At 31.2% G+C, this 143777-nt stretch overlaps 14 protein-coding genes and 2 pseudogenes across 23 annotated transcripts; 7 read left to right on the top strand and 9 right to left on the bottom strand.

Moving 5' to 3' along the window:
* Positions 1–3950: 3950 nt before the first annotated feature.
* On the top strand, positions 3951–5336 carry LOC100527625 (uncharacterized). The gene is made up of 3 exons (NM_001248167.2): positions 3951–4058; positions 4222–4509; positions 4913–5336. The coding sequence occupies exons 1-3, from the start codon at positions 3987–3989 to the stop codon at positions 5210–5212; spliced, it is 660 nt and encodes a 219-aa protein (NP_001235096.1). The 5' UTR covers positions 3951–3986; the 3' UTR covers positions 5213–5336.
* Positions 5337–9886: 4550 nt separating this feature from the next.
* LOC100808142 (LBP/BPI-related protein) lies at positions 9887–15126 on the top strand. Its single transcript, NM_001254436.3, has 6 exons — positions 9887–10427; positions 10969–11108; positions 12142–12496; positions 12598–12846; positions 14439–14564; positions 14671–15126. Exons 1-6 carry the CDS (start codon positions 10020–10022, stop codon positions 14863–14865), a joined length of 1473 nt encoding a protein of 490 aa, NP_001241365.3. The 5' UTR covers positions 9887–10019; the 3' UTR covers positions 14866–15126.
* A 970-nt stretch (positions 15127–16096) lies between these two features.
* LOC100807082 (ribonuclease Z, chloroplastic-like) lies at positions 16097–20481 on the top strand. Its single transcript, NM_001255636.2, is given in 8 exon segments — positions 16097–16518; positions 17257–17419; positions 17492–17562; positions 17783–17878; positions 17952–18065; positions 19188–19256; positions 19652–19726; positions 20171–20481. Coding segments are annotated over 8 exon segments (1062 nt in total). The 5' UTR covers positions 16097–16134; the 3' UTR covers positions 20261–20481.
* Positions 20482–29563: 9082 nt separating this feature from the next.
* Positions 29564–35459, top strand: LOC100806021 (protein-tyrosine-phosphatase IBR5). Its single transcript, XM_003545567.5, has 5 exons — positions 29564–30399; positions 30832–30931; positions 33643–33700; positions 33886–33992; positions 34869–35459. Exons 1-5 carry the CDS (start codon positions 30163–30165, stop codon positions 35180–35182), a joined length of 816 nt encoding a protein of 271 aa, XP_003545615.1. The 5' UTR covers positions 29564–30162; the 3' UTR covers positions 35183–35459.
* A 9221-nt stretch (positions 35460–44680) lies between these two features.
* LOC100805486 (GDSL esterase/lipase At2g42990) lies at positions 44681–49158 on the top strand. The gene is made up of 3 exons (XM_003545566.5): positions 44681–45275; positions 45963–46452; positions 48746–49158. The coding sequence occupies exons 1-3, from the start codon at positions 44919–44921 to the stop codon at positions 48937–48939; spliced, it is 1041 nt and encodes a 346-aa protein (XP_003545614.1). The 5' UTR covers positions 44681–44918; the 3' UTR covers positions 48940–49158.
* Positions 49159–60530: 11372 nt separating this feature from the next.
* On the top strand, positions 60531–63214 carry LOC100804416 (GDSL esterase/lipase). Its single transcript, NM_001255199.3, has 3 exons — positions 60531–60975; positions 61796–62285; positions 62686–63214. The coding sequence occupies exons 1-3, from the start codon at positions 60586–60588 to the stop codon at positions 62880–62882; spliced, it is 1077 nt and encodes a 358-aa protein (NP_001242128.2). The 5' UTR covers positions 60531–60585; the 3' UTR covers positions 62883–63214.
* Positions 63215–63552: 338 nt separating this feature from the next.
* Positions 63553–67024, bottom strand: LOC100803162 (transcription termination factor MTEF18, mitochondrial). Of its 2 annotated transcripts, none has more exons than XM_014767087.3 (2): positions 65260–67024; positions 63553–64586 (listed from the first exon to the last, which is right to left on the bottom strand). In XM_014767087.3, exon 1 carries the CDS (start codon positions 67014–67016, stop codon positions 65274–65276), a length of 1743 nt encoding a protein of 580 aa, XP_014622573.1. In that variant the 5' UTR covers positions 67017–67024; the 3' UTR covers positions 63553–64586; positions 65260–65273. The 2 variants fall into 2 exon arrangements, with proteins under 2 accessions (XP_014622573.1, XP_040865181.1); XM_041009247.1 differs by having other exon boundaries at positions 63553–64489; positions 65260–67020.
* A 676-nt stretch (positions 67025–67700) lies between these two features.
* Positions 67701–74464, top strand: LOC100802645 (centromere/kinetochore protein zw10 homolog). Of its 2 annotated transcripts, XM_006595776.4 has the most exons (14): positions 67704–68423; positions 69034–69171; positions 69307–69465; positions 69702–69863; positions 70191–70424; positions 70499–70648; positions 71349–71441; positions 71775–71870; positions 72135–72263; positions 72367–72444; positions 72636–72794; positions 72891–73035; positions 73138–73220; positions 73847–74464. In XM_006595776.4, the coding sequence occupies exons 1-14, from the start codon at positions 67875–67877 to the stop codon at positions 73928–73930; spliced, it is 2259 nt and encodes a 752-aa protein (XP_006595839.2). In that variant the 5' UTR covers positions 67704–67874; the 3' UTR covers positions 73931–74464. The 2 variants fall into 2 exon arrangements, 1 of the variants encoding a protein (XP_006595839.2); XR_001384697.3 differs by lacking the exon at positions 73847–74464 and having other exon boundaries at positions 67701–68423; positions 72636–72808.
* Positions 74465–75816: 1352 nt separating this feature from the next.
* PDIM-1 (protein disulfide isomerse like protein) lies at positions 75817–79654 on the bottom strand. The gene is given in 9 exon segments (NM_001249647.1): positions 75817–76248; positions 76338–76484; positions 76668–76813; positions 77074–77250; positions 77459–77558; positions 77680–77837; positions 78467–78580; positions 79122–79280; positions 79479–79654. Coding segments are annotated over 9 exon segments (1317 nt in total). The 5' UTR covers positions 79620–79654; the 3' UTR covers positions 75817–76073.
* Positions 79655–83052: 3398 nt separating this feature from the next.
* On the bottom strand, positions 83053–85837 carry LOC100799092 (triacylglycerol lipase 2). Of its 2 annotated transcripts, none has more exons than XM_003545559.5 (9): positions 85607–85837; positions 85409–85504; positions 85182–85322; positions 84987–85097; positions 84758–84901; positions 84601–84641; positions 83960–84039; positions 83744–83839; positions 83053–83589 (listed from the first exon to the last, which is right to left on the bottom strand). In XM_003545559.5, exons 1-9 carry the CDS (start codon positions 85778–85780, stop codon positions 83270–83272), a joined length of 1203 nt encoding a protein of 400 aa, XP_003545607.2. In that variant the 5' UTR covers positions 85781–85837; the 3' UTR covers positions 83053–83269. The 2 variants fall into 2 exon arrangements, 1 of the variants encoding a protein (XP_003545607.2); XR_003264551.2 differs by having other exon boundaries at positions 83456–83589; positions 83949–84039.
* A 2442-nt stretch (positions 85838–88279) lies between these two features.
* LOC106796017 (uncharacterized) lies at positions 88280–91096 on the bottom strand (annotated as a pseudogene).
* Positions 91097–91966: 870 nt separating this feature from the next.
* On the bottom strand, positions 91967–102016 carry LOC100796610 (E3 ubiquitin-protein ligase BRE1-like 2). Of its 2 annotated transcripts, none has more exons than XM_006595774.4 (19): positions 101764–102016; positions 101012–101173; positions 100710–100803; positions 100404–100634; positions 100085–100252; positions 98447–98640; positions 98269–98352; positions 98034–98153; positions 97742–97928; positions 97500–97660; positions 96716–96787; positions 96326–96402; positions 95349–95540; positions 94100–94172; positions 93933–94019; positions 93191–93328; positions 92858–93060; positions 92447–92609; positions 91967–92226 (listed from the first exon to the last, which is right to left on the bottom strand). In XM_006595774.4, the coding sequence occupies exons 1-19, from the start codon at positions 101869–101871 to the stop codon at positions 92095–92097; spliced, it is 2646 nt and encodes an 881-aa protein (XP_006595837.1). In that variant the 5' UTR covers positions 101872–102016; the 3' UTR covers positions 91967–92094. The 2 variants fall into 2 exon arrangements, with proteins under 2 accessions (XP_006595837.1, XP_003545605.1); XM_003545557.5 differs by having other exon boundaries at positions 100404–100628.
* A 6241-nt stretch (positions 102017–108257) lies between these two features.
* On the bottom strand, positions 108258–109393 carry LOC100795557 (ethylene-responsive transcription factor 3). The gene is given in 2 exon segments (NM_001317601.1): positions 108258–108497; positions 108595–109393. A coding segment is annotated over 1 exon segment (639 nt). The 5' UTR covers positions 109254–109393; the 3' UTR covers positions 108258–108497; positions 108595–108614.
* A 5828-nt stretch (positions 109394–115221) lies between these two features.
* LOC100792928 (zinc finger CCCH domain-containing protein 3) lies at positions 115222–119875 on the bottom strand. 4 transcript variants are annotated; one of them, XM_006595772.4, is made up of 8 exons: positions 119677–119866; positions 119385–119513; positions 118679–118848; positions 118409–118462; positions 117414–117530; positions 117009–117305; positions 116078–116329; positions 115222–115751 (listed from the first exon to the last, which is right to left on the bottom strand). In XM_006595772.4, the coding sequence occupies exons 2-8, from the start codon at positions 119437–119439 to the stop codon at positions 115443–115445; spliced, it is 1254 nt and encodes a 417-aa protein (XP_006595835.2). In that variant the 5' UTR covers positions 119440–119513; positions 119677–119866; the 3' UTR covers positions 115222–115442. The 4 variants fall into 4 exon arrangements, with proteins under 4 accessions (XP_006595835.2, XP_040865180.1, XP_006595836.2 ...); XM_041009246.1 differs by having other exon boundaries at positions 117009–117530; positions 119677–119875; XM_006595773.4 differs by having other exon boundaries at positions 118679–118845; positions 119385–119867.
* Positions 119876–135345: 15470 nt separating this feature from the next.
* LOC100801585 (alpha-galactosidase 2) lies at positions 135346–140571 on the bottom strand. Of its 3 annotated transcripts, none has more exons than XM_014766540.3 (13): positions 140414–140570; positions 138984–139119; positions 138648–138899; positions 138034–138208; positions 137793–137854; positions 137536–137699; positions 137324–137421; positions 136824–136882; positions 136584–136718; positions 136260–136486; positions 136064–136167; positions 135911–135961; positions 135346–135758 (listed from the first exon to the last, which is right to left on the bottom strand). In XM_014766540.3, the coding sequence occupies exons 1-13, from the start codon at positions 140497–140499 to the stop codon at positions 135544–135546; spliced, it is 1764 nt and encodes a 587-aa protein (XP_014622026.1). In that variant the 5' UTR covers positions 140500–140570; the 3' UTR covers positions 135346–135543. The 3 variants fall into 3 exon arrangements, with proteins under 3 accessions (XP_014622026.1, XP_014622027.1, XP_006595834.1); XM_006595771.4 differs by having other exon boundaries at positions 135693–135758; positions 135911–135983; positions 140414–140571; XM_014766541.3 differs by lacking the exons at positions 137324–137421; positions 137536–137699; positions 137793–137854 and having other exon boundaries at positions 140414–140571.
* Positions 140572–142362: 1791 nt separating this feature from the next.
* The window catches only part of LOC100801042 (alpha-N-acetylgalactosaminidase-like), a 3998-nt pseudogene continuing 2583 nt past the window's right edge, over positions 142363–143777 (bottom strand).

The following is a 143777-nucleotide window of genomic DNA, read 5'->3' as shown; positions in this document are numbered from 1 at the left end:
GTCATATTCAAAGGTTGGAAAGTTGACAAAAATGTAAAATGCAACAGCATTCAGTAAATCCTTTTCCAAAACAGTGAAATTTTTTTAACATTCCAAAATGATGTTTCCAGAATTTGGATTTTACCATTCTGGAAAGGACTTTCCAACTTTATTGTTTCTTATACTTTAATATAATATAGATAAATTTGGTCTGTAAAAAATATTTGAATTTTTTTATCTATAAAAATCAAAGATAAATATAAGGAACTATACAATAATTTACACGTTTAACCAATTAAATTAAACCTCCAATAATAAAAATATTTGAATTTAATCCCACAAATGATTCCTTCTCCCATGCAAAGAATGTTTCCACACATATGTTCGTGCTCTCCAACGAAAGTATATATATTTTTGGGCTCCCTCTCCCACTTCCTAATTTCATTATGCTTATTAGTGTTTTATTCCTAACTTTGGACAATATAGTATTATATACTTAATGATTTTTATTTTATTTTATTTGGGGGGTTAGGAACGAATTAATGGCTGAAGAACATGATCAAGTTGAAAATAGTATGAAAGTCAACTCAAGCTGAAGAAAGTGCTTCATATTAACTTCATACAACTACTGCCATGTAATATCAACTCGACGCTTTTTGCATGAACAGTTTCAGTCACAAATTTTAAAAGAATTAATGAAATTTACAGGACGTTGCGGCACCTTGAAAAAATTAATGGCTGAAGAACATGATCAAGTTGAAAATATTACGGAAGTCAACTCAAGCTGAAGAAAGTGCTCCATTATACAACTATATACTGGCTACTGCATGTATAATTTAACTCAGCGCTTCATGAGCAACAGTTTAAGTCACAATTTTTTTTCTCTTTAGAAGCGTTTCTGTCAAAAAATTTAAAATAAAATTTACATGAAGCTCTTGCACCTTGAAAAAATTATATTTAGTCCAAAATATTTATGCATATTTGTATACTCTTTTGTATTTTTTATTTTATTTTTAACAAACATTATTAACAAATCAATAACAACTTGTACAAAAGGATATGAAAAGTCAAAGGACAGGGAAAGATATAGCTTGCCCAGGAGAGAAAAAATGACATTCTCTCCAATAATTTTCACGTGAATTTTAGAATATTGGATGAAGCACTTGTAATATTAATCAAGTATTGTACGAGAGTTTCTTGTATACATCATGTACGTCCTTGACGACACTGCTAGCTAGGGCTAAAAGCCTCCAACCCCAAAAGGGAAAACAACTACAAAGTCCACGCTAATTAGTGGGCTGCACATGCTCATCACCACTTTTATATTTCGCAATTAAATATTTAAATAATAGTAACTATTAATTCTAACCATGCCTTTGAAAATGGATTGGCAGAGCATATTGCATGGTCCTTTATGTGTTGCCCACATGCATGTGTTCAGAAATAATCATTAAGACATGTAGCAACAGAATGAATTATTTACCACTTGTAAGTTGTATTGTTTAACTTTTTTCACTCCTACAAAATACCACATAACCAACGGATCACCAATGCCATATGCCAAAGTCCACTTGCTGATAGTGTATGATTGCTAACTAGGTATTATAAATCCCTTCTACTGGTAGAAAATTTGGGTTTCATTCCTTTTTAGGCGCGGGCAGACACAAATATTAGCAAAGAAAAAGGCCTCAATGGATAATGTATTTTCTCTAATTGAATGATGAGAGTAAGACATGGGATAAGAAAGGAACAGGTTTTTTCAAATATAATTAAATGTTATAACTAATTATAATGGGTCGTTACTCGTTAGATATTAAACAGTTTGTATCCTTTACTGTGTCCTGAAATGAATGTATATTGATCATTAAAATTTATATAAAAATAATAATAACTAAAGCTTAAAAGATTATAGAGTGAATTACTTTTTCTTCTTCTGAAAAAATGCATATTTATCATTATATATATATATATATATATATATATTTAATTTAATATGTAATATGTTTATATCTGTTAGGGAAGAAAAATGTGAATTTTAACTCAAGAAGGAATGAATATATAACACTTACAGTTGTCACACGGAATAAAAGTGTAAAGAATATTTTGGTAATAATTTTTTTAATGGAATTTTAATTAAAAATTAAAAATTAAAAAAATGAAATAAAGTGTCATACACTCTAATCTATCAGGGAAGGAAGTGTAAATTTTAACACCAGAGAAAAGGACAATGTATTATTTACATCTTTAAGAAAGGGGAGTGTAATTTACACAAGATTATAACATGCATGACTAGTTAAATATGAGTTTAAAGTTTTTTTTGTCAATTTATATAAAATTCTCAATAGTTGATATTCTCTTTTATGACCTCTCTCATATATCGATTGATATTCTCTATTATTGTTAGTATAACTTTTAATATAATTATTATAAAAGTTAATAAAAACATAAATCACAATAATTTGTAATTGAATACTATAATGTAAAATACACATTTTTAATGCAAAGCTTATTTTCTTGTAATTCAAATACTTTTTAAAGCAAAAAAAATCATTATTGAACTCAATTATTTGATCACTGCCTTCTTCCTCTACAGTTCTTCAAATTAAATTCTTACTTATCAATCTTTCCCAAAAGCTTCAGAAAAGAAACAAATCCTTTATTTTTGGTGGAGCGAGAGATCGATGTTGGGAAAGCAGGGTTTTCGTTTTAATTGAGCAATCCCTGATTCTCCAATTACCATGCAAAACTGATGATCAGGGTACTATTTAATTTCCCGGGATTTTCACTAAAGACAGTCATGACATATTTTTTCATTTCATATTCCCTATTCAATTCACTCCACCAAACCATATACACGAGGTCCTATAGGCTTTCCATCAACTTCCTCATAAAGGCACCCTGCATGAAAGAAAAATAATTGACTAGTGAATTAGGAGTTATCACTTATTAGCATGTCACACACTGCACCTTTGCCATTTCATGAGCTCATCCAAAATAAAGAAACACACCACATCTGCAAAAGTGCCCTACAAAATTGATAGTGAAGAATCCTTTGAAACTATTTCTAGGCTTCCTAACCGGCCTGTCCCCAAAGCTACTGGCATCAAACTAAAGTGATAAAAAAATTTAAAAAAAATAAAAAAAATAAAAGGCATATCATAAATATATTTGAGATTCTTGATAAATATTCTATTTTTATTTTGAGTTTTTAATAATTTTTTCTTTATATTATATTCATAATATATTAAACACTTATTTTGAATCCTTAAGCACTAATGCAACATTATATTTATCACTGATTTTCAATATATATTAACTGTTGAGATGATATTATGTGTTATGATAATGACTCACAATAAAAAAGAATTTAATATGTTAAGAATCCGATGCAACAAAAATATTTATTAAGGACCCACAATAAAAATTAATAATTTATTAAAAACCTAAAACATATTTAAACCAAAATAAAATTAAAAAAGCCACCCTAAGGACAGAGAAAGCAGTAATCAGAAAGGAATAATAGACATAGCCCCAGTAACAAGTAAGCTTTATGAAAGCTTATCATCTGCAAGCCATGTGCCAAAAGTATGTACAAAAGCAATAAAAAAACATGCACTCAATTCCATCGCCTTTTTTATCTTGCTTTTACTTTTGCACAGCTTCTATTATTTTCTGATTTAGAGGGTACCCTTACAGCTCTGCACACAGATCATCATGATCAAGCTTATTTCTAGCTAACATGTGGTCTCTCGATCCCTATATATAAAAGTTAGCAGTTTCGTGTAACGTTTAAAATAACACCAATGCAACTTTATTTATTTTTATATTTAATGTCTAATATTGTTGATCAAGTAAGAATGTGTCACTTTCCTTATTATACTTTATCCAATCCTAATAATAATGTAGCTTACTACTCCACCTATGTGCATTGGCATATATTAATATGGTTGAGGACATCTCGTGGGGAATTTGTGAAGGCTTTCACTTGTGAGCTTAGAAAACTGAAGATGGGTTTCACAGGGGAGTTGGTAAGAAGTGTCTTCTCCAAAAATCGTTCTGATGGGTCTCATGAAAACAAAGTGAGTCTATATGTTGCACTTGTTCTATAGTATCTACAAATTTACAATAGAAAAAGCATAAATGCATAATACAATTCTCTTAGCTCAATTTAAGTTCCAATAATGTTCTCATTGAATATTGCATTAACCAGCTTAATTTGAATTATGGCATGCTAATTAACAGGTGAGGCGCAATAGTGCTAAAAATAGAAGAATGTTATCTGTGAGGTCATTCTTGTGTGGTGATGAATTCAATTCAGTCCTTGCAGAGAATGATTCAGCTTCAGTTAAGAGCTCTGAAGTCACGGTTTCACAGTCCGTACATGAGGGCTTGTTAAACGATGAAGGAGACACTGAAAGTGAAGAAACTGTGGAGAATGTAGCACAGAACAGGCCAAGTTCAAACTCCAAAAAGTCATTGAATGAGGAAGAAGCAGCTGTTCTTATTCAATCAGCATTTAGAGGCTTCCTGGTTAGCTCACCAAACTTTAATTACATCAATTTTCTTATTCATATGAAAAAAAATATTTTAGTCTAAGAAAAAATTGTATTTAAGTTAAGGAAATAGTGAAAAACATATTCATGCGCTTACCTTAATGGTTGTTTGTACTAAGTTCGAGGAGTGTATGAGATGAGTGAAAATTGCAACACTGAACAGAGAATTGAGTGTCAATTTTCACCCTTCCCAAATGTTAATTTCTCCCATGTCCATTACTCAACCCTTTTTAAATTATTAATGAAAAAAATGTCAATGGTTACTTTTTAGAATCTTAGCTTATAATGGTATGTTCAATATTCATATGTTTCATAGTTTGTTCATTAATCATAGCATATAATCTGGCTTATTAGCATCACTGATATGCTGCACATTACAGTTGAGGCGTCAAAATGGAGAAATCAAATCACAAACTGGAAAAGATGAGTTCAATTTAGTAACAGAAAGTCCAGACAAAAAGTCCATAGGCACATCAATTGATGTCCAAACCTCAAACTCTACGGAAGTTTTCTCTGTCGAAGGAGAATTAAAGGGCATTTGCCACCGTATTCAGCGCAGGACCAGAACTCAAGCAATAAAGCAAAAGGTACAACAGAAGACAATGATGCTTGTGAACTGGCACTCCATGATTTTGGTTAAAAGAGAAAAAATTAAAATTGAGATATGCTCAAGAGAATAATAAATTCAGAAGAAAAGAACAAAGAAATTAGACAGAAGTACTATTTAAGACATCTTCCAGAACATATTTTAAACTTCAGATGATTAACTAAAAGAGTGGTTAATATTTTATCAAAGTTTTCTTTTAAAAAAGAAAAATAAGAACCAGAAGAGTGATAAGAAGGGTGTAAAGAAGATGAGCATGTTAACTTGATAAATCATCTTTTTGGGTTAATTTGTTCCGCATCATAAATGTGTCGAGGGTCTAGGCCAACTAAGTCACTAGCTCAATTGGTACCTCCCCAACACTTTTGAATGTGATATTGATGTTGAAATTTAATATTCCACTTGGCCACTTTTTTCCTTTGTATTGTTTGCATTCTCCAACATAACCAAAAGTCAAATATATCAGGATACACCTTAATTGGTAATTCTCACTTCTCAGCAAGGTATTTCTATTTAGTACAACCAGTTTCTGGCACACATGATTTTTTCTTGTTTTTAATATAAAGTCACAACCAACGCAAGCAAGGTTCGTTAATTTTATACATAGCACACATTGTAGGAGCATTTAATAGTCTGAACTTTAACAGGGACCCATTAAATTGGCTATAATTTACAAGTTACAACCAATCAAAATTCTGTTAAGCTGCATAGTAACATCGACATTTTCAGGAAGATTGGGATGACAGCACAGTAAGTAGCTATGTTTCAAAAATGAGGATGCAGAATAGAATGGAGGCTTCAACCAGGAGGGAAAGAGCACTGGCTTATGCTTTCTCACAACAGGTAAACACTAAAGAGTAAACAATATATGCACGGATACAGTGACGGTATAAACAAATTTTACACTATTATCCAAATGCAAACAATCATGTAAGGTAAGTTTTGTGACTTTTACAATAACTAACTAAAAATTCATAATAACAATGATTTCTGATTAGTTGATCATGTAAAATTCTTTACACCGATAGTACATAGAAATTTAATGAAGATAAAGGCACAGGACTGGTAACAAAACACTAATCCTGATTGTTGCAGCTAAGAATCTGTTCAAAGAGGAAATCTCCAAAATTTAACAGCATGGAGTCAAATATGAGTTGGAGTTGGCTTGAGCGGTGGATGGCAACGCGCCTTCCGGAGACATCATCAGTTGAAAGCCATGCCATGAAGCAGTATGACCCTTCTAATGGTAGTCACAAATTCACAATCATGACAAGATTTTTTGATGCTGCTGGGGAAGAAAAGGAGAGCTGCGGGTCAAATGAAGTGCCCCTTCATTTTGATAACTATTCCATCAATTCACGAGAAGAAAAAGTTAGCTTCAAACCACATACACCAAAGACCAACTTCAAAGCTAGGAGAACTGTTTCAAGGCGGAAAACAGTGCCTAGTTATCAATTCCATGAAGAGCAGCCAAAGGTCAGAATCTCTTTACTAGTTCACATGCCATCCAAGTCATGCATAACAGATTCATGATTATGTCTCAGTGATAGTTTACATCATTTTAGTCTCAGTTGTTACATTAGTCTCTAAAATTAAAATAAGTTCTTGAAAATGCAATCTGGCAATCACATTAGCCTATAATTCAAAAAAATGTGACTAAAGTAATAATACTAACATATGTTCAGGCACCAAAATAAAGATTAATAGTTAAGTTTAGAAACTTAAGTGAAACAACTTATAAATTCATGAACTGATTTAAAATTTCTTTAATTTTAAGGATTAATGTGACAGGTTTTTACAATTTTTAGAGACTGGAATTATGATTCTCTTTTTTTCATATACAATGTCATGATCACGAAAGATATGATTAGAATGCATGAGCATGTTGCTTGCGTATCTCTACCATCTTCTAAATATAGATTTTTAATGTTCCCACAGGTAAGCAAAAGAGATGGTTCAGGCGATGCTAGCAAGGATATTAAGCAAAAACAAAAGCAAGTGGGAAGCAGGACAGAAATTGCATTAAGCACCTCGAAAGCTTCTAATGTGTAACTTGTAAAAAATAAAGTCAAAGTATGTGTCTAGTATTGAGATGTAATGGTTGGATTCTCTAGTAGATTCTTGATTCCATAAATCTTATGTGTACATTGTACATAATATCAAGTACAAGATTGAGATGGTTGTTCTGATGATTTGCTTTCCAAAAATTCATTCATTAATAAATAGAAAAATGAATACAATGTGTTAGGAAGAAGATGCTCTGCCATGGAAACCTGTCATAGGGGTAGTTATCATTCTAGTAGCGGTTATTGTAGTGGGGTGCGGTTATTGTAGTGGTTATTATAGCGGCTATTGTAATGGTTATTGTAGCGGTTATTGTAGTGGGAATGTAGACATACAATTGTGTATAAAAGCTCTAAGAATCAATGAATAAGGCAGAAAGAGAAGAATTTAGAAAATTAGTTTGTAAGGAGGTCTTGGTCCTCGAAACCAAGTAGTGTAGTTTTCTTCCCCTCCCCTCTGCTCCTAACAATTGGTCCGACCTGCCACTCTTCAATGGCGGACACCGAACTTTCCACCGCTTGTGTGGATCGTCTCGAGGCCGCCATGGCCAAACTCGCTGCAATTCAAACTTCCACTGCTGCAGACCAAACTTCCATTACTTCCAAACTTGATGTCATTATTCGGATATTGAATACCATGGTACCTAAACAACCTTCTCCATCTTCTGCCTCTGCGAAGTCACCACCCATGCCGCCTCTGCTTCCTAAGACAATCAACCCAACTTCTTCCTCTGCTAAGCCACCACCAACAGCAGAAACCACGTCGCCTCCACCAACTGCAGAAACCACGTTGCCTCCCTTTCCCATGGCAACTTTCCACCTTCCCGTTAACAAGCACCACGCACTCTTCTTCGAATCCCTCCCGGTCGCCAGTCATCGGTCCCACACAAAGTCCTCTAGTCGTGGCATCCTTCCCTCTGACATCCACTTCTCCCTTTCTGTTGTGTGTGCTGCCACGATCAGGGACACAAATCTCAACCACCCCTTCCTCCTCCTCATCTTCGTCATTCTCGTCACTGCCAAAGGGCTCTGTCTCCACAATCATCTTCAGGCACTAATTCTTACACCCATTTTCATTTGGGATCCAGGTTCTATTTTCTACACCCAACACCTTGAGGACAATGTGTTTTTGATGGGCTAGAGAATGTTAGGAAGAAGATGCTCTGTCATGGAAACCTGTCATTGGGGTAGTTATCATTCTAGTAGCGGTTATTGTAGTGGTTATTATAGCGGTTATTGTAATGGTTATTGTAGCGGTTATTGTAGTGGGAATGTAGACATGCAATTGTGTATAAAAGCTCTAAGAATTAATAAAAATTTAGAAAATTAGTTTGTAAAGAGGTCTTGATCATGTAGTGTAGTTTTCTTTCCCTCCCCTCTGCTCCTAACACAATCAGAATTAGTTGCATGATGGGACATTAATTTTTTTAACTGAGAAATGATAATGCTCAATATTAAAATCCAACTTCGTATATTATTTCATACAAAACCAATGTGTGTTGGTTTAATACAAATAGTTTGAATATCTTAAGTAAATGATTAGGTTAATAACCCCCCTCCAATCAAAAATATCCTCATCATTTCCCACACGAGCTAGGCAAAAGTAATTAACGTGTATGAAATCAGGTTGAAGATGATATCATAAACAGAACATAAAATAAAAACGGTGCCATACAAAAATCTAAGGTAATCCTATTATATCGCCAGTTAAAGCTGTTATTTAATAGTAGGAATGAAAACTAAAAATATTTTAATAACAAAAACAAAATACAAGACATTTTATATGAACTAAATTGTCATTTAAGCCTAATAATTCTATCTACGACAACTAACGATTTCTTTAATTTAGAAACATCATACATTATTATATTAACTTTATTTTTGAAAATCACTCCTTCTAAATAATACAAGAACCATGCGAACCAGCTTTATTCAGTATAACTAGACCAACCTAATAATTCCTTTTTCCAACCATTCAATTTCTAAAATATAAAACGTTAAAAAAATAATAATCATAATTCAAAAATGATGAATTAATTGATGATCATATGTCTATAAAAAAAAACATAATTAATGTTAATGGTCAGTGAGGATGTAGACAAGTTGAGCGCAAATCAAGTTTGTCTTGAAAAAAAAATTATAGTGCTTTATGCTTAAGTTTAACTTATTAGAAGAAAATGTTAAACAACATGAATTTGTGAAACAGCACATAAAAACAATTACTCTTGAATTCCTCGTATACTTATCTCTTTTTATTATTATTTTCATTTTTATAACAAAATATAAATTATTTATAAAAAAACTAAAATATAATTTACATAATCAAGAATATTTTTAATAAAATTTTAATTATAATATAATTTATATAATTAAAATTATAATAATATATAAATTAAACATTTATCCTTTCGAAGTTACACTTATTTTTTCCCATTTGCTGTTAGTCCATTTAATTTCAAGTGGTAAGCATTTTCCATAGACATGCTGCCTAAAGAAAATAGCCGTATTTTACTATGATTCATGAATGGTTTCTTTTGGAATGAGAATATTAGTACAAAAGTAATGTTATATAAAAAATATTATAAATATTCATTGTACAAATAAATAATTTTTTTAGAAGAATAAATCATGATTTTTAAATTAGCCGGTGTTTACTTTTCTGCTGGATAAACTCCAAATCAATTTGGGCACTTTGGACTTTTCATGTCCCTCACCGGTATTTCTGAGTCCTGGGAAAGATTTTCTCCCTTCTACGTCTTTGCTTCCCCTATGTTCCTGCAACAGATGATCAACTCCAATTTCCGCGAACGATAAATCAAAATGGCACCTTTCTTTGTTCTGTTTCTATTAGCCTCTTCATTGACTCAAGGGTATGCTCAATTTCAACCAAAAAACGAAGCTTTTATATCCTTGTTGATTACCCAAAATGGCCTTGACTTTGTGAAGGAGTTGCTGGTGAACAAGGCAATTTCCTCACTGGTCTCACTTCGATTGCCGAATATTGAAAAGACTGCGAAAATCCCAGTTGTGGGTAATGTCTACATGGTGCTCTCCAACATCACAATTTATCATATTGATGTTCCTTCCTCGCATGTCAAGCCAGGGGAGACAGGAATTTCCATTATAGCTTCTGGGGTTACTTGTAATTTGAGTATGAATTGGTATTACTCTTATAGTACATGGCTTGTGCCTGTTAAGATCTCTGACAGAGGTAGAGCAGAAGTTCAGGTATGAAATTTTTCCTTTATTTTGTTTGTGTATATAAAGAGAGAAGATTTAATTAGAATGCAATTTCAAAGTTATTTTACACTGTCCTCCAATTAAAGATTGTCAGTAAGTTTGTTGATTTTTATAATAATTATTTTAAAAGTCAATTCAAGATGGTTTCTGATTAGTTCACAATGGCATGCATGTGTTGCTTGTTGTTTGTTGTTTGATTGGAACTTATAAGTGTTGCTTGTTGTTTCATTGGAATTTGTATCTTAACTTGTTTAATTTATGTTGTGGATTTTGGTATCTAACGATGTTAACTTGTTTAATTATAAATAAACTGCGCTATGGGCTATGGCATTCAGTATGGAATTTGTATGTGGTATTGTTGTTTTACTTATTTTATGGAAAGTTCATATTCTTATATTGGTATATGATTATTCTTGTTTGTATGGGATGAAAATGATGTTTTTTTTTTACTATTATTTCTGTTTATATCTGTTCATCTTCTTCACAACTGTAATCAGAAAGGAATTTGATTAGTGCTACTGCTGGAAAGGTTGAAGGCATGGAAGTAGGACTTACATTGGGTTTGGAGAACCAGGAAGGGTCTTTGAAGCTGAAACTCAAGGACTGCGGGTCTAATGTTAAAGATATTTCAATAAAATTGGATGGAGGTGCATCTTGGCTTTATCAAGGGTATGGAAATATCCATATTAGCTTCAAATTTCGAGCTCATAAAGGAACATAGGTTTCAATGTTTCCTGTATCTTTTGTAGCATTATAGAACTTGTGCTGGCTGCTTCTTATCCCTCCTCCTATAAGATGCCTTAGGCCTGTTTACTCTGAAATTTATTTTATTTTTTTCATTTTCTATTTGAAACTAGAAAACTAAATGGAACACAAGGTAGCATTTTGTAATTAGAAGTGAAAATAAGAAATGAAAACAGAAAACATTTTCTCAAACTAAACAGCTCGTTACTTTTCTTTTAGGTGGTTTTCTCAATATCCTTTTTCCCACATTTTAATTTGATGCTGATCAGACTTTAAGTCCAACTTGGAAAACACCTTAGCTCCCCCTAATCCTCTATGACAGGGATTGGAAGCTTGCTGGATATCATAATATTATTGAAAGCCCTATAATCCACACAACATCTCCGCCCTTCATCCCTTTTCTTAACTAAAAATTGTACAGTTGGAATAAGAGATAATGTTAGGCCGGATTATGCCTGCTGCTAACAGTTTCAACTAAGTTCTTTTGTTTTTTAACAGTTACAACTAAGTTAGGGGTTATAATCCCCTACATCTCTCCTCTATTTTTCTTCATATAAACCCTGGTAATTGGAGGGCCTTTCCTATCAATTCTTCTCTTCATAATCTAGTAATCAACTGCTTCAAACTGGTCACTTATTTCTAGCCTAGAAACATTATCCCTATCTATCATCACCACCAGGAGGATTTTTCTCCTTTAATTTCCAACTTTTCCAGCTACTCTGATGAAACCATGCTCTAACATGGTATTATTTAAAATAGGATGAAAATACACCATAGGACATGTGTTGTTGTAGTTAATGTTTTCTGAAATTTTGTAAGTAAACAATATTTGGAGGTTTCCACTTTCCCGCATATCTAGTTTTATCATCATCTATTCATACATTTCCATGTCACCTTTATCTGGCATAAAAATGATTTTATGATTTTTTGACTTTTAGTTTTGCTTCATATCTAACAGGATAGTTGATGCTTTTGAAGATAAAATTGGTTCAACAGTGGAAAATGCTATCGCCAAGAAACTTACGAAAGGGATTTCAAGCCTTGACTCGTATTTGAAAAGTCTTCCAAGGGAGGTCCCAGTTGATGATCATGCTTCTATGAATGTCACTTTTGTCAATGATGTTTTATTCAGTGATTCATCTGTTGGATTTGAAACCAATGGGTTATTTATAGAAAGAAAGATTTCCTTACCTATTCTTGACCTCGACCACAAGAACTCGAAACTTCCAATTTTATGCACAAATTCATCAAAAATGCTAGGGATCACTTTAGATGAGGCTGTTTTTAACTCCGCAACAGCCTTATATTATGATGTAAGTTTAGATGTTCGGTTATGATCTTAAATTGTGCACTTTCTCAAAATATTCTTTTTTTATCATTGGATTGGCTCAAAGAAAGTGCTTACTGTGTTCAGGCAAAATTTATGCACTGGATTGTTGACCAAATACCAGATCAATCTCTACTGAACACTGCAGGATGGAGATTTATTGTTCCCCAGCTGTACAAGAAATACCCAAATCATGACATGAACTTGAATGTATCTTTATCGTCTCCTCCAGTTGTGGAGATTTCAAATCAGAAAGCTGGTGCCACCATATTTGCAGACATGGCAATCGATGTTTTGGAAGAAGATGAAGTAATACCAGTGGCATGCATATCATTGGTAAGATCTTTAAAATTTATGTGTATGTTTTATTCATCGCCATTCTGAATATTACTAGGATGTACTAGATATTATTTTATGTTCTACAGGCTGGTGTGGATGTAAAATGGAGTTCAGCAAGCTTAATTGTACAACATTGGGCTGCTCTCTTTAATACTCTCTTTTTTCTATTAACAGAAGCTAATCCATATCAGTCTTTGTTAGTACTGTCATTTATCTTAAAACTTGGCTAATCAATCTTCCAGTCCGCTGGATTGGCTTGTTGGTCAAGTGGTCAACAGTCCTTGCTAGGATAGTAGGTTGTTTTGGCTGCAGACTCTATGTGTTTGCCCTGTATGTCAGACTCGTGAATATTTATCAGTTTAAGGGATTGCTATCAATGATTGGTTTAACTCAATAATATATTTTTGAGTATTCAACTGCAATGATCGCTTGGTAAGAAATAGACAATTTTTGGTTTCCTCTACCTTACCCTAGCATCAGGAAAAGCTGTGTTTAAAGAACCAATCATTTTAGCAGTTTAGTTTTGTAGTGATGTTGCAACTGATTGTTATTTAAATGAAGGCTTAAATGCAATTTTAGTCCCCATATTTTGTTTGATCCGCAATTTTGGCCCATCCATTTTAAAATTGAGACATTTTGTTCTTCTATTTTAAAAAATCTGTCATTTTAGTCCTTCCATTTCAAAATAGAGACACTTAGTCCTATTTTAGAAAATTCGCAATTTTGGTCAAATTCTCAATTTTGTTTACGTTTTATTTCTTTTCGTTTAGTGCAATTGAACCCTAAACCTAACTATTCATTAAAGGTACCATTAAGAAATGATTTAATTAGTTACAAAGTAAGAAAATAAAAGAAATAAAGCATAGACAAAATTAAAGATTAAACCAAAATTGAGGATTTTCTAAACTATGGGGACCAAATGTTTTAATTTTAAAATAGAGTTATCAAAATTGTAGATCGAATAAAATAGAGGGATCAAAATTGCATTTAAGCCTTCAAATGAATTACTGAAGTTTGTCATAATTAGTATTAGTAGATGCTACTTTTTTTTTTAGATATAGAGTAAGGTGCTACTTTCTTTTTGTATATTTATGCAAGGAATATATTTTATCCAGATACTATGCGTATCTATTCAACCACTGGCGGATAGGGGGCACATAATTAAAGAATAGTCAGCTTAAAAATAATTAAAGCTAACATTGTGTGGTAGACTATGATAGAATATTAGGAATCTCATTGTGTTGGGAATCTTATGATGTTAGTATAGTAAATCTTATTGCACCAGCATATACTAGTTATGAATTTTGAGTATAAATAGGTATTAGTGCTTTGCATCACATGACATAACATGCAATATTTTCATCAGATGCCAATTATTCAGAATCTCTTATTTTCCTTTTCCATCTAACCCCCATAATTTAAAATTGGCATTGGAGCAGTGCCACCCTCCATGACCTAATCCTGTCACTAACACAGCTGCCAAATTTGCGAAGTTTATCAGATCATGTATTGCCCCTGTTTGTTGTTGTAATGAATTGTTCCTTTACAATGAATGACCGCTATGGCTACATTGCATCTTGTTGACATAGGTAATTCAAGGTACAGGTCTGGTCAAAATCAAAGGAAACAACCTCGTAGGTTCTATCAGATTGAATGACTTTCAAATGTCATTGAAATGGAGCAACATTGGCAATCTGCGGGTGTACCTCATTCAGGTGCCTTTATGTTTCATGTTTGTATAAGACGCGTGATAACAAATACTAAAATTTTAATTCTAAAGTTTATCATTAATGAAGGATGTGTTGTCTTTTCCTACTGCAGCCAGTTGTGTGGACGCTTATTGAAACTGTCTTCTTGCCATATGCAAATGCACGTCTGAGTAAAGGGTTACCTTTGCCCATCATTCATGGTTTCACCTTACAAAATGCAGAGATAATCTTGTCAACTTCAAGAATTGCAGTTTGCAGCGATGTAGCTTTTGCAGATTCAAACAAGCGTTTTCTTCAATTTCATTGAAGAGTGTATGGTTATTGTTCATGGAGTGTAAATAGTTCAAATCAGAAATCAAGATGATACATCTACTTGTGCAATCTTATTTCATTTGTTAATTGCTACTTGCTGGGAAACGGGGCAATCATTATACAAACTTTGATACAAATACTTGCTCCGCCAGTTATCATGTAAGAAGTAGAGGTTTATAAAACCTTGCAAAAGAACATGTGCATATTTGAATTAGAGTTAGTATTTGAATAAATTTGATGTTACAAACTTGGTTTTGATTATGACTTAGTAGATTAAAATCATTCTAGATAGCACAAAATTTAAACAAAACCATAACGCACCAAATTATTGCTCCATAAAAGGAAACAGGCATCTCCAATAGCAAAGTGAAGGTTCTTATGTAACAAAAAAAAGAGTCAAGGTCCTTATTAGAGTGTTTGATAGAGTGAAAAAAAAAATGAATTAAAATAAAAGTTTTGATTTAAAGTAGAGGGTAAAAATGTGTATTTCACATTGTTTACTGTTCTTTTTTCTTTTTTTTACTACAAACAAAGAAAGTATGTCTTATATATTATAAGAGTATTTAAAAATTTTACATGTCCTATATAATTATTTAAGAACTTAAAATAAATTTCACATATTATCTTGCCAAATAATTTTAATCACAAGAACTAGTTACTTATATAGGAACTAATTCTTCTATTTAAAAGCGATATCAAACTCCTTCATCGGTAATCCCTCATAAGAACTGTCATTGTGCAGTTATGTATTTCTTGTTTAGTTTTTTTATATAATAAAAACTTAAGTTTAAAACATAAAACATGTTTTGTTGATTACTTGATTCTGACTATTTTTTCTCCCTAATAAATACAATTTAAAATATAATCAAAACCAATTGCAGTAAAAAAATCATTTTTATTTTCTAAAATAGAAAAGCTAAAAGAAAGTAATAATTATTTATAAAAGAGAAAGAGAACAAGTAACTTTAAAATTAAACAATTTTCATAAATTCTAATACTATATCACCAACCCTGTCTCCACTAAAAAATACTAAATAAATACATTGTAATTTTTTTTTTTGAAAATGAATCATTTAAAAGAAATAAAAACAAAAAAATGTTCTTCAAAAGTCAAAACGACAGTGTTCAGCAAGTTAACCTTATCCTCCAATTCCATCACAATAGTACCGGTGGTTCAGGCCGACACCAACCTTTTTAAAACCCACATTAAACCCTGCTTTCTCTCCCTCTCCCTCTCTGTTTCTGTTCCAATTCACAGAGAACAATGCAAATTTCTCTTAGCAATTTAGCCTTCAAGACCCCTCAACTCTTCCCAATACACCACCCCATTTTCCCTCCAAAGCCACCACTGAACCACCAAGTTTCAACGCAGAGCCATGTCAACAATGTCCTGAAAGGTTCGTCGGGGTATTTGTCCGAAATCAGCAAAGTGATTGATCACGAAGAACAGTACCGGGTAGCCCGGTCGCAGGTTAGCCGTAAAGTTTTGGACTTGGAAGGTTATTCCATAGAGGGTCTTTCAGTTGGAGGCCAAGAGACATGCATCATAATCCCTGAGTTCAAGTGTTCTTTTGATATTGGGAGGTGCCCTAGTAGGGCTATTCAACAAAACTTCCTTTTTATTACTCATGCTCATCTTGATCACATTGTAAGGTTCTCCACTTTTGTCACCAATAACCTTTTATGTTCTGGTGTTTTTGTGTTTTTTTGGATTAGTAAAAAGGGAAAAAAAAAAAGAGGCTAAATTACACATGCTCCGTGTTATCATAATAGGTTGTATTGATTATTGATAGAAAAGCCAGCCAATTCATACTTGATTAACATGGCCTAAAGGCTGTTTAGTATGGAAAAAAAAATGTCTTGTTTTTATTTTCTGCTTTAATTTTATATATGAAATAATGAAAACAAAAAATAATATAAAGTTATTTTCACTGTTTCTTGTATAAAGTTTTGAAAATGGAAAATAAAGTGAAGATACTGACATTTTTTGTAATTAGATGTGAAAACTGAAAATGAATGTAGAAAATGTTTCCTCAAACCAAACAGTGCCTTAAGTTTTTAATGTTAGAACTCGAGCCTATTTATGGTTGTAACTTGCAAGTGGTAAGTTGATGGCGTACATAGGCATGTTGAATGCCAATTCGATTTTGGAGAAGGTTTGGGTTCAAGATGCATTAGAAAACGGGATTTTAGTAAACCAAACACACTCTAAAAACAACTTACATAATCTAATGCTGGCCTTTCTTTTTGGGAGGCATCAAATACCTGTGAATGTGCTTTTTCATCCTAGTAATTTGTTTGCAAGTTATATGCATTCTGTGTATCCTGTACTTTGGATGTTAAGTGTAAATTTAGCCTAAGGGTGTGATGATTTTGAATGATTTAGGGAGGGCTGCCAATGTATGTAGCTAGCCGTGGTTTGTTCAATTTGAAACCTCCAACTGTGTTTGTGCCTCCTTGCATCAAAGAGGATGTCGAGAAGCTGCTTGATATTCACAGAACAATGGGCCAAGTTGAATTGAATGCTGAAGTGGTTGCTTTGGATGTGGGTATGTTTCATTTGTCTTTCGTTAATGATCAGGAAATATCTTCAAGGAATGACGTGCAAAATTTCATTTTAGGGGAGACGTATGAGATACGGAATAACCTTGTTGTCCGACCATTCAAAACACAACATGTTATACCCAGCCAGGTATCTTTCGATCTGCATTCTGTGGCCCTTGTCTTTTAAATGAAGGGTATATTATATCAGGGTTAGAAGTTACCTCATTCCTTGTACAAAAACTTGACCCAAAACTTAACAGGTTTCAGCTTACCATATTTTGTTGTCATCTATATGAAATTTTGTTAAGAAATGCCATTTGGGCATTCCCACATTTTGTCTGCTGAAAACACATACATGTTTTATGCAGGGTTATGTAGTCTACTCAATCAGGAAGAAGTTGAGGAAACAGTATGCACACCTTAATGGGAAACAAATTGAGAAATTGAAGAAATCAGGTGTTGAGGTTTGTAATATTGGAACTCAATTCTGATTTAAGTCTTCTTTGATCTTTACCTTTAATGAACTCTGCTTTCTAGATTACCGACATGATATTATCGCCTGAGGTGGCCTTCACCGGTGATACAACATCGGATTTTATGCTTGACCCGTGTAATGCTGATGCATTGAGAGCAAAAATTCTTATAACCGAGGTACAATACAATCTTTTAATGAAATGGGTACAATTATTTCATCTCCCAAGTTCTGCAGACTTTGAGAATTGACAGCATGATCTGCTGAAATCCTTAGAAATAGAGAATAGCTATAGAGATTCAGATCTAAGTATGGGGCAATATTATATATGTAAGAATTTTTAGCATCAATTATCAAAACAGCCTTCAAGTCTATTTCATTCCATAAATGGACTTTTAATTTGGTCGTTCCTTAACTAGTTCTTTATGATGATCATGTTTACAACTTGAGGTATTGTCATGGGAATTTTAAGTTAAATTTTTATTTTGTGCTTGGTTATAGTGGAATTGGAAGGAATGAAAACAATAGTGAAAAGGATGAGATTATAAATTTTTATGGTTACTAGTTCATTGATAATCTAGGGGGTTTCTTTCCTTGATGGATATACCAAAAGATTGCATGCCCTTTTTTTTTGGTTATGACCTTATGACTTTCCTGCTTGCTTTCTCCATATGTATTTCCTGGCAGATTTCTTATCCTTTTCTGTGATAGTCATTTTCTTTTTAAATTTGCCTTTCCTTTTAAAGGAAGAGCGAGGGGGGAGGGGGGGAGAGAGAGAGAAGGATTTCCTGCTTGTCATCCTTTCCTCTCATTTTTTTTAACAAGCCGTTTCCTCTCTTATTGAACTCACTTTTTTTTAGTAAAAAGAAAATAATTGTTGCTTGCCTATAAAAAGTGAAGATAGATAGAATTAGAGAATGGGTGAGAGGCTACTAGTAAAATCTTGTAAGTAAGAAATCACATTTAATGATTTTAGTCTTATATGGGATATTATTCTCTCTTTTTCTTTTTTCTCCTTTATGTTTAACCTTTTCTTAGTCATTTTTTTCTGACAATTAATTGTAACAATATCAATTAACAGTGAAATGAAATTCTTTTTATTGTATCCCAAAGGTTTGTCTTCACCAGTTCACCTAAGTTGATATCATCATTACTTTTAGACTCCGCTTTACTTGTAAAAGGAATTAAACAATTTAAAAAATGTTATTGCCATTTTTTGTAGTGTGCTCTGACTTCTTTATTGCTATTTTATTTTTCCCTTTTTTGTTTGATTGATTTGCTTGTTGAACCTCCTTTAATAGGCAACTTTCCTAGATGATTCATTCAGCATAGATCATGCTCGGCAACATGGACATACACATTTATTTGAGGTATGCAACATCTTTCACTCTGTCATGGCTATTTATAGTTAGCTCAACAAAATCAAAGATGCACAAAGGCTAGCTTTTGCAGCCCTCTCATACTTGCCCTTTCTCTTTCATGTTGCTGTCTTGTATGACTGAGGTAGTGTTCATGTTTAATGCATATACATATTTATCATAATCTTTTCATTATCAACAGCTTTTGTGCCAAATGTTACAGAAGAGTTCAACCAAGTACATAGCTTATTAGTCATATACTATGTTGCATTTATGACTCATTTTCATGTCATTTCAAGATAAAAACCTGGAGTCTCTACCTGCTCAGACAAATTCTCAGAATTATGACTCTACTGCATATTATATTTGAGGAGTTCCCGATTAGTAAACTTATGCTAATTATGTAGATCATTGCAAATGCACAGTGGATTCGCAACAAAGCAGTTCTGTTGACTCATTTTTCTCCAAGATATACTATAGAGGTAATGTTATAGTTTTCCTTTTAGTTTTTTAACTTGCAAATTGCATCCCCCAAGGTCTCATATCTGCATTGATACTAATTAGATGCAAAACTCCAAGAATTGTGAAGTGTCTTGACCTTCCTCTTGGAGGGGGGACATATTCTCTTGTAGCACCACATTAAATATGCATTTTATAATAAAGACAAAATTTAGATGCAACTCCTTAAGTGTTTTTTGTTGGTGTTGTTCAATCAGAATTAAAGTTTTACCTTGATAATTTGTTTAATAAACATCTGCGTTAAAGGTCAGCACAGATTATCAAAATCAAAAAGAAATTCCAATTCTGATTAGACAACACCCCCACCAAAATCTCTTAAGAAATGACATCTAAGTTTTGTCCTATTAGTAATGTTAAGAAATTTGTGCCTCTTTTATAAGATAGGCATTTACATTTTTGATCCTCAGGATATTCGTCAAGCTGCATCAAAATTGCAGTCCAGGTTGTCCGCTAAAGTGGTTCCTCTTACAGAAGGCTTCAAATCTATGTACTCTTAAGTGTTCCAAATCAGTACATCAACGATTATAGAGAAAAAAAAAATGTCACTAGTTGTATCTCCGTTTCATAGTTTCTTGTAAATTAGAGGTATATTTGTTCAGTTTTTTTATTAGATTAAATTTAACTTGTAAGCTTTTTATATTAGCATGAGTGAGTAGCACTACCCTTATGTAACTTACAATTACAATTGGTACAGCCTTAAAGATTATGTTTCGCCCAACATTAAAGTCTGTTTCATATGTATATGCAATAAAGCATTGGTTGATAGTGTTTTCGGCCTAATAATAAGTTTGATTTGGATATCTAAATTGTCTTGATTGAAGTGATAATTTAGTTCGGTCCCTCAAAAAAATTAATTACGCCAATTTTATTGCTGAAAGAGAGAAAAAGTTACCAAATATTCTTTTGAAATTATAAATGTGGAACACATTAGTCCTTTAATCATCTTTTACTTTTTCACATAACTAGCTTCTAGAAGAGCAAATCACGTACCATTAGTCCTTACAAAATTATTAGTGACCGAAGTTGATTTAAACGTTAAATAAATGAAAAAATTATAGTTTTATGTCTACAATTTTACAAAAGTATTTGATTTAAGTATAAGTAAATTAGGTTGAGTGAAATTTTCAGGGACTAAAATGGGTGTCTAATCTTACTTTCATCTATGATTATTTATTATGCGTTGATTATTTTTTATGAATACTCTTTCCCATTTATATTTTTGTTCTTACTGTAAATTTTTTGGGATCCAAGTTTTCTAAAGTAGATAATTTATTTTAGAGAGTATAATAACAAAATTCAGTTGATGAACAAAATTAATAGTTAATATTTCATGTACATACATAATAAAATCATGAATGTGTTGAAATATTAATTTTTCATTTCTAACTAACACATAAAATTAATTATTATTCACACAAAAAAATTGTTATTTTAGAGATTATTTTTGTTTGTGTGATAAATCCAAACTCGACTTCACACAAAAAATTGTTATTTTAGAGATTATTTTTGTTTGTGTGATAAATCCAAACTCGACTTACGTAAATGAAGTGTGTATGAAAAAAGTTATCTTAATCTCTTCCCTTTGAAAAATGAAAGTCATAATCATGTCTTCATAACTTTCCAATCATCTCAGCACATATTCCAGAACTCATTTTGCTCCATAGGAAAAGATATACCGTAATTTTACTAAAGATAGCTTGTACGTTACTTCTCTTTTTTTTTTTTTTATATGAATTGTACCTTCTTCATTATAATAAGTTCAAACTTCAAACCCGTGTGGTTCATTTGGCCCCTAAAAAAATCATCTCAAAATTCAAAACACAATAGACCAAAAAGTAACATTTAGTCTTTTTAAAATAAGAATGAATGTATTTTTTTGTTAGAATTAGGTTACTTGAGTTAATTCAGTCCAACCAAATTTTTCATCAGATTTTAAGTTTTTCCTTTTTGAAAATTAGGCATAAATTGTAACACTTTTACTAAATTAATAAGCATAATAAGATAATAATATTCTGAGGATAGCTATACCATTTGTTTAGAACTTTGAATTATAAATATTTATTAGTTCTAATTTATTAATTTTATGACTTAGCTATGTATAGTGTTTAAATTTATATATTTCATTTAAACCTTGTTAAATTCAGTCCTAATCTAGTCAAACCATACCTAACTCAGATCATGAGTGGAAAAAAGTTCCAAACTGAGACGTTTTTTTCTTCTTGCATATATGCAACAAACACTCACTCATCATATGAACTGTATAAATATAAATTGATGTGTATAAGTGTAAGTGTGTAATGTGTGTTTTACGCAAGGAAAATATTTTTTTTAATAAAATTACAAAATAATATAGCCAGAAAAATATAATATAACCAGCAATCATTTTGTATAAAGCAACGGTGTTTTTATATTTTGTTAAAACTTCAAAATATTTTAATTTATAAAAGATATACATAAATAACTTATATAAAATTTTAAACATAAATTGGAATTTTAAATTAAAAAAAATTATATAAGATAACCAATTTAAAATAATTTGAATAAAAATTAATATTAAAAGGTAAGAAAGACGTGTATCATCTTTTAAAAGAAGGTAAAGCAAAACTTAGGTCATGCTCAAGATAATATATTATAATAAACCCATTAACAAATTTGAATCATCATTATTGAGAGTAGAATGACCTGTGTGCATGCTCTCTTGAGTGAGTCTCTTCATGTTGTCGTTTCTAAACTTTTATATTAAATTATGTCCACATTTTCCTCTTTAATTAATTATTCTTTATTGAAAGTTTGAAATGCTTGTATTTATATATTTTAATTTATGTTTATTATTAATGAAATAATTTTCAATAATCAGTCCTCTTTTATTTTAATTTATATTTTATCACACTTGACCTGAATCGACAGATAATTCTATAGTGCATGCGACACTTCTTTATTTAATATGTAAAACTAGAGTGTGGGCAAAACTAATTACATAGATTTGAACTAAATGTGGAAATTAATAACCAAAATTTAGAAATGCCCGATTCTCTTGGTCCACTGCATTAATTTCATGCATATTTTGTATAATTTTTTAAAAAATATTTTTTATTTTATTTTGTATAAAACTGCAAAAGTAGTTTGACTATGATTTATGTTAGAGAGCCCCTTTGAACCCCGTCAATTCCACTGCAATAGTTTCATCATTTATGTTTTTTAATGAATAATTTCATCATTTATGTATGTATTAAATCATAACTTATCTTTGCGGCGAGTATTTGTAACATTCATTAAAATTAATTTTGAAGTGTTGCTGAATGTTTTTTTTTTAAAAAAAATTTAATAGTAAAATTTAGTATAAATTTTTTATTTAATTTAAAAATTATTAAATTTATTCTGATAAAAAATTCATTTTAGAATTAAAAGTAATATCCCAACCTAAATCCAAACACATTCAAAATTCAAATTAAAGAAACTCATCATAATTGAGCTAGCTATTTGTGATAAATCTATGTTTATCATGAATGAATAAATGCAAGTGGAAGAGAGAAAAAAAGGAGAAAATGAAAAAGCGGAAGAGAGAAGAATGGAGAAAAGGAAAAAAACGGATTAATATTTTGTCTGGATTAAATGAGCAAAAATCTCACTTTACATGAATATATTGTGTCTTATGTAACTAATGTTAGGTTGTTACATAAATGGTTACAAAAATAATTAATTTGTAACTAACTAAACTAATAACTCACTTGTAATTAACTATAACTAACTAATGCTAGTAATACTGGTAATTTATATCTCTAATACCCCTCACAAGCTAAAAGTTTAAAGAAGATAATACATTTACATCAAAGAAAATAAAAATAAAGTCTAAAAATTTGAATATAGCTAAACATGCTGGAAATACATTGACCAAAATAAAAATTTAGAAACAAATCAAAATATAGGTGCGGCCACGGTGTATAGCTCCTAAAAATCTTTGACCATCATCGACTTTCTCAGTCTTCTTTCAAGAGTCCAAATCAATCATCAAAAACTTGACCACCAAGTATAAGCCACAACACAAGGCCATTTGACAGAAGCTACAATCATCAATCCATGAAACTATTAAAGCTTAACCAATTGGCAGATACAACAAGGCTTAACCACAAGAGCAGAAGCCAAAAGAATGCTTAACCACTCAAGATAGAAGCAAAACAATAATCTAATGTTTAACCATCCATGACAAAAACTCAAACAATGCTTAATAATCATGGACAAAAGCTTACATCAACATAAAGTATCAACAATTAGAAGAATACAAAATTTGTTTTCAATGAGAACTTTTCACAAACACTTTGTGAATCAAAAGCAACTAAGGCTTAACTATCCATGGAAGAAGCTAAAATCATCAAAACAAGGCTAAAAGGATGAAAACAATAAGCCAAGATAGGCCAAATATCAATGAAATAATGAAAAGATTAATCACCAAACAATTGGTGTGCACCTTTCTAAAATAGTACAAGACTTCAAACTAGTACAAGACTTCTAAAATAGTACAAGACTTCAAACAGTAGTCAATATCTTCAAAATCTTCATAAACATTTAAGCAAACACCTTGTAGCCAAAAACTAAGCAGTGCTAAACATGGAGAAACTTATTATGGCAATGCAAATTGTTGGTTTTACAGCAAGGCTATCATCCTTGTTGTTATGGATTCAGTTTCTTGCCAGACGAAGAAGACAAAATATGTTGATTGATTATGATGTTGTTCTAGTTTTTGAATGTGAATGTTTAATAACATGAAGATTGAAGCTTGGTAACAGTGACTGAAAATCGCTATTCGCAACAAAGGGCGACGACGCATGACGAAGGGTGGTGGCGCACAATGGAAGATGACGACGACAGTGAACAAAGAGCTTGATCGGTGGGTTATGATGTGGAAGGCTAAATGTGAAGTGGATGAGATGAAGAAATCATAAATTTGATATTGAAGCTTCACTTTCACGGAGAGGGAAAAGATAAGTGCAATGGAGAAAAGAAAAAATGGGATGGATTCATTGTTTTGATACCATAATAAATCTCATGCCTGCCATGAATGAATGAATGCAAAATCTCACTTTACATAAATACATTCTGTCTTATATAACTAATGCTAAGTTGTTATATAATTAATTAAAAAACAATTAACTTATAACTAAAACTAACTCATGTTAATAATTTATATCTCTAATAGGATTATCATATTTGGCAAGTTAATTTGGCAGCATTTTTCTATGTAAGCTGCGCCTAACTCGTGCCGACATCCGTATCTAAAAGACTCATTTTTGTGGGCCAAAGGCATGGAACTTGACCTATCAATGAACAGAGAATTGACGTAAATTTCACTATGATATGTCAAAAAACAACACATCACAAATGGATAAATCTCTCCACAAAGTCGGTTGATAGATAACTGAATATTTTATGTGAATTGATTAACATTTTATTATGACTATGTATGTAGAAAGGATTTGTTACTTGAGGCAAAAGACCTATTTGGAAAATAAACTTTTCTATCAAGTTAAAATTAATTTATACTATAAGTTAAAATCTGCTTTTAGAAAAGTTAAATAAAAATGTTTTTATAAATTAGAACATGTATAAGCCAACTTTTTTTTGTTATACTTTTCTTTTGTGTGCTTAAAAAGTTATAAATTAATTCTTCTAAGTGTTGAAATTTATTTAAGAAGTTGTGATAATCTAATAGGTGTTCTTTTATATACACGAATTTAGAGATTGAATCGCTTATCATATGCGTAAGAGAAATTTTTATCTATTACTATATCAATTCATATGTATTATTATTAGCATGGTTTTAAATTAAATTACACAGCAGATGTGATATATTACTGATGTCCAGTGTTGTCCGGATGATCTATTATCATATATGATTCGATTAAAGGGGGGAAATTTTATTTTATTTTATTGTCAAAAATCTTCATAATCACTATAAATATTTTTTTTCTTTGATAAAATACAGAGACACAATCTTTGAAATAGCGATGTTAGGATTTAAAATTCTAATTGATGACGTTACATGTAAAGTTTACCTGAAATACTAATTCGCTTTCATCACTACCAAACATATTAGGTAAATAACTTGTTTGTTTAGCTTAACTAATAGCCAATATACTTTTATAATATAATAATAATAATAATAGTATAAAACAAAATGAGCTTGCTTTTGCTTCAAATTAAATTACTCTAACATTGACTTAATGTGTATTTGGATCTATTTTTTTTAAATTACAACTTTCATACAGAATTATTAAAAAACATTATTTCATTCTAATTATATTTATAAATTTCCTTAAAAAACTACATTACTAAATATACATAAAAAAATTATATTTCTAATTCAAGTTTCAAAATAAAATTTATAAAGGCGAAGCACTTAATTTTGTTAAAACTTAAAAGAATTTAATGATGATACACTTTTAAGTTAATTAGTATGATTTTTAAGTTTATTATTATAAAAATTAATAAATTTATCATATATATATAATGAGTTATATTTAAAGGAAGGAATACAACTTTTTTACAATGTCAATGTATCACCTATTTTATCAAATTTAAAAGACTTTTTACCTTAAAATTAAGCATAACGCAAATCCAAATCAAAGCTATAGGTACCAAAGTAGTTTAGCTTTATTAAAACGCTCAAAATGAAAGTATCGATGCTTAAGAACCAAATCACAAATAATTTATTTTTAAAAAAAAGTACAAACAGTAATTTTTGGAAAAAAAATTGGGGAGACTATTTTTTTTTTCAGTCAGTGAAAACTTTCTTGAAGGAGAGAATTTATTTCCATTATAATTGTCAATATGGATTGGGCACAGCAAGCTAGCTAATCCGATCACACTAAAATGGTAGTTAGGTTAAAAAATGACACACCAAGAATAGATAATATTAATTTAACTCACTTAACTTACATATGAAATAGGTTTGAATTGGGTTAATATGTTAGAAAAAAATCGTAAAATGAAAATAGATTAAAACTATTTGGGAAGACATTAATCCTAATACTCTTTTGTCCTTCGAGAATGGTGCATATCGGTGCAATGAGATGTTAGTTGGCCTAGTGGTGGAATTGGGCATCCAATCAAAACGAAAGTTTGCTCTCTCACAATGATCACCTGCAAACACTCTGATAGTTAAGATAGTAGTGATTTTATCATAGTTTTGTGTTTGGATGGGGAAAAAATGTATTTACATAAAGTCTTGGGTGAAGGTACTTATGGGGGAAAGGGAGGTGACATGAATGGATAGATCAATCATTAGATCATCTTGTTAGTCTTTTATTGCTTTTACATTAGTTTTTGAGTCAAAAGGAGATCATCAATGTGTGTCAAGAGAAAATGCCTATAATTTATATTGCCAAGTCCATTCTTAAAAATGTTCACAATTTGGGGTCTGAGATGATTTAGCCATACACCAACAAGATAAACTACATGTCATCCTAGGCGTTGAGATGAAAGTGCCTTGTTTGATTAGGCCATGGCCAGGTCCTTAGACCATTATTGGGCCTAAGATGGGACCATATTTTTCCACTTAATTACTTATATTTCCTTTTTTCATACTCTCAGTTCACTATTCATTGATTTTCCATCATGTTTCATTCATCATCAACTAGAGCGAAGAACTACCATTTGTGAACAATGAAAAGGAGTACACTACTTGAGGGGAGGTGAAAACAATTATATTTCAATTTGAGTGTTAGTTGTGGTGTTTAGAGATTTGAATTTTGGGTAACAATATGTGATTTGTGTGTTGACGGAACAATGAGATTTGAACTAAAGATAGAGGACGGATGAAATAATAGAAGAAATAAAGAAAACTCCTAAATATTTACTCGTTATATCTTACATTGATTTCAACCTTATTTCTTATGCTGTAGCAACAACAATATTATTATTATTATTATTAACTAAATGTTAACAATTTTTTCCTACTTACTGCAAGACCTTTTCTATTTTTTTTTTAAATCCAATTTTGTTAACTCTCATACTTCATATCATTATCACCTACCACACAACACATTTTATATATGAAATTACATGAATCTATATCATTTTGTAGTATAAGTCTATACTATACTATCTTTTCTAAAAAATAAAAAATAAATAAAAAATATCTGATGCTTCCATTTGACACCCATGACTTAACTAATTTGTTTCTATTGAATCAATTCATTTTAGAATAAATGATATATATTGTTGTAATTCATTATTTAAATCAAAATTAAATTTGAAATCTTCATTAGAAGGTTCAAGTGACTTGCGCTAACAATTTTTGGTATATATAATACTTTCTCTATGTAATATTGAAATTCTTTTATAAATTTATTTATCCTCTTTATAAGATTTCTTTTAAATTATTTCTTGCATTTTTTACCAAATATTTTTAATTACTTTACAATTTTTTAGTCAATCAATAGTACTCTCTCTAGTCTTTTTTATAATTATAAAATTAGTGATTTTGACTAGGTTCTTTTTATAAAAACCAATCTAAAATATTTTTTCATCAATTGTTTATTCACAAAAATATCCTTAATTATTCGTTATTTCTTTATGTTCTATACATAGTAATTAGGATATATTAATTTAGTCTAAGTTACACTTTTAGTATTTTATCTTATTTTTAAAATTTAGTTTGATTTTTTATCTTTTAAAAAATTTATTTTTTTAAGTGAGTGAAAATAGTTATTTTCGTCATGTTTGTTACATTTAACATTAAATAATTCATATTGGCATTTTTTTTGGACCGCTAATAATTGTTATAATGAGTGTAAATAATTTTATAGCGATTTTAAATTCCAAGAAATTGCTTATTTCTCTCTAATCTAGCACTAGAGAACAATCGCACATGGTTGCGAAGAATCCTAAACACATGAAACAACGAATCCTACCAAATTGCTTAATCAAAGAGCCAAATTATACACTAATCAAGTACAAAGCCTACAAAATGAAGTCAAATCCAATAACAATTCCAATTCAAACATGAAGCCGAAAAAATGATGAGCAAAAGTACTGACTGTTATTACGCAGTTGCTGGGATAAAATCTTACCCTACAAATTTAAGAAGGACAAGGGAGAAAGGGAAAAGAGAGATGAATAGTTGGAAGTATGCTTAATTCATATATATATATATATATATACTTAAAATATATTTTTATTTTTATGTTTATTTTTTAATAAATTTTTATTTTGCATCCAGTCCTTAATAGAATAATATTTTTATTTTTTTTCATATTTTATTTTACTCCCTCATAAATTAATAAATATAAAATTATTGTATCAGCAAACAAATACAAAATTCATTAATTTATCAATAGCTAAAAATAAGTGTTAAGAATTAAAAATAAAAATATTATTTTATGAAGAATTAACGCAAAAATAAGATATTTACTGGAATTAAATATATATATATATATATTGACTAATTCTAAAAATATAAAATTAAATTAAACTTTTTTTTAAAAAGGTATTACCATGGATATAAAAGAACAAAGTTGTGAAAATAAAAATATAAAAATATACACAATTTACTAAAAGAAAACCAGAAGACCTTAGAAAAAAATATTTAATACATTGATTTTATAAAACTTTATATAATCTGTAACGGAGGAAATATCTTTTAATAAGATCTAAAACAAATCCCTTATTGCTTGTGTTTACAGTCTCAAAATATACACAATTTACTAAAAGAAAACTAGAAGATAGAGGGGAGAAAAAGCTTTTTGAGTTATGATGAAAGGAATCATGATTATTTACCGGAAACTAAGAGGTTGAGTGTGAGGCAAGTTGTGTTTTTACGAGATCTAGTCTAGTCTAGGAGAATAAGAAACCTGGAGTGTTCACGTGCCAATCAAGAATCTTAAAGCCCCCAAAATCCAACAACTAATATATATACCAAAAAAATTCACCACTGTGTCATTCATCACCCATGACCATGATCCAATCCATCCAAATCCCTCTCTATAATGCCTTCATCAAAATCCAGTAGTAGAAACGAAACGATTGAGTAATCCTAACTTGATGATACTAGTCCTTAGTTGATAACATTGTTATCACATCAAACTTGCAATAACATAAAAACTTCCTTACAGTTCCTCTTTCTCTCTTGTCTCTCTTTCTTCCACCCTTCCCTCTCTTCTCGTCTTTACATCACACCCTCTTTTCCCCCCTTTGCCAAAGCTCTGATCTTGTCCCCCTCCAATCCCCGCTACTCTGCTTTTCTTGATCTGGGTGTCTCGTTCTCAGTTTTGAATCGTTTTTCTGTTCTGGGTCTTTCTCCTCTTCGAAAAAGATCTGATTTTTCGCCCTGTTTTGATTCGAATCCCTCGTGAACCCTCTTTCTTGATCTGGGTGTGTGGGAAACCGTTTTTATCCTTCAATTATGAGGAAAAGGGAGAGGGAGAATCCTTGTGGCGTGTGTGGCCACTATCACAAATATGAAGAAGGGGAAGTGTGTTCGATTTGCGGTCACCGGATTCCGGTTGGATCGGAGAAAACTTCGATACAAGTTAGTGCTTTTCCTTCCGTTGTTCTGCCGGAATTTCTTTACCTAGGAAGCTACGACAACGCATCACGCTCGGAGCTTCTGAAGACTCAGGGGATTTCTCGTATCCTCAATGTAAGAGGGTTGTTATTGTCTTTTTCAATCTGTGATTGAATCTGGCATCTTTTGCAATTTCAATTTTTCGATGATCATCTATGAATGTATGCATGTGTTGATGTTTACTGTGGAATTGTGGGGATGCTGGTTGGTTAAATGTTTCGGGGTTTTGTTTTTGGGTTATTATGTGTTCTTGTTTGAGGTTTCAGTTTTTATTGAGTAATTGCAGGTGGTGTGGTTTAGGTTAAGGGTTTCCTTAACAATACTCTTCTAGTTTCTAAGTGGCCAATGATGTTTGAGTCTTTATTTTCTTATACTGATTTTTATTGAGTAATTTGTAGGTGGTGTGGTGTGGTTTGGGTTAGGGGTTTCCTTAACAAATACTCTTCTAGTTTCTAAGTGGCCAATGTTGTTTGAGTGTTAATACCTTTGAATTTTCTGTTTGTGCAGACCGTCCCTTCTTGTCAAAATCTCTACAAGAACTCGTTTACCTATCACTGCCTCCCAGATGACAAAACTTTGCCATTTGATGAAGCAATTCAGTTTCTTGGTATGTTCTTTTGTGTTCATTATACTTATCATTTCATTTGCTTAGGTGCTTCTTTAACATGGATTTGAAATTTTTAATTAATACCTATCAAACATGATACTTGCGCATAGTATTGGAACTATTGGAACGTCAGCCTATTCTTCATGCTTTATACAAATAAATGATCTGCTTTGTGATCTTCTACATTTATTGCATTTGTTATTTCTTATTTCTCTCAAAAAAAGGTACAGGATATGTTGTATTTCTGTCATAGTGATTGATTGTTCTTCTAAAAGAATGAACGCATTTCCTTTTACGATGCTTTTTGCACTTCTACTTTATAGATTGCTCTATGAACCATCTAGTCAATTTATGTACTATTAACAAGCTGTAAATGGAAAAGAAAAGGCAATTGTAGAATCACATAGACCTGGGATGTTTGTTCTTCCACGTCTCAAACTTATCTTTGTACCTCCACCTCTCTTGTTCTTCTGAAACTATTCTCACTTATGTTGCAATGAGAAATTACTTCATTCTGTTATGTTTATCAACCACTCTACTCCTCTCTTTGAAACCAAATGTTGCCTAAAATTACAATTTCCCTTTTCGTCCACTTTTACCTATCCGCGAGTGTTCTCAAAAGTACCTGCTTAAATTCAATATTGAAGAAAGCTTCTTCAGCAATTTGATTATCTGAGAGCATCCCCGCCATCTATCAGTGTATCACAATGACTTGCTACATTTTTTCCCTCATCATCAGCATTTGTATCCATGACTTCAGGTTCTTGACATATTTAAGATTCTTTTAGGGGCTTAGACTTTCCCAGTAGTGCATAATCGAGTTGGAGTAAAGTAGAAAGCTTTAATCTATTTTTCTTATCAGTGAGCACCATACTGATTGTGTACTGAGATAAATACCATGGTGAATAGTGGCGTGGTGCCCCCACCCCCCAAATGCTATAGTGGGATACCAGATGACCACCATTTTGACTCCTACATAGATTTAAATTACACATATATATGCTGAAAAATAAACAAAAATACCTAAAATTAGGAAAAAGTCTGGAAACAATGGAACAGATTCAATTTCAATGTAATGCCATTAGTATAAACAATAAAGAAAAAGAAGTTTAACACTCATGAATCTGGAAATGCAAGAAAGCTTGAAGAGAAAAGAGAAAGTATTTGAAGAAAAAATCTTGGCCTGTCCAGCAAGGTTAATCTTCTATTGAAAACCGACTTGTCAAAATTGAGCGAAGTGGGAGACTTTATAGCCAACACCGACTCCATGCTGGCGGGAAAAACTGTTATTGGTTCATCGTTGAAGCCTTAGGTATTTGAAGCTGAATTGGCGCTGAAGAGAAAGTGTAGAGAAGCTAGGGCTGGCTGGGCACCAAATAAGAAAGTGTTGAAGAAAGAAAAGGGATTCTAAATATAACATTATAGGATTTTCCAATTTTACCCCCATAAAAAGCACAAAACAACACTTAAAAAGGGGGTAAAAATTCTCTTCTTGCCCGTTACGCTGGGAGCCGCTGCGGACAGTTGTGAAGGGCATGATCTGTGCTTCAATTAGTGCGGCAATGACTGCAACTAGAAATGTGATACAACGGCTTCACAAGGAGTGGGACCTACCCATGACACACTGTGATGGTGCAATCATGCCGCAAATGCGTGCTATTGACTATTCTGTGATAGACATGCTATGTGCTGCCTAGAATAGATAGAAAGTTGCTGTGGACCAGAGATCAGGGCGTGTGGACAATGACCCTTTGTTCTCTAACTCTGTCGGTAACTGTGGTGAGGTGATAGGATGTGAAACACACCCTAGATCTATAGATTTAATATGACCAGTTGCCAAGGAGAGAGAAAAAGGGGTGGCTGAATTTTTTGTTGTTGAAAATATATAGTAATTAATGAGAGAAAATTATGAAGAGCCCCAAAAGTTAATGTTCACGAAAAGGAAATAAAGATATTATTGGTTTTACAAACATCATCTTACAAATTTCTGTTGTTAACAATATATTTTAGGTTATTTTAGATGTTGATCATGAATCTTATGCTTTGTGATGTTTTGATTCAAGATTCCAAGATAGGTCTTTTGATTCACAATTTGATAACTAGTACCTAGAGGGAATTGTCGTTCTATCCTAAATTGTCTTTCAAAAGGTCTAAGCCTTATTGAAATTGTGATAAACTTGGTAATTTTTTGTGGTTTTTCACCTATTCTCTAACCATCTTTTCACTCTGCTAATCTGCCCCCATCTTTTCTCCTCCAGTATTGTTAATAGTTGATGGGGAGACATGTTTGTGGGCTTGTATTGTAAACTTTGTTGTATTTCCATCATTGCATAATTAATCTCTAATAAATTCTCTAGTATATTAGGCTTGATTTGAACTTTCTATCTCTCTAAATTTTTTTCTCATTTGGTTTAGTTTAAATGGCTGCTATTTATCATAACATTCCCTGTTTAAGTTTAGTTTTAGATTCTAGTTTGCATATATTTGTTTTTCAGAATATAATCAGCCTAAAATGTTGACAACATTAATGCAATATATGAGTAACACTTCCTATGCTGTTATTCCCTGCATAGAGTTATAACATTTGATTTGGCTAATTAAAACTAACTAGTAATCAATAGTTTCTTTATTTTACTATTGGCAATACTATTTTCTCTAATATTTCTTCCTTTTTACCCTTGATAATGGAGTGCTGTGTGCTTCCTTTGCAGAGCAATGTGAGAAGGATAAGGAGCGTGTTCTGGTTCATTGCATGTCAGGAAAGAGTAGGTAAGATATTGCTGCAAGCGTGCAACATGCTATCATAAGCATGATGGTTACATTTGAACTAGTTAGTGATGACCCTCATAAAATAAAAGGGAATTGATATAGGTTATTGTACTGCAGCCTTTCAAATGAGGAATGCAATATAAAAATGTTATAATTTTCTCTGAATAACATGTATCCTATGGCAGGTCTCCAGCTATTGTGATTGCATACTTGATGAAGTCCAAAGGATGGAGACTTGTACACAGTTATCAGTGGGTAAAGGAACGGAGACCTTCTGTTGAATTAACTCAAGGTATGTTTGTTTACTGTTTCCATTTTTGCTTCCAGTCTCCAGTAAAGCCATCAGATTGCAGTGTTGGTCAATTTAAGACTCTTATCTGGCCAAGTTATTTATTTGAAGACCATTATGGAAACTTCATCAAACTAAAAGGAAAACATTTGCACTTCCAATCTGTCCACTTGTTTGACCATCTATTCGCTATTGTTTTTCCTTTGTTAAGCCCCTTGTTTTCTGGTGACCCACTAATGCCTGTTTGCTGGTTGGGTTTCAACAAAACTCTTTCTTTGTGCCCTTGTCTGTCGTAGGACTGATTCATGCACACATCGGTGTTTCCATTTCTCTCCTTTTTTTTTTGCTGTCATGTACTGCACTTCACAGGTCACAGGCTCACAGCTCACTAAATTTGATTGCATGATTATGTTCTTATTATTCCATTTTGTTTTTTCTATTAATTTCCATCACCTTTGTTTCTGTCCCTTATTGTTCCCTTATACTTCTTGGCTTCTGTCATTACATTATGCTTTGGATAAATAGTGTCTGGACTCTGGACTATGTCATTTTTTACTATTAATGGCAATTCTTGTATCTGTTTTCCCACTATATTGTTTTTTGGGGTCATCCAGGATTGACAACTATGTTTTCACATGCATGTTTACACCATGGACTGTTTCTTCAAAATGAAGCAACCATTTTCATACAGTAATAGGATACCAAGGTTTTTACCCTTTGGTAATAAACAAACCATCCTGTTGGAATTGGTGTGATATTACTCGTTTCCACTTATGTATGTTTTTTCTATATCAAGTAGTGAATAATTTCAGGGTTTGGTTGCCTTTCACGAGGCTAATTATCATCTTTCTAACATCCATGCTTCCTCTCTTAATATAGGTGTGTACCAGCAGCTGCAGGAGTTTGAGGAAAAGATCTATGGACGGATCGATAGTGGAAGCTCTCTGGTGCCTGGTTTCTTGCCTGCAGCACCTCCTTCAATTAGCTTTGGTTTTCCAAAGATCAATGATCCAGCTCAACTTCCCTCATTCAGCGCTGGAACTCCTTCAATCTTCGCGCGAGCACCTCTAGACATTGCTCCTACCGAGTTTACATTTGGTGCAGGTCAGACTCAGAAGAATGTGGCTGGAAATCCCTTTAATGCAAATCCAGCAAATCCAAATGGCACTGATATCCAAATGGATGGTTCTTGATCCTTCACCGGCCACTTGTGTGATTAAGCTGCTTGACAATTTGTCTTGTGGTAAAGTTTGCAAGGTACCACCACCAGGCTGCCATATTTCAAGTCAAGGTGCAATAATCACAAGTGACTTGTCAATTCTACACCAACTTCTTTTTTTCCCATGTTTTTCTCAAATCTTTTCATAGTTATCTCTGGTTGTAGTATTGAGATACAGCATATTTTTACTGGCCTCAGTTGTTCTGCGCGACAATATCCAGTTTTCAATATTAGAAGCAAAATCTTATCTACAAGGTATACAAATAGTAAACAATCCAGCTTGTGGAACCGCTGTTTTAAAATATAGAAAAATTCATGGACCAGTTTTTGAAATTCATCATCAATTTCCCCCCTTTATTTTTTATCACCGTACCAAAGTAACCATAAGATGCTCTTATTATTTGAGACTGAATATAATTTTCTGATCTTGCGTTTTGTCATAGTACGTAAGCATGTTAAATTATTCACGTGGAACCGTCAACATTTCACCAGTTATGCCTCAGTCATCTCACCATCAACGTCAATATTATTATGTACTCTATCATTCACTTTATTCTTAATCAGTCCCAGCTCAATAATATATGGTGCATTAAAGTCATGTTCTGCATTTATGGCTGAGTTCCATGCAAAAGCCTTGACAATTCATTTAATAGTACTTGGCAATCACCATTTTCCCGTGGTTTCCCTCCTCTCCTGTTGTCTCAAAAGCATGAACAAGTTCCTCTATCTGTTCTATATTTCTTGCCCTTTCGGTCTTTACTCGTTCAAGTGTCTACATAGCATTTCAAAATTACACCAAGTTGAAGTGTGCTTTCTTTCTCCTGCAATACTAAAATTGCATTTCTATGTTTTCTTTAAAGGGAGGATGAGCTTTGATACAAGGATTAAATGTGTGTTTGATTTTACGTTTGAAAACTTTTAAATGATTATTGAATAAAAAAAATTTGAATTCTTACTTCTCATAAAACATGGATGAGAATGTGTGTCTGTTCTAATGTTAAACTACAGACATCCAAAGTTGCCATCTCATGATTTGAATGTCAAATATTTAAATCTTGGAAATAACCTTCCAGTTTATAAGAATAAGGTTGGTAAGCTTCCGGTTCATAAGAAACAACCCAAGTTGATAGTTTTTTTTTTTATGATTATTGATAAAAAAAAAAAAGTTGTATGAAATCTTCTTTGCTCTTATCGTTTTTATAAAATTGTGAAAATGCAAAATAAAAATATAACTCCTTATCAAACAAGAATAAACTTGTTTTTGCTATCATTTTTTTAGTTGGAAGCTAATATATGCTTGTAAGGTTGCCTCTCTCGGCAAGAAGTCTTTCAATTTTGAGCATAGGAGAAAACATTTAGGAAGGGAGTGGGGGACCCGTGCATATAAATAGTCTTGTATCTAAATAGTATAGGAAAATCTAGTGTGATTAAATATGAAAAAGAGTGATGAATAATAAAACAGTTTTATTATTTGTATCGTATATTAGGTGTTGCATATTTTTTTCTGATCAAGTTAGAATAATTTTATGCTAGTTGATTAACATGTTTGATTTTTTTTTTTTTTGGATAAACAAATGATACATATATAAGTAATATAAGTGCACCAGGAGTGCTGGACTACATAAAGGACTAGATCACTCCAGTACGAGGTAACAAAGTCACCACCAAAAATAAACACTAAGCCACTGACTAGGCACCCACATCAGAAAAAATCCTGCAGCTAACTTTGCCATTAGCATCTTTGCATATGCATATATGAATCCCATAGTACTGTACTGTCTACTGTGAACCTCAATTTGCATATTTGCCCACCCACCTGGCAAATATAGTAAGAAAACCTGCAAGTGAGATGTGCCCTCCTCTTGGCTATTGCAAAAAGTGCAATTTGCATCAGCCAAGGTTCTAAAAAAGGTTCTGTTTTGTCTGCACTCTACCCTGCATAACTCTCCACACTAAACCCTGTATCTTAGAAGGAACCGGAGTGCTCCATATTAATTAACTAAGAAGCTTTTCCTCCTCCCAAACTCGTTGCATATAAATAGTCTTATACCTATAATATTTCCCAAAATTAAAGGAACAACTTTTCTTGTTTTGTTTCTGTTGTCCTTAATAAAAACCCTTCGAGAACTCATGCGGGTTTCATCCCCAACAAAAGATTACCCACACAATCTTGTTGGTTGCTGTTATCTTAATAATTTCACATATATTCACTTTCTCCCTTCCCAAATAAACTATAAATAGTATAAACGATATAAAACTATAGCTAATGAGTGGGAAGCTATATAACTTGCTCAAAAACAAAAAACGTATCCAGCAATCCTGCCACTTTTACAATTCACTGTAAAGTACACTGTTCATCAATTATGAATTTTTATATTAAAGTTAAATCGATGATTTTTATTACAATTATTTTAAAAATCATACTGAAATGTCGCCTAATTAATAATGTAAAAATATTTCCAATAACATTGTCTTAAAATGAAACTCTATCCTTGTAACATATGAACGAGAACATAAAGGGGATTAATGAATCTTATGTACTGACTTTTTTTTAATTAATTTTTTTTAGGTAAATTGAATCCTAAGTATTCATAAAGTTACGATAAACCTCAAGATTCAAAGAAATACACTTATATATATATTATCTACGGACAATATTCTTATTTCAGCAACAAAAATCAAACTCAATTTATTTGTGAGATGTGAGTTCTTATATACCGACTTTATCACTTAATGAAATCTAAGTGAACCAATATGTTTTATTGGTATAATAAGTTTCTACTTTAAAGTAAAAATAATAAACAGGAAATCGTGATAATTTACAATGTCAAAAGCTTTTTTTATTTTAAAAAAAATGATTGATGATCTGTTTTGTGTATGAACACACTGAAATGATTTTGAGTACAATTGAAAATTAGATGCGTTCACGCATTTGTAATTGTTGGAAGAAGCTCAATTGATACATATTTTAATCTGATAAATCAAATTTAACACACATTATTTTAATTTGAGATCTTAATAACTATCCGATTTAAATCCATTGGTTACAAAGCATTTGACTCCGTAAATGCGTGTAATTTCTGAGTGCATGCAGGCTATCCAGATCAATGAATTAATACACCATTATTTCTCATCATTGAATGTGCATTCGTGCACGTACAATGCTACAGAAATTGACAACAGCATAGATAGAAAGCTTTTAACCTGCATTGCAGTGACCTATAATTGAATAGCTGGTGAAGTAATATTTTAAGTGGATTGCTATATAGCTGTTCACCTAGCTAGCTATAAATCCATGCCAAACGAAAAGGAAACAACATTTTCAAATCGCAATAGTATTTTTATTTTCTGGATCCTACATACATTTACTCAACCAAGACCATAAAGAAGACCGAATAAAATTAAGCTAAAAAGCCTAAATGAATTCCTCATATCCCACAAAGAGGACCCCCCCAAAAAAAGAAACAAAAACAAAAACAAAAACTGGACTCAAGACTTGCCAACAACTTGAAAACAAATTAATTCTTATTCTAGCTAGCATGTTTGGAAATTCGTTGGGAAACGAAGGAATCACATTTAGGACACTGAAGCTATAACTGCTAGCTTATGAAAATCACATCCGAAACGTGAAAAATCACATCTGAGATGCGAAACCAAATACATCAATGCCCCAAGACATTGACATTGTTGTTTGCAATATTAGGAGAGTCATTACCATCATCATGATGGAAATGAGAAGCAACCTTCTTCACTGCAGCCTTGAAAGTGTCATCAATATCACCATACAATCCAAGAGAGTCATCTTCATCCGTGCATTCTTCCACTCCTCCTTCCGGGTGGCTGGATCCGCACCCTTCACGAGGATCTTCGCGCCTCACGGCATGAATGATCGGTTCATCGTCGTCGTCGTCGTCGTCATCGCCGGCCTCGGTGCCCTTCATGCACCACATGCTAACAATGAGAACTCCAAGACCAAAAACGAGCATGCCTTTGGTATATTTGGCCATTGCTAGCACAAGATATTGGTTCAGTTAGTTTAGTCTTTGAGAGGGACGCACAAAGTTGTTATAGGTAGAAAAGAGAACGTGGGGCAATTTAAAGGCAACGTTGTTTACTATTATGGGAGCAATATTTAAGGTTGTGTTTTAGACTTTAGAGTTGGAACTGGTCTTAGGGTAGATCCACTTGAAGCTGAAAAGATGTTATGTTGTGCGTAGTACAAGGTTCTAGCTACTAACGTGGGAAGTGAAGATCGGCTATTTTTAGGTTGAAACGTACGTGTAATGATGGTTAACGTTGTAAAAATTGCAACAATATGCACAAGAAGTTGCATCGAACTAAAGATGTGTCACTGTGCATGTTGAGCCACTTGTATACTTTTAAGTTCAACGTACTTGTTTGGGAAAATTTATTTATATGAAAATATAATGTTTTATTTCGGAAGTTCGTTTAGAAAATTGATACGCGTTGAGCTAGTAAATATTTTCGTAAAACTTGTGTCCTCATGTTAATATTATCAATTGTTTAGGGTGTCATTGATTTTTATTTTCATTTTCTATTTTTATATTTTATTTTTATTGTCTGAAAATTATTTTTATTTTCAAAAGATTAAAATTCTAAAAATATATTTGGTTTAACTTTTTTTTTTCTGTTTTTAAGAAATAAAAACACTGAAAATTTATGATATATTGATTTCTTGTCTTTTTTGTATTTTTAAATTTACTCAAAATTATATTCATTACCATCTTATTTTCATTTTACCCAAACTAATATTCCTGTTTTAAAAAATTCGACCAAAAATATTTTCATCATTATTTTCTATTTTCAGTTAAAATAAAAACAAAAAATAGACAAACCAAACACCTCTTTACATTCTCAATGAATTGTACATGAGTGTGATTAGAATAGCATTACATCTATCTTTTTTTTTTCTCTCTCGTCACTCTTCTTCCGAGCGTGTGTATATTATACAATGCTTATCGCCATTGGTGAATATATATATATATACTATTATTGTGATACGAAGCTTTTATATTGATCCAAATTAATTAAAATGCAACAGAATGGTTTTCATTAATTATATACTGTATAAAATACTTTCACCTCATTTAATTTTTATTTTAATAGAATAACAAACGGTGCCAGAGATTTTGTCCTTGCTCCCGACCTCTATAGTACTTAGATATAAGTACTACCTACCCAACTTAGGTTCCACCTTTCCAGCATCAATTTTCCTCAAAATTTGGTCAAATTTGAAGCCCATTCCATAAACATATAGCAGCTAAGTGAGCTAACATGAAAATCACGACGAATTGAATCGCTGACCCCATCTCATTTATCTACTTGTTATTATTAATTACTTGTAGTACATTAATTAAAGGTTAAGTTAGGCTAGAATAGAAGAATAGTGGCTTGATAGAAAGTTGAACTGTCTAGAGATTGTACGGGGCTGCCTGCCCAACGTTTAGTATCTTCTGTTGGGCCTTTGGCCCTTGTTTACACCCAAAAAAAGGGGAAATTTTATTAATTTATGTTTCATTTTGATCCAAAAGTTTTTCAATGCCACTTATATTGTACGATGTAAATAATTTAATTAGAAGAGACCAGAGGGTTGGTTTGGTTAATACTTAATACTTACTACTTAGTAGGTGGAAGCTATTGCACATATTTAATAATTTTTCATATCCATGGCACGTACTAGCTGTAGGAGGCAGTTGGTATCTATCTGATAGTTTGACACCAAAGTACCTACCCAGTTGTGAGCAATGGTGGCCACACCCAGCTGGCTGGGGTCTTCCATCAACCTCATGATTTTGTTGCACCTATTCTGCTTTAATGTTGCCAGTTGGAATTCGATATAAAGTAATGGCCTCTCTAACATGGCTTTGCACAACATTTACCATTTAGAAGATGCATGAACCCATATATAGCTATATTTATATTCTCCGCTGCCATCCTCATATACACCTTACCCAATATCACACTGTATGTGTTCATTTTGACAAATTTTCCTTGGTACATCTTGCTTTCTTAATGAAGTATTTTATTTTTATAACTACCGTAATTAAAGTTATTGACTCTAGGATAGAATCTTAAGGTATCTTGACAAGTGTTGTTCCATTAGGTTAATTATGAGATTAATCTTAGATTCAAAATTTAATCACATTTAAAATTTATTGTTTCTTTCCCAAAATTTATTAGGTGAGAACTAAACTTACATCATTTTCCACAAGTACGTCTAATATTTTCTCAATTAAGATACATTCACTAAGTCGATCTTAAGAAGTTTGTTCTTGTCATTCTCATTTAATTCAAAAATTATCTCTAATGAAAACATCATTAATCTAAATACCAATATAAAAAATCTTAAATCCGACAGAAAGGAAATTTCATTTAAAATTTTAGGTAAAATCCTTAAATTTATCCAAGTAAGAATAAAAAAATTGCAACATATAGACTATTGCTATTATTATTTTTTCCTTATTTTGCAGGCATAAATGGTGTGATGATATCAGTATTTTTTTCTATTTATAGGAATAAAAACAAATATTAAAAGATTTAAAATAACTTATACGTTAGATTCCTTATCTGATGACATTGCCGTGATTTTGTGCTTGCAATATCTAACTTATAAATGAGCGAACAAAGCATTTAATTTAGAACTAGTGACATCGGCAATACTGACCTCTAATATTTAGTCCAATTTTTATATATCCATGCATCTATTTTAATTACAACCAAACAAATAATTTAACTACTACGAACATAATAAACATGATAGTGATTGGGCGCATATCACACACTCACGCTATTATCATATAAAATTCAACTATATTGACATGACCAAATTTAATTTTGCCGGTGAACTGTCTCGAAAGTCTGAATTATGAAAGGAATTCCCTACAAGCATCAGGGGCATGTATCATGTATGAGTAAACTAATACCTGCAAATTAATTACAATCAAAACTGAAACTGAAAGCGAACTTCTAATATAAATTAAAATGGCGATCATGTCAAGATCGATAAAACCTAGACGAGGATTTTACACCTCTCTCTAGGAAAAAATGGAGAGAAAATTTCTAAAATTATGTGAGGATTTTACACCTCTCTCTAGTATAATTTAAATAATTTTTCTTAATTTTCTTCTACTCTTTAGTACTCTTTCACATAATCAAACTTGTTGAATAATCAACACTTTCATAAATAAAATTATTCATCTCTACAAAGGATCGTGAGAATACAACAAAAATTATATCATAGAAAAAATAATAACAAACACAAAAATTTAACATAGTTTGACACTTCTTGCCTACGTTCAATAAATCATCTCAAAAATATTTCACTATCACAAAAATGATTATAAGATTGTAACTCACCCCAAATAGTATATCACTCTACAAACTTGAATACTTCACTCAATGGTTACAAGAAATGATAATGCTCTCACAAAAAAATATTTTTCTCTCAAAAAGTGACTTTGGTTCATAATCTCTCTTCACGTATTGTGATTCTCCACTAATTATCTTCTCTATTTATATTAGACTGAAGATTGTCACCAACTATAATAAAAAAGTTCTCTTAAGAGTTGAAACAAAAATAATTTCCAATACATTCATTCAAGTAAGGTTCATATAGTAAGATGTAATCTTTCACTCTCTATTTAAGTTACCTAAATCTTAATGATAAAAATTCAATTCTCAATATACATGAACCTTATTTTTTGACTTGAAACTCTACAAAACTCACCCTAAGGGAATGTTTGATAGGAGGAAGATCATAAGATGAATAAAAATATTAGAAAATAAAAAAATAAGATGAATAAAAATAGATGAGAGATAAGATAATTTATTAATTTTAGGAATTAGTATTTGATTTGAGAGAAATAAAAAAAATAAAGAAGAGAGAAATAAGATAATATAAAAAATCATTTGTTAATTGATTTTTCGTTCAAAAAATAGATTGTTATTTCTACGGACACACATGTAACTATCCACAAATTTTATAAGTATCCATGGGTATCCACAAATATTTGTTAATAATAAATTTTTTAAAAAGGTAAAATAAAAAGATTTTGAAACAAATAATTATACTAAAATAAAAATAATTTTAAAACATATATTTATGCTACAAATAAATTAGAGAAATTTACTTTTGTATATAATAAGAACATTTAAGTAATTTCAAATTGTGGGTATCCGTAGGTACAAGTACCTTACTATTTTTAAGATTATGCTAGCCCTCATCAGTTTGTTTATATCCTCCTTCTTGTATTGTTGAGATAGTGAAATAATATGAGTACTCTTTCGTAAAAAATAAAAAATAAAAAACGTACCTTACTATATTTCCTCGCCCCACTAATAAGCAGGTATTCATTAATGTATCCATTTTTAACTCGTAGTAGGTTTTACTCACAAATATAAACGGGTGCATATATGTTTCTAATTTTTGCCATCTCTAACTTCTCTATTGCATTCTATATACTATAAGTGCAAAATTTAATCATGTGTTTTCTCACATTATTTAGGAATGAATTTGATAATATATAAATTATCATATCTATTAAATAATATGTAACATATCATTATCCTTTAAAAAATGATAATATATCATTAAATAATAATATGAAATATTTTTTTAATATATATCAAAACATAATATCATATACTCTTTTTATCCTTATTATAAGGTTTAATTCAATAATTCATTAGAATTAAAAAAATGGTTAATTTAATTGAAAGTATTACATTTGTCCTAAATTAATATTATTTTTTTTCAAAAATTATTTCTGTCAACAAAATTTACAAATATTTATGGATTAGGTTTTCCTTCCATGGAAAGATAGATTATGCAAATAATACAATTTTCGAAAGTCTCTGCACATCAAGAGGTAAAATAAGATCATCTGTCATCCAAAAATTAAAATCAATGTACTTTACCAACTAATTATTATTGAAATAAGAAAAATGACTTTAATTAATGATATTTTTGTAAAAAAAAATTAATATATGCGACATTTTGTATTGAATCTTATAATAAGAATTAAGAGATATATACTTTTTATTTGATCGACCTTATAATAAAAAGCGGAGGGAGTACTATTTATTTAATGAAAATATTATAAAAATATAAAATGATTGATATGTCCTTACTACGTAAAAGCTTTTGAAATAGTTGATAATATAATAAAGAGTGTCATAATTTTATAATATTTAATAAATTTTATTATTAAAATATTTTTATTTTTTTTAAAAAAAATATTAATTAGTATTCTAAGAACATTGGTTAAAAAATTTTAAAGTAAAATTATATTTATTAAGAGACAGAAAATTATTTTGCCATGATCATTTTTAATTACATTTTTCTACAATTTATACAATATTTTTTTAGTTTTTTAACCAATAACCTAATAACATTGGTTAGGTCGATTAAAAAAATGTGTTACAAAATGTTGTTATAACTCATCATAAACATAAGTATTGTTTAGTCAGCAATGCGGGGACATTAGGTCGGAGAAAATGCGCATAAATCCAGAAACGTGTGGTTTGTGGAAAGTGGAAACCCATGCAAAGCGTTCATTAAAATCCCCAACCAAACTTTCAGCCAATTAATCACATACATCTAAATTCGAACTACTACTATAGCTACGACTATAAAACTTCTCTGTTGTGTATCCAAGCTTCTCACTTATGACCCAAAAGCTACTACTAACATGAGTCCCGCATGGCTATTATTGTTGACCCAAATTCTTCTGGTGGCGGAGGCAAAGAAAAATGTCCCAGCGGTGATTGTTTTCGGAGACTCCTCTGTGGATTCTGGGAACAATAACGTCATAGCCACGGTTTTGAAGAGCAACTTCAAGCCCTATGGTCGTGACTTCGAAGGTGGTCGTCCCACGGGACGGTTCTGCAACGGTCGTGTCCCTCCAGATTTCATTGCTGAGGCTTTTGGCATTAAACGCGCGATTCCTGCATACTTGGATCCTGCTTTTACAATTAAGGATTTCGCCACTGGGGTTTGCTTTGCCTCTGCTGGAACTGGATATGATAATGCTACTTCTGCTGTACTAGTAAGTGTACCTGTTAATTTGTTTCACTTTTCACTCTTAACTGTTTTTCTTTCATCGCCAAATAGAGCAATCGATCTTATAACGTTGTTTCAGGGCGTCTGGGGGATTTTTTTTAAGGAAATTATTATTATTTTTGTTTTTTTTTCAAATGTTACCAGAAATTATAAAAATTAACTGATTTTCCCCCCAAAATAACCAACAAGTTGTTGGTTGTTGAGTGGAGTTTGGTATCCTTAAGTTTGAATTTTGGATGAAAAAAAATAATTAGAATAATAAATCACACTAAGTGTCATCAGATAAGTTTTGTAGTAAAAATTTATCATCAATAAACTTTGTGGATATTTCATACTAATTAATATCATGGTAACAAAAAAAATTAAGAAAAATTTCAAAACATGTTAATTGTTGTTTTACAATATCTTAGCAAACTTTACTGTATATCTTGTTTTTCACAGTTTAAATTCCTCTCTATCCAGATAGTTACATTCAGTATTTGACTGTTTTAAACAGAGTTGTATTTTATAAATTAGGAGTTGTTAGGAGGAATCTCATAATGAATATATATCTACTTTAATATTATTTTTTTCTCTTTTTGCCGGAGAGACAACATCTCTTTGGACAATCCAATTTGTATTTAATTTTATGTAAAGTATAATTAATTGACACAAGTTGTTTCATCTTACACAGAATGTGATACCACTATGGAAGGAATTAGAGTATTACAAGGAGTATCAAGCCAAATTGAGAGCCCATGTTGGTGTAGAAAAAGCCAACGAGATCATAAGCGAAGCGTTGTACTTGATGAGCTTGGGAACCAACGATTTCCTCGAAAACTATTACGTGTTCCCAACCCGAAGACTTCACTTCACCGTGTCACAATATGAGGACTTTCTATTGCGTATTGCGGAGAATTTCGTTAGGGAATTGTACGCACTTGGAGTTAGGAAATTATCCATAACTGGTCTTATTCCCGTAGGATGTCTCCCATTAGAGAGGGCCACGAACATCTTTGGCGACCATGGTTGCAACGAGGAATACAATAACGTGGCTATGAGCTTCAATAAGAAGTTGGAGAATGTGATAACGAAGCTTAATAGGGACCTTCCACAATTGAAAGCTTTGTCGGCAAATGCATATTCCATCTTCAGTGATATCATTACAAAACCTTCCACATATGGTACGTAGGCTATCTAATTTATTTGCTCACTTTTGTTGTTCTTTTAACTTCTATTATATATGCAACCATTATGTTCAAGGTTTTAAATATTGGTTGCGCTTATATTAAGTTTCATCATATATTTGTTGATATCGTGATAAATTGTAGATAAGTACGATTTATGTGATCCAAATTACAATCATGGACAGTTAAAAAAATCTTAATATTGCAGCCCAATTAATCACGATTGCAAACTGTGTTTTCTTTTTAATTATTTTTTTTATTGTGTAGTAGATTTTAAATTAATGAAATTTGCGCATCATACATGCGATGTGCTTTAACTTCCGTATCTAACCTGTGCGAATAATATTATTAAGTACTGCAGTTAATTGCATAATTAATGCATGTACCAAACAAGGGGGTACCCTTCTCCTGATTGAAACCAAAACGGTATGCTTGCTGCAGATGTTCCCTTCTTCAAACTCCGTTTCTTTTTTTTAAGGCAAATATACTTATAATAATAGATAGAAATGTACATCAACCTCTGTACAAGTTGTATAGTATGAACTCTACATACCAAAAGATATCCCCATATACAGACCCAACAAACCGATCATCAAACTCTTCTCCACTATTATCCAGACAAAAGAAAAGGAGTAGGCTAACTACAAAAAACTGATAGACACTGTATGGGGCTGTTGCACCCAGAAGAGAAAAACAAGCCTGGTTTGTTTCCCTTGAAACTTTGTTTTGACTCTCTTCAAACAAAAATAAAAACTTTTTTTTTTGTAGTTTTAATATAATACATATATTTTAATAATTTATTATTATTATTATTATTTATTTGATTACTAATTTTAAGATACTAACTAATACTACATATCTTCTCTTCAAGCAAACTAACACTTATCTTTATCTTATTTAAAGGACCTCATATGTAACAATAGATCGTTTTAAAGGTGATATTTAATACATTTAATTAATTGATTTAAACTATTTAAAACAGTACTATTACTTATATTGATACTAATATAATCCTTATTAATTTGGGAAATTGAACTTTATGCTGGTACAATTGTGAGATATATATATATACTATTAATTAGATATATCACACTAACAAATAAATTGATATAATTTTTTTGAAAGATCAAAAATTTTATCAAAAAATCAAAATGAAGTGTAATATTAAAGGAGGTAAAAATGTTAATTTATTAAAGCATATATTGAGAGTAAAAGTCAAAAAACAATATTAGTAAACTATAAGTTAATAAGCTATTTCATCTAAAAAAAATTATAAATTAACGAGATAAGTTCATCTATTAAACACTTCTATTATGGTCAAAGAAACTTATAAATTGGTAATAAAAAAAATTACAAAGCACACAGGCATCTTGAAGGATAGTCAATAGAAATAGGGTTGTTGTTTTTTTGGTTCGTAGTATGCATTTAATTATGAAATACAAGAAATTCTATGCATAAGGAGGGCAGCTGAAACATAACATTTAATGTCCAGTGAAGGTTTGGTTCAATTGATAAAGATAAGATGGATCCATGATCCATAACTCATAAGCATCAAATTTTATTGTTGATGTAGAAATTTTATTAGTAAATAATACATAAGTATTTCTAAAATCATTCTTTAAATCTTGCGAGACATGAGCTCTAAGCTACGATTCATTTAATTACCTAAACTTTTGTTAAACAGGAAAAAAAAACATAACATTTAGTTCTAAATTTGTATGGCCACCGAAGCTCGTCCAGTACATATTTTGTGCTTTAAAGTTGCTGGTGGCAATTCATAAGATTGGCCAGTAAAACTCGTGTATAGTACACAACTTTTAGGTTTGCTTTTACTTCTTATCATAAATACTAATTTATGAAGGCAGAAAAGCTCCAAGACACACACGGTTCAGTGTGGTACGTCAACCAACCAGAATAGGTGATAACCACCTTAGATGGCTAGCTGCTGCTAGGGGATTCTCATTCTTTATGGATTCATTATACGTTTTTTGTAAGATACTACTGGTATCACTTTATATATATATATATATATATATATATAAACTCTTTATTGGCTGATAAAAAAAACATCAACCAACAAGAATGGCGAATCCCGTACATAGTTAGTTTTGTATCCAGAATTCACACAAGATTTACTAACAAAGTTATGCATGCATATATTTTTTTTTCAAGAGAAAATAAGATATGCGCTAAAATATTATTCCTCTTTCAGTTTATATAGATTTCTTGATTTATTACCACAAAAACCTACATAAAATATTGACCTTGATATGGATATTATTAATTTCAGGATTTGAGGTTGTAGAGAAGGCGTGTTGTTCGACAGGAACATTTGAAATGAGCTACTTGTGCAGTGACAAGAATCCACTTACATGCACAGACGCCGAAAAGTACGTGTTTTGGGATGCCTTTCATCCTACGGAGAAGACAAACCGCATTGTCTCAAATTATTTGATTCCAAAGCTTTTAGCAACCTTTAGATGATGATGATCCATTATTTTCCATTTAAAAGATCACATAGTCTTGCATAGGGCAACATCAAAATATACATATAGCAAGATTTAATGTCGGGTTGTCATTTTTTTAAATGAATTTATCTTTACATTTTCTATTGAACTGTAATTATATATGGAAATAAATTTTGAAAAACATGTCACTTGATATAAATTTAAGGATCAAATTCAACCTTTGATCTTTTATTTATGTTTTATCTTAATAGAGATCAGTTTAATATATATATATATATATATATATATATATATATATATATATATATATATATTTAGATCCTTCAAATTTGTTTATAATATTTTGATGATGTACTACCTTAAGATATAATGTTTTTATGTTTTTCGAATTGAAGATGCTTTTATGATGAAATTTATATGACATAATTGTATTCATGAAAAATATTATATGTATTTTCATTCATTAAATTAATTTAAAAAAATTTAAAGGAATTAAAAATAAATCTTTCCATATTAAAATCTTAGTATTTTATATAATAACATCTGAAATGGTTGCATAGATAATATAATTAGTGGGAAGTAATTAAGAAAAGTTTAATTAGATAGAACATTACAAAGAAAGTACTACTAAGTTTTATGATTTTAGTACTATTGTTTAATAAATGTGATTTGAGTTGATTTGTTTATAAAATGTTGAAAAATTTACCTTTTGAGCATTAAATTATAACAAATTTTATGAGAATGTACGCAATATAACATTTGATAATATAAGTTTCTGTTTTTTTATAGGCAAATTAATTATATTACGAGAGTAGAAGGGGGTATTACAATCTTAATATATATATATAAAAGAACTTATCCAGAAAAGGGAAAACCATTGTGAACCTAACATATTAGGGATATTTGCACACTAACGAGAGAAAAAATGCTACCCAATTTACCAAAAAATCATGACCATATGATCTGACCTTTATTAATTAGATTCAAAAGCGTAAAAATGTTGAAGGCAACCAAAGAGTTCAAATAAATGCATGTAGTATTTGTCAAGCTTTGTTTTGCACTCCTTCCTAAAAGCAATCTAAAGAATTTACACCCCAATCAGGGGGAAAAAAGTGTCTCACCCAATATAGTGATGTACAAGAAAACCAAGACCAAGATTTAGCCACTATTAGATCCAAAAGCCTAAGAATGGAATCATGCCTAAAAATGATAGCGTATGGGAAATATATAGTATTCATAAATATTTGAAGAAAGAGTAACCTTAATTAATTAACACTCGACCATGAGAATACAGCAGACAAAACTTCATGAAACAAAGTACATGTTAGCTTGATGAGATTGATGTGTAGTACTTCACTATGAAAGGCAAAAAAACATAAAACGATCGGTCCTGCTAGACAACCATAACATTCCTTCTGAGTAAATTACTTCTGGTTAGAATTTGATTCCAAATAATTTGCCAAGAGAAAGCTAAGACTCTAGAAGGGGCATAGCATTTCCAAAACTTTCTAAATAAGGTCAACTCAGAATTAGAAAAAAAAGCTGAATAAGTATGAAAAGCTATTTCGCATCCACATATGTGCATATTTAGATGAAAAATTCCCACAGATTTCCAAAGACCACACCCACATGTCATACTTATCCCTAGGTAGGACCACATACCTCAATATGTCAAGCAATTCAAACATCAAGATTTCCTCCTAAAAGAATATAGAAACCTCCTCCAACTAAACAACCAAGCCCAACATTCAACAAACCACACCTCCCAAAATCCTTGAACTTGATTACCTTGCACCTAAAAGTGGAAATACGATACAATCTAGGGAATAGATCTTCGAAGCTATCATTTCCCAACCAAATATCGTCTTAGAATCTAACATTTATAGGTACCACAACCAGTCCTTTTCCAAACAAGAGGAAAACCAACCAAAAGAAATGTCATGACTGTTCAGCTTGGAAATATACGTATATCCCAGCATCAAAAGGAGGAATATTCACAATTAAAACTTCTGACAAAATTTGTCAAACTAGCATTAAAATGACCCATACCTGGAACAAAGAATATTTATCTAAAAAACCATCTGATTCAGACAGCAACCACCACCTCCATTTTGCTAAGTGGGGTAAATTTAACCATTCCTTGGACTTAAAAATCACTTTCCAACTAACTTAAGCAAACTTTCTTTTATCTTCAATAGTCACTACCACCCAAAATCGAGTCAAAATATTTAAAACCTTCCTTGGCATGGTAGTAGAAGTTACAGGCAACTCAACACAGAATTCATAAAACTTAATATAGCTACCTCAAAAAAGAGATGTTTACTTTTCCAAGACCCCAACTTCTACCTCAAATTAAGAATGAATATCAGGCTTCCAATTTGCTAAACTCTTAGAATTAGCACCAATTCAAAGGCCTAGATTCTTACTTTAAAGGAGTACTACTACCTAACTCTGGCGATTCCGAAAAAGGCAAGGCAGAATCCAAGAAACCATCATCCACATTCATATCAATTAAACTACTTTTATATAAAGTTAATTTTAAGGATACAAAGCCGGCTCTACTTTGGACTAATAAATAAATAATTAATAATTAAGGATTAAATTATAGTTGGGTTAAATAAGAAAATTTTTTAAAGATAATTATTATTTGATGGGAATAATAATTATAAAAAGATTAATATTCATTAACGTAAAATAAGGTCTTATTTTTTTAAAAAATATTTTCTCTAATCTCAAGTACGTAAAAAGACAAAATAATTAAGGAAGAAAAATCTTATTTCTCTTTTCTTTCAAGGAATCAAAGTATACCAGAAATAAGAATGTGCACCATTTATCTATTATTTGTGAGAATCATATATTTTAATATTTTATTAGTTTCTATAATTATTAATCTTACAAACATTAAAATTTACACAAATCACCTCAAAATTGAAATATACCTGAGACATCTATATCTAAGTGCGTGTTTCCGGTGCCATCATGAACATATATAAGAAGAATTCTACCGAAGACAAAGTAGAGATTAAGGAGTCTAAGTCCTACCATTCTTTCTGTGGAAGCATCATAATTAAAAGTTCCTCGATCGTGAGTTTAAGGAATTTTTTACGTTTGCATGCAGCAACATTTTATACTATCACTATCTAAGGATTCGCTAGCAATACCTGTAGGTTGCTGACAAGAACGTACAACAGACATTATTTTCGTTGAACTGAGCTAGTTAGTTCCTCTCCTATACTTACCTTACTTTGTCACTGAAAGGTTGTCACGTGTGCTTAAATATGTCAAACGCTCCCCTAAAACCTGTGGAACAAAACATTCTTCAACAAATTGCCAACACATTATTGATCACTTAGATTCCATTTGGCGCATGGAGTTTTAAATTGTAATTTTAAATTATAATTTCAATTCCAATTCTGTGGGAATATGAATTGGTTTAGATTAGAATAATAATTCGTATGTTTTAGTTATGCAAAAAGAAAATAATATGATTTAATTTAGAGTTAAATTTTAATTTCCCTTTAACATATCTCAGTAGTCATACAAAGGGTACATTACTTTTGAGTAAAAAAGTTTGATCCACGTGATGGAAATGGCAGTAGGGATAGTGCACCCCAGACAAGACCCATTTAATAATTCGCAGGCCCCAAAGTTCAAAACAGGTACAATTACAACCGAACTCTTGGTTTGAGGTCCAACAAGGAAAATGCAAAAAGAGGAATTGCTTCCTGCATCCCCTTTTTTGCTTCCTGCACCCACAAAAAGACCTAGTCAGACAAAAATACCCTCATCAGGCATCCCTGCCTATCCCAAGCAAATCCTAACTGTCAAACCTGCATCCCACCTCCAACCAACCACCCAATAGTATACTACTGCCGCACCCTAACACCACCACTACAACCACCCACCTCCACCCAACACCACCGCCACACTTAACTTCTTCTACAAGTCCAACCTAATATGTATTGACAAAGAAAGAAATCTCTCTAAGTCAAAGTTAGCATCATCGACGTTGCAATGAAGAAGGAACCAAGTAGCACTGACCCTTCTTTGTTCACGCTTCTAATGTTGTGTCCTTCTGAACTTTCACCCTAATAGGTTTGCTACACTTTGAACCCTCACAATTCACCTCAAACATGTCTTGCTAACCAATATATTTGTCACCCTATTTTGAAAAAGGTTTATGGATTACCTATTCACTTTCAAAATGACCATTCTGTAATAAAAGAAGGGTAATGTGGGAATTTTAAAACATTTGGGGTACAAGAAGCAATTGCTGGCAAAAAGTGCTATTAGCCGTCCAAAAATGTAGTAACATAAACATAATTTATTATGAAAAGAGAACAAATTGCATGTAACTTTGAAAATTATTATACATTTCTATAATTTTTAACTAAATAATATTTTTTAAAAATTTATTGTTTGATTAAAAGTTTCTATCACATAAATTATATATACAAATTTCATATTAATTCAAAATCATTTGATACCTATTCATATAGATTAAAATCAAATATTTTAAAATATACTAAATATGAATAATTTAATTACGTTCTTGTTGTTTAATTTTGACAAAAATTGACACAAATGATATTAATAATATGTTGATATAATTCAATGATTAAATAAAAAAAACATTCTATATCAAGTTATAAAAATAATTTAATAATTGTCAAAGTTACATTAATGTAATTTAATATCTCTTTATATATATATATATATTCACATATTAGTCATTTCAGTAGTTTTTTTTAAAAAATAAACAAGGTTTAGGTCTTGAAAAAAATGTTAAGAGCGTTTTAGTTTTTTTAAATAGGTTCATTCATCTTAACTTGAATTAAATAGAGATGACTATTAGATAGGAACAATTATATATATATAAAAAAAACTCTAAACTACTAATCTTAATGGATTCATTAATTTCTTTCATTTCTTTAATGAAAACCTATAACATTGCTGAAATGTGTAATCACTTATAACTAAGTCTGATTATGATAATTAAATATGAATTTGGTGGTATCTGTATGACTTGTCCTAACATTGAGGCAAAAAATTCATTTTAATTAGAGTGGGATTTGAAATTTTCCTAACTTGAAAAGGCAAGGTTGGAGTTGAGTGTAAACTCTACCCTCTAACCTGCCCCCCTGTGCATACGTGTGTTAGAGTTAGGATTTTTTTAATTATTTAAAATATAAATTAATTATTTTTATAGGTGAATGATTATAATAATAATTATTATTATTAAGTAATAAATTTAAAATTAAATATTTAAATAAAATATAACTTGATTCTTAAATTTTATTTATTTATTAATTTTTATATATTGTTTGAATCAAAACGTGATTAATAACTTAATATATAATTTATTTAAAAATATAAAAAGACAATTTTTTAAAAAAAATATAAGAATAATTTCTCACAAATTTTCATGAATATGATCAAACCCAACAGCAACAATGATGTTAGGTTTATATTTTTCATTCATTCTTCTATTAAACCCAAACTCATTGTACATTTTATAAGTACAATAGTGGAAAGAGTTCAGCATAGCAAATTGATCCGAAGGGACACGCTCCGAGGTGAACGAATTTAGAAAAATGTTAGAAAGAGTGACACATTGAACATATTCTTTTATTAGTTAAAAGTGATAAAATTAGACAAATTTTATATCATATTTAAATGATTATCTCTTTTAATTTTGTAATTTTTAATAAATTAAATAACAAGAAAAAGTATATTTAAAAAAATATTAAAAAATATATTACTTCGTGATCATGAAATTAATAGCATTGGCGAGGGTATAAGTTTACCTATCCTTGGCCTGGCTATTCAATGTGTTTCGTGATTTCTCTAATAATTCAATTCAATTTATGTTTCCCCTAAAAAATAATATTTTCTTGCAAAGACTCTGGTCGTTATATGATGTCTGAATTATATGGATAGTGATAGATTCCTATACATATAAATGTTATCTAGAAGTCCATGTGCAGCTACATGGAATTGTTGACATTTTCGTGCATATGAGTGATGACTTATTTATCTCTTTTTTTTTTCAAATGTTAAATTAATTTTGAGGTGCTTATACTGTTTGGCAATTTTGAATTAAGTCTGAATATTTTAAAAATTTGTGATTGAATGTCGTCAGAATTTTTTTAACGTGTTATCGAAAAAGAAGAGAATTGTTAACGTGCTCTAACTCTAATTTTCCAAATTTTTTCCCGCGATTAACTCTTTTGATTTCCAATAGTATGCTGCCCGTGTATATGTACAGGTTATCTATAAGTAGTCTGATAGAAATGCAAAGCAATTCGGGATCGCGTAAAGATATATTAAACATTTTACAGAAAGCTATTTGAAAGAGATATGGGCCAATACAGAACCCACCCTTTACCAACTAACCATAGAATCTTTTTCATCAAAACATATATATATATATACACACGGGATTAGAAAATTAAAATAAATGAGAAAAAAATATAAAGTCTTAAACTAAATAACATGACAAAATAATTTTAGAACATGAATCAACCATGTACTATATAATATAATAAACATGCAGAAAAATATTTCAAGTTTTGTTAGCTTGTATTAAACAGGCAAACGTTATTCTTAGAGACAAAACATCCTTAATGTACTAGTAGAAAATCCGATTGTGCTCCTCCCTAAAATACGACATCATGTACTGAAAGGATTCCCAAACATTCTAAACATAATGTTGTTGCTCTTAAAAATAAGTTTTTATAAAAAAAAAGAAAAAGAAACCAAATTATTTTTTTGCTTGCGTGTATTTTTAGAGAGAAGGGAATAGATATATATAGACCCATTGTATTATTAGAAACCAACTTACATGTATCAAAACAAACGTAACAAATAATTTATTTTGTAAAAATAGAATTAATATAAGTAATATATTTTTTACAAATTTTAAATTATAAAAAAAATATTTACCAATATATATATTTGAAAATTCTGCATAATCCCCCAAAAGGAAAAGCACATTACTCCTTTAATATTTGAGTCCTATAAAAATTAGTCCACTAAATTTAAAAATGCGTAAAATAATATACTTAATATTTATGAACAATATAAAACAAACCTTCCATTGCAGAAATTATTAAATAATAGTTAATAGATAAAAATACCTTTACATATGTAAAGGTGTATATTCTTCCACCTGTTCTTTTAACTTTGGTTCCTGCAATAGTAAGTAAATGCTTCACATGCAATCATAAATAAGTTTGCTTTATTATGAGTTAACAAAAATTTCGTCATAAATCCTACGTCTATAACTCACTGCTAATAAAAATTTAGAAGAATAGAGAGATAAAATTTAATGTCAAGTAAAAGTATATTATATTTTGTAATAATATGGATTATAAACAAAAATTATTATATTTGCCAATGCTGAAAGATTAAAAATAAGATTCATTATATTTACATGGCCCCTCAATCATATAAATTGAAAGAGAGGAAAAAAAAAAAAAAGCAAAGTATTCTAATGGCTCAAAAGGACAACAGCAATCCCCGAAGTGTCCCTATTTTTGTCTTCTAAAAGGCTAAAACAAAGCTATGGTTTAGAATTATGACAACGGTAAACATAGATAGCACCTTCTAGTAGTAAGGTAGGGTCCGTACTGTTTGGCCATTCAAGTAAAAATATAATGTGAGATTTGAACTATATCTTAGCTAGTAAACTAGTGCATCTACCCGACAATTATTCATACGATACGTACTGGTTTACAAATTGAGGATGCTTGATTTGGATCCCTGATCCCACTTTGGAGAACAATGTTTTCAGCTTAATTAATCGGAATCATTACTTACAAACATTATTTAGGATAGCATTTTTTTTGTGTGTGAATATTTAAGATAAAATTTAATTAGGATATAGTGATATCATAAAGATTTTTTGTATATGATAATTTAATTGATAATTATTATGTATGATAAATTTATTAACTAATTTTTATAATAATTACTTTAAAAATTATATTTAAGATTATTTTTAATTGATTAGCAATGCAAAAAAAAAAAAATAGATGGCTTTTAAAGTTATATATAATACTATATATGAAAATTAAACTCTTAAATAAAATCCTAATTTTACCCTGCAAATTATCAATGACTTCTCTCTATCAGTATTATCGATAGAAAAAGTCCACTGTAAATCATTGAAAATTCAAATCATTCCTCATTCTTTTCTATATATCTATTTTACCACCAACGGCAAAATAACTAATCAGAAAGTCCACTGTAAATGAAAGTAACATTGATGAAATCATGTAAAGGCTTCATGTAATTGTTTGTACACGTACACGTAATATATTCATGAATTAATTTATTAACTGTGGTCACTCTGGAGAATATATATAGTTAGAGATTGTTATGCATAATTCCTGCATACGTACTAGTACTAGAGTTATGCATGATTAATGATACACAGTTACTGTGAGTGGTTTCTTTTGTGAAAAGAGAGAGCAAGGTCTCATTTATTGAGCAATATACATAAATCGTGGCACCTCCTTTCTCGTTGAGTAGCATTGAATTAATGGCATAGGACAAGAGCTGATCAGGAACTAACTTGCCCCTTCAGCGGTTGCAACTACACATGGCTGCCTAATTAATAAGGCCGTCGTGTCTCTCTGTCTCTTTCTCATACTATTCTAGCTCTTTCGGTGGTAGTTGGTGCTGGAATTAGTCAAACATGCATTTGTAATATGGAATGTGAGATTCGAACAATGTCTCTTTTCTCTTGTATGTATCAACTAGGAGAAATTATCATTTAGGTGGCATGGTCGGATTAATCTTTATATGATACTTTTTTAAGTTTTTAAATTAATAATATTTAATTATAGATTTTGTAAGTATAGTAGTATTAGATTATCTGATATTTTTTTGGCCAGCCATTAATATTTAGAACTGTGAATTTATACCCGTTCGATCCATTTGAACTCGTGTCAATCACATGTTAATGTATTTTTAGGTTGAGTTGAACTGACTTGGTCAAATTACTAGTAAAATTGATAGATATTTAGTATCAATATTATCATAACAAAAATTAAATTGAATCAAGTCATTTTTATGATGGGCAGGATTTTTCTTGGTCTAATCTAGTCCTTGATGGGTCGTAGGCCAATAAGCTAGTCCATAGTAAACTTTTTAAAGTATAAAAATAAAAATTATCAAAATAAATTAACTTTTATATATAAAAGAAGGTAATGAGATATATATAATTATAAAAAGTTCAACATCAATTTTAAAAGTAATTAAAATCCAATCTCATTTACGTTGGGGTCAAGAAACTTACCAGGAATCCACCCATTTTTTTAAATTACTTATATACAGTTATAAGTAAAACATATGTTAAGTTATTAATTACTTTTTAATTTAAATAATATGCACAAATTAATAAGCAACATGAATCATGAAAATACATAAGATATTTAAAAATATAAAAAAATTTAAAATTTTTCTTTGTCAAAAGAGTTATAGAAAATATAAAGATGACTTAACAGTAAAGAATGATGAAGGAAGAGAGATAAGTCATGAATTCAAATCATCCGCTAATAAAAATTAATAATTAATATTTATGGATAAAAAATGATATAATATTTAATTACAAATAGTTGCCAAGTTTTCGGATATATCACGACCTTAAAATTAACAAGAAAAAATTCGTCAGTTGTCACCTGAAAGTTTTATAGAAGGATATGAAAATGTGGTGATTGCGGTCTCGTGCAGCTATATACTACCAGATATATATGTAGTTAAGACATCCAATCGAAAAGAACTGCTTTTACTAGATTTTGTTGGTGGATGATATATGCTTCAAATTTATTAATATACGAATTTGGTTGAATGTAATTCATCAATCCACAAGATCGGTTCATGCAATGGAAGTGGGACAACTTGAACTCACGAACTTATTTATGGTTTTGCACGGTGAGTCAGCTCCAAATTTTGACTCCTCTTTCTGACAAGGTGTGACACAATCTAGAAGGATGACCAAAAAGAAAAAAAAATTAATAAATTTTGATATATGACAAATAATTCAGTTTAATCCTCTTCTCCTTGGACCTTGGGGGATAGTTTTGAAGACATGCATTAACTATTATTTCTTGATTTAGGCAATGTTTTATCACGCTAAATGTTGGACGTTCGGGACCATAAAAATGTATAATACTCATTGCGACATCCATAATATTCTTCTTAAACGATCTATATAGTACTTTGTATTCCAAGAATCTTTTTCATTATACTCTAAGATCTTCTATGACAAATATTTGCTCAATGGTTTGTTGAGAACGAGTGACTTCATTTTTAGTATGATCATGGACTCACCATTTTTATAGATTTTCACAAAAGTAGAGGTTTCCGAAAGTCTTCTAATTAAAAATTATGTTAGAACATAAAAAGCTCGAAATTTTTGTACCATTATTTTAGAGCTTGCTTCATATATACCATAAAAGTTTTACTTCAAATAATAACACACTAAAGGCTCTTGGTCTGATACTATGAAACCTTCAAGTTGCTCTATATAAAGATAAATACATAGTGTTTTAATTAAAATTTTGGGATAAATACTTATATATAATTTACTTGTGCCCCGATCTAGATCTTCAAAAATTTTAGCTCTAACAAATTGTGACATGTATAGTGTATGTAAGTGAACTCTTTGCAAATTTTGTACGTTGGGTGGTCATCCTCGTGCATCTAGTTTAGGTAGTACAATTATCCCCTAGCTCCCGGCAGGCTGGCATTTGTGTTCTATTCTTTGCGGATTTTAAGACATTTTCGTGTGAATTGAACGTTATTAATCGTAGTCTTGTACATGGTGTCATGAGAGAAATATCAATACATTGTAGGGTCTAGCAGAAATTTGTAAGATCTCATTTAATATGTTTGTATTTATTTTTCCACTCACATGAATTCATCACGTAAAATCCCCTATTATAAGATTTAATTTATGATATACATTGCACCAGTCCATCTTTTCTCAGGGGTCGACATTCACATGACACGCGTCATATTTAGGATTGGTTGGTATTTAGCTATTTTTTTCTCAATATATTTGTTAATGTCTATTATAAAATTTATATTATGTATTATTTTTGCCTGTTTTTTTATTTATTTTAAGAATTTACTTTCTAACAAAGTTTTATTTTCTCAATTTCTTGTATAAATTTTCTAAATGGCCAGAAAATAATAAAAATAAAAACAATTTATAATAAAAAAATTAAGTGAATTAATCTTGATAACTTATTAGAATACGATAAGTTTTAAGATTCAAGAAGTGTTTAAAAAATATTTATAAATTATTTATTAATAAAATTCTTATAACGAAAATCGAACTCATATTATTATGAGAGAAGAATATATTTTTTATCAACTAAATTAACCTTTATTTTAGAAGTGATTTTTTTTTTATATACGTTAAAAAAAAAAAATGTGAACAACCATTTACCCCACCTTGAATGCTCGTCCCATCCATAGAACTGTGATCTTGTCTTGGCAATTATGGTTTCCAACAACTTCTTCACCCAAACACCAAAAGATCAAAGTTCCATTAATAGTCCTAACCAATATTTATTTTCTCACAAGTTCACTTCCCTAGCACACTCCAAAGTCACCCTACAACAACAACACACACACTCCTCACACAATAATGGAAGAAGGGCAAAGAAAAACAACAACACTACTTCTATGCTCCCACATTGTGGTTCTTCTTTTACTCTCCCTAGTGGCCGAGACTAGTGCCAAGGTTTCAGCAGTGATCGTCTTCGGCGACTCCTCCGTCGACGCCGGCAACAACAACTTCATCCCCACCATTGCACGGAGCAATTTTCAGCCATATGGGCGTGACTTTGAAGGTGGAAAAGCCACTGGGAGGTTTTGCAATGGGAGAATACCGACGGATTTTATATCTGAGTCTTTTGGTCTGAAACCTTATGTGCCAGCATACTTGGATCCTAAGTATAATATTTCAGATTTTGCAAGTGGGGTCACTTTTGCTTCTGCAGCAACTGGTTATGATAATGCAACCTCGGATGTGCTGGTAATTCATGTCCTTTTCAACCTATATATATAATGGAACTATATATGCATGCTTTACTTTTTCAATAATATCTCTATTTTTTTTTCTTGGCTTACTTATTTTTTTCCCCTTGTTTTGCTTCAAAGGAAAATAAACAGAGATAGATAAAATTTTGAAATTTAAATTAAAACAAAAATAAATTTTTAGTTTTTTAGAGATCAACTTTGTTCTTTTTATTATTATTTTACTTCTTTTTTAATTAAAAAAGTATCATCACCTATTTTTTTTTCTTTTCTCTCGTCCAAATATATCACAATTTTTATGATATAATTTTTTTATGAAACACCTCTCTTTAATATTTGAATTCAATCTTATTGATTATATTTGTTTTCACTCTTATAAGATAAGAAGATATATTTTACATAATAATAATTAAGTTTACGACTAAATACATATAATTAATGTAAAATATTTAAATTTAAGAATGAATTCTAATAAAAAAGTAATTTTGTGAAAAATTAATCTAAAAAAATAATGTCACTTTCAAAAGAATATATTTAAATTTGATATACAAGATTGTACATATGTAGGGTTACATCACATAATTTTTTATCAATCTTTTCAGCTATCTCCGCACTGCTACTTCCTCTTTGCCTCTCCTCTGTTTCTCTTCTCTTCTCCGTCAAACAAATAGGAAAAACTAAAAATAATTACTAATATGTTGTCTCTCCTCTTTATTTTTTTTCATTATTTTTTTTTTGTTAAAATCTGAAATTTAAAAATGAAGCTTATGAGTCCATTGTCAAAGATATAATTATGCAAACCATGATATTGGTTGCAGTCTGTGATACCACTATGGAAGCAATTAGAGTACTACAAGGGATACCAAAAGAATTTGAGTGCATATCTTGGTGAAAGCAAAGCAAAGGAGACCGTAGCTGAAGCATTACACCTCATGAGTCTTGGAACAAATGACTTCCTAGAGAACTACTACACCATGCCTGGTAGAGCATCTCAATACACACCCCAACAGTACCAAATTTTTCTGGCTGGCATAGCTGAGAACTTCATAAGGAGCCTCTATGGTCTTGGTGCTAGGAAGATTTCGCTAGGAGGGTTACCTCCCATGGGATGCTTGCCACTTGAAAGAACCACAAATATTGTTGGTGGGAATGACTGTGTTGCCAGATACAATAACATAGCATTGGAGTTCAATGATAAGCTCAAGAATTTGACCATTAAGCTAAACCAAGAGCTCCCTGGACTCAAATTGGTGTTTTCTAATCCTTATTACATTATGTTGAACATCATAAAAAGACCTCAACTTTATGGTATGTTATCCTAAACCATGCATATATGTTTTTCAGATATCGTTGTCTCTTTCTCCCTTTTCTGTTTCAGATAATTTGGACCCTCCCAAATAAATAAATAAAATTCACTATTCCCCCTTACAATTTTCCACTGTTTCGTTCTTGATTTTATATATTACTTCTGTCTTTAAAAATAACAATGATAAAATCAATAATATATGAATAAATAAAATATGCATTGGCAATGTAATTTTTTTTATATTCTCATGTAAGATATCATGTATAATAAATTTGTTGACTTTTAAATAATTATCTTAAATTTCATATCAAAAATTTCTAATTAGTTAATGTGCACATCTCTTAATATTTTATACAAATTAATCATGATGTGCACTAATTCATTATTTTTTTTTCTCTTCAGGATTTGAATCGACCTCAGTGGCATGTTGTGCTACTGGAATGTTTGAGATGGGTTATGCATGCAGCAGGGGCCAAATGTTCAGTTGCACTGATGCTTCCAAATATGTGTTTTGGGACTCTTTTCATCCAACTGAGATGACAAATAGTATCGTTGCAAAGTACGTGGTGCTGCGTGTTTTATATCAATTCTTACAATAAACAAATAGCTACTAGTGAAATTTTATTTATGTACGGCTATCTCTTCATGTCTGCACATTCGCCATAAAGTGCCATTTGGGCTTTCTATGAATGACTGCATGTCGATGTGTACATATATAAAAATGTCAATACAGCACATTCACCATATAATGTGCTGATAATTAGAAATAAGTCGTTTTGTTTAGAACAATATATATATAGTATTTATACTTTTTAGGCACTTTACTAGATTCGGTGTCCTCCATATGTATGTCCTATTATGTTGGGTCTATAGTTTGTAATATCTATCCATGGTTTGGAAATGTCAAATTCCAAGAGAGAATTTTCTGGTTTTTCTTTGGTTGCAGTTATTTATGGCCAAAATCAAATACCCACTTCATTGCCAAATTCACTTTTCAGAGATTATCTAAACCTAATCAATCAATTTACCATAAACCCACTAGGGTAGGCCAAGTGGTGAGGAATTGAAATAGAATGAATGAGATCATGGGTTCAAATCTTAGTGCAACTGCAATTATACACCAAAAAAACCGATTTACCATTTATTAAAATTAATAAATTCATCCAAACCCCGTTTCACAAATAAGCTGAATGATAACACCATATTAACTCTTTATTAATCATTATCAGTATCTTAATAATTAGACACCATTTCTAGGGCACCTATCGCTTTTGAAATGTAAATGTTCTTTAAAAACCAAAACGGTACATGAACATTTCCTCAAAGTCACAATCACTTAATAATTAGTACAACTAACACCTAACTATGAAACTAATAAAGCCAATTTTCGCACTTTCATAAGTCAGCCATATTCATGCTTTGAACAAACTGCCAAAACTAGATAGCTCCAACATATTTGAAAAAACCTAAATCTCATATTAACTAAAGATAATTTTATTTATGATATCCTTCTCATCGTTCATTGCAACTTCAGCATCAACATTAGCTGTGTTTGTAAGCATACTCTTGCTAGTTCGAACCTGAGAACACTAGTAGCTTAACCTCTTGTTGACCAGATATTATGATCTGCAGAATGTTTTCTCCATTGCTTTTACATATCAGATATTGTAGGCAAGTATGATGTTTTAGTTCCAAAAGGATCACTTGGGATTCCCATAATTTCCTCTTTTGATGGGCTCTTCCTTTCTTCCTCACAACATAAAGAAACCATGTCCTCCAGCAGGCAACGTACCAAGGGAATCTCCTATTTCAGAGTTAGTTTTACATTCTCATCAAGGAATAAAAAACTGACACCAAAATTTAAGAGAGCTGATATCAACATTTATCTTAATCCATCCCAGCAGAGGAATCACCCATCTAACTAGGCAAGGAGCATGTTCTAGAGTTGATTCTATAGATAAGACAAATACACAAGTTACTTCCATTTGGATGAAGCTCCAAAATTCTAAACACCATCTCCTAGTTATGATTCTCATTGTTGCAGACTTTGGGGTTCTTGTTTTCTCTAAATCAACCAAACTGTAGAGAGGTCAACTGAGTAGTCTTTCCTTGAAAAAAGCCATATTATCCAGTTGTTATCCAGATTATCCTCCAGTGTTGTTCTGGTTAAATCCCAACTGTCCATACTTCCAGTGCTCCCTAAGTCCTACAAGCAATGGACAGTGTTTTCAGATCAGTGTTGTAGGACATGATGCAGGTGTAGCAAGACCCCAGGTCAAAACACAGGTCATTCATTGGTAGCGCTGCATGACAAACCAGCCAGATAAGGTGTTAACAAATTTTCTGGAATTTAAAGCTCCAAATCCAACCTAATATAAAAGTGCATAGTGTTCCATGTGTCTGCATGTGCAACTGTTGAAATTTATAATAAAAATATGGTATTTCAAAATTACTGATAAAGTGGTATGCATACAGTTTACAATCAGGTTTAGAGGCAAATGATTGAAAGGGAAATTCAATAAAATAGACCTAATTTGTTTCAATTATTACAAATCTTACAATAGCAAAAAGAACATTTTGGCAAGCCTCGAGGCTTAAAATAGAAGCATGTTATATGAAAGATTCTAATCAATTAAAATAACAATAAGAGATTAATAAGTAAATTATCTATTAAAAATATTCAAAATTATAACATAGAACATGGCAACAGAAGTAAAACAAAACGTAACATCTATCTCACCCAAAAATATGAACACAACAACATAGCATAAAACATAAGCCAATTTTTTTTCAAGGTAATGAGGTTTTTAACAAAATCCAAATCAAAAGCATTGATTGCATGCAGGATACCATTTGATTAAAGTCAAGAAACAAAGAAAAGAAATGCATGATAGAAAAACAGGATAATACAATGTGTGAAAACATGGGAGGATCTGAGTATAAGAAGTAAACTGAACAAAGGTAAAAAATGAATACCTTAAATGGAGCTATTAGTTCTTATCTTTATTTGATAATCTTTTTAAGCCCTTCCAGATGGCTGAACCTTGAGGATGCACATTCACAAAGTACTTTACAAAGCGTTTATCATTGGATGCAATTATGGTACTCAGGGTTAATGTAGGATTTACAGCATTCCTCTCCTTCAGCCATGCATACATTGAAAGTCTTTCAACAATTTTGTCCAAATCATGGCAAAAGTATGTTGGGAATCCCACGAGACCTTCTAGAGGGTAATCTAAAACATTTTTTAAGAAATCAATCTTCTTTTGAATTACAGCTTTGTTCTGGCTTAGAATCATAGGAGCTCGTTTTATCATTTCAATCACACTGTTATAGTCCAAGCCAGCTTCTACCAGGCAATCAAACCTCTCTTGTAATTGATCACCTCTCCCTCGAAACATTTTTAATGCTTTGGCCATCTCTTCAGAGTTCTCAATGTATCCCAATTTCAGCAAGAAAGTTGTCTTTTCCAAATAGTTACGTGGGTCATGACTATCTACCTTTCCATTGCCCTTCTGCTCCTGTTTTGATGCCAAACTAATTAGCTTCAATGGATCATCCTTTATGATTTGGTACAAATCAGCTTTTCCAACTTTTAACTCCTGGCAAACAGTTTTATGACCTTTCAAGGAACGTGTAATCAGGAGATGCATGTACTTAGACAAAATGTGTGTAATGTCATCTTTTCCCATTCCAATAGCACCCAAAAAGTCAATCACTCTCAACATATCGTTCGCACACTTATTCAACAAGATATTGGGATACTCTACAAAATAAGAATAAACCACATTCATCTCAACACCAACTTTAAGCAATCTACCAAAAACTAAGTACACTTTCCTCCCAAAACCCTCCAACAACAACTTAGGATTTTCCCTAAACAAATTGTGCATTTGTTCCTCGGAATAACCCACTTTATGAAGAAACAGCATGGCATCAAGCATTCTTTTCCAACTATATGTCCTTGAACAAGACAAGTAATTCACCATCCAATCACTCTCAATCCCAATTCTCTTCAACCAATCAAGCACGGAAACAAATTCAAAATTCACATCACCAACCAAAAGCAAAGGGCAACAAACAACAAGCTTGACAACAGTTGATTTCCTCAAACCCAAATTCTCATAAGCTTCTAACTTTGACAACAACACCCCACTAGCATACCCAAAAATCTCTTTTGCCTCTTTAAAAAACTTCCCCATTCGATTCCTTGGCACCCCATAGTTACACAAAGCATGAAAATTTTGAAGCAGCACATGATCATCAGCCAGGAAAAACATACCATGGGGAAGAAACAAATACAACTCAGAAGGGTCAATTCCCAAACTCTCGAAAAACGGTTCAAACTCGTTAATGGGGTTGTACCTGAGGAATCTTTCCAACGACCGAAGAACATCATCTTTGTCGTCAATCATTGAGACCAATGATTCAATAAAACGTGGTGAGTTCTCGCTGATGTACTCGGCGTCGGAGAAAGTGTAGCCACGCGTGGAATGCATGTAATCCATTAGAGCGTGTTGAGCTTCGGACCTCAAGAGGCGAGAGACACGTTTGGGGGAACGTGACGAGAGAACGGAACTTAAAGGAGAAGAAGAGGGAAGAGGGATGGGTTCAGAAGCTCGAAAGCATCGAACTTTGAGAGAAATGGAAGATGGGGTTTTTTGTGAAAGGGGTTTTGGAAGCATGGCGTGGTGGGAAAAATAGAAGCCATTTAAATTCAACAGGGAAATCATTTGAGAGAGATAACAAAAGAATCAAGAAGACTACAAGTCTATAAAAGCATCAAATGAAATTAGGGCGTTCGGTCAAGGAGTCCAATGTAATTTTGTGTTTTAAAACAAATTAAAAAAACTTAAATATATTTTTCCTTCATCCTACTTAGTCTTTTTTTTTTATCTTTTTATTTCTTATAAAATATGTTTATTTTTTTCATTAATAAAATACTTTAAATAATGATGCTTTGAGTGTTTTGAACAATAAAAAAATTATTTAAAATACTTTAAGGATAAAAATAAAATAAATAAATACATTTGAAAGGACTAAAACGAAATTACAGGAACGAGAAAAAAAGTGCACACATTGATTTTATGACATTGCCTTTTATACTTCACTGAATGTTAGCATGAAATAAGATGCTTGAACACGTACAAAATACTTGAAGCATGTGATGCAGTGTGTCCCTGAAAAGTAAGCTCAACATTGGCAGAATGGAAGCTTGAATCAGAAGATGGTGATATAGGAAAGGAAAAATACAAGGGGATAAGAAGCAATATCAATTAAGTACTTGTTAAGCATCAAAATATGAAGTGCATGTTTGGTTTGTACTTGGAAAATGTAACGGTGGAGTTGAATATGAGGTAGTATAATGTTTTACTATTCAATACTAATGTATTGATATATTATGTACCAAATGTATTACTACTAGACTAAATACAAACTTTGGGCTTATCTTGAAATGCTGCTCCACTAAAACCAAAAGTCCATCCAGTCCAAACGTTCCCATCTCGCCACCGTGAACACCCCACACATAAACACACTCCAAGCGCTCGTTAGCAACCTACGCTGTCTTCGCCACCGCGCGATCGCCGTCGATGGAGTCTCTCTTCGACTCGATCAACGTCCGCGACCTTCTTTCGGCGCAGGATCTCTCGGACCCTAACTCCCCTCTCTCGGCGCCGGATCTCCGTCTCCTGATCCAGCGCCTGGAGTCGCACTCCCTCCAAATCCGCTCTCAGGTGCAGTCCTACCTCGTCTCGCACCGCGAGGATTTCGCGCGCCTCTTTTCCCTCTGCAACGACGCTGTTTCGCAGACGCGCGAGGTCTCCGACGACGTCACCGCCATCCTCCGACTCCTCTCCGACCGCCCGATTGACGCCGAGGTGCGCGACATCGTGTCGGAGATGAAGGCAAAGAAGGAGGAACTGAAAGTGAAGAAGGAACTGCTGGGATTGGTTGGAACCGTTGTGGCGCTGAACCAGAGATTGGAGAGTGTGAGGGAAGCGTTGAAGAGTGGGAGGTTCGAATTCGCGGCGCAAGGGTTGAAGGAGTTGAAGGTGGCGTTGAGGATTGGTGAGGAGAATGATAGGGAGCCTTTGGTGTATGGCTTGTTGAGGAAGGAGTGGTCTCAGTGCTTTGAAGAGGTACTACTCTGCTCTCTTGTTGCTGTTTTTTATGGTTTCGTTTGGTGCATTAGGTTTATAGTTATGTGTTAATGCGTGGTGGATTTGGTGCTGTGAATGTATTTGTGTGTGTGCCAATTGAATTGAAGCCTTTCAGAATGTGAAACTGAAATAGGTTTTGGTATGTGGTGATTTCAATTGCATGGACAATGTGCGATAAACAAATAGTCAAATACAAGATTTCATTGCTCTGTGCATTACTGTTCTTTCCATATTTCCCCCAAATAAAGGCCACGTACTCAGTTGTATGGAAACAAAATGCTCAGTATCCCTGTGGTTACCATTGGCCTAGGAATTCATTTATGAAGTTTGAATTCAGCCAAGTTTATTTTACTTGGAATATTGTCAACTAAACATAATGATGATAGTAATAGTCATATAATGATGTCTATGGTGATGATAAACTGTGTAGGGGACACTTAACGCATTTTTTTATTTGAATTAAATTCTTGTTGATATATTTGACAATATAATCAATTCATGTGATTTGTGCCATAGTAATGGTGGTTGTATAGTTTGTGATTTTTAGAGTTTGTGATTGTTTTTAGAGGAATTCGATTTGGGTTTGTAGATTCAAGAGGTCCTCATGAAGTTTATGGAAAAGGCAGTACGATTTGATGGGGATTTGAATCAAGTTGAAGTCAAGTATCATTTAGAAGTTGAGAATGTGAATGGGATTCAATTACACACAGTTGTGGAGGCAATGGATGTAAGTGAATTCGTTATATTTTAAGCTCTCTATTTCAAACATTCTATTCTATTCCTCTTGTGCTGTTGTAAGGTTGGAAATTTATGAGCTCTGTTGAATTTATTTGTTCTTCCTCTAATTTATGTCATTTTTTAGGTAGTTGGTATTCTAGAGTATGGGCTTGCTAAAGTTGCTGATTTGATGATCAAGTATGTCATTACTCCTTTTGTAAATCATGGACAACCTCTTTCATTTCTTGAGGAATTGCATCAAGAATCGGCTCTACTGAAGATAGTTCCATCACTAGATAGTAAGGTGAGTATGATATGTTAGGGTCATAGAATCAATTGTATTTCTCATGCTTTGCCATTTTATGACAGTGACACCCGTCTGCACCTTTGGCGGGGGAGGGTGTTGCTTGCTTGCTTGTGTTATTGGTTTATTCATGGACAGAGTTCTCAATTTTCTAGTTGAGATTTTTTTAAATAAATTAGGAAGCATTGTCATTTAAATGCTATGTTATTTCTAAATATCTAATTTTCATTTTGCAGTTTGAATATTTGGATGGGGAGTTTCTCTATTCAAGGATTCTGCTGTTTATCAAATTTATTTACAGAAGTATTTGCTTCCAGAAAAGTTCTTGGATGCAGTGTTTTGGACGGTTGACATGGCCAAGGATATCAGAGCTAATAATATCTACCTTTCTTTCAAAGGTTTGCTCTTCAGCCCTATGCCATTAGAAATTTGATTGAACGAAGACCATATCCATGCATTCTGTGCTTTCTAACAACTCTAAGGATGTGTATCCATAAAAATACCATTTCATTGATTTCAATTGATATTGGATCAAAAGCTGTTGTTGCCTTATAATATGCAAGTGCATATGATTTCTACCATCCCTACCAACAAAAGTAAGATTATTCCAAATCTTGTCTATCTTATGATCTAGAACAATTATTTAGTGGTTAGTTAGTGTCAGAGAGGAAGTGCTGTGCGTATTTGATAATTTACAGATAGTCACTTGAGATGTCTGATTTCAGGTTGTCCCAACAGATGCATCAAAACTTCCTGACTTTCAGAAGATCATTGTATGTTCATCTGAATTTGAGACAGCTTTAAAAGAGCTTATGTACATTTCAGCATCAGATGACAAAGATAACAGGCTGAGCAATTTTGCTGAAAATGTTGAGGTTCACTTTGCATTCAAGAAAAAGACAGAGATCTTGGCTAAAGCTAGAAACCTACTTCTAGAATGTGACTTTTCAATTCCTCAAGTGAGTTTCCTGACTGGGAAAATTCTTCTTTTGCTATTGTGATCTGTAATTATTTATGAAGAATGTTGCTGCAGGAGTATACAAGGGATGGTTCTGTTTGGAAGAGTGATGAAACTTCTGTCCAGTCATCCAGCCATGTGGTAGATTTGCTTTTCTTATCAGAGAGGTGTCTAGTATCCAAAGCAGCCAAACAATTGATGGAGCTAGTTCATCAGACGCTGCAGGTATACCATCCAGAATAATGAAAATATTTTACTAATGACTCTATGCAGCATATTTTATTTGAAATAAAACTCTGGACTATCTATATACTGTTTCAATCAGTAGATGTACGCTAGTTTTTACCAGGTCTATCATGATCGAGTTATTTCCTATAGAGATCATTCTCATTATGGCCTGACTGTAACAATTGCTGTACAGCTGATAAATTGAAAGAAAAGTATACAAAATGATAAACTCCGCCTCCCCAGTTAGTTCTAACATGTTTTAGAATAGTTAGAAGAGGGATCTAGAATTGGTCCCGCTGAAAGCACCTGTGAATTGTATATAGTTAAGGGTGATGATGGAATATTATCATAACAATTAGATTTCAGCTTAAAGTCTCTAACCAGTAACTTTAGTCAGAGGTTCATAGTATTCTTCCAGTAGCTCGAAACTAGGGCCCCGCTAACAATATTATTCACCTCATATCTATTAACCTGCAATGATGTCATCTTTCATTGTAGGGATTAGACAGTTGATGACAAAGTGCACTCTTTGTTTTTCTTTTCTTCTATTAATACTGTAATGATAATTGTTTGATTATTGAACCATACTAGTACTCTTAATTTAATTAACATCCATTTAAGTATTTTCAGTTTATTGACCTACAAGAATTTTAATATTAATAGTGAAGCTGATCATTGCAAATGAAAATTTGTCCAGGATGTTTGCCTGTCATCTACAAGAGTTGCTTTGGAATTTTATCACACAGCTAGAGATGCTATACTACTTTATGAAGTAGTTGTCCCTGTCAAGGTTAGTCCATGTAAAGCAGTGGTCCTACTTCTTAGTATTTTTATCATTATGGATTGATTTTATGGGGTGAATTTAATAAAGTAATGCAAGTTTATGGTCAATATCATTATTAATTTTAGAGTGATGTCCTTTGTGCTAATATTTAATACCTTTCCCAATCTTTGGCTGAGATTACCTACTATAAATGACATCCAATACATATGGAGGATTTATCTTCTTTATGATGTTGTCAACTTGTTGTATATGTCAAGGTTACCTCTGTATTTGGGTGTTAGTTGTTGTCTGTGTATACTTTCAGCTTATAGTAATAACTTCTGTTTTTGATTTGTGAAGCTAGAGAGGCAGCTCAATGGCATTAATCATGTAGCCGTTCTGTTGCATAATGACTGTCTTTATCTCTCCCAGGAGATATTTGGGTTTGCATTTGAGGTATACATACTTGAATAATTGAGGATGAAGTAAACTCACAATATTTAAATAATTTACTATTCTTTAAGTTTTAACCAATTTTTTTTTAATTCCTGATGTCATCCTTTACCCATTTTATTTTAATGTTTGTTTGTTTTTGTATTTGCTTAAAACATTACTGGGGTCAATTCCTCAAATAAAATGTCAAGGAAAACATACAATGTAAACCTTGTTTATTTTATGTTAGTTTTTTTTCTTGGCTCATGCATTATGTTCTTTTCTCAGTATCGAACAGACTTTCCAAGTTCCATGAAGGAACATGCTGTGTTTGTTGATTTGGCTCCAAGGTTTCAGCTGTTGGCAGAAGAAATATTGCAGAGACAAGTTCACCTTGTTATTTATAATTTGAAGGAGGTAATTTCTTTATTAAAATGCATGAAGCATCTAGCGATATCTTACTAATAGTTGACATTTGCCTTACTGACCTGCACTTTCCCACATGTGCCCATGTTTATAGGCTATAGATGGTGCTGATGGATTTCAGAATACTCATCAGATGAAACAATTTGAGTCAGCTAAATTTAGCATAGACCAGGTAATTTTCTTGTCTGTCTAATATGTCTACAATACATTACCATTTGCTATCCCGTATTTTTTTATGCCTTATTTCCTTTGTTCCTTTTTTCTCTGTATCCAACCCACAGGGTGGGGAAGATTTATAGGTTACTAGTATTAGTTGATGTATTTTTAGTTTCACAAATGACATGACTGAGTGTAATTGATTAGGTTGTTTTCATTCTGGAAAAAGTACATATCATATGGGAGCCGCTTTTGCTGCCTTCAACTTACAGGAGAAGCATGTGTACAGTCTTAGAGTCAGTTTTCTCAAGAATTGCCAGAGATATACTTCTGTTAGATGACATAGCTGCAGAGGAGACTTTACAGGTAGAATGTATACCGTAAGTCAACTAATTGATGCTTGTAGTTGCACCATTGTATTTCATTAGTTGGTCTTAAGCATTATTCCTCTCATATTTTCAGCTACAAAGACTTATTTATTTAATGCTGGAAAACCTGTTGTCATTATTTGAGTCTTTGGCCCCTGGAGAACAGAATTTGCATGAGTTCTCTGCAGAGTCTCTTGAAGATTTTATCCCATCCTTACGTAAAATCCGTAAACTATCAGGCATGCAGTGGCATCTTCTAAATTATTTCTTTAAAAGATGTTGGTTGGATTATCATTGACTCATCCATGACAACTAACCTCTTCATCTTTCATTTGCCTCAGAATTATTAGATATGCCTTTAAAATCCATTACAGCATCTTGGGAGAATAAAGAATTGCTCTCTTGTGGCTTTACAATAACTGAGGTATTATTTGATTATTGACGACTTTGTTTCTTGGCTTCTTGGGACAATATCTTTTTTTCCTTCATTTATGTTAATTATTTTTAAACACTGCCCTTGGATTGTTATTTTATGTCAGAGCTTCAATTAGACAGTGTCTTAAAATGACTTAATATATATGTAGATTCTTCAATCTGATTTTCTCTTTCCGATTATTCTTTACAACATTGTAATTTGTTTGGACAAGGCTCCTCTAAAGAGCTTATCTTCATTTAATTTAAAGTAAAACTCAATTTAACTTAATAAAATTAAAGGATGAATACACCCTTGCTTACTTTAGAGACATTCTCATTTTAGAGGAGCTTTATCCCATTTGTTTCACCCAGAATTTCACTGTATATTCATGTGGATCAAATTGCTACTACAGGAAAACATAACTGAATGGATTATTACATATGATTGACCAGTATGTTTTGTTCTATAAAAAATGATTTTAAATGCCCTGATCTGATATCTTTTCCTTTACTGTCTTCTTCATGTTATGCAATTTTAAAAATATTGTATTAGAACTGTATCTGATGAGCTTTTTCTTCACAAGCATTCTCACTTGTTATGTTTCTTACACGTCTGATTGTTGACCTTTTCTGCAGGTGGAAGATTTCATAAAAGCTATATTTACAGACTCACCTTTAAGAAAAGATTGTTTATGGAGGATACAAAATCCGAGCTTTTAGATTTTTCATCTAACTTCCTAATAAATTTATAAATCACGAAGAACACACTAGAGTTTGAGAGTCAGAGATGATCGATCACCTAAGCATATATCATGTGAGTTTGAGCTGCTGCTCCAAATATTACAGCTAGCAGAAAGTACAGATTTGAAGCAGATTCGTGCTGATGAATTTACTGAGGAGGCTTCCCCATAAAGATTTTGTCGACAAAAGTCTTATGCTGAAGAAGTGATAGTCTTTTTTTTTCCTTCCTTTTTCCGTTTAAAGTAAAACTGGGGAGGGGTTTGGTGCAGAGTTGTGCCTCGTTTCCATTATAGAGCATCCTAATTGTTGCTCATTAATAGGAAACACGGATATGAATTCAATGGTCGATATATATATACTTGTAATGCTGCTAATACAAGGCAGATTTAGTGAGACCATTTTTAGAAGCAGATAAATAAACGATTGTGGCACAAATGTTGGAAATAGCATTTTTCATTCAGGTTTTGTGATTCGCACTATTACGTAATAAATGTTACATTTGGTTGCAGTGTACAAATTGCCTACATGACAGTTACGCCACTATTGGATGTATCGACCTTCAATGTAATAGAAATAATGTGTTGATTATATTTAAATTTAATCCAGTGGTCTATAAGATGTCGAGTTTGTGTTGCAAGACTTAGGAAGACAGCATAACCTAGGTATGGAGGTTTATCAAAGACAAATGTTTGGTTTAGCTTAAAAGTTAAAAGCTACATGTAACTCACGCAAAATATAAAGAGGAATGTTCAAATTACATCATGCAAATTTTGATAATTATTACAATATTTTATAACTTGATATAAATGATAATTTTTATTGATTTAACTATTAAATATATTTATATTTTATTAAGATTATTTATATCAAATTTTGTCAAAGTTAAACGAAAAAATAATCAAATAATTTATATTTTAATATATTTTAGAATGATTATATTATGAATTTTAATCCACATAAATGAGATAATAAATAATTTTAAATTAATATGAAATTTTATATATGATTTATATGAAAAAACTTCAATCTATGGTGAATTTTAAAAAATTATTATTTAATTAGAAGTTATAAAATAATATAATAATTAGGAAAGTTAATATTTCTTCTCAAATTTAAATATATTTCCAATAGGGATGCAAAGAGAATCCCTTTTAGAGTTATTTATAATCCGATAAAATTTGAAAATTCAATCTAAAAAATTCAACCGAAAAATCTCAAACAAAAATTGAAAAAATATATTTTTTTTTTACTTATTATATCAAATTTCAGATTTAGTTTTTTTTAAAAAAATCCATCTAAATTGAACTTAAAAGTATATATATTTTTATTTATAAATTTTAATATAACTCATTTACATTTTTGTTTCTTAAATATTTATAACTTAATTATGAAACACATTTATAAAAATATATATTTAATTAAATATAACTTTTTAATAACTATTTGAATAAAAATATATAAATATCATTATCAAATTGTAAATTTATTTTACTATATACTTGAAAATCTATTCTGCTATTAAATATATAATGACATTGGTGCAGTATTTTAACATTTTGCTTTTTTTTTTATTATGTTTGTATCATGTTTTACCACTTATTATATATTACCAATCAATCCAAAACAATTCAATCCAAATCACTTTAAATTAAATTTGATTGGATCAAATTTAAATTTTAAACTAATCCTAATTTCTCTTTAAAATCAATCCAATCCAATTTGCAGAAATTTCTACTTTTCACCTGGTCAAGGGGCTACAATCCACTAGAGATTTAGGTCACAATGGCATCATCACCCTACTTATTAATAACTAATGATTTATACAAAAGGTAGATCAAAAAGTTCCTTTGTTATGAGGGTCGAACCTGTTAGCTGAAAGCTCATTGATAGGGAAAAGAAAATACCAAAACATGCTAACATTTTCCGGAGATATATCAGTACGTACCCACTGAATGACATATATCAAAATCCTCAGAGAAGATCACTCATCACTAGACTGGTTTTTTAACTTGGAACATGGAAAAACAGAATAGTGATCACAATAATCATGAGAAACAAGTTGCCTGTAACGTAAAAATCGGTGGTTGAAACTTTAATTTGGTATAAATTCCTTATAAATTGATCATAGCTCATCCTTGCTTGAAGCATCTTCCCCCATTAGTTCTTCAAGAGAAAATTCATCCTCCTCAATTATTTCTCCATCTTTTCCATCCCATGGTTCTGTCTTTACAATGGTTGGAGTGCCTTGCAGGGGCAAATTCCCTTTGCCTCCACGTCCAGCTTCTTTCACAAATTCTCTGAAGAAAATAAATAGGTAATATTTAAGCATTTGTTTATCTCAATAATGTGTTTAGCATTTAGCATAAAGTTAGAAGAACAGACTTACATAATCTGGTCAAGTTCAAAAGCACTCTTGAGAGGAGCATAAACAGCTTTCTTAAGGTTAAGGGCCACTAAAGCTGGATAACCGTACCCTCCAACACCCACATTCTTCTCAAGATCTGGCTGATTCCCTGCAGCTACCCAGACGTAGCTGTCCACGACACAAAAATTCAATTAATATTAAGAATATGTCAACAAACACTAATTAAAATATACATATATAAAGCACTTGCAACATTGATAGAATAAAAATTTTTAGATGTGATGACATTAACTAGCAGTGTGATATTAAGGTGTGGTGTGGAATCTAAGCAAAAAGTACTTTTTTACTTGCCTGTATGGACTCCTTTTAAACTTCTCTGCAACAGATAGTAACTGCTGAAGATATATGTTTCTCCCCTCAGCCTTGGAATCTAAAATGTCAGGAAGGAAGGCAACAAAACAGATTGCGGCAGAACCACATTTCTCTTCCAAAACATCCTATAGAGAAGATTCATGTTAATTATCTTAGGCAAGGCACAGGTTAAGGAAACAAAATAGGAAGTATTTATTAGAAAATAAAGCATTTATTGTTTCAAAAACAAAAATCAGTTAATACTTTTGTTTTTGAATAATCGAAATCATTTAATATATAATCAGTGCGCCTAGGGAACTCTCATCAGCAAGATCCGTTATCTTGTATTCCTCTCTTTCAAACCAATGCACAACCAAGTAAAGTAGGTAGGGGAGAAAATGCTTACTGGACTGTGTAGCTCTGTCACTTCTGGAGGAGCAACGTTTGTTTCCAGCTGCTCTAATGCAAATGATTCAATAGCCAAGGCAGTTCTTGCGCCTTCATAAGGAATAGGACTATCTTTATCAGCACCAAACACCAAGATAGTTGGGAATCCTTGAACTTTGAACCTGCTCATTAGAGACTGATAACAAATATCCTGTCAGAATAATATAAACAAAAAAGCATAATAAAAAAAATTAAAAAATGAGACTGCAATTAAGAGTCTTACACTCTTACCCTTCCTTATCAAGAAGTAAGAATAAATAAATTAAGAAACTCCGTGACCATCTTGATCACCACCAAAGGAGTTTTAATCAGTTCTTATCAACTATTTAGGCATATAAGATTACCTTTTCAGCATCACAGTCAACATGGCCCAGTTTAACCTTCCCTTTCAAACTATTGGATGCTTTCTTCCACTCAGGAGCTAATTTCTTACAATGTCCACACCTTTGGGAAATAAAAGAGAATGAATGTTATTAGAGCTACAAATCTGAAGTAGGAATACTTTAGGTTCAGTCAGGTAATCATGATATAAAAAATTAGATTTTAGAACACAGGCAGAACTTACCAAGGTGCGAAAAATTCCACAATCCAGAGTTCTTTGCTTTTGATCACCAATTCATCAAAGTTGCCAGAGTTCAATTCTACTGAAGAACTGGTTTCTGTCTTGTCACTAGATCCTCCTGTTGCTTTTCCACTTAACCGATCCTTCAAAAGAGCCTTTACCTGTACATGCAGATAATGAATGTACAAGGAGGCAATATTTTGGAGTAATGGTATTACATTTTACTATTTTTTTTAAATGCATATTAGAAACATGGGAGAAGGACTTAGCAGTGAGTAACAAATCACAAAAATTAATTGGTGAATTACGATGTGATAGTCTGCTCATTTAGATTTTTATTTATTATTCTGATAAAAAAAAATTTCCATTGGGCAACAACACATCAAACATCAGTTAATCAAACATAAACCATGAATTATAACACAACTGAATGTGAGTGAATTTCTTTTATTATTATTTATATAGAACTGTATTTACAAGTAGTCACACAATGCTCAAACCCTAATCCCAATACATCCAAATCCTCACTCTGCTTAGATTTTCTACACTACCAAGTGGTGTGTAAAAAGAATTTCCCTTTCAAATTTTTAATAAGAATCTCGTTTACTTTGTAGTCATTAAAGTTTCCATAGAAATACAATTGTTTTGTTACAAAAGAGGACATCTATACTCTATCCAAAGTCCAACATCACACATGCAATAACACTACTCATAAAACATCAGAAATATTACACCACGTTTGGGGCAAAAAGGTTAAAAAAAAAAAATCCCTCATGAGATCCCAACAAACCTGTTGAAGTGCAAATTCAGCAATTGGTTTGACATCTCTTGCTCCTTGGTAATCAACAGGTGGCTTTCCAGGTGCAAACACTTTTATAGTTGGAAATCCTCTAATTCCATATTCCTGTAGAGTAGGGAATCAAGAAAAAGTTACACACACAAACACATGCGAAAATCTAAATGTTTTTAATGAAGACAATTGAAGAAAACAGCCAATAACTGAAAACACCTAGAAGGAGTAAATGAACCTCATGCAAATATGCAGATGTTATGAAGAAACAGAAAAAGAATGTCCGGTTGCTTTACATACAGAGTGGGGGCTAGATACGAAAACTTTACACATACAATATTCTTGCATGTAGATATTCCAAAATGGCTGAGGTGATTAGATCCAATTAATCATATTCCAATTATTTGAAACAGTTTCTAGAGCTCAAATGATTATGAATAAAAAAGCCTTGTTTTGCATAATGCTTGATCCACAAAAAGGTATTTCCAGTATTACACACAAAAGTTAAGCATATAATAAAGCATCTTCATAATTCAGAAAAAGCTGATTGCAAGAACCAAAGAACACATACAGCATAGTCTTCATTCAACAGATTTCAACATTTCATTATACATAAAAATGCCATCATTAAATGAAGAAATGAACAATAGACAACCTGAGCCAAAGACGGGTGAGCATCAGCATCAATTGCTGCCACAGTAACAACACCCTTCAACACAGTAGCTGCCTTCTCCCATATAGGAGTCAGAGCCTGACAGTGTCCACACCATGGAGCAAAGAATTCAACAAGAACAACTCCATTTGAATTCAGAACCTGCGAAGAACCTTGATATCAGTCACCAAAACTACAACCACAATATCAAACTTGGCATTTACATGCCCAGATGGATTTCAAGAGCAAAGATGCGAAATTTAACGTTTATACGCAACACTCATTTGAAAAAATGGCAAAAACAGTGAGATCACAAAATGAGGTAATGGAGAAAGGGGTAAAAAAATAAACTTGATTCACCTTGGACTTGAAGTTAGAGGGAGTGAGTTGAAGCACGGGTGAGGATGCTCCATAGAGTGCGTGCGAAGGGGTGAGGTTGAAGATGAATAACAAAAGGGGAAAAGAAACCAGAAATGGGGTTCGAAATTGAGACTTCGGCATTGTCTTTCTCTCACACTTTGCACTCTGAATCTGCTCAGGTAAGAAAAAACCCTTCTTGGTTTTTCTGTTCGAGGACTTTCTATTGCTACGTGTGTCATCCAATCATATATTTACACGTCAGACTCCCATTTTGGCAAATGAAATTTCTTTCTTCTTCTTCTTCTTTTTACATACTTGAAAATTAAAATCGGAAAAACATTTTTATATGAAAGTACATTTATAGTCATATAAAAAACTATCCATATAAAAACTTATTAAGATTTATGGATCTATTTTTCTATAGATGTACTTTTTAAGAATATAAAAATTATTAACTTGATTTTGTTTTTCTTTTATATAGAAACAAATCAATATGTAAATTATTATATATGTTTATTTTAATAGAAATTTCACATAATCTTTTCCTAATATATAATACTTATAAACATTTTTTATATGTGCACAATAAAGACATATTAATGTTCCCACAGGTCAATAAACTAGTTTATTTTAAAAAGTAATTACTCTTTAACACTTTTCTCTATATAAGATATATCAATAGTTGAAGAATAATAAATAATTTACATGTTAAAAAATTTCCTACTTATTTTTCATAACTTAAATTAAGTAACATGAAACATACCCATGTTCTGTGTTTCTAAGGACTTTTCCATAGTATTAATATTGCCTTGAGTGTATGATAAACCCTATATAGAAATGCATATATCTGCCAATAACTATAATGTGTTACTTATTGAGGGAGAAGCGTGGGGGTTGCTCAAAGCTCTTACTTGGATGACAGATATCAACCTTACTCATAGAAGATAAAATTAACAGTTTTGCAACAGAAGATACAGAGATAGGAGATATTATTGCTGAGTGTAAAAACATACTAGTGCAGAATCCAAACTGTGGAGTGGACTTTGTAAAGAGACACGCAAATATTGTTGCACACTTGCTTGCAAGGAGAGCAACAGATCACGCTAGGCTCAAAGATTTTCATTATATCCCTTCTCGTATCATGAATGAAATGTCTTAATTCTGTTCTTGTAAAAAAAACTATAATGTGTTACGTTTATATTAATTGTTGCGAACTAGAGTCAGAGACCAAATTGTTAGAACTTCAGAAGGTAAAGAGGCATATAAATCCACCTTTTGATCCATTCCACGCATCATCTAACTTTCATCATTCGTTCGGGATACCTCAAGATCAAGACACTGATTCAACTAAGTTACAAAGTATCACAGACCGTCACTTCAAATTCGAATGTGCAAGATGAATCTCCATCTCCATGTATTTTATTAGATCGTTTACTTGTAACTTGTGTAAAGTACAACCATGGCATCAACACCAATACTTTTGGGTTACATATAACATGGAGAAAATAACTGAGCAAGTAAACCATTGGAATAGACCACATTACACAACCTTGAACCTTGGGTCCTTCATTTGTTGGAATTTTTGTTTCGCGTCTTTCTTACCAGTTGTCTGAATAGATATACTCGTTTTTATTTTTCACCTCATGGCTGGGTCAAGTCCCACATCGACTAGTTTCGGGTACAAATCATTCTTTATAAATCTCTAACTTGGGAGTTAGTTCGCTGAGCTGAGTAACGTTAGCTTGTAACCTAAGTGGGGGCAATAAAGTGATGGGACATGGCTCGGGCTATGCTCGGTCGGGCTGTTAGATGCATAATTCTGGCCTGCCCGCTCCAAGTTAAGAGCTGAGTCATGGGATTTGGGCGAAGGCTCAGGTCTCTTGGCTCCTAAACTGGAGGGCACAGCGTGAGGCTGGTTTAACAGAGCAGCGAGCACCTCCGGCTCCTGACAGTGGAGGGATAACAGGCTGCAGCACTTTCAGCCCACCATGACCGGGTGTACCAAGCTCCTGAACCATCATTTTTTTTTTGTGATGAATCAAGTTTAATATATAGTTTAAAAGTTAAACTATCAATAACAATTTCTGGGACTAATTTATTATTGACGTCCTAATCCTCGATAGCTTCCAATGGCATGCTAGTTCTTCCTTTAGCAGTGTTTACCTTCCCAAGAACCAGACGTTTCTACAAACCTCCAATCAAGCTTGCAAATCAAATTTGTCATCAGAGTTATGAAAAGAAAGAGCATCCATTAATGAAGTAACATTTTGGTGTACCTGAGGAGAATGTTCTAGAGGATCAGATGAATTGATCACAAGATTCCAAACTAATATTTTATGTTTTCTAATTTCAATTATTTGCTCTAGCTGATCTCAGTATGTTAAGCACCTTTAGTCAAAGGAATTATTACATTGTCTTAGACCAATCTCTACTAAGTAGGTGAAATTTTCAATTTTCGAGAAAATTCATAAAACTCAACTATAAGAGATTAGTCGAGACCATAACGATCTCAAATTATACAATAATTTCTCCTTTTAACTGAGAGAGTGACCTCTAAATTTTAAATTTCATCACATGCCAAGAAGATATATTTGAAGTTTCATTCATGAACCTCTAAATTTTCAAGGTTTTTTTGGAGTCTCATGCATCGTGTGGGACCCTTACGTACATACTTCAAGTCAGCTAACATATCTTTTAAATATGATGGATCTAGCTTTTCAGTCCTGCTAGTTGAAAAACACCTTATATTTATATTTTTCGGTTCCAAACTCGTAATGTTTCTCATTTTTCAGAGTCTGTAATGCTGAAATTTCGTGGTCCTATGCACAATGAGTGGCCAAGATCCCGCAAAAAGAGCTTGATACACGTTAGTGGATAACAATTCTATATTTTCGAACATATGTGAATGTATTTAATCACAATTTCAACTGTTAATTTTCTAATCAACTACTATAAGTTTACGTTATCTTCTAAAGTTTATGAAATAACTGTGTGGGTAAGATGAAGCTGGCCGGTTGTGTGAGATATTATCATTTATTTATCACAAATCAAACCACTTCTTTCTCAACAACAATATCAGGATTTATAGTTTCTTCTAGCCTTTTTAGCATGGTCTTGCACCTTTTTTATTTTCCCTTCTCCTTGGTCGTGCCTCACCAATTACCAAATCCCTCACATGAATAGGAAAGTGGAATCCATAACAAAGTGAACTTCCACATGGCTATATTTAAACAAGGGAAATGAGCCATGAGTCAAATCATCAAATTAATGCTGTTTTGCTAGTATGAGTATGTCTTGACCATAGCTGCATAATACATTCTTCTTAAAGCCTTTTGGGTCCATATTAGAAACAATCATGATTCATAAGTTCCTAATAGCAAGTGCCAAGAAATGTATTTCCTTAGAACCAAGCTGTGCTAGTTAAAACATGACTACCTTGATGATTCATGTAAGTGTAATGTTGATAAATCAGCTTCACGGTATGATGTAGAATCTTGATGATACAAAGCTTTAGGTTTGTGGTTTTGCAACAGGCCTAGGCTGGCTTTAGATCTTGTAAAGCTACACTCAAGAATTGTTAAAAATTGTTCCACTGTAAAATCATGATTATAATTATACATGAAAAACCGGTTTAATCCAGCTTTGGATGACACACTGAAGTAAGATATAGGAATTTCCTTTAATAATATCATCTTCTGTGAAATTACATACTGACATTTCCGTGCTATTCAATTCTATGATTTAGAGACAGGTAATGGCAATATTCTATAAGGAGTATTCTTCACTAGATATCACTGAAGCCTAAAGAAAGATATAAGAGGTTCATATACATCTCGGTGAGCATTTTCACCCATAACATAATCTGCATGTGCATAATCATTTCTGTACTGCACTACAAGCTTATCTGCATCGTGATCTTTGAGGATTTCTAACAGACGTTGCACATCCTTAACATCAGAAAGAGCATCAGCCCCTCCATAACTTAGGAAGAGAGGAAGGTCATTTGGAAGTCTTTTCATGTCATATGCTGGAGGAGTGGGTTGTCCATAGTGTTTCATGTTCTCATCTCGGTTTTCGTAATCAAACATTGAAGTGGTTCCTTCTCTGATCACTGATATCCATATATGATTCATGAAAAACAAAAAACTATTCTTATTAACATCAGTTAAATTTACAACATCTATGCTAATAAGTAATATGCTTCCTTTTTATAGGATATATTGGTGTCTACATGATATTTAAATTAGGGAAAGATGACCACTTACTCTGAGATAGATGGATCATGTTCTTTGTTGCTGTTGACTGAGGCTCATGATCCAAAAAAACATTTACAATCGAAGGGTTCAGGCAGCAGTTTTGGCCTGAAAGCATAATAGTGTCGTCAATGTAGGAAACAAAGTGTTAAATATAGAGATTTCTTTTGGTGGTTGGTGGGAGGGGGTTCCTCATGGTTAATAGCATAATAATTACATGAATGAAACCTGTGAAAGAGGTCAACAAGTTGGTGCAGTCAATGCCTGTGTTATTGCACAAGTCCTTTAGAAACTTAATAACAGAGCCCCTATTCAAACATGAGAAAAAAAATGAAATGAAACAAATCCTCATATGATTGGAGTCACTAACAAGATTAGTCATAAACTGGTTTACTTCTCAATTTCATCCTCCAAAGTTATTTATGACTATTATCACGTCTGACAGAAAATTTGGTTACCAAATTAGTCCCTCAAAAATTTAAAACATTGCTGTATTTGTCTAATTTGGTGAAAGATTAGATATTTGAAGACATTTCACTGATAAAATCTTTGGAGGACCAAAGTGGTGACATAAAGAATCTTTGAAAGACTAATGTGATGATGCATATAACTTTGGAGGATCAAATACATGATTTTCTTAATTATTAGCTATACCCTACATTCAATGAAAAGCACAATTTCACGTCAGGATGGATTCTGACTCTGATCTTATTCTATCCACCAAGAATTTTGAGAAATGTATTGTATTAATATTCGTACAACATAAAAAGTTTGAACTATGAGGAAGTAACATTGCAGCCTTCTTATTCTCAGCCACAGTGCAGAGAAATTAATGACAATGAATGATATAGATAACGGGAGTTACTTACCCTCTCATATTAAATTCAAAGATTCCCAAATTGTACAGTGACTGTTAGAAAAAAAAAAAAAAACAGATTTTTAGTGTCAATCTTTTGAATTTTAAACAGAAAATTTCTTTTCCTTTTTTCCTTGTGAAAAAATAAAAGCATGTTTATAACTAAATACCTCTGCAATAAAGTTTTCAGCAGCATTTTTAGCTAGGGGTGAAGTCATCTGACCAACATAAGCAATTGGGCTAAGTAAGGCAGCTGATTTCAACATGTTCAGTAACTGATCTTGGGAAAGAGCAGCCAATGCAATCAAAGTTCCCTACAAAAGAATTCAACACTCTTCAGTCAGCAACACATTGAATAAATCAAAGACAAGAAGAGCAAGTGTAGCATGCGAAATTCACCTGTGAGTGACCAACATAGTGCAATTTTTTTCCAGTTAGATCATGCACATACTTGAATGTGGCTGGAAGATCATGTGCAACTAATTCATCCCATGACCAATTCCAATAATCCTAAATAAATAAACTTGCATAAGCAATAGGACCAATCAAATTGCTGACCACAGAAGTGAAACAACATGTTGTACACAAACTAACCGAGCTATTAGAAGGTAAAGATGTATGTTGCCGGCTAAATTTGGTTCCACGAGTGTTAGCAACCCAAACATCAAACCCATTATCCGCCAAAAGGAATGCAAGAGACTGGTTTGAAGGTAACAATAACCATGTTATGCCATCCTGAAACCACAACATCACATTAATTGCCAACATCAACTACAAAATCCATGACACATAGTTGCTTATGAAACTATTAATTTAGTTACCATGAAAAGTCCATGCTGTAGAAGAACCGGTGGCCCCCTTGATTCTCCCATTCTAATTCTTGCCAAGTTAAGAATATAACCATCTTGTGATGTCACCTAAAAACCATCACAAAATAAGCCAGTTAGTAGCTACTAGCTGCTCTAAATCTTGCTCATTTCTAATCAGAAACAAGAAACAGATGCAAGCACAGTACATACCAAGTGTTCTCCACAAGTGTAGCCTTGTGTCATCACCATTGATGAGCAAATACCATCACTGGGGGGTGATGACAATGTAGCGGTAGTGCTAAGTGGTGATAATTTTCTCCCAGTTGCAAGAGTTAAACCCCAGAAGAGAATCACAAGGATTGTTGAGAGTGATGTGTTGGCCATGTTCTGTTTCCTGGTACATTAATCTTCCCAATCCAGACATTATTATTTATACACGCAGAAAACAGGAAAAAATAATAGTACTGAGGTATTCACATGAGGGGTTTTAAACCACCTTTTTGTCAACAGTAGTTTAAACAAAAGTATTTGTGGGGTCTACCAAGGAGCCACTATTAAATCATAAGATTTTTAATACCAAAAAAGAAATTGTAAGATTTTGGATTTTGTTGCCACGGTTCTTTAAATTTGAAAGAAATGTGTGGATGGTTTTTCACCGCAGGGGTGACTCCTGACCAGACCAATGTGGCTCATATATAAAAAGCAAAAACATGTGCCTTCAAGAAAATATTATGCAATAGTTGCTCTAAGTTGTTTTGTCCCACAAACCATACCCAAGTCTTGCTTCCAAATAACTAAATTAGGTATTGTACAAACACACTGGAAGTCTTGCTTATTATAGACGCATGGCATTTTACAGATGTATTCACACTTATGATAAATTAACAAATTAGCTTAATTAATAAGTATCCAATACATTGTACTGATATTTTTCATATTGTTAGGAGTAATTAGCTTGTTAGGTATACTAGCAGGTTGTTAGTTTGTTAGTAATATTTGTCAATTTTAATGAGCTCTATAGCAGATTAATAGGACAATATTTAAAATTATTGTTGAAATATAAATGATTAATTTAAATAAATATATAATACACATTCAAGTTTGCAATTAGTAATAAGATAATATGGGATGGTGAGAATTGAATTACTATTACTCGTTCCTTTGAGTAAGTAATGAGGATTTAGTGGCTGAAGTTATAATAATTGATACTAAGTAACCAATAATTAAAATGGAAAGAAGAGAAAAGATCTATGTTGGTGGTGAAGGTTGATTAAGTTCAAAACAGATGAATAACCATGGGATACAAGACGAAGATAATGGACAAATTGCTTATGTGGCTAAATAATAAAGATTTCTCTATTTATGATTAGGTGATAATGAAATTTTTTTCATATATAAAAATTAATAATATTTTTTTCAAATATTGATTTATTTTTTCAGGAATCAATATTCTCAGTTTTATTGATTCAGAGCTCGTAATTTATTTATGTTATAAATTAATTCATATATAAATTTAAGTTATTCAAATGATATTTTCACTGTTTGTACTTCAAGTTGTTTGGAGTTTTCATTTCTCAATTAAAACCAAGAGTATGAAGAGAATAATTTAATAGAAGAGTAAGGAAAATTAAGGGATTTTTTTGGGTGAATTCAGATATTCCAAATGGGAGCTATAGACAAATTCTTCAAAATCCTGATCATAAGTTTAGGGCAAGAGTTATTTGCGAATTATGTCACATTTTATTTTTGTTGGTTTAATAGATATTCACCACTAGATAATTAAAAAAAATCAAGAAGTAAAAAGGCTAGAAATAATGTGACTAACGCACCGCTGACGTTTGTTTATTTAATGGACAACGAAAGGAATTAAAAATTGGGAGATGAAAAGATAAGTAAAAACTTAACGTTAATACAACAGAATTTGCTTACATAACAATTAACAATAAAATATAGTATAAAATATCAAACATATACCTTTTTACGCAATTTTGAACTGAAAAAAAACTTGATATCTATCTTTAAAATGGATAATTTTTAACGTAGCATTGGTATTGACACATTTTAGATGTTATGTGCATTTCATCTCTTTGATTTAACCATCTTGGGGATGCTTTCTTAGTCATTATCTTATAAATTAACATCAAATTCATCAGCTGTAATTTCCTGAATCTCTAAAAGGTTGCTTATTTGGGTGAATTATGTAAGCATTAGAAGAAAGCTTTTCAAGTGGAGACGTTGATTCTAGAAAATTTTCATCTTTATAAAAAAATCCTCTTAGAATATTGAATTACTTCTTTTTAGTGTTCAACCATTGTACATTGTTAAAGATAACTTTACCACTCATAAAAAAACTGAAATCATTATTACGTAAAAAAAATTGGTTTAATAGGAACATATCAAATGACATTGTGACAAATATGAGAAACTGATTTTAATTATCATGTTTTAAAGGTAATCTTGGCCATATATTTTTTCTTCAATCTCACACTAATGATTAATTCTACTAAATTATAAGAAATGCTACCAACACACTTTTCAATATTTTATTTTCTAATATGTAAAATTAATTGCAGTCTCACTAAATATTTGGATCTTTTATCTCATGGTGAGTCTCATTCCCAAGCTACTGGAATCCTCGTGAATTCAACTAATAGGAGAGGGAATATTGGAAACAAAGTATTAGAAAGTATGTTCCTATCACTCATCTTAAATTATTATCTTGATGGAAAATTTTGTTGTTAAAATTCCACTATTAAGAACTTGTTTATTCCCCATGCAACACAAATTTACTATTCAGAAAAGTTTAAATTGAATTGAAGTCAATTAACAAAAAGTGAAAAGAGAGAGATCTATTTGCCAGTCCCCAAAATTAAAGGGTGTGTATTTCAGAATTTCCTCCATTATAAATTGATCAAAACAGAACATAAGTTTCTAAGGCACTCCTCCCATGAGGGATGAAGAATTTATGAAGGGCGAGCAACTGCAGGCCAAAATAAAATATCAGAGAAAAATTTGATGATAATTGATAATAACTAAGTTGCTACTCTGTTTGTCTAATTGAAAGCCTAATCCAGTATCCGCAGCCATCTCTATCAATATTGGTGCTTGAAAGAACCATTTATAGTAGTATACTAATCGGATTTTACAGCAATATGTGCGGTAGAAACACCCTTTATACTCGTTTCAGATTTTTTGTGGCAGTGTCAGACACTTTGAATCTTGTAAGTTTCCTTCTAAGGAACTGGAATTGAAACCCTCTAGGCTTTATCTTCCCAAGCAATTGCCATCTTTTAGGTGTAATCTGTCCTAGCATTTTCATCTGCTCCTTTCGGAACTTCTTAGTTGCATACCAGATTCCACCTCTCCATCCTAAGGCATACCTGTATATAAGCTAAAGTGAGAACTTATAACTAAAAGGAAATTAAAATGTTTAAACCCACCGAATGCAAAATATCAAAAGAAAATAAAAGTCAATGTGCATGGCTTATGAAGTAAAAACACATTTGACAGAGGAAACTTGTTCATGTCAAACATGTATTATGCCAACCCAATATGAAATCAAATAAGTTTGACATCATACCAGTACTGTCCTATATTTCAAACTATGAAACAACCATATTGAGGAATGATATATATTTGAGAAAACAGGAACCAGAGATAAGAAATGAAATGTGTAAGAGTTTAAGGGAGAGAGTGACACATTATACCCCCACCCCCTCCCATTTTTCCTACCACTCCCAAATTTCTTCTCTATTTGCAAAACTACACCCGATATTAATCTTCGCCATTGATTGATTGATTATTTTTGTCATCCTAAAAAATTTATGAAACCATTAGTATATGAAATAAAAAGTTGTACTTCGTGAAACCATTCGTGTAAACTTTTAGTTCTGTCATCCGCATTCCTCCTCTCAGTATTTATTACCTTGCTCACAGTCCCTCTACCTCTACACACAAATCAATGTCCTGTCCCATGTTTCCCAAGTTCATAACATAAAACAACAATCCTAGAAAAATCCCAAAATAGATAAATAGGACGGGGGTTTGTCGACAAGGGCAGCAGCATGGTACGTAAACTTGCTGAATGTGGGGGCCATATATTTAACTGTAGGTGTGAAGAAGAACCCAAAGCGCGTTTTGGGACAGCAGAATTATTTGAGTGTTATGTCAGAATGGTAAATTCAATCACTAAGGAAAGAATCACAATGATCTGAACAAGAGATTTAGAGCCAATGGATGAGTCAGGGCAAGACTTTCCACTATAATAACTTATAGTTATACACAATTAAACTTATCTAACTAATAATTAACTTAAGGCGTGTAGTTTATCATCAAAACATTCTAATCATACAGAAACCAAAGCCCTATTAACCATGGCATACTATAACCTTTCAAGTTTTTTGCATTTCACTATAGAAATTTTCCAACCATCAAGAGTCATACTTTTTGTTTATGTTCCACAAAATCAGTGAATGCTTTCTCTCTTTATTTTTCAATTACACCAATGATATCAATGCTAGCTAGCAAGTAATATCTCCTGAAATAGAACTAACTATATGTTAAGGAGCAGAGCGAGCATGTTGTTTGCAAGTAAGTGTGGGAGCAAACCCGATGATTAAGGAGGTTCCAGCAGTGGCAACACAAGCAGGGATACTAAAAGCTCCGGAAGCGGAACCCGCGACAATGTCTTTGATTTGGGAATGTTGGAGATTGGAATTGTTTTTCATCTACAGAATGCATATTTAGATGAAGCAAGAGAAAGGGAAAACAAGAGTAAAAGGAAAGAGATGTAGATAGATGGATACAGACAGAATTTTCGATAGATTGAAGCCTTTGATCAACTTTGATGTCATGTAAATGGCGCAAGGAATAACCTGAGAAATAAAAAAGAGTGAGTGAGGGGTGGGTTGTTAATGGTATGCAAACAGAGAGAAGAGAAACACGGACCGAACCAAGCAGTGGCAACGGAAGCAATGGAAGTTCCAACGGTGAAAACCACGCGATGTCTCTCAAAAGTATCCTATAAAAACACAAATTCATGACATGAGATCAAGGAATCATAAACAGAAACATAGGACCAAACGAATACCTTGGTGGAAAAATAAGTATCTTCAATGGCAGCCCGTGAATTGAGATACTTTTTTTTAAGGAACTCCTTAATCGCTGCATTTCGTATCATATTGCCAGGGAAAACCGCTTACTTCTTTCCCAATTCAATTCATCTCCCCCAAATTATATTTTTTAAAAAAAAAAAAACTGCAAATTAGTAATAATGGACTTTTGGGCTTTGGCCTATTTCACCCAAAATATGAACTAACTAATTGGACTATTACTTCTATAAGGGATCTACTATTGGTCTCCTCCTCTTCCCCTATCATCCCACCTTCTTCTCACCCAACCCCCCACCATAGTCGCGCAACCATCATCTTCATCGACCACCTCTGCACTGCGCCACTACCCTATCCCATCTCCTCCACATTGCACCGCCACCATCACCATGCTGCCATGCACATCCATCGCTGTGCACTCCTCTGCCATAAATGGAATCACATTTTCGCAAGGATATTTGGTAACATAGAACCGTGAGTGATTCTGTTGTCTTAAGGGGGTGCCACAAAATATAAGGGAATCATGGTTCCATTGTGATAATAGAGGCAAAAACCAGCGCTCTACAGAATCATGATTCCATTGTGCATTTTGTTCAATGGAATCACAATTTCATTATTTATAGGGGGGAGGAGAGGTGAAAACTAATTGGTAACAGAATCGTGATTCCATAGAAAGGGTGTTTTTGAAATTAAAAAGTCCGAGCCCCTTAGGAGGGGCCAAGAGCAATTGCCAAGAAAAATGATAATAACAACTCCCCTCTTGGAAATTCAAAGAAAAAGAATTATAACAAGAAAAATGATTATAACAAGCTTGTTGTCTATTAAAATAATTATCTTAACATAATTAAAATGATAAATTATGATTAAATTTTAGTATAAAACTATTTTATACTATCAGTATATGCCTAAGGATTAATGATACATCAGATTAGTTCATTCAATTATAACTTTTGATTCATTTAGTTATGAATATCTCAATTTTAATAAGTATATACACTGATAATGGAGAAGTATTTAATATTATCAACTAATAATAAACTATTATGTAAAATAAATTTTTTGTTTTTATATTAACCTTAAAAATTATAATAACAATAATTTTTGATTGATTTAAAACTATCATTGTTAATATATAAAAAAAATTAGTTGTCATTTCAAAAAAAAATCATCGTTTAGTACTGTCAAACACCGAAATGACTGTCAGTTAAAAATTCTAAAGATTAAAATGACATTGTTTAATTTCAAAATCTAAATTAATCATAATTTTAGTGATTAATTTAGCGTGTAAATTCTCTTGCTGTAGAGACATTGACAATGAGCTCAGTTTCTTCTAAACTAGATTTCAGGTTTAAAATTGAAACTTGAAAAAGTTGTCTCGGTGAATAAGTACATCCAAGTTGACTTTAGATTAGTCAAGACCCAAAAGTGTGGGGGAGGGAGTATGAGATGATACACAAACAAGTGCAACCAATACTGATTTCTCTAATGCATAGGTTTCTTTCGGGTAGGAATGCTTGTTTGAAACTATGATCAGGATCCAAAACATTACAATCACCACCTATCTACAAGTTGTCTATCTTAACATTTGTCTCATATTTTTACAAAGCGGACATCACTCTGTCCAAATGCTGTTCCACATGCAGGACATTTGCGGTGCCGAAGCTCTAGATTTCTCTGAATGCATGGATTGCAGAACAGATGATAGCACTTGACAATCACAACCTGCCAAATACACACATCAAACTTTTAGGTGTTTCTGTTGCAATATATTCTATTCTAGATACTACTACGTATAACCATGCAGTGCAAGTCCAAGAAAGGATGTCAAATTAGCTTTGTATTTTCTCCATTTCAAAAAAATCATGATACATGGCACAAGTCATATAACTACAATGTGAAAGCAAGAAAGTGTATGTAATTGGATAAGTTGGCTTGTGGTTACCTCCTTTGGACGATCAGTACAGACAGTACACTTGATCATGTTCTTGCAAATCCTTATTTCTTTTTCGAGTTTTTGTATCGTGGTTTCTCCAGTTTCAGAAGTCAGCTCATCAATTTTGCAGTTCAATTCTCTTAGTTCTTCCTCAAGCTTCTTCCGTAAACTCCTGCACAACATATACCAAGATTCTTGAGTTCCAAAACTACTTTTGCGATTCATTGCTTATTCAACACCTAACCAACATTACTAATTCATCATTTTCACAAAACTTGAGATTTTAAATCTCTAGGTCATCATTAGAATTAAAATTGTATCAGCGAGTTGCTTGGTGCAGATGTAAAAACCCTTGTTTAAAATCCTATCCCTGGTCCAAATTTGACACAGAATCAACCTCCTTAGAAAAAAAAAAAATACCTTTCACTCTCCAATTCCATTTCAATAGCTTCCGTATCTTTCTGAATTTGATCGTATTCTTTCTCTGAAGAGGAAACAGCAGACTTGAGCAACTTCAATTCCTTCTCGGCATCAGCCAATTCCCATTTTGCAAATTCCAGGGTGACTGCAAGGTGTTTTTCTTCTTGGTTACATTTAATGGCATCGGATAGAATAGCTTTCATCTACAGGATTCAAATTTTTGTTTAAACAGTAAGCAGCTGCAGCAGCAAATTCGTTCGGCGTAAAATCAAAATAAATTAGAAAATAAAGGGGCCAGGGGAGAGAGGGGTCAGACAGCAGTGCAGGTTTGACCTGCTCTTCACTGTGTGTAATCCTCGTCTTTGAATTTTCTATTGATGTATTGATTTGTTGAAGTTGCTTAGCTAAGGCCTGCTTCTGGGACATTAAAGTGTTGTGCGCCTGTTTTGTCTTCACACTATCTGATACAAGCTGCATTAAGATTGCAATATTATAAAAAAAAAGTGGTATCACAAACCAAAAGTCCAATTATTTAAGAACAAATGCACTTGCTTTCAGTAAATAGCACAACATTCAGTGCATATTAAGTTCCTGTTTAGAGTGAGATTTTGTCCTTCCAAAATCAATTCCTACAGCAAAAATTCATGGTATTTGAGAGAATTGATTTGTCTTGGTATTTCTCTGAAATCAATTATCCCAAATTTCTAGGTTGATCCAGAGTTGATTCTAGGAGATGCTTCCCACCAGTTCTCCAAAAACCTTCCTAATTTGATTCAATCTTGTAAGATTCACCATAATTTATATAAATCCTCTTTATTAGTTTGACACTTCTAAAATGATTTTTTTATACATTAACCAGATATGCAAATTTTTTCAGATCAATTCATACATAACCAATTCTTCAAAATATTAACATATATTTCTAATTTATATTAGCTACAAAGTTGAAGCATGTGTTTTTCATCAAGCAGATTAGCAAAAGCCAGGAAAATAACCTAAGCATTACTGTAGTGCACGGAAAGATGGTGAAGATAATAACAAGGCAGTGTTTAGTAAAGATAAAAGTAAGACATACCTTAATATTATAGTCATCCCTCTCGATCACCTGGTTCAACAGATTTTGGTTCTGTGTCTGCATATCTTCATATGCTTGACCAATAGTCTGCACCAAAGCAATCAATAATTATATTACAAGAAATAAGAGTTAGAGTATGAAGGGGAAGAAAAAGTCAGATAGCATACCTCAATTTCAGATATATATGCCTCTGCCTCAGCATCTTTAACTTTAACAGCCTCAGTCAGCTCCAAAATATCCCTGAACACGGAAAGATAAAACATGTATCAACAGATTAATAGAAAAGCCAGATTGTACAACATTTATTCCTTTCATATGAATACAACAATCAAAATGCTAAAAAAAGAGAGAAAAAACATTTTACTTTTCTATCTCACAAAGCAATACAAGCAAGTATACCGAAATCACAGTATCAAACAACTGATATAACAAATAAAAAGAACTCTGTTAAGACATTCTTTTGAGTTATAAATGTTTCAAAATCAATTTTTTATTTTCATTAAAACTGTATATGTTAAAGAACAAAAGTATAAAACCATTTTTGTATCTTCACTTAACATCTTAAGCTTTTAGGTTAATTGGTTAATGACATGGTATCAGAGCCTCTCTGACCAAGTAGCCTAGAGTTTGGTCATTGCAACCCCCATTTTTAAAAAATTAAAATTAAATTCCATCCCAAGGTAAGAAGGGCCTGTATATTTATATGCTATTTAGTTTTTGGAATAATTGATTAATGAGGTATACAAAATCTAAGTTTAGTTATTTTTGCCCAACAAAATGTTACAAGGATTACAGACATGTCAATCAGGTTTATAATATAATTATGTATGCTTATGTTCAGAGTTGTTTCTCCAAAATTTAATTTAAAATATTTATTCTTCCATAAATACATGTTAATACTTAGCTCCTCAATTAAACCTTTAGTCCTCAACGTGTTTCCATCCTCCTCATATACCTACAACTGTAATATTTATATTTATTCTCATTTTAAAAGGCATAGTGTAACTGCAGTTCTGACCTTTGCCAAATAACATGATGTAGCATATTTTTTTGCAAATATCCCAAACGAACTAATGGTACCAATGAAATAAATATTGTTTCATTTCAGAAATTTCATGCCTCAAATTCACTCCATGATAAAACTCAAAAGGGGCTCATGCAAATAGCCTAACACATTCTCCCAGGTATGCCGTCATAAATGTAAAGCAGCTAGTATATTGGCCAAAAGAGAAAATCCTTCAACAACTCTATATAAACTTTAGCCATTCTACCTTCCCCACTCCTCATCACCAGAAACTTTTCTCCCAAAATAAACAAACACAAATATTTATAAGGTTAGAAAAAACAAGAGACACTACACAAGTTTGTCCATGAAGCAAAATCAAAATCAATGTAGAAGTACACCTAAACACCAACCTCTCAGATGCATCCAGCTTGGACCTCAAGTCCTCTATTTCAGCTTCTGCGGCAGAAAGCCTTTGTTCACAAGCAGCTTCAGCTTCATTAGCAGCTTTTACTCTCAACTCTAGGCTATGCTCATCTAAAGCATTTTTCAGCATTTCAGCTTGAGAGTGAGCTTTACTTTCAGATTCTCTTACTTCCGAATATCTGAAATTCAAGTTTTAAAAAGATCAAATCATCCAAGTATACAGATGAGAATAAAATTGAGTTGAATGCAAAATAAATTCTCTAGTTGGTTACCAAGTACAACTAAATGTTTATCTTATGTTAAATTTAACACTAAAACCTCACAAGTTGTGCACCATGAACAGAAACACTTGAGACCAAAGGAAAAGACTAAAAACTACATATATTTCTGATTGATTAAACTATACAAAGGATACATGAATATGTAGAGAGACACACAGAGAAGATTATGGGCTTGCTTAGTATCCACTACCCCTCTTCCCCCTGGACTGGGGAGACATATGAGACAGTTGATAAAAGTCTCCATTGAGATGTCAATCATGTCATAGAATAGACACTTTGAGCCTTCTTTCAAATATCATAGCATGTAGTGTAGGAGAGATAATGAACCAACAATGAAAGTTCAATGGACTGCCCCAAAAGAGAGACCAATGGTAGTCTCCCTGCACTCAATCATCACATAACTTGGCATCAAATAATTGGTGGTCAGTGGAAACTTAGTTCCTAGGCTGATACTGAGTGCTACTCCTCAGACACTAATACCCATGAACAGTAAAGTAAATGCATTTTATCATGTGATACATGAACATACTAGTTTCTAAGTGCATTAACTAATATTATTTCCAACAGTATGTGCAAAAATCACCACACTATGATGTATGAGATATACTTTATAAGAAATTTTACCTCATAAATTTAACTACATGAAATTATTGCCAACACTTAACAACTTCCAATCAGCATACCTTTTATCATAATTCTCCAGGCCATGCATATCCAGAACAAACTCTAATTCCTGATTCTCCTTCTGTAACTTTTCAGTCTGCACCAAAATATTGTAATTAACTATTTGAAAATTAGTTTAGACAATCAAGAAGACCTCTAAAATCACAATCAAATAATGCTAGATGATTTTAGAAAGCAAAGATGCATATGCACATGCATGATACAAGTAAAAGACAAAACTCAAACAAGACATACTCAAGATTCAGAAAGTAATAGATAAGTGGCATCTATCAAACTTAAACCCAAACAAGACAACTGAGAAGTGTTACTGCTATACAACAGAGGTAATTGAAGAAGAAAATACCTATAGATCAAGAAAGACACAGAGGTAAAGCCAAGAGAAGACTTACCAATGTTTTTAAAGACTTGATTTCCAAAACCTGTTCAGCACATTTGTTTGCAAGGCTCTTAAGTTCACTTGTCTGCTTCAAAACAAAGTAATTAAAAAACCTTAATGCTAAAAAAGGTATACATTGTTTGTGTTCAATGGCAAAACCTTTGGCCTATTTCAGCACGTTCCAACCAACATGACTACTCATGTCACTAAATTCAAAATGGTGTTAGTAAAAAAAAAAATATATATTTCCAATTTGATCCACGACCACATTTTATCACATACTAACCAGTGATTTATCCAATAACCATGATTTATTACAACAGCAGTGGACAGTTTTTGTTAACTTGTATCAAATTGGAAGTTTCTCATTGACTTTCTATAATTTAACATGAATACAGAATTATGTCAGTTTCATTAAACAAAGAAATGGACACTTGGAGTTCAATGTCTATAGGAACAATTACCAACTTTGAAGCATATATTTGTTGGATTCAATAATGTCATTTTACATTGTCAACAAAGTTAAAAGAGCTTTTACTTGTCAGGGCATGCTAGAGATATATTTTAAAACCATTCTTGCCTTTTTTCCCAACAGATTAGCATTTTAGTGAATCATTTCTTGACATTTTACAACAAAAATTAAGATGGCTAAAGACTTGTGCTCTCATGAAAGCCCAATTCCTTGTAAAAGTGACAATCCGTTGTATAGACTCAATCTAACTAGATAAATTTCTGTGGAAGACCTATCACAAAATAAGTGGGAAAGAAAATGAAAGGGAAAATTATATTAGATCAACCTTCGTGCTCAATGCTTCTCTTAGTGAATGTGCTTTCTCACGTAATGATACAGCCTCATGAGCTGCATCTTTCCATCGCTTTAATTGACCTTCCATCATTCCCATTTCTTTAGATAAAGCTGAAGCCATAACATGAAACTCAGATTTGATATCTTTTCTCCCTGAAACATTTAATGATGTAAGAAACTGGGATCCAATCACATGCACCACAAGTCTAAACACAGAACAAGTTATATGCTGACCAGTATCCTGTTTAGCTTCTTCCATTTTAATTTCAAGATCATTCTTTTCAATAATACACTTCTGCAACTGAAGCTCTAGGTCATCAATCCTATGGTCAGAATTGCCAAGGATCTGCCTTGCACTATCAGCAGACTCCAATTTCAAATTTAGTTCATTCTCCCATTTTGCAACATGAACACTGCCAGCCTAAAATAGCATTTAGAATAAAAAATGTAAAGGGGGAAATGACAAATATTAAATTAAAACCAGACTATTACACTACTAAAGGGGAAAAGGGAAATCATTGTTAACCTGCAGAGATTCTACCGATGTTTTATATCGGGCCAATTCAGTCATCCAATGTTGAAGCTGATCATTAGCCAAAGAGTATATTCGAGAAGTGCGCACATACTTATCATCTTTCAGTTCATTCTGGAAATAAACACAGAAGAAAATAAACTTTTACATGAACTCTATAACAAATGCATCTTAACAATTCGAGAAAATATTACTAGACCATTATATTAGATAATCCAAACTTACAAACCTGAAGATCTTGGAACTGCTTCGTCAAGGTCTGATTGTCTTCTTGTGCATCTTGAAGCTCAGAAAGACGATCAGCATCCACTATCTATGACATTAAGCAATCATATATCTTCATTAGATAGATAACAAGGAAAAATGAATTACAGATACAGAGAGAAAGATAATCACACAACAAAAACCTTTGCTTCCTCAATTGAATCCTTCAACTCACGCAAACCCATGGTCCTGTCAGCAATGTTTTCAGGGGACAGGTTTCCATTCACTGCATCTGCTTTGGGGGAATTCATTCCTATTGCTGCATCCTTTTGCATTTCCAGATTGACTAGTTTTCTTCTACTCTCTTCTAGTTCAGCCACAATCTCATCAAGCTCACCTTTACATATGACAAGACACTCACAGGTGACAATTATGCCAAAAATTATACCAAAAATCTCTGCATAAATCTAAGGACATTACCTCTGGTCATATCTATTCCTAACTAATTCTAACCAGACCAATTATAATCACTGTAACTTAACTCATCCTGATAGTTTTCCTAAATTACTGAATTATGCACTTGCATAATTACAATTCTCTCCCTACTCAGCACAATACAAAACCTTGGCACAACAGTAAGGTTGCTGCCTTATGACCAGTCACTGGTTCAAATCCTGGAAACAGCCTATCTGCTAGTAGGGTTAAGACTACATCTACCTCCCCAAGCCCCAATTGGTGGGAGCCTCATGAATTGAGTCACCTTTTTTAAATAGCTGTCCTTGCATTTGTATTCATCAAACTTAAAATGTGCATATACATTGGAATATTCAACAATTAAAATTAAAACTAAAATCAAATCATATGCACTCAAATCAACCCAATTGAGTGAATTTCTATTTATACAAATCTAAAATAAAAAGGATTTCGAAATCAAATCAATTCCCATTTCATAATTTTCCAAACAAGAAATTTAAATTTTATAATTTTTCAAACAAAAAAAAAACTCCATTTATAAATCACATTAATTTCTTGAAATATTCCATTCCAAACAATAACATTTCTTCAATTTTCAATGTTTTAAAACAAGACCAGCTCATTCCAAACTGCATGGCTTCATTAGCTTGTCATTAACTTTTAATGACTATCCCCAAGGCAGAGTGCTGATCTAATCAAAGTACTGCACGGCACATTTACTTCTCCTTCTACTTAGCATCGACTAGATAATAGGTTTTCTAATTTAACTTGGGCTTAACCATTTTTTTTGTGAGCAATACAAGAAAAACCTAGAAACCTCTACAAAAACAAATATCAATTAAATCAGCTCGTAAAGCATTACAAAATGAAGTCTGGTGCAATGTCAAAGATATGAAATTGAGAAGGAATCTACAAACAAGGAGTTGCAAATGAACAATATTTTCAAATAACAAACTAATCAATCATCAAAGCAATAAGAGATGAACAATGTGCAAAAGATATTCAATGTACAATTTAGCCATAAGAGATGCTCCAAAAAACTTAGAATAAGCCCCCATTTTGGTCCTCAAATTTTTTTTAAAAACATTCAATTTATTTCTAGAAAGAGTATTACACAAATTCAGTCCTTGAGTGATACTATTTTTCAGTGATCAAAATAGAGATTTATTCATACATCATATAATATTACCACTTTAACTGAAAAAGATCATTAAGCACAAGGAAACCTTCCTTTATTCAACTATGGCACGTACCATTTAAATCATAGCATATTATAATCAATATCATTAAAATTAACACTTTTTAATATTTTAAACTTCATAATAACTGAAGTAGTTAAACAAAAGAAAAAGAAGCATTTCGGAGACCTGCAAGGCGTTTAATCTCAGATTGATCTTGTGAGTACTCATTAATAGAATTTTGAATAGCAACTGTATACTCTTTATGTTTTGCATGGAGAGTATCAACCACTTCACGGAAATTATCTACCTCCTCTTTCGTCATATCATCAATCTTAGACATTTGGATTATAGCATCTGCAAACCAAGAATGAGTGACAATAACAGATCATTTATATAAATTTATTCAAAGTATCCTACAACATTGATATCAGATAGAAAAAAGAACAAATCAACCATTAACAAAAACTATATACAGCAACCAGATAGCATATCATATGTTTTTTACCTTCAGAAGATAAATCTCCATGTAAAACCTGAGCTATACTGCCTGCTCTTTCCATCTGATCATCAATGGTATCTTTCAGGAGTTTCAACAGCTCCCTTGTATATGACTGACGCAAAGCAAGGGCCTCCTCAACATAACTAATGATCTCATCATCACTGATTCCTTTAATGGAATCTTTCTGGATTAATCTACATAGAAACATATCCTCAGCAGGACACAAAGGAACTGAACCTAGAGAGTAAATCAAGTCAGTCTCTTGAATTACCTTTATACTGTAAGAAAAAAACTACTTGTGCGTGTGTATACCTTGAGGATTATCAATGTCAGTCAAATGTTGCAATGTGTCTTTGCCTTTGCCTCTCCCAGCTCGTATTCCAAGAAGAATCATATCATCAACCAACTAGAACAACAAATAAGAAAAACTAAGCCAGCTAACATATTATCCTACAAGAATATGACAAAAAACGCATTGCCTCACACCCTCCAACACCCCACAAGGCCACCGAAGCATGCACTACATACAGTAGTGTTACTTTCAAGAGAGGAAAATACTAAATCCAACAGAGTGCAGCCGGTAAAGAAACCAAAGCATGATGACAAAGAATAACCTGAGTCCAGAGTTGGTTCAATGCAATTAACAAGTCGTCATAGGAACTTTGCTTTCCTTTTAATTCTCTAATTTTTTCTTCAAGATCATGCAAAGCATGTTTTTGGATGTCTATCTGTTGAACAAGCTGCTGATTCTGGAACTGTAAGACTCCTGCGTCAGCCTGGAGGGAGCATATCATTCCCCGTTACATAATTAAAACTAATTAAAAACTAACATTGAAAAAAAAATTATGCCACAAAGAAAGAGTTGTTGTGATGATAAACAAGAAACCAAACATTTTTTTACCACAAACTCTAGTCAAGCACCTCAAAGCTCATAAAAAACCTTGCGCATCTAAATTTTTCATTTTCAAAATATACATCCATCTTTTAAATGAAAGACTCTCAATGACATGAAAGCATGACACAATGCAAGGAATCACAAGACATCAAAATCGAACCTTGCTACTCTTCATAGCCCAGTCAGCACTCAGCAATAAGTTGGCACTAAGCACAATCAAACTGCCACCCCCTTCTCATAAAGATCAAAATTTTATCTAAAACAACACTACCCCAGAACTAAAGAGGCAATTCATTTTGTGCCCACGAGACCAAAAAGCTCAGAGAATCCAATTACACACCCAATTTCACATTTCACTAAAATTCAGAACAAGATCATCAACGGAACACAGGACAACATTGAGATAGAAGAACGAAGAACATATATAAACACATGGATACACAATCATGTAGAGGGAGAAAAAGGGGTTACAGTTTTGTTGTTGGTAGGAGAGTTGATGGAGTTTCGAGGAGTGCGGGAAGAGACAGAGGTGAGATGAGGCCTCTTCTTTTCGGGTTCGTCGTGGTCTGAGTTTTCCATTAAGATTCTGAAATTTTGACCAAAACCCACCACAGCATTAGTAATCAAAATCAATACTTGCTCAATTCTTATGAGTTCTGAAGGAAAAACAAGAAATTGAATCAATATACAGCTCTTCTACTCTTACAAACTAAAAAAGTTTAGGGTGATGAACACTGTGACCACTTTTGCATTTATATTTTTAAAAAAAATAGTATTTTTTTATTATGTGTATTCTTAAAATAAATATTTATTTTGTGTAATTTAAAAATTATAAATTATACTATAATTAAAATATATAAAAATATTTTTAAATATGTCAATCATATGTTAAATTTGAATTATAATCTAATTTTTTTTAATTGAAATGGATAAATTATTAAGAAAATCAAATATATAGATTTTTTATAGGAAAATCAAATATATCAAATATATAGATAGAAACAAAAGAAAAGTTGTTTGAGATAATTATTGGAGATACCGAAAGCCAGATTTATTTGTAAGGTGAATACTATCCATTGCCTCCAAGAGGCAATAGGTGTTGTTTATTGTTTTTTTTTCTTTCTTTTTATTTTTCAAATAGAAGTGGATCAAATGTGTTTTGTGGGCTTTTTTTTACCTTTCAAGGGTAAATTTTTTTAAATTAGCAAAAAAGATATTTTTTAAATTTATTACAAAAGATTAATAAGATATGTTTTAAAAATACCTAAAGAAATCATGTTTTAAAATACGATTTTACTTTGACTATTTTTTAAAGTATAAAAAGTCATATTTTATGGTATTGTTTTCACAATTATTTTATATTCTAAATCATTGAAGTCGTACACTAAATGAGAACTTTAGTTTTTTTTAATAAATTAGAACAGTCCATGACAAAGCTAGTGAAGCAAGTGTGTATGTCAATAAAAAAAATTTCTTGTCATTGACAAAAAATAAATTTTAGGTAATAATTTAAAAATAGACCTAATTTTTTAAGCACTTATTTATATTTTTTAAAAAAACATAAGAACAAATTGAGCCATTTGAAATTTGAGGACTAAAATTAAGTTTGATATAGAGTATAAGACCAAAATCATATTTTACTCTTAAATTCATATAATTTAATAGAAATAGATTTTGTGTCAAAAAGTATTTTAAATTTTAAATTATTTCATCAATAATATCATAAATTAAGCAGAATCATTATGAAAAATAAATATTTTTTCTAAGTATTCATGACAACTTGATACTTAAGACTCGGCAATTTTGTTTTTTTTTTACTTTTAAACTCTATAAAATTATTTTTACTTATAAATTATATAAAATAATTTTTAAAAAATCATAAATAATTTTGTTGTTGAATAACATTGATTTTATGAGGTTGAAATTTTTATAATGAATAATAATTTAAATACAACTAGTTAATATATTTATTACAAAATAATATTTTGATTCTATGTTTAATAATTTCACATACGAAAACTTTTATTTTGAAATTAAGTTTCATTGAACTACTGATTCCAAGTGCACCACATACCCACCACATTAGAAACTAGAGTGCTTGTTCTCCCTCACTTCTCTTACTTCATTGGATTCCATTATTTTTAATTCTCATTCTCCCAAATTACTTTGAAGGTGCCTTCTCATACTATCGTGTTAGACACCAAATTACTTTGAAGGCACCTTGTGTGCCAAAGCTTATTTTAACATGAAAAGAAGGTAAAAAAAAATGCATTAATCTGTTTTTTATCAGAAAATTGCATGAATTTGTTAATTAAATTAAATTAATGTTTAGTCTGTATTTTTTTTAATTCTAGTTTCTACTTGTATTACCCTACATAAACAATACTTACATTTATATAAAAGATAAATGTTTGCGGCCTTTTCGAGACTCTAGCTTTAATAATGAGTTTATGTTATTGATTTTGATTTTATAATTACAATTAATTAATTCAACATGTCATTTATTTAGAAAATTTTAAAGAGTGTTTGAGACTTTAAAATTTTCAACATTATTATTTTTGAGTTTTTTTATAATATTAATTATTGTTATGTCTGTAGATGTTTTAAGATTATGTTTAAAAGATCTCTGAGTAGTTTCTCAATTGAATTAAGTTGATTTTTCAATCAATCAATATTATGTTTATTCACGTGTTCTGTTTTTTTCTTAGAGATGTGGTCAATTGAATTATGTTTTCAACCAGAAAAAGATATAATTTTAACATTACCTAATTAATACTACTACTAAAATAATTGTAACATATCTAAAAACAATAGTTATATAATTCTATTTTTTTAAAATCACAAATATTCTTTATGAGAAACAATATTTATTTTAGGACTATTATATACAAAAAATTATTTTTTCAAATATTTAATAGTTACAAATTTGAACTAAAGAAAAATTGTTAAGGTAAAATAATATGTGTCACTTAACTCTGTAAACTAAGTTGTTACATAATTTTTTAACATACATAATGTTATTTTATTAGTAGTATTTTATACTATTGAATATTATTCCTTTCATTTTAGAATATATGACATTTTAAAAGAAAAAATTATTCCAAAATATATGTAGTTTTACAAAATTAATGTTATATTAAATATATTTTTTCAAAAATATTCTTAATAAATATTTAGTGTGAATAATTATAGAAAGAATAAATGAATCATTAATTAAAAAAATAAATAATATATTAAGAAATTATTGAATATTTTATTTAAAATTAAATAAATTAATTATACTTCTTAATATTTACGTAACAAAACCTTAAACATTATATATTTTAGAATGAAAGGAGTATTAAAAATAAGAAGCAATAACTATGACACCCATACTTTTTCTCCCCCATCCACGTGTCCCACCCCGTCTATCTCTTTCTCATAACTATGACAAAGAGAAGCTGGCGTGTTTTATTTTTTTAAGATGTGGCTTTGAATTTGTAATAACTGGTACTTCCTTTATTTTATTATAACTGTCATGCAAGAAAAAATAATTTATTTAAAAATAAATATTATTTTATTTTTTTAATATAGTATTAACTATTTTTTACTTATATTTTATAATATTAATGATTGATGATCAAATTTATAAATAAAATAATGATAATATAAGATTAATTTTATAAAATTATTATTTTATTTTATTTATTTATTGGTTTTTTGGTTTATGTAAAATAATTTAGGACGAAAATTATAATAATGGGATCTAGGGAATATGGTTTTTATAATATAATATTAGGACATATAATAAAATATACATTATTTTACAGATATAATAATAATCTAAATTGTATTGGGATGATTAATATTAAAATAAGTATTCTAATAAATTCTCTAAATTATTTCCATTGTCCACCAAATAATATATAGGACAAAAAATTATCCTAAAAATAAGCCTTTGTCATGTGTTATTTTCCTTGTACTATATTTTAGTATGTACTATCAAACTCACCCTTAATTTAACATTATTTACCCAATAGTTTGCAGCCATTTCTTTTTCGAAACAATTTCATACGAATTTTATTCGTACCATACAACACTTGTATTTCGAATATAACAATTGAGCCACGTGCACTCTTCTACCTGAATATCATATTAACATTGGCATTAAGCACTAAAAACACTCCAAGATTCCATATTTGGGCACCTTAAGTACAAAAAACAATTACAAGCGAAAAAATAAAAAGTAATCATCTGTTTATAGCATCAATAGATTAAGAAGGAAAATTAACCTACCTTGTCCAAACAATGCAATTCATACATGCATAATTAGGGTACATAGATGCTTTATTTTACCTAGTAAACAAGATATGTGCCCATTAGGTTTACTGTTTGTAGGGTCTAGTAGACCTTCGTTTACATTCATGTAATGCTCTTTGTAATTTTGAGGATTGTGTTTAGGTAAAATTTGACAAGAAATTCCACAACTGAACGCAAAGTGTTGTTGTTCAAATCTTGTTCTCGCATATCAACAATAGGATCGCTTTGGGCTGCAAATGTAAGGGGTTAATTTATAATTTCTCACAGCAATTTGTCTAATTCATCCTTAATTACAATAATTGTCTATTATTATATTATACCCATTTTGGTAATATCATATCTAAAGTCTAAAGTCTAAACACATATCAGGTTTCTTAAAATCATTTCTAAAAAATTTAACTACTTTCGGAACAAATTCAAAATTGACACAATCTATTTGTGAATACGTAAATGATTTAATCTTTGACAAAAACGAAAAACTACACAAAAACATTGTAACAAAAATGGTATAAGAAAACATCAAATCCCCGTACGAGATATGAGAGAATTTGTCAAACATAAAAAGCACTACCATTAACTGAGAGAACTCTTTTGTTGGAGAATTTCGTAGGGGTTTTCGAACTCCGTTCTATTAAATGTATACCACATAAATTATGTGAACTGTAATGTAGTATTTTGCTTCAACTATATTTTTAATGTTATATCTGAAGCGAAACACATTCAGAACATTATTCGGTGCACTTGAACACCAAATTCATCACCTCACATGTATTGATCTATATATAGTAGCTGAATCTAAGTATGTAAAAATTAAAGTGGAACCAGCTATATGTAGATATAAAGTATGATTATAATTATTCATGGAAATATGCTTCCTTTCCGAAATATTTTTACGGTATGTTCCTTTTCTTTTTCTTTTATTTCCAGCTTTTCTAATGCTTTTTTAATCATGAAGGATCATTTTTGTTCCATCTTTATTGTTTTTATTGTAAGTTATATGTGTATTTGTTAAAAAAATCATTATTCACGGGGACGTAAAAGGATATCCGTTTATACAATCATTACAAAGCTGGATTCTTTTGCTTATAATAATAGAAAAAGATAACAATATCCATATCAACAGAGAAAAATCACAGTTTTTCGTATCTTATTTTATATTTAAAAATATGTTAAATTTAGAGATGATGTCCCATCTACCGGCATTCATTTTCGGTAACATTAGCCCTAATAATCCCGAGAAGAATTGTAAACTTTAGTGTATTAATATTATAAGCACTCGGTTACAAAGACAGCAAATAGCATAGTATCCACTTTCTGTTTATAAATCAATCATTTCCGAAGAAGCTTATTTCAAATCAGAAGACCAGAAAATTCTCCTTGGGCAACTCACATTTATTTGTCTTATCAATAATAGGTTATTAAGAAGGTATCAATCTCAAGTTCAAATTGGAATACCATGCAAAAAAAAGTTTGACATTCAAACCATGCCTTTGAATTTTATGGACACAACTCTCAACTGAACGTACATCAGAAATTTGATGAAATGAAATATTATTCACCTTAGCTAATACTTCAGACAGAAATAAATTCATATATATATATATATATATATATATATATTCAGTCATGAAAGATGATAGCTCCCTGAACCTCCGTACACGTACATTCTTTCTATTACACAAACGAAGATAACTTTGTTCAATAATTTATTCATTTTAAACTAAAAAATGATTTTCCAAAATCATGAAGGGTCTGAGATTCTCTCACATGTGAAAATCTAAATTTTGTGGCCTTGAGGCATGAAACATTCAAGACCCATGCTAATCATTACATATCTAATACAAGACCTAATTTTCCGATATCTTTCAGGGAATGTCTCTACCATTAGGTATACTAGTCCTATTTTCTTTTACATAATTTCTCCAAATTATTGTTTGATTATCGAAACTTAAAAATAAAACGGTTTTCCCCCTCAGACGATGTAAAAAAAAAAAAAAAAACCTTAGTTTTAGTCCGTATAATAATGTTTATGATCCCAACTCCATAAAAAAACGTTTATAATTCCCCAACATGTTATAAAAAAAAACATATATAATAATGTTTATGATCCCAATCCATGAAAAAATATTTATAATTCCAAAATCTTATAAAAAACATATATTTTTAGTGTTTGATAAATGATGAAAAACTAAAATCACATCACTTTTATAAATGCATAGACTAAAAACACGTTAAATTTTTACAGGAACTCAGATAAAATAGGGAGATATTTTGAGAAAACAAAAACATATTTTACCTTTAAAAAAAAAACGCAGTCGAATAAAAAGTAGCAAAACTAATTCGGAACTAGCAATGAACACACCCTGTATATCAGATCATCATCAACTATGTGATGGATCTCCAAAGAAATGATCGTGGATTCGTGATTACCGTTGCACGTAACACGAAAGATTTCTTGAAAAAAAAAATCTAGATTCTTAAACAGTTTTTAGTTTTCATCACAAAGAATAAGACTAACTAGCACACGAAACTAACGCAAAGAACTAGGATAAAGTAATAAAACAAATCTGCATCTGAATTCAACACTGAAAACCCAATCCCAAATCCCAAATCCCAATGCAATGCAGATTAAAGAAGAAGAAGAAGAAGCAAGCAGGGAAAGAGTAATTGATTAGAATGTAATTTATTCTATGATCTGATTGCCATGATTTTTGTACAGAAAAGTAAGAAAAAGAGAGTAAGTTCTACTTGGGGGGTAAGGGTAAGGGTAAGAAGCAGATCCATGAAGAAAGCAGAAGCAGCAACCAGTTTTCCAGATGAGGTCCAATGCTATGGATCCAAATAACTTACAACAACACAACCTTCCATCCATCCATCCATCTCCATGCCTATATTATAATATTACTCTACAACACCACAACACAATCTAACAACTTCAATTAATTAAACCAGAGATAGTCAACAACAACAACAACAACAACAACAAGAAAATTATGATTATACCGAGAAGAGGCTCTTCTTCATCAGAGGCACAGCGCGGTGGCGGGGACGTCGTCGTCGTCGTCGTCGTCGTAGGCGGCATCGGGCGGCGGGAGGTTTAGATCGAAGGGAAGCGGTTGCCGGAAGGAGGAGGTGAGGACGCAGTCCTGGTCGTCGACGACGGAGGAAGAAGAGTCGCAATCGCTGTGGCAATCGTCGTCGTCGTCGTCGAGAGGGATGATAGGGTTAACAACCACAAGGGGCTTGCGAGAGGAGGAGGAGGAGGGGGGAACCCTAGGCCCGCTGAAGGACTCCACGGTGCTGCTCATGCCGCTGGTGGTGGGCCGGTTCACCTGGGCGGGCTCGAACTTGGTGGAAAGCCCGTGGGCCTGGTAGAGCGGCGGAATCTGCTGCGAGGAGTGGTGGTCCGTCGGGCCGGGGAAGGAGGGGAAATTGGTCTTGGCCTTGGGCCCGCGGAAGGATCGGGCAGCCTTGTCGTAAGCCCGCGCGGCATCCTCGGCGGAATCGAACGTCCCCAGCCACACGCGCTGCTTCTTCCACGGATCTCGAATCTCCGCCGCGAATCGCCCCCACGGCCGCTTCCTGACGCCGCGGAACCGCGTCTCCTTCGCCTGCTCCGCCGTCGGATCCACGACGGCGGCGGTGGCTCTCCCTCGGCGCATCTTGATCACGATATAAAAAAGTTATTATATTTTACAATAACAAGATCGATCGAGAACAAGCAAGGAGACACCACCGGCTTCTTCAAACCCCAATTCTTAATCTTGTTTCTTTTCCATATTTTTTTTTTCCTCGTTTAGGTTTGGGGTCCCATGATGCGGTCTCACCTCGTTTGCTCCAATAGATTGATTATACGTGTGTGGAATGACATAATTGCCCTTTTTGTCTTTGTGTGGGGACTATGCCCCTTTCGCGAGTCTGTGTTTGGATTTTCAGTGAACATATCCATTTGCACACACTAAACGGAAAAGTTTCGCCAGAGAAAGGATTGAGATGAGCTCCGTTCAAGGGTTTTTAATTAAAATCCAAACACACTCAGTCTTTTTATCTCGATATAAGTATAAAAAAATCCTTTATTTCTTTTTCTCGAATATAATATGTAGATTCTAATTATTTATATCATGAGATTCTCTTAAAAATATTATTTATTTCATGAGGTGAACAATTTTTTTTATGTTTGATATAAACTTCAAATGAAAAGTAGTTTAGGGGTTTGGGGCATATGCTTTGTCGTTATTATTGTTGTTATTTCCTTCGATTCCAGACCAAACCACCACAAATGGGAGCAAACGTTACTTTGTGGTATTTGCGATTTGCCGAATGTAAATAAACGCTGAGGGTTAGGTTTTCTTTCTAACAGATGTAAATTCATTTGCATGATTCATTGGTGAAGTCTCGTTGGATTTTCAAAATGGTAGAAAGCAGCTAACTAATTTTCATTAATTCAGCAATCGCAAAATCCAACTTTGTTGCTTAGTTGGTTGAATTTATTTCATGGTAGAGTAAAGGCATGCTTATTACAGTTTTTTTATATATAAAAATAATACTAGTAACTTTTTTTAGTAAAGAACTAAATAATTTATGGTTTGATTGAAAATATGGTTTTTTAATAAAATCAATTACTACTTCTTTAAGAAAATACTTTATAAATTAACATACTTTATTGAAATATTTAAAAAATAACTACTTATTTACTATTTTACATCAGACACTTTTTTCAATATGGAATAAACCTAAAAGAAAACACAATTTGGCTCATTTTTATTTATTTTTTTGTTTAAATATGGGTCAAAGCTTGGAACGGACATCCGAGAATAAAAGAATGGCATGGGTAAAAAGATCATTTTGAAACAAATATTTAGACTCATCTTGCATCATCTTGATTTTTTTTAAGATGAAGTGCGAATTTAAATGTGTTTACTAGTATTTTATATTTTTGCATTTATTTTAAGTGTGAAATCCATCTCAATTAATGTAATAAAATTGTTTCCTTACATATGTTTGTAGATTCTAATTTTTTACACCACTAAATTTTTTTGTTTGCTTTATTTATTAGTTTATTCACGGGTATTGGAAAGGTAAATCTTAAAATTTGAAAATATATGAATTTGGAAACTAATAAAGCAAGCGTAGAAATATCCAATAACATGGTTTTAATTATTGTATGTATGTTTGTTTCAAGAAAAAATTATACTTATGTATGTTTCAGTAAAAAAATAATAATTATAGTGTGTATGTTGTAATTTTTATTCTGTAACTGTAAATTTTCCATTACTTATATCATGATTTACAAGCTACTATAAATCATAAAGGATTTGCTATATATATAAAAAAAAACTGAAAAGTGTCTGAATTGAAGTAATGTTTCTTCTAGTTTACATGATTACGAGATTTATTTTTCCACACATTAAATTTTCTTGTGGCTGGGTGAAGCTGGAGACTAAAATAGGTTCAACTGTTGTATATACTTTTCAAATATTAGATTATTTATGGTCTGGCCAAAAAGTATTAGATTTGTCTATATTAAACTTTAAGTCATGATATGGATGAAAGATAGAATGTTAAAATATTGTTTATAGCCAATGCCTAAGAGTCTAAATTATAAATAACAAACATTATTTTATACTGTAACATATATAAACACGCGTACATTTAAATTGGGTGTTCATAAGAATTATATATAAATAACAAACATTAATTACATTATTGTATACTATAACATAAAAATTCATACATTTAAATTGGGTGATGATAAGAACAAGCACATTTAAATGCCATATCTAATCTTAAAAATTCTAGATATTCTCATTTGCATTCATAAAATCTCCGAACAAACATACACCTAAAATCTTGAAATTTATAGTTTGAATTTATGTAAGTTGAATTTTAGAAGAACTTGAACTACATTTTGATACATTTACACCAGTACGGAAGCACACTTATGCCTAGTTATTAGAAGCTAGGCTAAAAAACTTACTTGTTAAATCAAATAAAATATTTCTTCACCCAAAAAATGTATTTCATATGACAAATTTATATCGTCAAATAATTGATTTGATATATTTCTTCTACTTGAAAAAAGTCGAGGGAGACAGGGAGTTAATTGAATCCGGTTAGGAACACCCACGGAAGTCGGAAGGCATTGCATTTCATAATTTCCTGTGTACACAATTCAAATCTCTTGTCCTCAAGCATTGTGGAATAGTGCATAATGCGTTAACCAAGTTCTAAGGAGAAATCTAATTTCCAAAATGCTTTAATAGTTTTTTTTTACAATTGGTATTAAATTAGATGAGATGTAATGGGAATTTTTTAAAAATATATAAAAAGATTCTTAAAATAATAGAGTAATACCAACTAAAATAAGACATGAGAAAATATCTATGGACAAGAAAGAAATATCATTAGGTGGAAGACATTATAACATTTTCTCTCTCTTCTTTATAAGATTTTCTCTCTTTTGCATGATACTACTCTGAGAACCTTAAAAGAGACACTAATTATTATCTTTTAAGTCAATTTCTACTTCACAATCAATCAATTATAAGTTATTCTCAAACATGAGCCTTAATAATGAATAAAAAAGAATGAAAATATTTCGAGTAGTGTATGCATCAGCGATGAGAATCCTTATATATAAGATTAGATAATGAGAATAGTCACTATGTTCATGACAAGTCTTGGTACAGAGCATTAGAATGTTCTTGAGAGGAATTTCAAATGTCACATTTGGAGGACAAAGTTATGACAAAGTCGATCATTAGTGACAAATTTATCAGGTGATAATAACCTAACAAATGTTATGACAAAGTCGATCATTAGTGACAAATTTATTAGGTGTCGATCCTCTAGTAGCCTATCATAAACATAAGCAACATAGAATGACAAAGAAGAAGAAATAATATGAAGATATGATTGACTCAATCAACACATAGCCTATATAATGAGGCCTTGGTGGAACCTCTTACTCATCCCAAAGTTTCTCCTCTTTCTCTTGTATAAGCTTGTCTACTTAGAGATAAATTAAGAGAATAATTAGTTTCATCTTAAAGGTTTTATGAGTAGCAGTATTCTCCTATAGAAGAGAGAGTGTTAACTTCGGTAGTTATGGCATTGAAGTTTCCCCTTGTATTTGTACCGCTACTGTTTTGATTGTTGCACACCTTTTGCTGCAATCCTTATCAACAATAAGGATGAGGAAAGATAAGTTTGGCTTGAGCAAGGCTTATAACAAGGATTCATTGCAATTTGCAAATCATGAGCTTAATAAGAGCGACAAAAGATCAAGCCTATATAATTGAGATTAATTTAGACATCTCAAGGCTCCAAATCAATTTTACTGAATTTTAGAACAGGTATGTGTCTGTCCAAGAGTTGCAGCCATCAGAGGTTTTTATTCCCAAAGCAATTTATTCAACAACCACGATGGTGGTGTGAGATGATAACGTAGAAGCTAAGAGCCTCATTGATATTCTCTTGTGGAATATTCGGAACGGAAATACTTGCATACTTTTTTATATATCCAAGTTAGATACATTTACCTTGCAAATTATAACTATTAATATATAATTCATAAATGGTTAATTGATTAATAATTAACTATGATCGATAATGAGTTAATTTATTGGCCTAACTCGTCCAACTTGAATGAACCGTGTTTGTGCAATATTTTTTCCATTTGGAACTAGAAGAATCATTTCAAAGGGAGAATATTGTATCCATTGCTAATTCGAGCGAATGTATGTGACATTAGTTGACTTTTTCCCCCTACCCCGTTTTGATTTATGGATGGTGATTTGGAACATTCCTGTCTTTTTGTACTTCTTTTTTCCCAAGCATATGCCAAATGAGAAATAAAAATTATCTATTGTTATAGTATAAAAATAGATTTCAGCAGTGAAGTAGTTACAGATCAAATTTCACCCGATTGAACTTCATTTGGCTGAAACTTAGGCTTTTTTGGTTCAATGATTACCATTTGTCTCAAGAAGCCCCTTTGTGAAATATTGTAGCGACCCTTCTGAAAACGAAGATAAAGTAATGGGACAATATCTAAAATAGTAAAGGGGTGAGATATCTTAGTTTAAAGTAGAAAATCAAATAAAAAACTGTAATGGTTGGTACATCAATTAAGTTTTTCATCATTCTATCATAGCTAAAGTGGCTAATACAAGAATATTCTAAAACATATTAAAATCGAGAGAGCATCTATTAACAAACAAGGGAGGTGTGGGGAAGAGAATGGAATAACAAAAAAAGGACCAAGTAATCTGGTTGGTATTCAATTTATATAAACTAACCAACACGTGTTTAAACTTATGTTTCACACGTTAATATGTTTTTTCATAGATATCTTACACAAGAATCAAACCTATTCAATAAACGGTTCGACACTAAATGTATATTCTCATTGTGCAAAACTTTGAACCGTAATCTATTATTTTGTAAGAATAAGTTCCGTATACTAAATTCAACTTCAGATAGCTTTATATGCTAATATTTGCATCATATAAAATTATAAAATTATAAAATTTGAACCCAAACACGACCTAGCTTGATAGGCCATCGTCTTAATCTGTGTTTTTTAGTAATAAAACGTGGTGGAAAAAAAAACTGTTGGAAAGACATAAAATTTAGGTTCGGTGAGGTTTGCTGTTTACGGTTAGAGGAATCTAAAACAAAGGTTTTGTAGATGAAGTTAAACCATATACCTCACTTATCCTATTCTTATTTTTTTTTATTGATAAGAATAAAAAACAAGTATAAATTTTTTTACAATATATACCATTCGGCCTATCCTAGAATCTAGATTGCAAATTTTTTCCAGTCCAAAGGAGTTTAACTTTGTACGAGTTTCAATATAAAGCCAAGGCCCATTATCAATTTTCAACTAAAAATCTAAGAGACTGATTTAACATAACACAACAATGAATTTAGATTTGCGTCCTTTGATTTTCTTCAATAACAGAATTATATCCTGGCCATGAGAAAAGGAGATACATTTTACAATGCAAAAACACACACAAGTGGTTGGAAGATCTCCTAATTATATTAAAAAAATATCTTGTTTACTAAAAAAAGATCATATCTTACTATTTAAGAAAAAGAGAATCTAAATCCATTGGAAAACCACCACCAATACCACCCACTGCATAATGCTCTTGGATTCCGTATTCCCTTATTTGTCCTCTTCCTTTCCATTCTTTTTTCTCTCTTCAAATTGGCATTTTGAACCATGCCACAGAAGATTTAAATCCTCTCATGTTCTTTTCCTAAATTACGAGATAAAAGGACAAAAATAAGTTTAATAGACCCTACTCACGTGATAAATAAGTTTTCCTATAGTTATTTGTCTTTCTAGTTAATACTCACATTAGGAACATGAAAGACCCAAATGGCCAAATCTGTTACAAAGCACCCGACATTAACTTGAATTTCCAAACTCCACATAGCCCCAAATTAAAGTATTTGAACCTCTAAATTATTTTTTTAAAAAAATTAATAGTTAGGCACGCCCTTAAAAACGGAGTCAGTGACAAGTTTGTCATACTTCCCTTAATTTTTCATTTAGCATTTTTAAATGTGTATCAAACCAACCCGAAGAGAGAGAGAGAGAATGAAAAACGTGAAGGGTCATAATCTTTCTACCTGCACTTTATTCACCACAAAAAATGCCTTCCATTCCCCACAAGCTAGTGGTTGTCACAACAACCTCTGAACAAACTATCCAACTCCACAGAATTGCAGGTGAAAAGGGGGGAATAGATGGTATGTATTATATACTTCTCCTGAAAATGTGGGGAAAAATAAAATGTCCAAAAGAAAGAAAAAAAATTCAAACTTCAAGTAGTTTAGTCGTGTAATGGCTCTGCAGAAGCCGGGAAGGAATTTGATGTAGTATCATCTTGTTTGGATGAATCTTCTGTAGCAGCTTTTGCATCAGAATGCTGAAGCTTGTTGTCACTTGATAATTTAGAAGGAGATGTCTCAGGTGGTTGTACATTTGATAACCCCCTGGTGAGAGGAGTATCAAGTACATTCATAGCAGGTGAGGTCAAGCCATAGTTCTGAGGGATAGTCAAAACTGGATGATCAAATTTGCATGTTGGGCCAAACTTGCACATTCCATAGATTCTGTAATAAGAGCATACAGCTTGCCCCTGCAAATAACCAAGATAGGAATCAGGAATCTAAATACTTAAAAAACCATACATGGTAACCAATATGAACTATAAAATTACCTTCTTAGGATTTTAGGGAGGACAATACAAACAAAATTGTTTAAGAATAAACAATACATGTTCTGATTTTTTGCATTGCCATACAATCACAAACTATCATGTATGATAAGTCTATTGAGTTTTATAATAATTATTTTAAAAGTCGTATCTTGGATTATTTTTCATGATTGACTGTGTAAAAACTTTTAAACTAACCACATGTCTATTAAACTCATTGGCCTCAATCAAGTAGAAGCTGAACTTACAGGTCTCACAGGAAGGCCAAGTGGATTTATTAATGATTGAGATATTCTTTCCTTTGGGTGGTGGAACTTGCAATCAGATCCATATTTGCAGGTCCCAGTGCTCATAAAGTATCTACATTCTGGTTGATCTGGTCTATTCGGGAGAGCTGAATTGATTGCCTGCCCACCAAAAAGTGGCTCGCCCAGATTCATGTAGTCATAAACAAGATTAGATCCAAGAAAACCGTTCAGCATTGCAGGGTTCATATTTCCCTATTTTGAGAAACAAAGTCACAGTCAAAACAAAAAGATTTCAATTTGCAGAAAGTACCATTAACTGCATGTACTATGTAGTAACCACAACCCAACATAATTAATTATCACTAAAAGAGGCGAGATGCTCTGAAGATTTCCTTAAGAACAAGGCACATTCTGTATCAGATATTAATTGGTATATGTATGCCAAATGTGCTTGGCAATTGATGAAATAAAATAGATGGAAAGTGTAAGGAATAACAGTATTATTTCCATACACAGATCACTTCCCTAAAGTTCCTTGTAATGTCTATGAGATTTAGTAGTAAAATATGGTAACAACATTTTATAATCTTCTTGCATTTATTTATCTAAACATATCAGTCAGACAACAAAATTCACAATGCCTCCAAGTAGAGAACTATTGCCTAACGCTTCACGCAGCGATCCAAAACTATTATGTATGGAGTAACATTTCTGTAAGACAGCAGAGGAGCGGAATACCATATCGAACTCTATCTTTTTTTTCCCCAAAAAATTAGCAAATCTGTATAACCCTTGCAATCATTCATGAAGAGAAATAATACCACTCAGATCAAATTCAATGACAGGATAACCCCAGAGCAGAAGAGAAAAACAAAGACCAGGGCAAACAGAAATGTATAGATATGCAGGACCTTGAACACCCTTAACTAACCATGTAGTTGTTCCAGCTCTGCACAGGTATAACACCTTGTGAAGAAGGCAGAAAAGGAGGCACATATGATTGAAGGCCTTGTCCAGATAAATACGACATTCTTGGTACTGCTGACCATGCAGGAAACCCTCCAGCATATGATAAACCTGATGTAGGAATAATTGTTGAGGTAGGAGTAGGAGGTCCACCAGCCAATGGGTATGCTCCGAGGGAAGCATACTGTGGATGATGAAACTTGCATGCAACACCAAACTTACAAGACCCAGTTCTCATGTAATAGGGACATGATTTTTCTTCCTGAAAGAGACAATCAAAGAATGTTGAAAATTTATAATGGTTTCTTTCATCAACACAGCAACAGTAATCAATTAAAAAAATGCTACAAGTGCAAAAGGACGCGCAAACCTGACGCATGGGAAAACCTAAAGTATTGAATGACACGGGAGCAGCACCTCGCCTGTCCTTTGGATGATGATATTTACATGTTGATCCATACTTGCACATCCCAGTCTTAAGAAAATACTGCAATGCATATTTAAAAAAAGATCACAAGTTACTCAAATTGAATAGCACTGGAATTGTTAATAAATCTCCCATGAAGATGGACTCTGTAGCATGCAAAAATTTTCAGATTATACTACACTTCCTGAATCAGATATTTATAGTATAATAGATGTTAAACTTAAGTTCATATATTTATTTCCTTTCCTGGTTTAAGTATGCCATAGCTGGCATCAAATAAAATTTTTCCATCATCATCATAATGAAATCTGGTAAATAAGTTCTAAAGGAAAAAAGCCACATAATATGACCACTAAAATTAAAACAAATCATCAATAGAAAACAAAATGGTAGCAGTTATACACTGACAGCATAACTACTCTATTTTTGTCCAGTTCATTAGGTATCCTACTTCAATTTGACATTTTCTTTCCCTTCATTTATTGGTTTGGTATCTGTGCACTAGTAATCACTAGCTAAATATTTCAAACAGACCAGATTTATTACTAAAAGGGACCACAAAAAAGGACAAACATAAATGCAAAAAAGCAAGTAAAGCTTCTGCCAGAGTGACATAGCAAAATATGAAACGCATATCTTCTTATGGAGTCTTCTACAAACACAAGAAATGTTATTTTTTTATTACAAAATCCTCCCCAAAGTTTATGTTAAAGGGAAACAAATATATTTTATTTCACTCTAATGTTCTTGCATAAAACACATCCCCAATCAGTTTTATGAAGCATAATTCTGTTCTGACTCATGAACCAACAACTATCCCAAAGCTTAAGTTGTTAGGTAAAGCCACGTGAATGGCTTTATATTACATCCCTAATAAAATTCAACTCAAGAAAAATGTCACAAAACAAATACATATTAATTTATCAAAATAAACATACCTCGCAATCAGGTTGCCCTGCCCTCTGAGGGAGTTCTTCACCATAATGAGTACCCTGAAAATCTAACAAAGTATGAGAAACTTCAACTATTTGTTTGCATATGATAAAACTAACAAGCAGATTGAAGATTAAGATACAATAGAAACAAAGTAAAAGATTACAATTACACAAACTACATCTTTTTGTCGAATATTTGGCAAAAAGTGTTGCTTCATATATATATATCCAGAAGACAAAGAATGAAAAGCAAATTAAAGAAAAAGCTCTTACAATTGAAATATGAGCAGGGTGATGGTAGCGACAGTTACTCCCATAACCACACGCTCCAGTCCTCAAATAATACAAGCACTCAGGTTCACCGGGTCGATCTGGATATTGGGTAGATTGAGCTGCAGCATCTCTATCCCAATTATCATTGATTTTCAAACGCCGAATTGCTTCTACCATACAGATCAAAACCAATCAGGCAAAGTTTGCCCAAAGTCTCATTTGAACAAATTAATGCAACACAACTAACTAGATCAGAAACTTAAAATTTTCACCTCAAAAAGCACACTATTGTTGCCTAAAAGATTTTAAGATCAAAACATGCAGGCTATCCTTAGTTGCATCATTAAAAAAAAGTGCGTCAATTATGTAAACCCATGTATGATCAAACACAACACAACACCATAGTTTAGGAAGGAAAACACGAAATGAGAAACTAAGCCATGTTTCCAAAAAAAATCCTCATAGGTCTCTCACAATACATTGTGTGAATCATCAGAATTCTCCAAATCAAAATCATCGTACCATAAAAAGAAAGGCATGATATCATAAATGAAACAAAAATCGTTGAATAAAAACCATCTAATATCAAACATTCCCTAGCAAAACAACACAAAGCCATCATCATTAAACGATGATCGGAGCCATTTAAACCATGAATCATGACAAACAACAATGGAAAACCAATAACCAGAAAAATCTGCACCACCTTCAATGTTGTCACTAGAATCAGCATTCCTCAGAACCTGCCTGTTTTCCGGCATCTGGTAGCGTTGAAAGGATAACAGAAGACTCTTTTTTTTTGCTTGTTCGATCAAACCCAGAAAACCCTTTGAGCCTTTAAGAAGAAATCAGCGCACAACAATCTCAAATTAACTCACCCCACATGGTAAAATGATCATCAGGAGACAGTGAAAATTGACCAAAGACTAAAAACAATAAAAAATAAAAAAAAATAAAAATCCAGGAAAACTAAAATATTAAAAACAAAACAAAGGTACCAAGCGAGAATCGCAGATAAAATTGAGAAGAATCAAAATGTGAAATCTTAAAAAGAGATTTAATAATATTCCAATTGGATGAAAGTTGGCGTCAGATTAGCTTAGAGTTTCCTGGCTGTGGTTCTGCAATCTTCGGAACATTTTGGATCTTTAAATGTGAAACCCGACAAGTTAATCTATAATTATTGATAACGAGAATTACTCCTTTTTGATATACACATTCGGTTAATTTTATCCTTAGATTACATCTTAAATTTCAATTCGGTTAATTTTATCCTTAAATATTTTAAATTTCAATTTTTTTTCTAATTTCTTATAACTTTTATATTATTAATTGTTTTTATTTTATTATTTAAGAAATTTAAAGAGTCCCCCGAATGTCTCACTTCCCCTGCAATAATTATTAATTAATGTTAATAATAAAGTAAGGTTCTTGCGCGCGTGTACGAACAATAAATTCTATGTACGATATTACCCTCCAAGTGGCTGCACCATAACATGTTTACGTGAACCAAGATTTATTACTGCCACTATGGCGCGTGCATTGCAATCACTACTACAAATTTGGATTGTTAAGAAAATTTAATTAGCCTGAACAAGTAGATGCCAATTACGGAATTGGTAAGTGGCATTTTAAGCTTTTAACCTCTTCATTTTATCTCACCAGATTAACCACTTTAATTCCTTTCATAATTTTTAAAAGACCAGTAACATACGACAACTAGTAATAAATATTCCATCAAATGATTAAAAATATCTTTTAAAAAACCTAAATTATCATGTAACACATTATCATTATCATAGCTATTATTCCCTTCATTGTGATGCTAATAGTAGTAACAATCATTTTAGTAGTAACAATCTTGTAAAATGGTTAATAACAATCTTTAAAAAAAGTCGCGTGATAATTAAGTTATTTTTTATGTTATAAATAGATCTTCTAGAAATATTATTGTTACATGATATTTTAATTCAAATTTTTAAGTATTGTAATCTTAGTAGTCTATTTTTTTATAATTTTGATTCGATAATTATTATTAATTAATTGTTTTCACGTTTTCATATAAAAGAGTATTCTAATTTGAGTATAAGTGTCCTACAACTTACATTATTATCATATTTTAAGAACTTTCTAATTATAAATTATTAGCACACTCAACAAAATAAGTGAATGTAGAATAATAAATTCCACATTGAAATTTATTAACATATATATACTTAATTTTTAGCATGAGCAATTTAACAAACTATCTTATTAATATATTCACACACGTTTTACGATTTTATGTTGTTAATTTATTATCTTAATTTGCATATTTTAAATTCAATGGGTAGAACAACATTCTATTCTCGTATTGTTTGCACCACAATGCTATTTTTCTTTTTAAAAAAAGTATTGTTTTTTAAAAGTAAATAGTTTATAAAGTAATTGTGTAAATTTTTTTATATTATTATCTAAATACAAATTAATATTATATAACAAATTTATTAACTTTTATTATAATTATAATTATTTTCAAAAATAGACTTATCATAATTTTTTTTATTAGTTCACAGTATAATTTTTTTTATACTTTTACATTAAACTCGTTTTTTTAATATGAAGGAGCCACAAAGTATGACTTTTGAGACACGGAGAACCAAAACATACAATATTTTATTTTGTAACGCACTAGCATTATCACCTGAATAATGCATAAGGTATTAACCCAAAAATTAGTCATTTATTTTTTAAATTTTTTTATGGTTTTAACGTAATCTATCTTCTTTTTTGTTGAAATAAGATAAATATTTTCATAATTAAAAGTTACCAGACTAATCTTCAAGACGCCAAAATCATCAAGTTGATTTTATTTCTTCTAATAAAATATTTTCTAACGTAATCTATCATCTAATGTATGTAAGCCGATAGTAAATATTATGCATAAAATGCCCAATATTAAATATCGAGTATTAATATTATTATTTTAAACATATTTTTAGGCTATGAAAATTATAATTTTTAATTAGTATTTTTGAAAATTTCATTTTAATTCTTATATATAATATTTTATATTTTTCAATAACTAATTTTAAAAAAATATAGTTGAATTACATAAAAATAAGTTATGCTTTTAGGAAATAAAAATATATTTAAATTACTTTTAAATTACAGATTTTAAATAATGGTAACGAAAATACATTTGAATGATCTTTTTATGCTTCTATTTGTAGCTGCTAATCTAAAAAGAAATCATTCATTTAAGCTTTTCAGCTGATTAGATGCAACAAATTTTCATTTTTATCTCCAACTTTTTTATTTATTTTAACCGTAATTAAACAAAAAAATATATTTCTTGTTAGAATTGATAAAAATAAATAAATAATTTATATTTTTATCAGCCTAATCTTATTTTATATTTACAATTGTTTTAAAGATATATTTTTATTCTTCTTTCAGATTCTTTTTATTTTTATTAATTTTGAACAATTTTAAAAAAGTAAAAAGAAGAGTGCATGAACTTATGCACAGTACCACATACACTGAAAGAAAGTGAAACTTCATCTTTGGGATGCGCATAGGTTTTTTTTATTCATATTTCAGTCTTTTTTTTATTCATGATGTGTATAGATTTGATTTTTATACGCTTTAAAAGTAATTATTTATTTTTAATATTTCGAAATAAATGGCTTTTAAAAAATTACATTCAAACGATCTAATCCAAACACGTTATATTTTGAGTAAAGTTCACAGTTGTCTTAATACACCTCATGAATACATAACAGTAGTTCTCAAGAAATTAAAAAAGAATACTCCACAATACTGTAGTAAGTGAGCAGTTACTGATGAAAATAATGGCGCAACACTTTTTAAAATCTATTTGTTCAGGAGATTTAACGTTATGAAAAACTATCGTTTTCTATCAATGATCTTTATGTAACTCTTAGATTTCTAATTCCAAAAATATTTGCATTTATTTTTAACCACTAATATTAAAATATTATATTGAAATCTAATCAATTCAAATTAAATTATCAAGAGCAATAAAATTCCTCTCCTAATTCTTAGTATAAGTATTAAGAGTAATCAATTATTTGTTCATCAGAAAGGTTAGTCTTAAGCTTTCTAAAAAGCTTTTTTAATTAAACAAAACTAAACTTTTGGCTTTAAAAAAAATTATTAAGCTTGATATAAACCTATATATATAAGTATATAATATTTATATTTAATATATATTATTAATATTATCATTAATAAATAAGCTTTGTAGATTTGTTTGTGTATTTAGGCCCGTTGACCTACTTAGACATAGACTTATTGGTTGTTTTCTATAAAATAGAACATGCAAATAAGTTTTTAAGGTAGATTTTTAAACAATCAGATCAAAGAGGCATATCAAAGTCTTATTGACCTAGTGTGACATGTCTCCTCCCCTAGATGTTAGTGTGAAAATAATAATAAAAATTATTGCTTATTGAATGTTTTTGTGAACATGTGTTGCATGTGTTTTTTTTTCCTAGAAAAGGATATATGTGTGGAGATAACAAAAAAAAATAATATTAGATCATCGTTAAGAGGAAATATTTCACCTATGAGTGCCAATAAATTTCTCAAAGAAGTTTAAGAAGTTGCTAATAGACTAAAGTACTCCTTTGCAATAATATGCCAAAAAAAAAAAACTAGAATGAGAAGTGAGTGACACTAATAAAAAAAACGGATTTTTTAGTATTTAAATTACATATTATAATAAAAATTAATAATTAATACAAAAATAAGATGGAACTTGCATAATAATTTTCTTACTCTTATTTTTTTATTAATAATAACTTAGAGACTCCTCAATTCTTTTATAGTACGATAATCGGTATTGAGAGTATTAAATAAATAAGTTAAAACATTTTATAATATTATAATTTTTTCTCATACATATATTTTATAATAAGTTAAAATATTTTTTTTGAGAACAATCTTATTCAATCTAGATGTGATCATTATAGTAACTTGTGCATATGTATATTTAGTCCAAAAAAAATCTTTGATTTTTTGTTTCAATTTCTAAAAAAAAATCATATTTAGTTTTTACATTTAACAAAACAATATGATTTTAGTATTTTATTTCACATTGTTTTATCTTTTTTGGTACGAGAAAAATGGAAGGGGAGGAAGAGAAGAGGAGATGATTGAAATAATATAGTAGGTTATTTGTTAAAAGCAACTCCAGTGGGAGTTAGCACTTTAAAGAGAAATCCAAACCCATTGGAGACTATTTGTGTGGGCCCTATTTCAATTGAGAGTTGTTAGTCGTAGCAACCCGTCTTGTTGCTTCTCGAGGATCAACATAGTACACAGAAGAATATAAAAAAAATAATAAATATCTACTTTTGTCTTTGAAATATGTAATTTTTTTAAAAAATAAAAATATAAAATTTTATCCCTAAAAATATTAAAAATATGATTGATAAATATATTCGGTCGTTAACTTTTATTCCTTATTATTAATAAAATAGTTTGCATAACATAAAAAGATAAATTTATCACCAAAATGATTAACAACGTAATCATGCTGATTAGATTGAACAAAAATTGTGAGTAAGATAACATTTTTTTGACGTAAATGACACTAATTTTTTGTTAAACTAAAATGTTAATATTTTTTTATTAGAAAAAAATGTGAGTAATTTTTTTTACGTACATTCTATTGGATGAAAAATGTTAATAAATTATCATTATTAGACGAAAAATGTTAGTAATCTTTTATTGAAAATAAATATCAGTATGTTTTTATTGGACTAATTTGTTAGATCCAAAATTTAATTTCATTTAATGATAAAATATAATTTTAGGATAAATTTTTATCATTTTTTACTGTTACGAACATAACATTACAATAATCACTTAAAAAAATTATATTGGCAAACATAATTTAAAATAAACATAATAATAATGATAATATTGATTATCAATCATAATTTATCTGTCACAATAAAAATTATTCAAATAATTATTGTACTGGTTTACCAAAATAAAATATTGTAACAATGTACCAATTATTATAAATTTTTTCAAATTACCCTAAAAAATAAATATATCTCATGTTTTACTTCTTTGAATTTTGACTATTTTATTAATGGTGACGATCTGACGGACGGAAGCTAACAGCTGACTATATTTGTTGCACTTTTTATACTTTTGGGGACTAAATTTTGTGTTTTCATATCTGAGAGACGTCTTTATTAGTGAAATACACATTCAATGACAAGAGTGACTATTTACTCATTCATATTTCGAGCAAGTGGGAAGGCGAAAAATAAAAAAAAATATTATATGAGAAAATGTTCCTATGTTGAATTAGAGATGACTATGTTGACAATTATTTGAGTGACAAATTCGTTTATCTATGTCATGTAGGCTATTTTATTAGCGGTGACGGGCGAAAGTTAACGTTTATACATATTTGTAACACTTTTTATGCTTTTTGAAACTAAATTTTATATTTTTATCTTTTAAGAACGCATTCGTTATCGAACTGCACATTTAAGCACAAAAGTGATTTTTTTTATATAAAAAAAAGAGTTGTAAAGTTGCTTTTAGAAATTTTAGTGAATTTTTTGGTTGAAGTAAAAAGTTGATTGAGTTATTTTAAATAATAAATATGATATGAGATAATAGGAAAATATAAAATATTATAACACATGTAACAAAAAAAAATGATGAGTTTCTTTATTGTAGCCGTCTTAAGAAAAGAGAACGAGAATAGTTGTAACTACAGGGAGATTCATTGTATTATTTCTAACATATTTTTACTTATATTTCTATCTCTCTCCTCATATCTTTTCTATTTTTTTAAGCCAAATATTAATAATTTTTACTTTATTTCTTATCTATTTTTCTTTATTATTCTTATTTTTATTTATCATATTTTTCTCATTTACCAGAAAGAGCATTAGTCTTTGGTATAAAACTAAAAGTATGTTGTTTTATTAAATGTAAGCACTAAAAATAAATAATTTATTAAAATACAAAATCATGATATTTTAAAAATTAAAAACATGTTTAATCTTTAATTAAATATAATTATCATTTAATAAAATTACTCCTGTTGGATTTTATAAAAATGATAATTCTTTATTATTTTTTTATTTGTAAGAATTGAAGATAAGTTATTAAACAATTTATAATAATTTAGTTGAGTTATAACATATTTGTAAACTCATTTCATCTTATTGGCTCAGTTCCAAGGAACAGTTTTGTGAGAAGTAACATTTTGGTACTTTTAAATCAACTTACTTTTGAGTGATGGAGAGTGGGGGAAATAAAAACACTATTAGACTTCTTGGTATTTTATTGAAGTTTATATTAAAAATTAACAGTTCCTTTAGTATAAAAACTATGTTATATTGTACAGAATAAATTGTGAATCTGTATCTGTTGATTCAAAAGATCCAAAGATAAATCTTAGTAATAAATTTAGCTAATAATTTTTTATTATTAAAAGTTAATATTTTTTTTTTATAAAAAAATATATGCCCTTTGCTTGCATTTTGACTTTTAGATTTTACGGACGCCCAACAGTTGGTGGTCAATTTTAACATTTTGTGTTTTGGTTAAACCCGCATATTCTTTGGCAGGAGCACTTCATAGTTCGGACATTGCCATAACCATTCAACAAAAACAAACAAAATCAAATATATTAATTAAGAGAAATGTTAGCCGTATGTTATATGACTTTTTTTTTTAAAGATTTTCTTTATGATTATTAATTTATAATTTTTTATAGATTTTTGTTTCTCATTATCTTCTGATTTATATTAAATAAAAAGAAAAATTTATCAAAATTAATAATTTCATATAAATTATAACCAAACATATAAAAAGTCTTCCAGAAAAAATGTCAATGTGACTAGTGATCCTCATTAAAGAAAAATAAAATAGAAGACTTCAATTTTCTTTTGGAAGATCTTGAGCGTCCAGTTAGGGGGAAGAGGACTTGGCCGTCTGATTCAAGTTACGTACAATGCATTCGTGTAAAAGGGAGTGATTAGAAGGGTTGAAAAGTCATTTCAGACAGTGCCATAAGGCATAAGCCTATGGGTGTTGCGAAAAATCGTCGCCGTTAAAGTGATATAGAAAGCTAAGCTTGGATAGGCGGCACGTGGAAATGAATCAGCCATTGATTGCAAAAGTCAGTGGTAGACCCATCGTTTCTTCATGTCGGCAATGTATTTTGATTTAAATTCTTAAATGAATGAAGCATGCCATTTTGCATCATCAATACACGTATAACTATCAGAAATTTAAAATATTTATTATATCAATACCAAAAAAATACTAATATTTATTATATAATCTCAATTCTAACTTCACTATATTTAAATTAAATATTTAGAAAAAAATTATTATTTATAATAATTCTAACCTAATGGAATAAGATTGTTTTCGGTAGAAAATATCTGTATTTTACTAAAACATTACAATTCGACAACAATATAAGAAAATATTATATTATATTTAATCAATGCTATATATACAAATTAGTAAAAGCATTTAAAAAAGTGATAAATGTATTACTCGTTTTTTCATGTTCTCCTTGGGCTAAAAAGGCTTCATGGTCGTGAATCAAAACGGCTTAATTGCAACAAAGTCAACGAGGATTTCGTGAAGGAAACACTAGAATTAGTGGGGCTAGATAGAAACCTTACATATTTAATTAACCAATGCATTAGCTCGGTTATTATGGTTGTAAATTTGATTGGCTCTCTCTCAACAAAATTCTTCCTTTCAAGAGGAATTAGATATATAAGGGGATCAAATGATCATGCATACCTCTATTTGTTTGGGCTAGCATGGAAACCGGAAAGATTAAGCTACAATATATTGAAGATGGGGTTGCCTCTAATGATTAGGGTGGTCCAAAATTTATCCCAATTTTTTTTTTTACCGATGACATTATTATATATCCTTGTGGGGTAGGCATCAACCAACAAGCACACGTCATTAACAACATTCTTCACCATTTTTGTTCATCCTCTAGTCAGAGAGTTAGGTTTCCTACATATAAAATTTTGCGTGCATGTTCTCAAATAATGTGAGCCAGCAGGAAGCAATTGTTGTTAGTGTGTGTATTGATAACCAAAGATATAGGTAAATATTTTGGGAGTTCATCATATCCTTCATTTCTTTATTAATTGACAGTTAAAAAAGTTTACTATTGGAAAGTCAAAGCCTCATCCTTTGTTGGCGCGCAAGACAATACAATTGCTTAATCCCTCTTATGAGGGTTCCAGAAAATATCATGCAAACTATATATATATATATATATATATATATATATATATATATATATATATATATATATATATATATATTAAGATTCCTATAAGTATCTGCCAATCATGATATTGAAAAGTTGTGTCGTGAGTTCATTGGGGCTAACTTGCACAAGAAATGCCAGTGCCATGAGAGAAGATTTGTAAACTTGAGGAGAGTGCAGCTCTTGGATATAGAAACGTAAAACTAAAAACTCTTCAAACATTCTTACAAATGATGAAGGTAGGCATAGAATTGGATGTCTTATAGCGCTATTTTTTCCCCATATGCCATAATGCCCTTAAAAGTTAAAACTACTACGCATCTTTTGCGTGATTGTGAAGATGTTGCAGCCTTGCGGACCAGCCTTTAATGCTTCTCAGCATTCTAGCTCATTCTTCACTTCCTCGGTTTAGGTGCTTGATTGTCCAAAATCTATGAAGAGAGTATCCTTAATTAGAGCTTGGTCTTTGGAGTAGACACATGGTTTTGGTTGAAAGATAGAAACTCTAGTATTTTCTAATATAATTGATATGGATAGGAACCACTCATACTTTTTTTTTTGTCAGCAAATAAATATTATATAAATAATTAAGATGGTACAAGGGATACCATAATTAATCCATCTACACAGACCAAAGAGTAATGTCCCACAAGCATAGATGGTTACAAAACATATACAATTCCACCCCTCCCTAAGTTACTCGAACATCTAGATGAAACAACCAACCAAAATCCCAGCAACTCATGCTTACCATATGCCTCATTAAGGTAGTTAATTGCACAAAGTCTTATAAGAGAAATATACTCCCTCCATTCCAAAATACTACTACTTGATACAAATTTAAAGCTGTAAAAAAAGTTGATACAAATTTAAATAATAAAGAATACTCTTAGTTTTTCAACTAAGTATACTCTTGTCATAAACTATCCTACTATCCACCAATGACAAATACATCCTACTACTCATTAACTTAGTTTTATAGCCGATGTATCTTTTTAATGTAAATATTAATTTATCCTCTTAATTATGTTTAGGAATATTGTTGAAAAAAATAGATTAAAAAATTATTATATTTGATATTTTTTTTTTATAAGAAACAAGCTAGCTTCAGTGTATTCAGTATATTCATATGGAGATTTGTCTATTATAAAAATAAAGTCGGAAGGAGTATTGTTTTAGAAAAGAAAACTAAATAAACTATTATTTTACAAAGCTAAAAAGAAGTAATACCCACGTATTTAGAAAAGGCAATTACGTAGTTGAAAAAAGAGTATAAGGTCAACATGGGTCACCAAAATGATTTTCACGTTCATATTGTCAATGAAACTCTCATGCTTGTGGTATTGCCTTTTCTATATTAATTTTGTAGTTAGACTTATAGCATCATTATAAATTTGATTAAACAGTATATGTCATGCACTAATAATTTTTTTTATATTTTTATTCAATAATAAATTATTATTTATAATAAATTTATTAAGTTTTATAATAATTTCCTTAAATTTATATTTGTTAGTTATTATAATTTCTTGTTAGTTGGTAATTTTAACATTAATAATAATTTTTTTTATTAATTCTGCACTTATAATGAACCTTTATTTTTTGGAGAGGGAAGAAAAGGAAACAAAACACTAACGCAGTAAATCTTTATAATATAAAAGATAATTATGATTAGTCTAAAATGAAATTATTAATTAGATATAAATGAGGATGAAGTTAACTTCAATTATGGAGTACATTCTAATTTTTATAAACCAATTAAAAATTATTTATACTAAATTATGTGTCAACTATTAAGTCATTCACTTATTAAAATTAACTCCTTAAAAAATATTAACAATTTAATCCTAAAAATATAAAAAATTATTCTAGATTTAGAATTGAATATAAATTAAAATAATTTTGAATAAAAATTTTAAAATATTTAAACATAAATCATACTACTTTAAAATTAATTTTTCCAATATTCATCAAAACACACTTTCTTATCTGACACATTTTTATGCATGCATGACTATGGCCTATTATTTTGATCTTAACTTTAACCGTTTACTGACATTTTAATATTTAAATTTAATTATTATTTACTGTTATTTTAATAGTTAAACTTAATTACTTATTATTGTTTCGATTTTTAACAATACTTTTAAAATGAATATTTATTTAATTAAATAAATATATAAATTATTATAAATTTCTTAATATTATATTCAATTTATACAGATAAATAAAATATATAAATTATTATAAATTTCTTAATATTATATTCAATTTATACAGAATATTTAACCTAAAATTGACGTTATAAAATTAAGCTTGACTTTATCTTTTAAGTATTTTTATTTTTTAAAAACTATTTTTATTTTCAAAAGATTAAAATTTTAAAAATATGTTTAGTTTGATTTATTATTTTTTATTTTCATGAAATAAAAATATTGAAAATTTACGATATATTAATTTCTTGTCTTTTTGTATTTTTATATTTGTTTAAAATTATATTCATTATCACCACCGTAATTTTATTTTATTTCGAAATGAGGTTTCTGCTCTGAACTGAAAAAATGAGAATTTATTATTTTTATTTTCTGATTATTTTTTATTTTTATTTTCATTAAAAATATTTTTAAAAATCTAACCAAACATATTTTAAAAAAATAAAAATAAAAATCAACCAAATCAAACCGTCGTAAGTAATTTCAGAAGGAAGTTTTTCTTTTTCTAAAGTGGAATGAAGGAAGTGAATCAAAGTGGGTCCCAGTGGAAAAGTGCGTTGGATACGTAGCCAGTGAGGCGCGAAGAATGAGGCAACGCACCTTTCACTCTCACAGCAGACAACGTAAGATTTGGTGGTCCTGCGCTACGTCGGAACAATTGGAGAAAACCAATAGAAGAGTGACACGTGTCGAACGGACCCATTCCTCGAAATGTAAAGTTGAATCAGGTGATCTCGAGCAACAGTAAAAAAAATGAATGCAAGTGTAACTGCAATCTTTTGGCTAGGTCAAGAAACTTTATGACCCTACGATTACGATGGTGTGGACTCTACACTAGACTAGCTTCTTGCATCTGTCGCAGTTCTACATTGCCACGATTGGATTTTATTTTAATTTTATCCCAAGAAAAATATATTTTTTCAAATGGCCCAGTTGGGTTGTTAATATACGCTGAACTAAAAGTTTGTGGATGAGAATTTAGTTTATCCACATAATACATTTTTTTTTAAAGAAATGATAAACTTTAAATGTCATTAAATTTGAATTGAAAATTAATTTCATAATTGATTAAAAGATTGAAACTCCTAAAAATACTTTAAAATATCACTACATAAAATAAATGGTGAACACTTGCACTGTATTTGGATTCCTCAAATGCATCAAATTAAGTTATTGGAAGGTAAAATTTTCTAAAAATTAAAAAGCTAAGAGTAAAAACATGTAATTAAAGCCAATTGAAAAATAAGCATGTGGAGAATTTTATTTTTAGATAAATTCGGTACATGTTTAAAAATTAGGCAGAAAAATACTTTTGAAACAAAAAAACTTTTATACAAAAAGGATTAGAATCCTTATTTTTACTTTTATTTTATTTTTTATCTTATGAATTATATTGGAATACCTGTAATAACAATTTCAATTACAAACCCATCATGCACTTACTTGACTTAATTCAAAGTGCTTTAGCCGTACGTCTTGGTTTTTTTAGCTAAAGGGAAACTATAAAGTATAAATAGTGAATGATCTTTTTCTTCAGTGTTCATTCGAAGTTTGAAGTTAGATACTACTGTTACTGTTACTGTTACACGCGCACACACACACGGTCCACGGAAGTCAAATAGAAATTACAAAATTTCGTTTGAATAATTTTTATTCCTAACTTTTATAATTTCAATTCTTTATTAATTCGCTATTTAGTGGATGGTTGCAAACAGAGTCTATACTAAAAATAAATAGAAACCGACAGGGAGACTCGTATACGACAAGCAAATTAGCAGTTCACAATGGGTCAAGGAACCTGCTGATGCAAATTAATGAAACATTAAGGTCAAGTTAATTAGCAGCATTTTCAAGCAGGAGGTTAAATGTCACATTCACGAGTGTATAGTATTTTTCTATTATTTGCCATTAATTTATGTTACTAACAATTTATTTAAAGGGTTTAATCGTGATAGCGTAAAATTGTATTATATTATCACTAATCATGTATTATTCTTGAAATGATATGATTTTTAAAATAATTATTAAAGAAGTCGATAAATTTATTATACATTAATTTGTGATTAAATATCACTATAAAACAATTTTACACTATTATTATCTAATTTTCTAAAATTAAACACTCTAGGTTTCACTTGCAACAATGATATAAAATAGCTTTATAACCTACTATCTTTTGCCAATCCTAGCTAGAGATGCCTCTCTCACTCCAAAAGCAAGTGTACATTACATATTTACACTATCTGCCGACCCAAACCTAAGGGGAGCACCTAATCATTTTTAGTTCACTACTCACATTCATTCTAAATGTTGTTGCTATGTTGAAAAGGAGATAAAGATTGGTTGACATCTACAAGGGCGTGTATACACGTGCTAGAGGTAAATAAAAATAAATATTGTGAATGATGTGATGAAAAATACCAGACATAAAGATATAAGATATATGGTATATGCAAAGTTTAGGGGTATAACTGTACAAGAAAGTATCTTTGTTGCAAAAGAAGTTGATTTTCTACGAACTGCTTTATTTCCGGCTGTAAACACCTTTCTCGCCACATATTTTACAAACATTTCTTAGTTCCTCAGTCCTCACCTTTCCAGCCAGAAAACGTGGTTGCAATATTTATTTTTTTTGTTAGAAGGATTTTGAATGTTTTTATAAACATACTGATGCTCAAAGCAAAAAGAGTGTGTTTGTTCAGGTACACATTGAATGAGAGTAAAGGAAATGGAAATGAAAATGAAAATGAAAGAAATGAATATTTTTAACTACTTGAATTGGATCATCCAGTTGTCAATTCTTTTTTTTTTTTTTACTGAAAAAATAATTGTTCCCTTAAAATATTTCACATGATTGCTTGTATCACAAATAAGAGACTATTAGATTAATATACTTTTTTATTTTCCTCCAATTCAATATTGGGAAAAACACTTAATTCAAAACGAACCATAAATGAATTACCTATAATTTCTAACTTTTGGTAAGACGTTCTCAAATAGAATACCCATGATTCTCTTCCTCATAATATCCGATATTGAAATCCAGAAAGAAATTATGTAAAGAGATTTATTTTCATTCCCATCAGACAACCATCAAATAAGGTCAAACAAGGAATAAAATTCGACATAAGAATTTTCAATGTATCAAGCAAAGGTAGATATGGTCAAATAGTCAATGAAAAGTAGATATATATTCCACGCTTGAGGAAATTCCCTAGTCCATGCACTCGAGTAACTTGATAAGAAAATGTAGCAATAAACTAGACCCTACAATAATATTTTAAAAGTGTGTTTGAATTAATTTCTTTGGAAAGAAAAATAAATTTAAAGGTTTTTTATAATTTAAAATTAATTTATGTATAACTTAAAATTCACACATGCCGTGAGTAATGTTTAATTTGATTAATTACTATAGTATTGCTTAAGAAAATACTTTTAACAGGTAGATAATATTTTTCAGTGTAGCATTGCTCTTGCCAACCTAGTTGGAATCACATATACTTTGATCTAGTTTCTACATGTCGTCTTTTTGCTTAAAACAAATTTAATCAGCTGAAAAGAATTTGTTCACCTTTGACTATAAAGGAGGAAACCATTAATATCAATACCATGAAAATTACACTTAAAGTACCAGCCGGCTTCAACACACCAATATGCTTACCATTACGAAGGAGTAGCTTGTATGCAATAAACTTTGAATAACATTTAAACCAAAAGTAATGAACTTTGAATGACATACATGTAATGTAAATTGTAACCACAAACTTGAACTAGAATATGTGTATGATGAGTAGTAATAGTCATTGACTTTGAAGGCCTAGCCTGGTGGGGTCATGGAATTATAAAAGCTCCCGGCGGCGTCCTCAATGGTCAAACTTTGGCCTAGACATCCAAAGCCTTAGCAAAATCAACAACTTGGTCATAGCCAATCTTAGTGAAAGAGAAAGACATTCAATGTTCATGGAAAAGTGTCACCACTGAGAATATATAATAATACGAGTATATTTTGCAAGTATTTTCGATTAATCTTTCTGCACTAAAACTATTGATGTTTAAGGTTAATGCACATAGCTTAATAAATATGAATAGTACTAAGAAAATTTATATTTAGTCTAAAATGCCATCATTTAATATTTTTTTTTGAATATAATTATATTTTTGAGTAATTATAATTTTAGTTTAATATGTCATTTTCTTATGTCTAGTATGCTAAAAGGAAAAGTAAAAGAAAAAGTTTTAAGGTGTGTTTGGTTTGGTAAACGGAAACAACGGCCGACTACAGAAATGGGGGAAGGGAGTTTTGCGGGTGAGATTTTGATAGAAATTAAGTTACCAACATGTGGATCCGGTGTATTAATTTTTTTATTCACTAAACAACTTTATAATATTATTTTTACTCTATTTCTCTTCAAACAAACAACACAACATATATTTTATTTCTATTTTAATTTTTTAACAATATCTCTTCTATTTTCGTCTATTCTATTTTTCTCTTCTACATCAAACAAGATATGAAAAAAATAATAAACAAATAAAAAGAAGCAAGAGAAAAGCACATAACGAGTACAAACAAAATGGAGCGTGCTAACACTAGAGTCCAACCAATCAACGCTCTTGAAAATAGGCCCAACCAAATGGTCCATATTAGGCTAAGTTCAACAATCAAAGGGGTATCCCAAGTACAGTTTATAAATCAAGGAGGAGATTTTCAAATTAATTCAATGGGTAAAGCAGTTGCAAAATTCTTAGTTAAGAGGAATTTAAAACTGAAGTAGTTTCTATAACTACTTAAAAGACCATCAGCTTATAAAAGAAAACTTAAAATACCGTCAAATAAAAAAAATCTGAAAACGGACCAACGGTTTTAAATTATACATTATTTAGTTAATATATGCAATAATATATAACCTCGTGATTTCTTGAATGAGTCATGAAAATATTTACGTTGCGAATTTTTTTTGTAAAAGAAGCGTAAGCCAGCATTAATAAAATAGCAAACTGAAGCAAAAACTACATAGATTTTAGACATTCCCATCCAACACACAATAATCAAGTTATATATATATATATATATATATATATATATATATATATATATATATATATATATATATATATATATATATATATCCTTATGGAAGTTTTCAAATCACACTTGTTCTCTCTCACCTTTATATCCATTTTCGTGTCATAAAGTTATTTTTGAACACGTACAGTGCTTTTAATGGCAAGTAAAGTGACCACTCTTACTATACTAAATTCCTTATTAAAAAAGGATTTACCACTTAGCAGAAAACAAACCAAAACATCATTGCAACTTGAAATATGAACAATAAATATTCAAATAAGATTTTAGGCCAAATTCAACTGCACTGGAGAACAAATAATGCGCATCCATGACCTGGTACTTCTGCTGAGAACATATTATTTGTTCGTATGGTTCTTCCACTCCACATTTCATTTCCAGAACAAAGTATAAACTTTCTTCTACCTGGATACACTATAGCCAAGTCTATTATGCTTGCAGATATTGTTGTTTTCTCGTTACTCAGATTGAAAAATGCAACATAGGTCTCCCCTGAACGGAAGAAAAAGCAACAACATGGAGAATTAGAGGATAGTGCACTATAAGAAATCATGGTTAATTAACTGAGCCATGTTATTTTAGTTCATCTCAATTTTGTAGTAAAGAAATAAAGGATTAAATTAGAAAATAGAGAAATATCAAACCTTTTCTTCCAGTTGCAATCCAAGATCGAATCCGATTAGGATAACCTTCAGCTGCATGATTGGTGAAGTTGCACTATTAGATAACAACATAAATAAATTAGAAATAGCATTAATAATTCTGCATAGAGATAACTTTTTGGTACTAATTTTTACCTAGGACATGTTCTACTGTTGCACACATGCCAGAATGACCATTAACTAGAGTCCCATTAGATTTCAACTTCCATATCTGTTCAGATTGGATAGATGTCTGCTTTCTGCATCAGCAGCAATGTAATATGGTTTAGTACAAATAACAAGAACAAATCTAGACAAATAAATTGGAGAAATTAAGGTAAAGCGTGATTACGATGATGCCGTGGGGAGTTCTCTCTTGTGCACACAGAAAGGTTCCTCCTGATCATGCTTTGGACTCTTGTAACAAATTCTTTCAAGATCTTGGTAATATTTTTCACTAGACCATCCATATGCTTTTGGATCAGTGCATTCAGTGAGACCAAGGGAGTAAGTAAACTGTACTTTTGTGACATTGTGTCTTTTAGTCTTTACATCATTTAATCTTGTGATATGAGGAAACTATATAGCAAAAAAGGCAGGAACAAAACCAATCTCAGATTTAAGTAACATATGGTTACCAAAAGAAAAAGCAAGAACAAAGAGAAGTTTCACATGCCTCTTGATTATTTGAGCTAAAAGAGTTTATATCCAATATGGTAGGATTTGTGATAAGATTATAGGTCCATGCATCAATCTTCCGCAGATCCCCTCCATACATAATGGGAGACTTAGCCATACACCACAAAGTCATCTATGAGATGAGAGAAACTTCACTTAGAATCTATTAATTTACATGGGTATATGTCCTCTCCAATATATAGTAATGCAATTCAGTTGTGTGCTTGTGCATATGTACCTGAGTTCTTTGCTCATCTTGAGTAAGCCTAGTAAACCTGTATGGACCTTCATGAGCACCTATCGAGAAAAAAAACAGAAAAAAACATAAAAAGAAAGTTTTATTCTTTATATTCCTAAACATCTCAAATTCATACAAACTCGTTGCAATTATGTATATGTACGATGTATAAGGATGAAACTGAACAGATATTTTTCTTTTTTCTAATGATTTAGAAAGTAAAAGGCATACTTTTTTTGGTGAAAAAAAATAGAGAATATGGTGGCTACTCCATTCAGTGACTAAAGCAACACAAATCAAACATAAATTAAAACATTAGAAGCAAAGTGGTCTGAACCTTACCTACTGAACCAACCCCATTGGAACTCGGTAGTAAAATGGCATATTTTTTAAAAGTATTTTGCATTGGATGTAAATTGGGAACTGTTTAGAATACCTTAACTAGCTTGGCCCTAATAAATTAAGGAAAAAAGTAGTAATGCAGGGGCATTTAGGCTAACCTGGATCAGTTAGCCATCCAAATGGCAGCATGTCCAAATCAGGCCAAGATTTTCCCTTTAAACCTTTTCCTCCTATTAAATTAGATGCAGCAAAATCTCTGAAAGAGTGAAAGATAAATCAGAGATGTAGATAATTTGAAGGTAGAGTAGCAGAAGAAAGGTGGAAGGGCACATATTTTGATATCAAACATAGGAAGGATTTAATTAATGACCTTGCTATATTAAAATGAGCTAAGATTGCTGACCATTCATCCCAATCATCTCCTGTTACACGGTATGTGTTAACTAGATTACTAACCATCTTAGCCATTTGTGGTGTTGCACTGACTCCAGGAGACAGAGAAAGTGCAATGGGTTTGTTAAGTCCATTGAGAATCTACATAGATGGTAACTCAAATGATGACTAAGTTTTCCATGTCTTGCCTTTAAAATGAAAAGGACAGAAAGGGGTGTGAATTTTGCAGTATACCTCTGATACAGATGTTATTTCACCCAAATCCAAGTTATCACCAAATACACAGTCAAGTTTCACTGTAAGAAATCAAAGCGGAAAATTTATATAAATGTGTCAAAGCTGGAAGTAAAATACACACACAATTGCTTGTTGCTTATTTAAAACATTATGATTGAGGTCTAATGTAAGAAATGAATGTATTACATATTTTGCGATAGTACATGATAAGACGAATATATATTAGTAGTGTGAATACCAAAATCAACTCCCCATGAAGCATACAGCTCATAGATTGATCTTAAGAAGGCTTTTCCAGCTCCTGTTTTTGTATTTATAGCCATGAAACCGTTACTCATCCATTTACAAGGCCTTGATGGGATTCCTATGTCTCTTGCTTTCCAGACTCGACCAGATTCCATGTAAGGTTGTCCCTAGCAAGGTGCAAGAACAGAAAAATAAGTTCAAGAAAAATAACGGGTATGCAGTACACCAATAGCCTCTATTTCCTAGCAAATGTATACATTTCCTTGCTTCTTACCTATAGATAATAAACTCACTTTACAGCATGATTACTCTTATTATATTTTCTTCTTCTTGTAATTATTTTTTGAGTTATCATGTTATTGATGTAAAGTATTCATCTGCTTTATAAATGATTAATTTATGTCGGTAATTTATTGACCAACTTAAGTGAAGTATCTTTTTAACCATGTTTTTTTTTTACCAATAAGATTCAATCCCCAACCTTGCTTGAAGGATCTAAGCCTAATTCCGCTCAAACCAACATGTTACTAGTAATACATTTTTTAACTATATAAATTTCACCTTTATTTTTTTATTAAACTATATTGAAGGAATTAGAAGATGTACCGTTTGTGTATCAAGTATTGGTGTGTTGTTATTGAATGCCTGTGTACTGATTCCAGCCATAAGATGAATCCCAAACTTCAAACCCGTTCTATGTACTTTATTACCTACATCAGTGAACCCTCTCCCTCCTCTTGAAGAAGGCCATCTTTCAGGGTCAGGGAGCATTCGTCCCCATTTATCAATCACATCGAAACCAAGAGAATTTTTATCACCCTTTAGACTCCTATACCAGAGGTAATCCACAACAGCATACTGCATTGTTTCAAAGGAAATATTTTATGTATATGCATATATTTAATTACTAACATATTCAATAGCAGTAGTGCAATACAGTACCTGATATCCATGAGCAAGTAACTGCTGAGAAACTATATTAACATTCTGTAAGTATTCTTCTTCAGAAATTATCCAGTTAAAGCTATCATAGGAGTTCCAACCTCTTGGAGGCATGATAGCATTTTGTGTTGACACACTGATATCAACAATCATGAAGTCAAATATTCATTGTTTGCTTGCATAGTTGAATATATACCAATAAATTTCGTAAAAAGGATCTTACGAAATAGATATAAAGACTCAGAAATAACATCATGGTTGGTCAGTGTTTACGTATTTGTGTAATTCCTCTCATGACTAATGAGTAATTATAATGAACGACTAAATAACAGAACAAGGTTGCAACATAAAAAGAGGTGTCCAAAAGATCATGGAACTCCCTTTTTAGTTTATTTAAGATTTAAGATGACGGATTAATATTTTTCTCTCTACTCTAATTAATAGTCATATTTTTCAATAAAATTGCGTGAACTCACAAACCAATTAAACAAAGAGAGATTCCTATATCTAGCTAATTACTTTTTTCTTCATATACAATATTTATTTTTAATTTCATCTCTGAAAAAAAAAGGTCTATATGTATATAATTATTTTCAATTCCATCCTCACCGGTTGTTATTATAACATTGCTAGATTACTATGGAAATATAAGAAGCGAATTTTTTATAACATTTATTTTTATTTTAGTTACAATATTTTGTTGCGTTTTAACCCCAATAAAAGGTGTTTTGAAAATGGTTGTATGCATGTGAGTGTGTACTACTAAACAGATAATAAACTTGCCTAAACGAAGAAAAACGAAGATCATGAGAAAATAAAATGATTCCTTTAGTAGGAAATATATTTTATTTTCATTTCTATTTTTTTATTAAGAAGTATAAGAAACATGTCATTTTATTTTTTATTTTAAAAGATTTGTACAAAAAATAATCATAATGGTTTTCTGTCGTTTCTTTTACAAATTTTAATTTAAAAAAGTAATCTTATCTGCTCCTTTGTCATTACATAAGATAAAAGAAATAGTTTAAAGACTTAAATATATTTTTGTCCCTCGTATATATCTATTTTTGGAATTTGATTTCTAATAAATTTTTCTTTTAAATCGGGTCCCAAATATTTTAAAATTTTTGTCAAAAGATAGATATATATATCAGAGAACAAAAACATATTTAAATTTAGTTAAAATAAATTGATTAATTAAGTTCCTTTGCATAGAACAAAAACAACAATAACTAATTTTTTTTCTTTTCCAATAAACAAATAGTAAGAATAAACAGATTAAGTCCTCCTCAGTATAAAACAAAAACAAACTTGTTCAAAACTAAAAACATACCCATTTTTGCAATGTTTTTTCTAAGTCTTCAAGAAAACATATGCAGCTGAAAATCAATTATTGAAACCAAAAGCAAGAGAATATGATGCTGAAATACCTTCGAATTGCACAAAGACAAAGAAGGAAGCAAGCAGAGGTAACTGAGATGCACTTCATGGTTGCAGCTAACTCTATTCCAACCATCAATTATGATTCTTAACAGGGGATTCTAGTATATATAAACATTGCCTCAGCCTTTGTGCAAGCTAAATAAAAGTTCTTGTTCCTTATTTTGATTCATAACGTGTTTGTACTAGTTGTGGGCCCCGACTCACATACACCCCTACATTTTGAGTAACGAAGGAAGCATCAAGTCTATCTTGATTCAAGCTAGAGGACATGTAATTTTTTTTATAGACAGATCTTAAAATTTTAGCTATTTTTTTATGAATACGCATGCATGATAAGACAGACTAAGGAAGTGAATCAATGAGCTTTGTACTTTAATCTATTTTGGGCATGAAAAAGTTGGCATGGCCTTAATTTCTTTATCCCCACCTTAGTATACATGGAAATTTTATGCGACAAGAGAATTGCATTGGTTATGCTTTGGATCACTCAACATAAAGAAATTAGAAAGTGTTGGCAAATTTAAACGAATAACGACTTTCCACCTTTGATTCGTTAATTCGGATTATTCTCCACTTAAAATTACTTAGTATCAATTCTATTATTTGAAAAATTAAAAAATGACATTTTATGTAATGAGTTCTGCTATATGCTACGAAATCTTAAAGCACGAAATGCACGAAACACTGTTATAAACAGATCATGTGTAATTATCTTATAAGAAAATAAATTAAAATGTTAAAAAAATAAGTAAAACTGAAACAGAAATAATAATTGCTCCACCGAAATTCAAGTTGTGGACGTGTTGCAACAAGAAGGCTTACATTTTGCAATGGTTATTGGGTTTAAACGTGTTGTGCCTTTGATATCAAAATGGCTAATTATCTTCAAAAATAAAATAAAATTGGTACAATTCTTATCTTTGATATATAGTAGTACATTTGATGTCTTAGATATTAACAACCGCTGAGACGTTTGGAATTAAAATCATAGAAAATTTATGTGTTTAGTACGAATTTTTATTCGTACTCGACGGAATTTAACTTGTGTAGTACAGTATATAATTGTTTTTCCTACATATTTTTCATTTTTTATACACACATCTCAAAATTAGAATACACTCAAAATAAAAAGGGATTGCATTTTTTTTTATAAAAATGTATAGAGTATATTTTATAGTAACTAGAAAAGTGCTGAATGAGAATACCTTAACTAATAAGAAGTATGAGTATTTGTTGGCAATAAAATCATTACTAGGCATTACTTAGGTGCTTGAAGTTGCTGAAAGTTGGTGTACATAGATAGTTAATTAATAACAGCTAACGCTAAATATCACGAAATTATAAATATTCCAATAAAATTACAATGCATACATGGACAAATGTGAGATTAAGTTCTTTATAACGGTATCTTAAGTTCCCAAATCACTCAAGCTCTTTAGCTACCTTGGCAAGTCCATTTTCACCACACATATAGTAATTTTTAAAAAGTGTGTTAGGATGGAATTAAGAAGACCCAAATATAGTCTGAAAGTTAAATGACTCAAAGATTATATGGGATGAATTAAGTTGAATATTTGTATTAATTTTTATTTTAAATAATGAGATGTAGACACATGAATAAATAGTTTTCATTAGTTAACATGAATTAGGTTTATATAAATATATTACTCTTTTAAGTATATGAATCAATGAATGACAAAATGAAATATTTTTAGCATTATTTTTCTTTTTATCTTCTTTACTGTCTTGTTTAGGTAAATTAGAGTAATCTCAGCTTTAGCTTTGTAATAAAGTGCTTAATGGCCAGCAACCACTTTTACTATCCTTATTAAAAAAAGATTTAATATTAATTTTCTAGTAGAAAATTAATCAAAATATTAATGCAAATTGAAATATGAATCTAAAAATATTCAAACAAGTTTTTTTTATGCCAAATTCAAAGGCACTTGAGGACAAATAACGCGATTCCATGACCTGGTACTTCTGCTGAAAATGTAGTTTTTGTTCTTATGATACTTCTACTCCAAGTTTCGGTTCCTGCGCAAATTCTCAACTTCCTTCTTGTACCCAGACGCGAAAATGCAGGCAAGTCTGCTATGTTTGCAGATATTCTTGTTGTCTCATTATTTAGATTGAAAAAAGCAACATAGATCTCCCCTGAACGCAAGTAAACGCAACAACAACATAGAGTAAGCATGCCATAAGAAATCATGGTTAATTAAACTTGCTATATGGAGATATAACATTGACTTAGTGATTATAGAAGGATGAAGGGAGAAGGAAGGAAAAAGAAATCGTGGGTTCAAATTACCTCAATTTATATTTCTAACAAACTAATATTTGTCAATAAAAAAAAATTAAAGGTGCAATATAATATGTACAAAACTTAGATATAGTTTGTGAAGTATCAAAAAGTCTTCAATAGAACGTATAAAAAAAGTGGTATTCTTTAATTAAAATTAGAGTTTCACACTAACGTTTAATACAAACTTTATTATGCGAGATATGAGATAAAAATCCAATTCTATTAAGAGACTAATAAAATAACTTAAGGAACTGCATTTGCCCATGTTACGCTAATGCATTTCAATTTGGGATTAGAGAAACTCTTTCTGTATGCGTTGCAACCCAAGATCGAATCACATTAAGATCACCTTCATCTGCATGATTGGAGAAAAAACAGAAATGAATAAATAAGAGATAGTATGAATAGTTCTACACAGAGATAACTATTTCCTACTATTTTTACCTAGGACATGTTCCACTGTTGCTCACTTGCCAGAATTACCATTAACCAATGTCCCATTTGATTTCAATTTCCATATCTGTTCAGATTGGATAGATGATTGCTTTCTGCATCAGCGACAAAGTAATATAAATTTAGTACAAATAACTAGAACATATTTAGACAAATAAATCGAAGAAATTAAGGTAAAGTTGAGTACGATGATGCTATTGGGAGTTCTCTTTTGTGCACGCAGAAAGGTTCCTCCTGATCCTGTGTTGGACTCTTAAAACAGATCCTTTCAAGATCTTGGTTATATTTTTCACTAGACCAACCACTTGCTTTTGGATCAGTGCATTCAGTGAGAGCTAGGGAGTAAGTAAATGGTACTTTTGTGACAGTGTGTCCTTTAGTCTTGACATCATTTAATGTTGTGATTTCAAGAAACTATATAACAAAAAAAAGAAGCAGAAACAACACTAGTATAAGATTTGAGAAACATAAGATTACCTGAGCTGAAAATGTAAGAAGAAGAAAGAGAAATTTCACATGCCTCATGATTATCTGAGCTGAAAATGTTTATATTCAAAAGGGTAGGATTTGTGATAAGACCAAGGGTCCAAGCA

The sequence above is a fragment of the Glycine max genome, chromosome 14 (genome assembly GCF_000004515.6).
Source record: "Glycine max cultivar Williams 82 chromosome 14, Glycine_max_v4.0, whole genome shotgun sequence".
Classification (NCBI taxonomy): Eukaryota; Viridiplantae; Streptophyta; class Magnoliopsida; order Fabales; family Fabaceae; genus Glycine; species Glycine max.
This window is presented reverse-complemented; position numbering and strand designations above follow the sequence as displayed.

Bases quoted from the DNA above. Each gene is read 5' to 3' on its own strand.
- LOC100806021 (XM_003545567.5), top strand. From the start codon at position 30,163: ATGAGGAAAAGGGAGAGGGAGAATCCTTGTGGCGTGTGTGGCCACTAT. The intron at 30,932-33,642 runs GTATGTTCTTTT...CTTCCTTTGCAG, and splicing joins TGAAGCAATTCAGTTTCTTG to AGCAATGTGAGAAGGATAAG. The intron at 33,993-34,868 runs GTATGTTTGTTT...CTCTTAATATAG, and splicing joins TTCTGTTGAATTAACTCAAG to GTGTGTACCAGCAGCTGCAG.
- LOC100527625 (NM_001248167.2), top strand. From the start codon at position 3,987: ATGGGTTTCACAGGGGAGTTGGTAAGAAGTGTCTTCTCCAAAAATCGT. The intron at 4,059-4,221 runs GTGAGTCTATAT...GCTAATTAACAG, and splicing joins ATGGGTCTCATGAAAACAAA to GTGAGGCGCAATAGTGCTAA. The intron at 4,510-4,912 runs GTTAGCTCACCA...TGCACATTACAG, and splicing joins CAGCATTTAGAGGCTTCCTG to TTGAGGCGTCAAAATGGAGA.
- LOC100804416 (NM_001255199.3), top strand. From the start codon at position 60,586: ATGGAAGAAGGGCAAAGAAAAACAACAACACTACTTCTATGCTCCCAC. The intron at 60,976-61,795 runs GTAATTCATGTC...TATTGGTTGCAG, and splicing joins ATGCAACCTCGGATGTGCTG to TCTGTGATACCACTATGGAA. The intron at 62,286-62,685 runs GTATGTTATCCT...TTTTCTCTTCAG, and splicing joins AAAAAGACCTCAACTTTATG to GATTTGAATCGACCTCAGTG.
- LOC100805486 (XM_003545566.5), top strand. From the start codon at position 44,919: ATGAGTCCCGCATGGCTATTATTGTTGACCCAAATTCTTCTGGTGGCG. The intron at 45,276-45,962 runs GTAAGTGTACCT...CATCTTACACAG, and splicing joins ATGCTACTTCTGCTGTACTA to AATGTGATACCACTATGGAA. The intron at 46,453-48,745 runs GTACGTAGGCTA...TATTAATTTCAG, and splicing joins TACAAAACCTTCCACATATG to GATTTGAGGTTGTAGAGAAG.
- LOC100796610 (XM_006595774.4), bottom strand. From the start codon at position 101,871: ATGGAAAACTCAGACCACGACGAACCCGAAAAGAAGAGGCCTCATCTC. The intron at 97,661-97,741 runs GTCAGCATATAA...TAAATGTTTCAG, and splicing joins AGAAGCTAAACAGGATACTG to GGAGAAAAGATATCAAATCT. The intron at 93,061-93,190 runs GTCAAACCTGCA...TGAATCCTGTAG, and splicing joins TTACACACAGTGAAGAGCAG to ATGAAAGCTATTCTATCCGA.
- LOC100808142 (NM_001254436.3), top strand. From the start codon at position 10,020: ATGGCACCTTTCTTTGTTCTGTTTCTATTAGCCTCTTCATTGACTCAA. The intron at 11,109-12,141 runs GTATGGAAATAT...CATATCTAACAG, and splicing joins GCATCTTGGCTTTATCAAGG to GATAGTTGATGCTTTTGAAG. The intron at 12,497-12,597 runs GTAAGTTTAGAT...TACTGTGTTCAG, and splicing joins CAACAGCCTTATATTATGAT to GCAAAATTTATGCACTGGAT.
- LOC100802645 (XM_006595776.4), top strand. From the start codon at position 67,875: ATGGAGTCTCTCTTCGACTCGATCAACGTCCGCGACCTTCTTTCGGCG. The intron at 71,442-71,774 runs GTTAGTCCATGT...TGATTTGTGAAG, and splicing joins AAGTAGTTGTCCCTGTCAAG to CTAGAGAGGCAGCTCAATGG. The intron at 72,795-72,890 runs GTAGAATGTATA...TCATATTTTCAG, and splicing joins CTGCAGAGGAGACTTTACAG to CTACAAAGACTTATTTATTT.
- LOC100792928 (XM_041009245.1), bottom strand. From the start codon at position 119,439: ATGCCGGAAAACAGGCAGGTTCTGAGGAATGCTGATTCTAGTGACAAC. The intron at 117,531-118,408 runs GTATGTTTATTT...TATGCATTGCAG, and splicing joins CAGGGCAACCTGATTGCGAG to TATTTTCTTAAGACTGGGAT. The intron at 115,752-116,077 runs GTAAGTTCAGCT...GGTTATTTGCAG, and splicing joins TTGGCCTTCCTGTGAGACCT to GGGCAAGCTGTATGCTCTTA.
- LOC100803162 (XM_014767087.3), bottom strand. From the start codon at position 67,016: ATGATTTCCCTGTTGAATTTAAATGGCTTCTATTTTTCCCACCACGCC.
- LOC100801585 (XM_014766540.3), bottom strand. From the start codon at position 140,499: ATGGTTGGAATAGAGTTAGCTGCAACCATGAAGTGCATCTCAGTTACC. The intron at 136,719-136,823 runs GTACATATGCAC...CTCATCTCATAG, and splicing joins AAGATGAGCAAAGAACTCAG to ATGACTTTGTGGTGTATGGC. The intron at 136,487-136,583 runs GCATGTGAAACT...TTTGCTATATAG, and splicing joins TTAGCTCAAATAATCAAGAG to TTTCCTCATATCACAAGATT.
- LOC100799092 (XM_003545559.5), bottom strand. From the start codon at position 85,780: ATGGCCAACACATCACTCTCAACAATCCTTGTGATTCTCTTCTGGGGT. The intron at 85,323-85,408 runs GTAACTAAATTA...TTGTGGTTTCAG, and splicing joins TACAGCATGGACTTTTCATG to GATGGCATAACATGGTTATT. The intron at 84,642-84,757 runs GTATTTAGTTAT...TTTTTCTAACAG, and splicing joins CTGAAAACTTTATTGCAGAG to TCACTGTACAATTTGGGAAT.